Here is a 144,179-nt window from a genome sequence, read left to right as displayed (position 1 = left end):
GATACTTTGCTACTTTACAAGTGGACCATATCTCTGAACTATTGGAGGACTACCCATATTAACCTTAAGTATATCTTTCAGCTATTTGTCTGCAATATCATTTATTAATGAACTAATGCTTGCTTACTCAAATCTTTATTGCTACAAGTTACTAATCTCATGAAGGACAACTCCCATCATGCTTATTCACTATGAACTGTTTCTTGCTTTGCAATTACATTCAGTGCTTCAAGTTACTAATCTCATGAAGGACAACTCCCATCATGCTTATTCACTATGAACTGTTCTTGCTTTGCAAATATTCTTAGCTACTTGATTACTGTTCCTATTGAAGATTATTCTCATGAACTAATGTTACTTAATGCATCTCTGAAGAAATACTTAATAATGAACTTTGTGTTGTTGATTACTTGCACTTCTTCTTATTGGATTATTGCCTAAATGTAATTCATTTAAGTTTAACACTTATTAAAACTTCGGTTGAATCCAGTTACCAGTGATTCTCTCTTTTCTTAAAGCTACAGTATTGATACTTAAGGATTCTCCATTTCTTCACTATTGTAATTAGGGAGATTACAAGCTGCAGTTGAGTTCCAATCCAAATCACCCCTAGTAGCGTAACAATGAGTGTGTTATATAGCAAACTTTCGACTAGCAGGCATATAAACCAAGGTGACGCTTATGGGTGAGATAGTATAGGCTTGTCGTCAGCCTCTTAAGTAAGATTAGAGGGATGCGTCCCGGCTACAGTAGGCAAACATACAAGTACATAGCTAACAGGCTATCAGTGATGGCGTCAACATTAGTATTAAATACATTAGTACAGAGCTCTGTCTTGGCGAGTTAATGCTGAGATAAAGAGCTTTGGGGACGGTACTATAGCTTTTATCAGGGGGTTGGGGCCACTGGGTGTGCAGAGATGTTAGAATCAATGCTTACTGTGGGTAGGCAATCTAGGTGTAGCGATAGTGTGTGTAAAAGAACTTTGGGACAACAATTTAGGGACAACAAGTTAGGAACCATGGAAATAAAATGGACAGCACATTAAGCTACTTGCTCCGTGGGCTCTGCGGTACAGCAGGTAAAGTTCATAAGTGTTTCAGCCAATGCCCATAGAAGGGCAGTTCCATTTCCCTCTGCTTACTCTGATGGGGGCTTTCTCACGGGCCCCGGCCTCCTGGTCGTTTGGCCCAGGCTTCTCCAGGCTCACCTTCCAGCTCCCTGTCCGAGCTTTGAGCCGCACCTCTGCCACGGCATTCCGTGGCCGGGATGTTGTTCCAGCACTAAGCAGTAGGGTAGACTTCCGTGTTGGTGTCTGAGTTGCCGGGTAGCTGCTCTTGAGGCTTTAGGTAGGGGCCCATAGTTGCGGCGCTAGGTTGCCGGGAGGATCCAGGATGCCAGCGTACTAACCGCTTGCGAATATGTCAGTACCTGGCTACAAAGTATAGTTCTGAAGCTCCCACAGAGCTGGTCAAAAGCCTCCAAGGGCCTTTTCGTCGGCCCAGTGCGTGTGCTTCTGGACTTGTGTCTTTGCTTTGCCGCCATCTTGGCCGGGTCTCGACGGTGCGGTGCTCCAGCCGCCGGCGAAAAAGGTAAGTCGACCTCTGCTTTTGATCTGCTTCTCCAGTGGGGAGCGGGATGACCACCACTGGTCCAAAGGGGGGGGATTGGGTGCTAGTATTGTCCATCTCGCAGCTTGGCTCGACGGGCTTCGGAGTTATATCTGTCGGTTCCATGGTGCCTCCCCAGCATGAGTAGTGCACCCTGGTGGGTTTTAGGATTTCATAGCTGCCGTTGTTGCCACAGTTTGTGGCCACCATGCAGGAGCTCATGTCGCCCACGTCTACTTTGCTTGGCGGTCAAGCTCTGCCCCCCCCCCTTTGCTACCTAATGTAACCAATTATAATTATAATGTTTGGAGCATTGCAATCCTAACCTTAAAGTGTTTTCCTATTATTATCTTATTTTGTATCATCGTTATTATTTAAACTCACACTTGCGTGGATGTAACTTTACTATTTATAGTTGATCTCCTCACACACACACCTGGACAAAAAAAATAAAAAATCTCATCATATTATTATTAACCCTCTAACTCCTTATGTTAGCATTTTCATTAAAGCCATACAGCATTTCTAATTATATTGCCTTAGTATTGTGAGTTCTATCTCAAGTAATATTTCTAATATTTTATCTTCGTTAGTGTTAAAACTCAAACTGGCGTGAATGTAACTTTCCTATTCATCATTAGTCTCCTCACACACACACACACATAGAGAAAAGAAAAAAAAATGGTTGTTTAGTCAAGACCTATGCTTCATAAATAACGATCTCTCTCTTAAGCAGCAGTATAATAATAAGAAAAAAAATAAAAATAAATGTCTTCAATATCTTGATATCGTTACAACCCTTCATCTCTCAATCCTCTTCTTCCTCCCTTTTCTCTCTTCCTTTTTTCTCCTTCACTTTTACTTCTTCTTTCCTTCTCCTCACTTAAAAAGCATTTTCAGCAGCCATATTTCTCTTCTTCATCCATTCTTTGACTTGCTTTAATGATTCGAATATTTCACTTTGATCATCTTTAATTACTTGTTCAGGTAAACCCAGGAGTATTTTACTTCAAGGTTTCGTAAGATATTTGTAGCCAGTAAGATTTTTTTCCTCTGTGCCCTTGTAAAGTAAGATAGATCTTGAAATATGTTTATTTGTTTATATTTTTCTTAGGGGCGTTAAGCAACTTGCTTGGATTATAGCTTCTTTAAATTGGAAGGATTGTAAATGTATTAAAATATCTCTTGGCAGAATATCAGAAATTATTTTTGGTTTGAACAGGCAATGGAATCTTTCCATATTAATATTGTATTTTGACACATCTAGTTTTAAAGTGGTCCATAGTTTGTTAAAATAATTAGGGAATTTTGTCTTAAATGACCGACTCTGGTACATTTCGAATTCTAAGATTGTTCCTTCTTGAGCGGTCCTCCAAATCTCCAAGTTTAGCCTCCATACTTCTTAATTTTATATTCAGCTGTTCATTTTGGCCGTCTAATAATCTTTCCTAATTTTCTAAAGATATAATTTTTTCTTCATTTATATGTAATCTATCAAAAAAAATCTGTTAGTTGTTTTTTTAATTTCTTTCCTATTTTTTAGTTGTTTGATTAGTTATTGCTTCAAGTTGAGCTTCTTGACAATGCTTCAAAAAGTCTGACGTCTGGGTGAGTTTTGTATGGATTCTTCTAATCTTGATGAGGATATAGAAGTGTTTTATCTTTATAGGTTCTACTTGTCGGTTTCGGTGATACTTCAATTTTGATAGTTATGGCTCGCTTCAGGTATGATGTGGACCTTTACCGACAAAAGGTCACTCCGGGTCATTCTAAGCTTAGCGTGTCTTTATGCAATCTATAGCTGTATACGGAGTAGACCCTTCCGTTCCCAAATTACTTATAAATACTGTTTTCCTTAACCATTCTAGATGATAACTTGATTTATCACTAAAATAATTCAGTGTCTGAAGACCCAAAAGGCACTGTAAAAATATTGTAATAAATGAAACAATGACTCAAATAAATATAAGATAAAAGTGTATTGGATGAATGTAACAGAATGCAAAAATAGTCAGTAAATAATCAATCTTACCAAAGTATTAGTGATCACAGCATATGTCATTGTGTATGATGCTCTGTGTGCAAGTGAGAATGGAATAATGGTTGAATGACAACATCCTATCCTTTCTCCTTCAGTTAAATAGCCATTTTGTCCTCCATAAAGCAGCCCCCACCTGTGTGATTTTCCCAAAAAGGTTTTCTAACTTGTTACATGATGTAATGTATTGCATATCTAAGTTTGGAATATTCTCTAGAAGGCTCTTGCCTGTAATTAGCTTACAACGAGTTTTGTATACATTTGACTGACAGCACATGTGTTTTTGGAATATTCTCTGACAGCACATGTGTTTGTTCTAATTTAATTTTAACCTTTTAGCTGTTAACCTTGTGGAAATGTCATTGAAAGTGTAACGTTTTTCAAATCTAAGCTAAGTTAAGAAGCCTGTAGTATTTCATACAACCAAATGTACATTAGTATTAAATATATATATATATATATATATATATATATATGTATGCGCCTCACCATATAATACACATATATATATTGCAAACTGCACATTAAATAATGATCAATACTCCACACTACTTACAGGGGGAGAAGAAACCTGATTTTTCTTTTTCTACTTTCTGTTCTTTTTTCTTACCCTTTCTTGTAGGATTATTTTCTGTAATATTTGTAGCCATTTTTCTTCCTTCTCTTTCTCCCTTCTTCCCTTTTTCCTCCTTTCTATTCTTCCTCCTTCTTTATTAAGAGGGAGTGGGGAATTAAGAGGGAGTGAGGACGTGAGGGAATTTAAAATTTGGCAAGGAGTCTGGAGGCAGTTATTTTGTTTCTAATCCCCAAGTGACAGTGTAGCATGGTTGTACTTTTTAGCTGATCTGTCGTCTAGTCGGGTGCCTTTTTAGGCGGGAGTCCATTCCTGGCAGCCGTGCCTTTCGTTGTGTGCAGTATGCCGGCTGTATGTTGCGGAGCCTCATGTGTCTGCCCCCTTGTGGTGATCTAAGTGGTATGGTAGGTAAGGCCAGAGCGCTGTGGCTGTATCCCCCGCCGTGGTTTGCGGCTTTGGGTTTGTTCGAGTTAGCTCCAGCGTTGCTTGACTCGTGGGGTTATGGCTTGAGCGTGCCCCTTTTCTGTCAGCCCGTAACTGTAGAGCCATGTCAGGAGAGATGGGTGCTCCGTTCAGCCCTCGATCGTGGGTGCGTATCATACAGGCTCCGCCATGTTGGATGCGGCCTCTGTGCACTTTGTCCGCTTTGCTGGTGTTTTGAGTGCCGGTGTTGCGGCGCTCCGATGGGCCTCGGGGTGGGGACTGGGATCACCCCCGCCAGTCCAGAGGGGGGGATACGGGGCCGGATCCGCCTAGCCTCGTGCTTCTGCCTTGCCGCTGGCGGACCGGGTAGCTGGGCAGCGGCCGTCCGCCCCTCTCCCCGTCCGAGCAGTCCCTGTGTGGATGGCAGGGATCACTCCTCCGAGGGACTAGAACCGTTTAGCAAGCCTCACCTCCGGACCAGTGTGGCTTCATGCACCGGACTGAAGTTGCCAGACGTCGGGTGAGCAGGAAAGTAGCTTTTAATCGCCAAAAATAGTTGAGTGTCTCGGGAGCTACTCCATTGTGCGTCCGTTTAGCATGGCGGTCCGGCCCCGCCCCCCCTTTCACACACCTAATATTGCCATTGCCAAGTGTAGATTTTTTCTTTTATTTCCCCTCCCCTTCTTCTGCCTTTCTTCTCCCCTTTTCATTCACTTCTCTTCTTAATTAAGGGATATATGTTCCCATAAACCTTAAAGCTTTTAACTCACGCCACATGTGTTTTGGCACCTTTTTTGAGCAAGTCTCACCCAGACTGGAGTTTTGTTTCCTTTGCGTCTTCTTATTGTTCCAGCCTCCACTTATCCTGGTTACACAACCGCTGTTTCGCTCGAACTGCCAGCGATACTTTCCTCAGCGTCTCGAACGGTATCTTCGCATCTCAGCGTGTCTACTGCTTGTTCGTGGTCATTCCTCCATCAAAACTCTGTCTCCCCCTGCTTCCGGATGCGTGCATTCACCTGCCTACATCATCACGCACCCCCTGGTTCAGTACTCCGATATCTCATATTGGATCTTAGCCATAAGCATATTTGGGAGTAGTATCATGAGACTTAGGAGGAGGATGTTTTTTGGGTCCTCCTACTTAGTTAGGGATGTATAGTTTTCCCCTATGTATATAGGGGGATATATCTATGATTATATTTTAAATGTTGTATATGCTTATTTTGAGAGGAAGGCTAAGCTCATGAGAGAGAGAGAGAAGTGAAGAAGAAAGGCAATTCTGAAGTCTATCTCTATGAATCTTTATCTCTTTTAATACTCGACATAAAATAAATCTTTTATACAATTTGCTTAAAAAGGAATATACTGATGTCGCCCTTATACAAGAGACACATTTAAAAAAAAAAAAAAAGATAAGATAAGATGGGGATATAAGTTATTTGAGGAAGTATACATGGGTATACAATATACATATACTGTTGGGTAAAAAAAAAGGGGTAGCCAACATTTTTTTCAAATAATGTCCAGAAAGAGATCATCCATTTATGTTAGATAAGGAGGGAAAATATCAGATTTTGGTCTGTAAACTGAATTCTCAATGGAAACACATTTATTAACCTTTATTTAACAAATATGTTGCCATTTAAATGTTTAAAGAGAGTAATAGAGAAATTAGAGAAGGTCAAAATGGAAATTCTGGTAATCACAGGAGATTTTAACTGTTTCCCAGATGTAGTACTAGATAAAAAAAAATACAAGAAAGTCGTAAGGTGAATAAGCAAAAGCAAAAAAAATCTAATATCAATATTATGAAAGAAAATAATTTATTAGGCATATGGCGGGTCAATCACACATCTGAAAAAGATTATTCGCACCTACCCAGGATGAACCAGTCCCTCTCTAGAATTGTTCTAATACTAGGGGAGAATAGCCTGGTGGAAAAGACTATTAAAATCTTGATAAAAGACAATCCTTGGGTATATCATCTTTTAGAGATACAATTTTTTTTAAATTGAAACAGAATGTATAAATAAAAATATGGAGAGAATAAGAATGTATTACTATTATGAAAACAGAATTTCAAAATGGTTAACAAAAAAACTTAAAAAAAAAAAGAGGTAATAACAGAATAAATTGTATTGAAAAAGCACAAGTGAAATATATGACCGTAGATAGTACAGCTAAAGCGTTTCAAAATTATTATTATGAGTTATATAATTTACCAAACCGGCCAGAGGAACATCTTCTAACCAAAAAAGTAATGATGAAGAAAGGATGGATTGGATTGGAAATAGAGTAATTAAACAATAGGGATCTGATTAAATCTAGCACAAAAATGGATATTTGATATTAAGGGGGATACAAAATAAGATAATAGGACACATCTTTTCTGTTTGGTTTAACATTAGGAATAGAACGCAGTGTACAGGCAAAATATTTGGCCTTTTGGAGTTAGAGACATTAGAATCTCGTATTAATGACTTATCATTGGCTAAATGGAAAGTCAGAAATATTGTAATTTTAGACAATATTATGAAGGAGGGAAACAAAAAATCCTATCTCATCTTTGGTTTCAGAGTTCACTGTTCCAAACTGTGAAATATTTAACTATTTAAGGATTAAATATTATATATTAAAACATATGTATGAGGGACCAAAAAGAAAATATAATCTTATGAAACAGATTTGTGACCCAAGGGCCAAAAATACGCTTCTGCCTAAATATTATGCTCTGTCAATGGCAACAATTTCAGTAAATAAGCGGAAATTATTTTAAAATGGAAAAGGAACTTAATATTAAAATCAATTCTCATAACTGGGGAGGGGCACTATTTGGGTTAAGCAAACATAACTTAGCTTTGTTGGAGATGCAAGGATGCAATTGTTAGCTATATATATATAAATATATATCTGGTGGGGATGTCCAGAAGTAAAAAAAAAAATATGGAACTAGGCTTATAAACTCTTTGTTGATATTAATAAGATCGAACTTGAAATACCTCCTCAGACAGCCCTTTTACATTTGTTTTGGCCGACTTGTAAGTATAGCTCAATATTATCTTGCTGTTCGTGGTTTCATGGCAATGAAAGTATCAATAGCGAAAGGTTGGAAACAACATCAGAAAGTATTGCATACACAAAGGAAAGAACACATTTTCCAACTAAAGATGAAAAATGGATTAGGTTTGTCCAATAAGAGAATTATGCCTCCAGAAAGCACTAGCACCTCTATAGTAAAGTAATTAAGTGATTTTAGTTTTACAGATGTATAGTGGACAGATAAGCTCTCCTCTAAGATAGCTCAGCCAATAGTCCTCTCATATATTTGTGATATGTTTGTGTAGGTTTGTATACTTATATCTCTGAAAAACAAAACAGAGACAAATTAAAAAAAACTGAACCTCTGTTTTTAATCATTCAAGATTCTTTTCTTTCAGGAAGTGTTCTGGGGGATTGGAGGAAGGCAGATGTGGTTCCTATATTCACAAAGGGTTCGAAATCCTTGCCTGGAAATTATAGACCTGCGAGCTTAACTTCTGTGGCTGGAAAAGTATTTGAAAGATTATTAAGGGCTAATATTCAAGAATTCCTTGAGAAGAACATGGTTATCGGCAAAAATCAGCATGGTTTTATGAAGCACAGGTCATGTCAAACTAACTTGATTGCATTCTACAATGAAGTAAGTAGAAGTATAGATCAGGGTGATGCAGAGGATGTGATCTATTTGGATTTTGCCAAGGCATTTGATATAGTTCCACACAATAGATAAGTGTTCAAACTCAAGGAAATTGGTCTACATGAGAATTCTTGTTCTTGGGTAGAACATTGGCTTAAATGTTATTAATGGTAAAATTTCAGGCTGGACAGAGGTGGCAAGAGGTGTCCCTCAGGGTTATGTTCTGGGACCCCTTCTATTTAACATGTTTATAAATGATCTTGAAAAAAGCATTGAAAGCCATGCTTCAGTGTTTGCAGATGACACAAAATTCTGTAAAGTAATAAAATGTGAGCAAAATATTACTTTGCTGCAGATGGATTTAGATAGGCTGGAGGACTGGGCACTCTAATGGCAGATGAAATTTAATGTTGAAAAATGCAAAGTTATGCACTTCGGCATAAAGAATGCACAAGCAACGTATGGAAGCGAATTAGGGATAACAACACACGAAAAAGACTTGGGAATTGTTATAGACAACAAACTACGCAACAATAAGCAATGTCAATCAGCAGTGGCTAAGGTCAGTAAGGTATTATCATGCATGAAAAGGGCAATCATTCTTGGGATGAATTTTGCCTCTTTATAAATCACTGGTAAGACCACATATTGAATATGCTGTGCAAATTTGGGCACCTGTTCTAAAGAAAGATATTATGGCACTAGAAAAAGTGCAGAGGCGGGCTACAAAATTAATGAAAGGAATGGAACAAAGCAGCTATGAAGAAAAGTTAGCAAATTTAAACCTCTTTAGTTTAGAAAAATGTTGCCTAAGAGGGGATATGATAACATTAACCCCTTCAGGACCGCTGACGGTTCAGGACCGTCAGCGGTAAAACGTGCGTTTGGACCGCTGACGGTCCTGAACCGTCATAACGGTCTGGGGCTACTTACCTGATCGCCGTCGGTCCCACGGCGGCGATCAGTGCTCCACCCGGTCCAGGGGGACTGCCTGTCTGCCCGGGCAGTCCCCCCTCGGCAGATCAGGACCCCACGGCCATGTGATCACTCGATCACATGACCGCAATAGGGGTCTTTGTATCTGCCTGCAGGGGGACTGTCTGTGCTGACAGGCAGTCTCCCTGCAAGTAAAAAATCCAAAAAATAAAGTAAAAAAAAAAACAGTGTAAAATCAGTGGAAAAATAAATAAATAATATGTGTATATATATATGATATATATACACATGTATTATATCTATATATAATATATGTATATGTATCATATATATATATAATGTCATATTAAGTGTATTTTTATATTAATATATACGTATATTAATATAAAAATACACTTATATTTAAATTACACACGAATATATACAATATATATATAATTGCTATATATATGGTATATATATATTATTATAAAATACAAATAATATGTTAATAAAAATAAATGACAAAAAATAAAAATAATTTTTAATAATTATAAAAAATATTTATATATGCAATTTTATTCTAACAGTATTTTGATATATATATATATATATATTTATATCAAAATATACTTAGAATGTAATGATATATATATCTATGTATAAATAAATAAATAAAAACAATACGAAATATACATATGTCCATATACATAATTACATAAATAATTTCATAAATATACACGTAGACGTCAAATATATAAATATGTATATATATTAAAATTCTACATGTGTATTTATGTAATATTTTTACCTAATTAAGTAATTTTAATGATTGCAATTTGAGGGACCTGCCTGCCAACCCAGGCCGAAAGTCCAGATAATTTAATTTGCTAGCACTGTGTTTAACCCTGTAACTTTCTATGACACCCTAAAACCTGTACATGGGGGTACTGTTTTACTCGGGAGACTTCGCTGAACACAAATATTAGTGTTTCAAAACAGTAAAACATATCACAGCGATGATATTGTCAGTGAAAGTGAATTTTTTTGCATTTTTCACACACAAACAGCACTTTCACTGAGGATATTATTGCTGTGATACATTTTACTGTTCTGATACACTAATATTTGTGTTCAGCGAAGTCTCCTGAGTATAACAGTACCCCACATGTAGAGGTTTTATAGTGTTTGTGAAAGTTACAGGGTCAAATATAAGGCTTGATTTTACTTTTTTTTTTTATTGAAATTTGTCGGATTGGTTAGGTTGCCTTTGAGAGCGTATGGTAGCCAAGGAATGAGAATTAGCCCCATGATGGCATACCATTTGCAAAAGAAGACAACCCAAGGTATTGCAAATGGGGTATGTTCAGCCTTTTTTAGTAGCCACTTAGTCACAAACACCGGCCAAAGTTAGCGTTTCTTGCATTTTTAACACACAAACAAATATAAATGCTAACTTTGGCCAGTGTTTGTGACTAAGTGGCTACTAAAAAAAAATGGACATACCCAATTTTGAATACCCTGGGTTGTCTACTTTAAAAAAAATATGTACATGTTAGGTGTGTTTCGGGGATTTATGACAGATAACGGTGTTACAAGGTCACTATTGATACATTTAAAATATATATATATTGAAACAGCAATTTCCTACTTGTATTTATAGGCCTATAACTTGCAAAAAAAAGCAATAAAGCATGTAAACACTGGGTGTTTTTAAACTCGGGACAAAATTTTGAATCTATTTAGCAGTTTTTTTCATTAGCTTTTGTAGATAAGTAAAAGATTTTTCAAGTAAAAGTCCAAAAACATGTTTGTTTTTTTAATTTTTCACCATATTTTATTTTTTTTTTTAAATACAATATTGGACATAATACAAATAATGGTATGTAAAGAAAGCCCCTTTTGTCCTGAAAAAAACAATATATAACTTGTATGGGAACCGTAAATGAGAGAGCGGAAAATTACAGCTAAACACAAACACCACAAAAGTGTTAAAACTGCTCTGGTCCTTAACGTACAAACATCGCAAAAACAGGCCGGTCCTGAAGGGGTTATACAAATATATTCAGGGCCAATACAAATCATTGTGTGGAAATCTATTCACAAACGGGACTTTACATAGGATACAAGGTCATACGTTTAGACTGGAAGAAATGAGATTTTGTCTAAGGCAAAGAAAAGTTTTTTTTACTATAAGAACAATAAAATGTGGACTTCTCTGCCTGAAGAAGTGGTTTTATCAGAGTCCACACAGATGTTCAAACAGCAACTAGATGCATACTTGCAAAAACTGAATATTCAAGGATTGAATTTTTCAATGTAGGGTAAGAACTTCTTGATCCAAGGATAAATGTGACTGCCATTCTGGGGTCAAGAAGGATTATTTTTCCTAGTTTGTTGCAAAATTGGAAGTGCTTCTTGCCTTCTTTTGAATCAACAGCAAAAAACTAATGTAAGGAAGGCTTTGTAACTATGTAACTATGTAATATATCTAAAAATAGATTCATGTTCATGTAGCAGTTCTGCTTCATATATCTAGGATCTGAATTAACTTTTCACAATTAACACTACCCCTATTCCAACCCCCCTTAACTTTAACCATGTATCTGCCCTAACCTTATCTCTAACCTTAACCCTACACTATCTTTAAAGCTAAAAAAGCATTAACCCCAACCCATCATTAACCCTTGCTCAACTCTAATACTAACCCTAAGGAAACCCTTTGCTATCATCAGTTCTGATATCAGCAGATTGGTTTCCTCATTAAAATAGTAGAGAGCCTCATCTCTCCCGAATCCACAACCTAATCCAGGCAAAATCCGCAAAACGGACACCCATCCAGCCCTACCACCCACACAGCCAGAACCAGCAAGGCAAGAGGCACCGGCAGATGCCTTTTTTACAGCCCCACAAGCTCCCCAAGCGGAAACGCAAAACCGGGGCCTACACCTCGCCAGTGATCCGGGACTTGGAGGAACTTTTGTTCTGGTCGCGAGCAGAGAGGGTAGGACATCCACCACCCCCCTCACCCACTGAAACGCCGGCACTCATACCTGCAATGGGACGCAGATCCCAAAAAACAGCGCCTGATGGAAGGGATATCGGCGCGCTGCTGCAACGCCCGGCGCCGCCGCGCCCCGCTCCCATGCCCGCGGGTGAAGAGCAGGAGCCAGCTCACGCCCCCCACCTGGAGCGGAGGGGACAGGAGACCCCCCAGGCTACACAGCCAGCGCAGGTACAGCAGCCCGACTCCCCTGAAGATGCAGCACCAGCCACTAAGGGAGACCTCAAACTCCTGCTTGCTTTTCCACAGGCTTTTAGCAGCTGACACTGCCCTCCTCAAGACAGAGGTACAACTGATCACAGATCGGGTAACAACTGCAGAGCAAGAAGTAGGGGAGGTTAAAACACACCTGACAACATTGGATGAACAGGTACAAACTATACAGCATCACCAAAAACTTATGGCACTTAAAATGGCGACCATAGAAGACAGACAAAGGAGAATGCACATCAAAATTAGGGGAATCCCAAATGCAATCACTGCAGAAGAACTGCCTTATTACGTAAGTTGCCTTCTGGCCAGCATACTCCCCCACGCAGCTGCAAAGAAAATCGCCATAGACGGAATCTACCGGCTCCCGACCTACACTCACCTGAAAACACCGGCAGCACGAGACGTCATCTTAAGGTGCGTCACAGTTCTGGACAAGCTCCATATCATGGCAGCGCTTAAAGACCGAACGCCACTGCCCTTCGAAGACAAAGAGCTGACCTTCTACCAGGACTTATCTAGGGCCACACTACTGTGGCGCAAATCATACGGTCCAACAGCAACACAGCTACGTGCCGCAGGCATAGCCTACAAGTGGGGAGCAGGAGGGTCCATGGAAGTCACCCACGCAGGGACAACACACGTCCTCTCATCGCCTGAGGAAGCCTCCAAATATTTGAGAACCCTCGGCTTGCAGCACCAGACCCCGAAACACCGAGGAGAACGCATGGAACGCATGACCGCCTCTCCTAACACCCCGGGAACAAGTGAACTGGGGGCACTGGGCACATGAACACTAACCGGTTGATAAAACCCAAGATTTGATTAAGATGGACTGATATCTCCCACCATCCACGTCCCAACGAAGGAGAAAGCCTCCAATATTACGCCACTGCCACTGTTTCATGTTTATTACGTTTATTATGCCTTTTACTATAAGTTGCTATATCATTACCTGTAGAGCGGACTACTCCGCTGACACTACTTGAGTCATACTACCACACAAACATAAACCCCCTCCCCCCCCCCCCCCGCCAACCCCATGGTTAGGGGTTTCTTGTCCCCATGCTGAGGCAGAGCACAACACCACGGCACTCCCCAAAGCCCTACCACGCTAGAACCTATCATAATTCTTACACCGCTGACAGAAGCTACTGTAGGGCCTGTAAACTACCAAGACTGGCCAGCATGCAAGCCATACCACAACCAGCTAGTCCCACAGTAGACTGCAACGTATCACACAGACTGCTTAACCGACTACCACACACAGCTAGACCAACTCCACTGTGACCAACTTCACTGTTATCCTTTCCTGTTACGCCTTATCTGAAAATGTGCTTTTAACCTTATGCCATGTTTTTGTCTCGTTTAACATTCTATGTATATATATATATATATATAAGCTTGTTACCACCGAAATGGCAGCAAATGCTTGTTTGAAAACCTATGCACAACAAAATAAAGAATTTAAAAAAAAATAAAAAAATAGTAGAGAGCAGTATGTTGCCTCCATGTTCTGGCTTTTTTCAGCATTCCAGACATCTCTCTGTAATGCTGAAAATCTTCCTTGAGCATCTGTCAGCCCAGATTCACTGTTGTTGAGCAGTGGGAATCCTCCATATTAAGGCTGTGCCCATAAATTGTATGTATGTGTATAGAAACACTGTGTTTCCATACACTGCACATACATACAATTTGTGTATGTAATAATATAGTTTATTCACTAAACAGCAAATTGTTGTGTACTAAACACTGAATTAAAAAATGTAGTACAAAACTCAGTTATAGGCACAGCTTTTAGTTTTCAAGTCATTAAATTTAACTTTTTAGCTAATTAACCCATGCGAATACTTGTTTAGTGATGCAAGAGATGGTAGTATCACCATGATCTATATCAGGGGTCAAGTCCTGGGGGAAAAAGTGTGGGAACTCACCCAAGATTTCTGCACTGCACTATATGCATAGGAGTGTATTTTTTTGTAATTTTTGTTTTTGGGGGGGAGAGGGGGGGGGGGGGGCTTAAATAAATAAAATTACACTCCTATGCATATAGTGCAGTGCAGGGTGTGTATAATGAATGTAGTGTGTTTTGTAGTGAATGCAGAGTATGGATAATGAATGTAGTGTGTTTGTAGTAAGTGCAGTGTGTATAATGCATGTAGTGTGTTTGTAATGAGTGCAGTGTGTATAATAAATTTAGTGTTTGTAGTGAGTGGAGATTGTGTATAATGAATGTAGTGTGTTTGTTGTGAGTGCAGAGTGTGTATAATGAATGTAGTGTTTTTGTTGTGAGTGCAGTGTGTGTATAGTGAATGTAGTGTGTTTGTTGTGAGTGCAGTGTGTGTATAATGAATGCAGTATGTTTGTAGTGAGTGCAGATTGTGTATAGTAAATGTAGTGTGTTTGTGGTGAGAGCAGAGTGTGTATAATGAAGTGTTTGTAGTGAGTGCAGTGTGTATAATACATGTAGTGTTTGTAGTGAGTGCAGAATGTGTATAATGAATGTAGTGTGTGTAGTGAGTGCAGTGTGTATAATGAATGTAGTGTGTAGTGAATGCAAAGTGTGTATAGTGAATGAAGTGTGTTTGTAGTGAGTGCAGAGTGTGTATAATGAAAGTAGTGTGTTTGTAGTGAGTGCAGAGTGTGTATAATGAATTCAGCGTGTTTGTAGTAAGTGCATAGTGTGTATAATGAATGCAGTGTGTTTGTAGTGAGTGCATAGTGTGTATAATGAATGCAGTGTGTTTGTAGTGAGTGCAGAGTGTGTATAATGAATGCAGTGTGTTTGTAGTGAGTGCAGAGTGTGTATAGTAAATGTAGTGTGTTTGTGGTAAGAGCAGAGTGTGTATAATGAAGTGTTTGTAGTGAGTGCAGTGTGTATAATGAATGTAGTGTGTAGTGAATGCAAAGTGTGTATAGTGAATGAAGTGTGTTTGTAGTGAGTGCAGAGTGTGTATAATGAAAGTAGTGTGTTTGTAGTGAGTGCAGAGTGTGTATAGTAAATGTAGTGTGTTTGTGGTGAGAGCAGAGTGTGTATAATGAAGTGTTTGTAGTGAGTGCAGTGTGTATAATACATGTAGTGTTTGTAGTGAGTGCAGAATGTGTATAATGAATGTAGTGAGTGCAGTGTGTATAATGAATGTAGTGTGTAGTGAATGCAAAGTGTGTATAGTGAATGAAGTGTGTTTGTAGTGAGTGCAGAGTGTGTATAATGAAAGTAGTGTGTTTTTAGTGAGTGCAGAGTGTGTATAATGAATGCAGCGTGTTTGTAGTAAGTGCATAGTGTGTATAATGAATGCAGTGTGTTTGTAGTGAGTGCAGAGTGTGTATAATGAATGCAGTGTGTTTGTAGTGAGTGCATAGTGTGTATAATGAATGCAGTGTGTTTGTAGTGAGTGCAGAGTGTGTATAATGAATGCAGTGTGTTTGTAGTGAGTGCAGAGTGTGTATAGTAAATGTAGTGTGTTTGTGGTAAGAGCAGAGTGTGTATAATGAAGTTTTTGTAGTGAGTGCAGTGTGTATAATGAATGTAGTGTGTAGTGAATGCAAAGTGTGTATAGTGAATGAAGTGTGTTTGTAGTGAGTGCAGAGTGTGTATAATGAAAGTAGTGTGTTTGTAGTGAGTGCAGAGTGTGTATAGTAAATGTAGTGTGTTTGTGGTGAGAGCAGATTGTGTATAATGAAGTGTTTGTAGTGAGTGCAGTGTGTATAATGAATGTAGTGTGTAGTGAATGCAAAGTGTGTATAGTGAATGAAGTGTGTTTGTAGTGAGTGCAGAGTGTGTATAATGAAAGTAGTGTGTTTGTAGTGAGTGCAGAGTGTGTATAATGAAAGTAGTGTGTTTGTAGTGAGTGCAGAGTGTGTATAGTGAATGAAGTGTGTTTGTAGTGAGTGCAGAGTGTGTATAATGAAAGTAGTGTGTTTGTAGTGAGTGCAGAGTGTGTATAATGAATGCAGTGTGTAGTAAGTGCATAGTGTGTATAATGAATGCAGTGTGTTTGTAGTGAGTGCAGAGTGTGTATAATGAATGCAGTGTGTTTCTAGTGAGTGCATAGTGTGTATAATGAATGCAGTGTGTTTGTAGTGAGTGCAGAGTGTGTATAATGAATGCAGTGTATGTAGTGTGTTTGTAGTGAATGCAGAGTGTGTATAGTGAATGTAGTGTGTAGTGAGTGCAGAGTGAGTATAATGAATGCAGAGTGTGTATAGTGAATGTAGTGTGTTTGTAGTGAGTGCAGAGTGTGTATAATGAATGCAGTGTATGTAGTGTGTTTGTAGTGAATGCAGAGTGTGTATAGTGAATGTAGTGTGTAGTGAGTGCAGAGTGTGTATAATGAATGCAGAGTGTGTATAATGAATGCAGAGTGTGTATAGTGAATGCAGTGTGTATAATGAATGCAGTGTATGTAGTGAGTGTGTAGTGAATGCAGAGTGTGTATAATGAATGCAGAGTGTGTATAGTGAATGTAGTGTGTGTAGTGAGTGCAGGGTGTATAGTGAATTTAGTGTGTTTGTAGTGAGTGCAGAGTGTGTATAATGAATGCAGAGTGCGTATAGTGAATGTAGTGTGTTTGTAATGAGTGCAGAGTGTGTATAATGAATGTAGTGTGTTTGTAGTAAGTGCAGATTGTGTATAATGAATGCAGTGTGTGTGTGAACTGGATGAAGTGTGTGTGTGCTCTGGATAATGTGTGTGTGTGTGTGTGCTGGATTATGTGTGTGTGTGCTGGATTATGTGTGTGTACTGGATTATGTGTGTGTGTGCTGGATTATGCGTGTGTGTGTGTGTGTGCTGGATGATGATGTGTGTGTGTGTGTGCTGGATTATGTGTGTGTGCTGGATTATGTGTGTGTGTGTGTGTGTGTGTGTGTGCGCTGGATGATGATGTGTGTCTGTGTGTGTGTGCTGGATGATGAGGTGTGTGTGTGTGCTGGATGAAGTGTATGTGTGTGTGCTGGATGATGTGTGTGTGTGCTGGATTATGTGTGTGTGTGCTGGATGATGTGCGTGTGTGTGTGCTGAATGATGTGTGTGTGTGTGCTGAATGATGTGTGTGTGTGTGCTGGATGATGTGTGTGTGTGTGTGCTGGATGATGTGTGTGTGTGTGTGTGCGCGCTGGATGATGTGTGTGTGTGTGTGTGTGTGTGTGCTGGATGGTGTGTGTGTGTGTGCTGGCTGGTGTGTGTGTGTGCTGGATGATGTGTGTGTGTGTGTGTGCTGGATGATGATGTGTGTGGGTGTGTGTGTGCTGGATGATGTGTGTGTGTGTGTGTGTGTGCTGGATGATGTGTGTGTGTGTGTGTGTGTGTGTGCTGGATGATGTGTGGGTGTGTGTGTGCTGGATGATGTGTGTGTGCTGGATGATGGGGGGGAAGCATTTGTTTTTTAAAGTTTTTTTTTGTTTTATTCCCCCCTCCCTGCTTCTTACCTTGTCAGGGAGGAGGGGGGATCGCCTGGTGGTCCGGTGGAGGGAAGTAGCCGCTGCATACAAGGGCTTTCACACGCTGTGTTCCTCTCCAGCACTAACTCTCGCGAGATTCGCCTGTGCGGAGCGTTGCCACGGTAACCCGTGGCAACGCTCTTACAGCCGCGGGTCTCGCGAGAGTTAGTGCTGGAGAGGAACACAGCGTGTGATGGGCCCCTGTGTGCAGGTAGCAGGGCAAGTCCTGCAGGACTGGTAATGGGAACGGCGTTCCTGCTTTGGAAAAAGTGCAGGAACGCCGTTCCCATGCGTTCCTGCAGGACTCGAGCCCTGATCTATATTAACCTTAAAAGGAGATCTGTTTCTTTAGATTATTGCAATCTTTGTGTATGTATAGTGCGGTGTAAGCATGACCTTAGTACTTGACCTTTTATTCATTATGTTCCTGGAGTTCTATATTTCCTAAATAAGTTTGTTTGTGTTTCCAGCCCCCAATAAAATTATCTAAAACTAATTTTCTTTTTTTAACCATTCTTTGTAGGTGTTAGCAAGTATAACACGGAGAACGGGAAAAAACCATAGCAGGGTTAATGTGAACTTGTAATGGAAAAAGTTACTTACCTTAAATCGCTTCCACATGCATTGAACACACATTATATCATAAAGATAAATGTTGTATGCAATGTAAATTATATAGATTTACTCACTTTTCCTATGTTCCAGCATATCTTCATGTAACACCCACTTCCTGCTCATCCATTACTTTGCCTATGTTCTTCTTTGATTTGCCCTGCTTGTGACACATCCCTAAGGAGGGCAAATCTCGTCAATTTCGATAGCAACTGCAGCACATGTTCTGTGGTTGCTATTGAAGGAGGGCAGAGGGCCCTCTTGTGGAGGTGATAAATTTTTGGGGGCATTACAGGTGCTTTCAGTATATTCCTTTTTTTTAATCTATCTATCTATCTATCTATCTATCTATCTATCTATCTATCTATCTATCTATCTATCTGTTGTGTGGGATATTCCATTTACAAATGTGAAGCCTGTAGACAATTGGTGTATGTATCAACTTATGTCTGTATTGACTTTAAAGCATCATTTCTAACCATCTGGCTTGACTCATGCTACACAATTTAAGTATTTCTTCCCTTAATACTTTTGTAATGGAGCTTCCTGTACCCTGGTTGGGTACCTCCGCCGACGGATGCTCCTGGTGCTTACTGAGGGCTCCAAGCACTTCTCCAGACACCATAAGTACTGCAGACCCCACAAACCGCCGCAGCTTAGTTGGGGTCTAGCCATCTCCTACCCACCCTGGACCTATGACAAGGTTTCAGGTTCCAGTGGGTTAACCTCTCTTCCTCCAGAGAGCGAAGCAGGAACAGCTCTTACAAGAGCATAACAATCCCTTGTAGCAGTTTCCCCCAAATAAGAGACAAGACTCTAGATTGAGGGTAAATCAGGTTGTCTCCTCTCCCTGCAAGGCACACTGCCGCTGGGGAGGGAGACTGGGTGTCTCCTCTCCCTGAAACTCACCCTGCTGCTGAGGAGTGAGACCGGTTGTCTCCCCTCCCTGTAGAATACACTGCGCTGGGGAGAGAGACCGGTTGTCTCCTCTCCCTGCAAGGAAAACTGCAGTTGGTGGGGAAGGATGACACCTTTGGCTCCCTGTAACACATACTGCAACTGGGGAGAGAGACCAGTTGTCTCCTCTTCCTGACACTCCCTCGGCCACTGGGGAGAAAGGACAACACCTTCAGCTCCCTGGGATGCCCACTGCCACTGGGCAGAGAGACCGGTTGTCTCCTCTCCCTGCAACTCACTCTGCCTCTGGGGAGGAAGGACGACACCTTCGGCTCCCTTTACTGGACACTGCTGCTGGGGAGAAAGACCGGTTGTCTCCTCTCCCTGCAAGGTCAACTGCCGCTGGGGAGAAAGGACGACACCTTCGACTCCCTATACTACACCAGGCTGCTGGGGATCTGGGCCGGCTGAACAGCATCCCTGGAGGGCCAGTGGAGAGACCTCGGTCCCATCTCCACCTGCTATCTGGGTGTCTACCCAGGACCAGTCTATGATGTCTCTCTAGCTGAAGGGGTGTAGGTCTGGGTCTGCTATCCAGCTCTCCGGCTCTGCCTGCAGGGTAGATGGGGGCTGAATTGAGCAGAGCAGGCACTGGTAGGCCTATTGTCCCCCCTTTGCCCCCACCCCTGAGCAGTGAGTGGGGGCCCTAAATAACAATAAGGGGGGGACCTATTGTCCTCCCCCCCAGGCCATCAACCCTGAGCGGCGGCTGGAGGCCCTAAATAACAATGAGGGGGAGATCTGTTGTCCTCCACCCCTGAGCGGCAGGTGGGGGCCCTAAATAACAATAAGTGGGGGGACCTATCGTCCTCCCCACCGGCCCTCACCACTGAGCAGTGGGTGGGGGCCATAAATGAAAACGTTACACCCCCAAGGTTTTTCTTACAGGTACTTATTTTGTCCCCCTCACTATTTTTAGGTTGAGGGGGGTAGGTAGGGGTTTATTACATTGTGTTTTTGGGTGGGGGGTGACTAGGGGCTTGGGGATCCCTAGTCACCTGGAGGGGGGTAACCTCTTCATTTAGGGCCTCCACCCGCCGCTCTGAGGTGGGGACTGTAGGGGAGGACAATAGGTCCCCCCCCCTTATTGTCATTTAGGACCCCCACCCGCTGCTCAGGTGTGGGGCCGAGGGAAAGAAATAGGTCTCACCTATTGTTATTTAAGGCCCACACCCGCCGCTCAGGGGTGGGGGTCGGGTTCGGACAATAGGTGCCCCCCTTCATTGTTATTTAGGGCATCCGCCGCTCAGGGGTGGGGGCCAGGCGAACAATAGGTCCCTCCCCACATTCTCATTTACAGTGAGCAGCCACTGGTTGCTCACTGTTTAGTAGACATGCCCCTACTCGCCGTATAGCGAGTAGGGGCAGAATTTACTTATATTAAGTATTTATTTAGTATTAGTAAATTTGACTGAAAGACCAATTTAGGTCTTTCAGCCTTTTGGTAGATAACTACCTGATACCGTGGGAATTAAGGTGTTATCTACTAAGCGGCTGCAAGATACAACCGTAGCACGAATAGGATTGTAGTTTCATTTATTCGAATGAAATTCTGACCCGAACAAAGTCCCGAATTGCGTCTTAACACAAATGGAGAAACTGTTCTCATTCTGTTAGGACACAATTCGGTAGTTTCGCCGGCGTTCTGTCTAAATGATAGGACGTTCGGGAAAGGTGAAAGGAGGCTTCGCAGAAACACACTTTGCTCCTCCACTAGTCATAGATGGTCAGGCATAGGAAACCTCCATAAGACAAATAGTCCCTACTTTGTCTTATCTTTTAAAGAAAACTAGAGCAGACAGTAAGTAATGAAGAACAGATCCTGACAGAGGGAGAGAAGAGAAATCGATTAAAGAAAGGTAAATTCGGCATGACAGTCAAAACAGGCGAATTGGATGCATTCTCTAATCCAACAATGCTTTCAGTTCTGCTACTCAGGCCTTAGATTAAAAATTTACCTTGATATCTCATTAAAAAAAATGAATGATTTCACATGCTTCCCCTTACCTGTATATGAATTGAACATACTGCAGTCTGCACATGATGAAGTGCACATTATATACAAGTCGAGTAGCAAAATAGCTGTAATATCAATATATAATGCCAATAACATAAAACTCAATTCTATACACTTTTTTGTGTATAAACATGCCCAGAATATTTACACTGGTGCTTAAACATCTGTTACACCTTTATCCAATCACTTACATGTCATGAGATAATTTAATTGAAAAGGTAGTAAATTGAAAAGTAAAGTGTTAATATGTGTCTTGATTCATTGTGATAACTAATCCATAGATTAGCAGATATCAGAAATATGAAGTTATTAAGCTATAACTGGGATGAGTATTGGCTGCGAGGTAGCTGCACAGAAGTTCATACATGGTGCTTTCCTGCCTTACATTCTCTGTTATCTGTCTTGGAATGTGAGTGCTTTGTGTAGATTAGACTGAATGCTGGGTGATGCACTGGTGTGGTATGTTGCAAAGTACACTTACTTTTGAAGTCCTCTTGATAACAGAGTTGCACGGGAGCAAAATTTACTAATGTAATTCATCATGTCTACCAATAAAACTAAATTGACCTTTTTTTTCGCCATCTCCACTTTTATTGTATTTAATTAACATGTTTTGTACTTCTCAGTTTCTGCACTTAAAATAGTAAATTGTAAAGGACAAGAATATATCAATAATACTTTTTGTTTATATGTATATTACATATAATAATAATATTACAATGATGGCAGTATGCAATTGTAAAAGTTGGTGCCATTACTTAAAGTGGCACTGTCATGCCGAACTTACCTTTCCTCAATCTCTTCCTCTTCTCCCCCTCTCTCAGGATCTGTTCTTCTTTTCTTCCTGTCTTCTTTAGTTTTCTTTAAAATCATAAGACAAAGTAGGGACTCTTTGCCTTATGGAGGTTTCCTCCGCTTGACCAGCTCTGACCAGCGGAGAAGCAAAGTGTGCTTCATTTCCGCTGGTCAGAGCAATTTTCCCATGATCCCTAGCTTTCCTCCCTGTTCCCACAATGCTTCCTGTCAGTATTGCCGAACGTCCTGTCACTTAGACAGAACGCCGGCAAAACTGCCGAATTGCATCCTAACAGAATGAGAATAGTTCCTCCATTCGTGTTAGGATGCAATTCGGGACTTTGTTCGGATCGCAATTTCATTTGAATGAATGAAACTCCGATCCTATTCATGCTGTGGCTGCATCTTGCAGCCGCTTAGTAGATAGCTCCCTAATTCCCACGGTATCAGGGAGCTATCTACTAAAAGGCTGAAAGACCTAAATTGGTCTTTCAGCCTAATTTACTAATACTAAGTAAAGATTACTTAGTATTAGTAAATTATGCCCCTACTCGCTATACTGCGAGTAGGGGCATGACTAGTAAGCCTGTGGCTGCTCACTGTTTAAAAAAAAAAAAAAACTTCTAACCACCCCCCCTCCTGCGCGGGCGGGGGCCCCCTAGATAACAATTAGGTGGGGGGGACCTATTGTCCTCCTCCCGGCCCCCACCCATGGGCGACGGGTGGGGGCCCTAAAGTACAATGGGGGGGGGGCTACTGTCCTGGGTGGTGGGTGGGGGCTATAAATCACAATGGGGGGATCTATTGTCCACCCCCCACACCCACCCCTGCATGGCGGGTGGGGGCCCTAAATAAGGATAAGGGGGGGACCTACTGTCCTCCCCCCAGCCCCCACCCCCCACCCCTGAGCGGTGGGTGGGGCCCCAATATAAGAATGGTGGGGGGGAACCTACTGTTTGTGCCACGCTGTGTAAAATGACACAGAGCACTCTGATTGGGTGGTTTGGGAAAATTCCAAAGAGCTTTCCCACACTGTGTAAAATGACAAAGAGCACTCTGATTGGCTTAAACCAACCAATCAGAGTGTTCTTAGTCTAATTGCAGGGCGGAGCAAGGCTTTATAAGCCTTGCCCCGCCCTGCAGAGCTCAGTTTGCGCAGAGCCCTCCATGGGTGAAGATGGATTAATTTTTTTTGTGTCTGTTTTTTTCTTTTTCGTCTGGATTTTTTTATTTGCGCTGGTGTTTTTATTTTTTTTTTAAGTTCGCCGTGTATGATGGCTTTTTATTTGGCCTTTTTTGGGGCTGAAAAATGAAGATTTTAGAAAAAAGAAGACGCCAAATGGTAAGTTTAATTTTTGTTTACAGGTTAGTTATTTTATTCCCCCCTCACTATTTTTAGGTTGAGGGGGGTAGGTAGGGGATAGTTTTGATACCGGAGAAACTGACGGAAGCCAAGCACAGAGAAGTGGACACAGGTTTCTTCAGGAAGGAAGAGATTCTTTATTCGATTCACTGACCGGGACTCAGAGGGACTAATGTCACCAAAAAACAGCAAAGTCTGAGCCCTGATCATACAGTGTAGGTCCCTTATATAGGCATGTAGCTCCTCCCATAATCAGTTCAACCTACACATACTCTTATCTATCAACCGAATAGAGACTAAATTCCTGTTTGACCACATGGCTTGCCCAGCACAATGGAGGAGGGGAAATACTCGTATATCCTGTATTCCTACACTTGCTCAGTACTCTGTTGATTGTATCTTAGCTACGTGCAACCAACCGACTGATACATCAACATATGCAAGTGCACATACCATGTGGCAATCTTGTCCTAGTAAATTTATTTTTACTGAGATTCCATCACATTCCCCCCTTTGATGCTTCTGATATTTCACAATTCCAGATGCATCACTTAACCATAGTTTGCTTACACCTCAGGTTGCTATGAACCAGACCAGACTTTGCGACTCCCTAACGATATGAATCCCTCAACATTCCTCTTCCTGTACTAGTTCTCCCTGATTTAGAGCCTCATACCTATGTATAGCCATTATCTGTGCAGCAGCCTTTCTCCAAAGGAATCAGGCATGGTAGGAGAAGGCACAGCATCAAGATTAGCATGACTCCACCTACCAATGCCTTAAGTCCTCCAAACTGCTCATACCAGTTACCAAACCAACTACTTGGATTATACCCTTTCCATACCTGGGTAGGCACATGCGCTAGTTTAACCATATGGCTAGTAAGCTCAGCTATTGCTTGCCCTTCATCATCTATTTGAAGACAACAATTGCTTAGGTTAAACTTCCCACATACACCTCCCTCTACTGCCAATAGGTAATCCAAGGCTAATCTATTTTGCTGTCCTCATCCTAGTATTATGTTTCGCTAGGAGATTGAGCGCTTGCGATGTTTCATTGGTAATTATCTCAACCACTGCCTGTAACCTTATAATACGGTTGATCATATATATTGGGGTTCTATATCCAAAAGTACCATCCTCTGCCCACGTAGCTGGCCCATAATAATCTATAATACGCTGGGGAGGCCACTCATTATCTTCCCAGGTACCTATCTCTAGGGGTCCCCTTTTCTTTCTATGATTCACATCATATACCTTAACTCCCAAAGTCTCTCCTGTTTCAATAGGCAACAAGAAGAAGGATGGTTTGAGCATACCTAACACACATGCCCCTTCCCAGTCCTGTGGTAACTCCGAATAGGCTTTCTTACCACAGATCCAGTACAAATTTTCTGGGGCTTTCCAACTCGATGTAGCAGATAGGTCAAACCACACATCCTTTAAATTGGTATAACTTGCAAATGGGTTAGGTGGTTCTGAGACATTTGAAGCTGACCACCAAGTTGTATTCTTTGTATCATCATCATAAGCTTTTTGCCCTAGACAAGTCAATTCTCCTACAGATGTATTAAACATTATTCCTTTCCTTTCTATGCAAACATAACCTATAATGGAGGTCTTTAATCGCCACTCAGATTTACCTCTAACACTCATTTGATAATCAGCTTGAGAAGATGTTATCTGTTCAATTGTCTCAGAACCGGAATACATTACCTCCTTTGCTTCCCAGGGCCATTGGTCTCCCATATTAAAACCTCCACACACATAGCAGTTGGTTACATTAAGACTACCGGCAATACTCTCGGCTAGATCAATAAACAAATTCTTAGCATTATGGGGGATCTTATTCTCTACACTCATCTCCTCGTAGAAAGAATGGAAAACCTGATGAGTCTGGGCTGCCACAGTATCGGTCTCTATCCCTATAAATAATATTGTCCCAGGATCCAAACCTGTCCCATATATCTGGAACCCAAATAAGTTTCAGAACCTATCTATAAACTGTTCAGGATTATTAATAAGTATATGGACTGGGTTACACTCCATAGACTTACAATATGGTTTGGTAGGCAACTTAGTAACAATCATATCCTTATCTACTGTCTGTCCCCAAGTTGCCCACCCTACACAAGACCAATATGGACAATAATTATAATTCTTATTTGGGAATTTTGGATCTACATACTTGTTCTTACTACTGGGGCAAATATACTTATCATTAGACCCATACGTACTTTCCCATTTAAGATCCCCGCATACATTCCACGGTTTTCTACCACTTGATATCGCCTTACATGCATCAAATAGCAGAACACCCGAAGAATGTACAGTTTCTAGTATTGTCTTATTTATTAGGGTCCCCTGTGAGTCTCCATTCCGAAGGGTCAACCAAATTGTACGGGGTTGATACTCTGGACTAAAACACTTAGGTTCTCCTACTCCTAAATGGCATACACTATAATCTATACCTAAGTATCTACACTTAGATACATATCCTTTACACTCATATTGTGAATGCCAAATAAGGGTCTGGGAAATATGATTACCTGTTTTCGTAGTCTTAATGCAAACCTCACAGCCTGGTGTGTCGGTACCTCTACCTTCCTGAATAATTAAAAACACAAATATACACATTATCAAATGCATTTCTCCTGACATCTTTATCCTAATTCTTCGTCCGTGCGATGGCACCTCAGCTTCCAGGTGTAAGGGCTGCAAGGAATGGAGTCCTTCAAGTCCTCTCTTCCCTTCACAGAGGTCCCTTCAAGACACTCTGGCTATGTAACGTGGGTAGGTGGTCAGGCTTTATTATGGCCGTAAAAACACCAACTTGCTGATCTCTTTGTTTACTTTTGAAGTCCCAATATCTCCTCGTCACTCCGACTGAGTTACACGCTTTAACCGGATCTTGCAGGGATTCTCTGGGTCTGGTGTAGCTTGCCAAGAATCTACTGCTGCTGGTTTAACCCTGGAGTGATAAATCCACGGAGTCACTTCAGCCACCTTTATAGCTGTAGGGGTAGACAAAAGAACAACATAAGGACCCCTCCACTTTGGCCCCAACGGTACACTGTTCCACTCCTTTATCCAAACTTGATCTCCTGGATGATAACAATGGACAGGTGGATAAATATTCACAGGTAATCTATCTTGTACCCATTTCTGTACCTCCTCCATAGTTTTACCCAACTCTACAACCTGCTGCCGGGTAATTCCTTCTCCCAACTGACTCAAATCCCCCCTTAAGTTACCAAGTACAGGAGGTGGACGCCCATACATAATTTCAAAAGGTAAGAGACCCATCCTTCTGGTAGGTGTACTACGAATGCGTAACAGAGCTATTGGCAAAATAACATTCCATTTAAGTTGAGTTTCTTGACACATCTTTGCCAATTGGTTCTTAATAGTTCTGTTCATCCTTTCCACTATCCCAGAACTCTGAGGTCTATATGCCGTATGAAGCTTCCACTTAATACCAAGCATATGAGTCAGTTGTTGTAGGCACTGGTGATCAAAGGCTGGACCATTATCCGATCCTATAGAACATGGTAGTCCATATCAGGGTATTATTTCTCGCAACAGGAATCGCACAACTTCTCCTGCTTTCTCTGTACGAGTAGGACATGCTTCTACCCAACCTGAGTTGGTCGTTGCCATGATCCCAAGTACTGTGTCAATACTCTCACAGCCATTCTTCTTTGCTCGTGTACATATAAGTAGAATGGGCGTGTATGATCAGGTAGACCTAATGCTGGGGCGCTCATCAATGCCTTCTTCACATCGTCAAATGCCTTTTGCTGTTCGGGGGTCCACAGGAAGGGTTCTGTACCTTTTATAGCCACATAAAGAGGTTTCGCCAATATCGCAAAACTGGGAATCCATATCCTACAGAAGCCTGCTGCCCCCAAGAACTCTCGCACTTGTCTTCTATTCTTGGGTATTGATATTTGGCATACAGCTTATTTTCTCTCTGGCCCCAATATCCTTTGACCTTCAGACATATGGAATCCTAGATACTTGACAGTTGGCTCACACAACTGGGCTTTCTTCCTGGACACCTTGTATCCTGCCTTCCAAAGAATGTGCAGTAGATCATGTGTTGCTTGCTGACATATCTCTCTTGTAACTGCCGCTATCAACAAATCATCTACGTATTGTAATAGTACACATTCTCCTGGGATGGACTTGAAATCCAGTAAGTCTTGACTTAAAGCTGATCCAAATAGGGTAGGTGAATTCTTAAACCCTTGGGGCAATCTTGTCCAAGTCATCTGGCGTTTCGAGCCCGTTACAGCATTTTCCCATTGGAATGCAAAGATACACTGGCTTTGCGCAGCAATTCGTAGGCAAAAGAAGGCATCTTTGAGATCCAAAACTGTGAAGTAGGTAGCTCCGCCCGGAATTAAAGCAAGCAGGTTATATGGATTGGGCACAACTGGATGTATACTTACTACCGCATCATTGACTGCTCTCAAGTCCTGCACAGGGCGATACTCATCTGTACCGGGCTTTTGAACAGGCAACAATGGGGTGTTCCAGGGGGAAGTATAGAATTTTAGGATACCATGCCTTATGAACTTATCCAAATAAGATTGTATGTTCTTCTTGGCTTTTTGTGGAATGTGATATTGTCTCAGGCTTACTGGATAAACCCCAAGCTTTAGTTCAATACGAATTGGTGGGATATTACCAGCAAGTCCTGGTGGGTTATTCTCTGCCCACACTCCTGGTATATTGAACAAGGATTCATCACTCTTAGGGTTTTGGCTAGTCAACACTGTATAAAGTCGCCACTCTTCTTCCTTTGGTACAGATATTGTCATTATACCTGAGGGTCCATTGAACTTCAAAGATGTTGTTCCGTTAGGTAGAAATGTTATCTGTGCTTGTAATTTCGACAACAAATCATGTCCTAGCAGTTGGACTGGACATTCAGGCATATAAAGGAACTGGTGTTTCACTATGTGGCCTCCCAATGTACAGAGTCGACTTTTAAGAACCGGTTTAGCGGCACTCCTTCCAGTTGCTCCTATTACGGTGATAGTTCTTCCTGAAGGAGGAGCGACTAGGTCAGTCACCACCGAATGTTCAGCACCAGTGTCAATCATGAAAGAACTCCTTTTTCCCCCTATTGCTACATCGACCATAGGCTCCGCTCGGCCAAGGTCGATGGAGCCCGGTCGGTATCAATAGTCTTCCATGACTGTGTTAGCCAAACCCACAAAGTCCCTATCCTCTCTCTCTCGGGGTCTCTGCGCTGCTGGGTAATATCTATCTCCACTAACACTTCCTCTATTATTCCCACTATTTCCTCCAGGGCCTCCTCTTCCTCTCGCTCTGCCTCTATAATTACTGCTATATCCTGCCCTAGGTCTGTCTCTCTCATACTGTTCCCTTCGTGGACACTCACTTCTCCAATGCCCTTCTTCCCTACAGTGCGCGCACTGGTTCCTACTCAAAGGTTCCCCATTCCACTTATTCTCACCTTTATCCGTTGCCCTATATACTTCCTTTTCCCTTCTATCTATGCCTGCGATAGCTACTGCTAGCATATCTGCTTTCCTTCGCATCTTTCGCTCTTCCTGCTTCTTCGTCTCTGTCTCCCTATTCATATAGACCTTATTTGCTATTTCCATTATTTGGGTTATGGACATCCCTACCAACCCTTCTAACTTTTGTAGCTTGCGTTTTATATCTCCGTAGGCTTGGCTGACAAAGGCAGAGCTAACCATTCGGGAATTCTCAGGAGCCTCTGGATTAAAGGGGGTATACAAACGGTATGCCTCCAATAATCGGTCATAAAAGGCACTGGGCGATTCATCACATTTCTGCAATACCTCAGCCGTCTTAGACATATTTATCGCCTTTTTTCCTCCGGCTTTCATGCCAACAATAATAGCGTCCCTGTATGCTTTTAAATGGGCCATACCTGCGCCATTGACATTCCACTCCGGATCAGTATTTGGATAATGTGCTGCGGCCCATGCTGCTGGGTTGGCCTGATTTTGTGTACGGGCCACTTCTTCCAGCGCTTTAATTGCCGCTTGGTTTATCCGTGTCCTTTCCTCGTTGTTAAACAATGTCATAAGCAGTTGCTGGCAATCAGCCCAAGTGGGATTATGTGTCTGGACTATGGAGGTAAACAAATCCGTCATGGCTTGAGGTTTATCGGTGTATGAGGAGTTATGGGTCTTCCAGTTAAATAGATCAGTAGTAGTGAAGGGAACATAGGCGAATACAGGATCAGCGTGTTGTAACTGGCCGTCACCGTTAATGTGTGTCGGGCCTGGTGTCAGTCAGAGAGGCATTTGATGATGTCGGGGTTGGAGGGTACCGGTCAGTTGTCGGGTTAGTATGGGGCTTCGTTTAGGAACATCAGTTAGGGGTTCCGGTCGAGGGGTAGTAAGACGAGGGGAAGGGGACGCTTTACTGAGGGGGAGATCAGTGAGTAAAATATTCCGGGCTGGGCTAGGAGGAGCCTGACCAGGAACTAGATATGATGTCAAATCTGGATAGTTGGGGTTAACGGAGGTAGGTACCGGAAAGGGAGGGTTTAAAACAAGAGGGCTGGGCTCTGAGCTAGAGGAGGGGGTAGGTGGGGACAACGGGGCAAGGGGAGTAGCATTACCAACAGCACCTTCTCTTCCTCTTCCTGTGGAGGAGGAGTAAGGGGGCGGCATGGGGATCTCGGATGCAGGAGGCGTGTCCAAAATGGGCGTAATTACGGCCTTAGTGGACAAGCGAGTTCTTACCACCATGAGGCGACGTTCCTCGTGGCATACCCGGATCCATTTTGGCAAGCCATTTACGGCCTGCTTCCAACAATCAATATACGGAAACTGTCCGTAAAGTTCAGGCCTACCTGATACAGCCACGTGTACACGCTGTACCAGATTAGGATCCAAACTGCCACGTGGTGGTCATGCAGCCACCAAAGTAGGCCATTCCCTACTACATAAAGTAGTCAGGCGTGTTGGAGACATCTTTACCCCAAAATCATACACAGTGTATCCCTTTTTAAAGTTTTTCAACATTCATCCTAAGGGATCCATAACCATTGAATCTGACGCACCCATACTCACAATGAAGCGTCGTCTCCAACAGAAACTAAACAAACACACTTCCAACGGTCACACCCGTTCCCTTGGCAACAGCACCACGTGGTACAGTTACTAAGCGAAACGCACACAACAAAACACTCAGGGAATTCCCGTACACACACAGCTGTTACACCAGTCACTAAATAACTATTACTGTGCCTTTTGGCGAAACTATACAGTCACCCACGCTATAATTCCCTATTTCTGAATTACCTGTCTATAACATACCCCAGTAACATCGTCTTTATAAACAGTAGTTATAGTACGGTTAGCATTGGTTAGCGTACATTTTAAAGTCACAGTTCAACTAGTAGTGGTTATGGTGTTGAACATACAACATAGACGACAGTTATTAGTAGTTATTTACAATATCAGTAGTTATTATACATGGTTATGGTACCGTGCGCTATAATACAGTTACACACTATTCACACTCTCGCTAGACGGCAGAGCTCATGCTATCTAGCAAGATATACACGCTACTACAACAATCTTTAACACATTTACAATTCACAACTAATCTATTGGCCAGTACCGCGATGGACTACCTAAAACTATTTACATCCGTTTTGGTTAGCCACGCTGCCCAAGCACCACATATAGCGAACTAGAGGGCGGAATTTACAACAGCACCCTCTTAGTCTATATACTCTATCAAAAATCTAGTGGGTTACAAATTTACACGCCTTCCCACTTAGCCAAGATAGGTTGAGATCTAGCGGACCGAATTTACACAGACGCCGCTTAGTCTCCCGGTCCCTCCGACCTAGCGAACGTAATATACACCCTAGAACGCTAGTCTAGACAAGACACCGGTGTCCGGCTTGGGCTATTTACACAGAACCCAGCCTGATAGTGGGCTGGTGGGTGGAGGCCCTAAAAAACAATAAGGGGGGACAGTAGGTCCCCCCCCTTATTGTTTTTTAGGGCCCCAACCCACCGCTCAGGGGTGGGGGCCGGGGGGGAGGACAGTAGGTCCCCCCCTTATTGTTTTTTAGGGCCCCCACCCACTGCTCAGGGGTTGGGGGCCCGGGGGGGGGGGGGGCTGGACAGTAGGTCCTCTCCTTATTGTTTTTTAGGACCCCCACCCACCGCTCAGGTGTGGGGTCCAGGGGTGAGGACAGTAAGTCCCCCCCTTATTGTTTTTTAGGGCCCCCACCCACCGCTCAGGGGTGGGGGCCGGGGGAGGGGAGGACAGTAGGTCCCCCCCTTATTGTTTTTTATGGCCCCCACCCACCGCTCAGGGGTGGGGGCCAGGGGGAGGACAGTAGGTCCCCCCTTATTGTTTTTTAGGGCCCCCACCCACCGATTAGGGGTGGGGGTCGGGGGGGGGACAGTAGGTCCCCCCCTTATTGTTTTTTAGGGCCCCCACCCACCGATTAGAGGTGGTGGTCGGGGGTGGACAGTAGTTCCCCACCCCCCACCATTCTTATATAGGGCCCCAACCCACTTTTCAGGAGAGGGGGCCGGGGGGAGGACAGTAGGTCCCCCCCTCCTTTTTGTAATTTAGTAGGTTGTTTTTTAAACAGTGAGCAGCCACAGGTTGCTCACTCTTTAGTGAACATGCCCCTACTCGCAGTATAGCGAGTAGGGGCATTCGTGAGATTTTAATCTCCCTTATGATATTATGGGGGTCATATTGACCCCCATAGAGTGAGAGGGGAACCTGGGGGATTATGAAGTGGCGGGGAGCCGCTTCTGTCTTTACATATTACAAGGAGGGAGCTGCGTGCCGGTAGCTCCCTCCTTGTAACAAACTGAATGAACAAACGAGCACTGATACTCAGTGTTTGTTTGTTCGTCTGATTTTTCTGTTCATTCATATGTCTGTCTGATGAATGAATGAATAGATGAAATTCCCGTTCGCATGTCCAAGTGTTTTACTGGGCATGTGCGGGAATCTCACAGTCTGTCTAGTGTGGGCAGATGACGTGTCCCACAAGGACTTCATCTACCCACACAAAGAGGCGGCGCCCTGAATATAGATCGGGGCAGAAAATAAAGATTAAAAAATAGGTAATATGGGGAGCTTAGGGGCATTTGGGGCTGACTAGGTGGCCAGTTAGATTTAGTGGAGGCGGGATGGGGGGTTAAAAAAACAAAACGGGATTCGGCCATGACAGTGCCGCTTTAAAAAAAACAAAAAAACAGTTCTTGGGATATTTGCATTCGTTTGTTGAATGGGCCAAATCTAGTAACTATTTAAACTATAACTTTAACTGTCTAATTTGTAAGTAATGTATCATGCCCACTTCTCTGTTTTAACACCCCCACTCCTTATCTTTAATAGTGCCCCAACCCTCTGGCCATGGGTGGAAACAGTCGGGTGGACAGGTCATATTATTTAATTTGAAGCCCTCACCCAATGCAAACAGGTAGGAGCACAACAGGACCTGTGCCAGGTTAGGTCTTAGAGTTTTGCATGCCCCAACTCGAATGCAGCCTTTCTTAGCAACTGGGCAGCAATATCCCTCTCTAGTTTTTAATTAGTTATTGGCTGCTCACTGCTTAGTTGACATAACCCTCACCCCTGACGTGTCAGATGGCGGCATAAGGACGTTTTTAAACGTCTTTTACTAATGAGGGTCATAAGTTTTGTTATTGAGCAAAGAGAGTAAAAAACAAACAAACATGTTTTTTCAAACTTACAGACTTTGGGGTTAAAACATTAATTTATGGTTTAACTCCTTCAGGTAAGCTGGCGCTAGGTACCTCTTCACATCGTAACAACTTAATTCTGATAAAGTTGTTATTGTACTGATGGGTCCTTTAAAATTAGTAGGATTCCTACAGCTTAAGAACTGAGCGGGGACCCACCGAAGGGAAGGCTATTTCAGCTGCTGCCCGTTCTAAGTATTCTATTGCGACCCATTTTTTGCTCTCCACAAGTTTAAAGGGTAATCCAGACGTGAACCCCTTGCTCACGGTGCCCAGGAGATATCAGCTATCCCTTACTGATGATGCCTAACAAGGCTGAAACGATCGTCTGGGGTTGCTGTGTCTCTCGTGCAGAGGGAAATTGCTGGCATTTCGGATCTGGACTGCCCGTATGGGTGGGACCAGTGTGATATGTTTCAGAGATTTTCTCTCTGTAATGGCACAAGATGAGCAAAAACCAGCTTGAGAACTGAGCGGGGACCCACCGAAGGGCAGGCTATTTCAGCTGCTGCCCGTTCTCAGTATTCTATTGCGACCCATTTTTTGGATTCCTATCTCTGTCATCCAAGATGTGCCTAGGTAAGTATCATGGCAGTTAGAGACAACAGCATTCTGCAGGGGCGGGCTGGGCCGGGGGGCAGGGAGGCAATTGCCCCCCAGGCCGCCCGAAATTATTTTAGGACCGGCCGCGGCGGGCCGGCCCTTTAAATGCTGCAGCCGCCGAGCGCTCTGTAAAGAGCGCTCAGACGGCTGCAGCTGCTTCTCCCCTCCCTCCCCTCCCCTGTAGGTGGCCGAGCTGAACTCCGGTCCGCGGTCCCGGCCGGAGTGATGGGAAGGTGCACACTGAGTGTGCACTTCCTGTCAGTCCGGCCGGGTACAGGAAACAGAAACTCCTGTTCCGCGCGGAACAGGAGTTTCTGTTTCCTGTATCCGGCCGGACTGACAGGAAGGTGCACACTGAGCACCTTCCTATCACTCCGGCCGGGACCGCGGACTGGAGTGCAGCTCGGCCACCTACAGGGGAGGGGGTAAGAAGAAGGGGAAGGGGGGGAGAGTAAAAAGAGGGGAAGGGGGGAGAGAGTAAAAAGAGGGGAAGGGGGGAGAGAGTAAAAAGAGGGGAAGGGGGGAGTAAAAAGAGGGGAAGGGGGAGAGTAAAAAGAGGGGAGGGGGGAGAGTAAAAAGAGGGGAGGGGGGAGAGTAAAAAGAGGGGAGGGGGAGAGTAAGAAGAGGGGAGGGGGGAGAGTAAGAAGAGAGGAGGGGGGAGTAAGAAGAGGGGAGGGGGGGAGTAAGAAGAGGGGAGGGGGGAGTAAGAAGAGGGGAGGGGGGAGAGTAAGAAGAGGGGAGGGGGAGAGTAAAAAGAGGGGAGGGGGGAGAGTAAAAAGAGGGGAGGGGGAGAGTAAGAAGAGGGGAGGGGGAGAGTAAGAAGAGGGGAGGGGGGAGAGTAAGAAGAGGGGAGGGGGGAGAGTAAGAAGAGGGGAGGGGGGAGAGTAAGAAGAGGGGAGGGGGAGAGTAAGAAGAGGGGAGGGGGAGAGTAAGAAGAGGGGAGGGGGAGAGTAAGAAGAGGGGAGGGGGAGAGTAAGAAGAGGGGAGGGGGGAGAGTAAGAAGAGGGGAGGGGGAGAGTAAGAAGAGGGGAGGGGGAGAGTAAGAAGAGGGGAGGGGGGAGAGTAAGAAGAGGGGAGGGGGAGAGTAAGAAGAGGGGAGGGGGAGAGTAAGAAGAGGGGAGGGGGGAGTAAGAAGAGGGGGAGTAAGAACAAGAGTGGGGAGTAATTAGAAGAAGGGGGTAATTAGAAGAAGGGGGTAAGAAGAAGAAGGGGGAGTAAGAAGAAGAAGGGGGGTAAGAAGAAGGGGGGTGAGAAGAATGGGGTAAGAAGAAGAATGGGGTAAGAAGAAGAAGAATGGGGTAAGAAGAAGAAGGAAGGGGTAAGAAGAAGAAGAGGGGGTAAGAAGAAGAAGAGGGGGTAAGAAGAAGTCGGAGGGTTAAGAAGAAGAAGGGGGTAAGAAGATGGGGGGAGTAATAAGAAGAAGGGGGTAAGAAGAACAGGGGGGGAGTAAGAAGAACACAGGGAGGAGGGGGGGTTAGAAGAACACAGGGGGGGTGAGAACACACAGAGGGAGGAGTGAGAAGAACACAGGGAGGGTGGAGGGGGGATGAGAAGAGCACAGGGAGGATGGGTGAGTGTGAGAAGAGACCGCTAGGGGAGGGTGGGGGAGAGGAGAGACCACTAAGGGGCAGGGGAGAGCTAGAAGGGACAGCTCTATAGGACAGGGGGCAAGACAGGGAGCTCTTTAACACTACGCGCACACACACACACACACAATGCATCCCTATACATACAGAGAAACACACAATGCACCCCTATACATACACAGAAACACACAATGCATCCCTATACATACACAGAAACACGCAATGCATCCCTATACATACACAGAAACTGAACATGCTTCCCTTACACACAGAGAAACACACAATGCATCCATTACACTCACACACAATGCAACCCTTACACACAAAGACAATGCATCATTTGCACACATACACAGAAACATACAATGCAAACCCTTACACACACATGCAAACACACACACTGTTTTTCTTACATACACACAGAAACACAATGCATCTCTTACACTCAATGCACACACATACAGACACACACCTTGCATCCCTTATGCATACAAACACAGATTCACACAATGCATCCCTCACACACAACCAGAAACACATAATACATCCCTTATACACAAATACACACTGCTTCCACTACACACAAACACACTGCATCACCTGCACAAACTGGTATCCCTATACACTACATACCATAAGCACACATATTAGATAACACATAACACATCCCCTACACACTCCACTCCCTGTGAGCGAGCTCATGGGTGGGTGGAACATATAAGTGGACTTATGAGTGGGCCTTATGGGCATACTCACCGTCAGGCACTGGGGCCCAGACCTTGAGCTGTGTAAGAGGCCCCCAAAAAATGGAGCTGCTTCCAATTCTCCCAGAACATTGAATTTTGTGACCACAGTTGCAAACAGCCTCCAGAGGTCCTGTTCTACACCAGACCAGTGGAGCCAAACTGCAGCCCATCATCATCCTCATCTAATTGTAAGTAGGCAATCTAGTATATTATTAGTGACACTAATCTATAAATCTATAATTTACCTCACATTAAAGGGACACTATAGCTTAATGAAGTGGTTCTGGCGTCTATAGCTGGTCCCTGCAGGCTTTTTAATGTAAACACACACTGTGTGCAGCACTGGCGTTAGTTCATATGGCAGATCATATGGGTGGGGCATTGTGATGTCACATGGGGGGGGGCGGCAAATTTATATTTTGTCTAGGGCGGCAAAAATCCTTGCACCGGCTCTGATCCTGGGCAGGTGCACCAGTCTACTGGTGACCCACAGGAGGGGAGTGCACTGATTGCACTGCACTCTCCTCCTGCCCAGACCCGTCTTGACCGCAGTGCAAGTGCCCCTAATTTACAGTGGCTCACACTCACAACAAGCAGTGCCTGGAGCCCTTTGCAGAGACGGGAACAAAGAGGTTCTGCGGCAGCTGGCCGTCTTGCAAGCATTACATTAAACAGCTGTTCCCCATGCAGCCACAGGTGGCGTTGTGCTGGGAGACTGTGATTACTCTTCACTTCCTCCCAGCCTACAGAGCAGCGCATGGGGGAGAGAGGAGGAGGCATGATTTAATCTTGAATAAATCCTCTAAGCAAACCTTTATAAATTTGGGGGGATCAGCTCTGTTTCCACAGTTTATTGGTGTTTACTCTCATCTCTGTATTAATATTGAGGGATGTCTAAGTAGTAACATCAGTGTGTGTCAGCAGGGCCAGCCGTTGGGGTGGGCAAGCTGTGCGGTCACGCAGGGTGCCATGACAACAGAGGCGCCCGGCGGCCAACACAGCTCACAAGTTGGGTACACCAGCATATTTAATTTAAACGATTCGCTGGTGGTCCACTGGTGCGCACCAGCAGTAGGTGCAGTCAGATCATATCCTCTCCCTCGTGGTTCCGGCGCTCAGTTAGTGAGTCAGAGCACAGGCTCAGAGATTCTCAGCCTGTGCTCTGACAACATTGAAAGTCAGAGCCGTGAAGGAGCGGGTATGGCAAAGAGCTACTGATTAGCATAACATCAATATCCGTTATAAAACCAGAAAAAGGTGGGCATGGATGGTGAACTAATTTGGTGGCGCAATGGGCCACTTGACTGGTTTTGCCCCCCAGGCCTAAGGCTGCCAGCCCTCCCCTGGCATTCTGAATGGATGAATGCCCTAACTACATATAATGCTACATCCCCCTCTAACCTGTCTCCACATCTAATGTTACAGTAACATCCTCTATAAAATTAAACCTACCCTAATCTGCCCATTCTGTCATTCTGAATGTTGCCATTGTTGAAGGTGGTATAATTGTTCTTTTTTAAATGAATACTGCAATGTTACTATGTCGCTGTATGTGATATTGACAATTAAAACTTGCAGTTAATACTTGCTGTGTGTTGATTTCACACCTGGAATCTTACACTATTCTGTAATTTGGTTATTTAAAAATGGTTATTGGGAAATGATTAAACAGTGTAAATGATAATTTCATGCCCTTTACACAGCTATGTGTTGCTAAGTAATTGTTGTCATACCCTGTGCTAACTATGCAAACTGTTTTCATAGTATTTCCTCTTTGCATGCATGATGTACAAGGACCTGCCCAGATAAGTCACATGACTAGGGAAAGGCAAATACAATAAAAGGCATTGCCCGAGCCTCTGAGACGTGCAAAGAGAGCAAGAACATAAACAAGCTGAAACTCGAATACTGCAAGGAAACAGAAACATGAATCTCCTTCCTAACTTCTCTATTGAAACATGGCTCCTGCTAGCTCTAGCCCTGGTACTATTAGCATTGTAAGTGAATTTATAATTCTGTTCTTTCTACTGTACATTCAAATTCTTTAATTTACAATAATTCAGAAAGTCCCTCTAACCATTTTGTGGGGTACTGTTACCGATACTATATGTCTCTGAAATTACTTTGTTAGAAAATTCAAGTGTAACAAATGCATGTGTGATTTACGTGTACCATTGTTATTATTATTAATATAATTTTAGCATGTTCTGCAGCACTTTAACCCCTTAAGGCCGCAGCCAAATGTACAAGTTGTGATCAAAACAAAACGTGAACAAAACCTGGCATTTGTTCTATATGTCTGTCCAACCATAATTCACCTCTTTCATATTAAATGCACCTACACTTATTAAATATCATTTTATTCAGGGGAAACAGGGCTTTCATTTAACATCAAATATTTAGGTATGAAACATAATTTAATATGAATAAAATATAAAAAAAATGGGAGAAAATAAGAATTTTAAAAAAAAAATTGTTCTACGTGACATTTTAACTGTGAATGTCATAATACTGTTTGCTTTTACTGCAATAAAATACACATATTTGTATTCAGCGATGTCTCACGTATAAATCAGTACCCCCTATGTACAGGTTTTATGGTGTTTTGGGAAGTTACAGGGTCAAATATAGTGTGTTACATTTTTCAGTTACATTGCCTTTGAGACCATATGGTAGCCCAGGAATAAGAATTACCCTCATGATGGCATACCATTTGCAAAAGTAAACAACGCAAGGTATTGCAAATGGGGTATATCCAGTATTTTTTAGTAGCCACTTGATCATAAACACTGGCCAAAGTTAGTGTTAATATTTGAAAATGCAAAAAACTAATTTGAACTCCAATTTTGGCCAGTGTTTGTGACTAAGTGGCTACTAAAAAAGACTTGACATACCCCATTTGCAATACCCTGGGTTGTGTATATATATATATATATATACATTTAAATTTTTTTTTTTTAATTATTCTTATTTATATTTAGGTATATATTTGAAGGCTTGGCCTGTAGTTGTGGGAGGGGCTTGAATCTCCTTTAAAAGGGCTGCCACTCTCACCGTTTTCTCAGCTCCACACCGGGTTCAACCGTAAGTCTGGCTAGCTTTACACGGCGGAGTCCCATTCTTTTGAACCAGCGTTTCGGTTCTCACTGTTTTATACATTTCGTACACTTACGCCGTTCAGCTATTTCCTTATCTGTCTATACGCATGTTTCACATTGCTCAGTTACACAAACGCAATCATTCGTTTACATACAACTAGATAAACTTTTCGGTTTTCGAACGGCACTTAGGACGCATCAATTTTGTATGTTTTCAGCACTCTATGCATCCCTAGTTCTTTTGGTAATTACAACTAAACTGACGACATAGGCATGAATTTCACCCAGTACTCATGTGATTTTGCCCCTACTGATTACAAACGATATTACCGTCATTTATAAATTCCACTGAGGGTTTAAAAATATAGACGATGAAGTTTGAATGTTGTAAACTGATATTCCTGACCTTTTCCCACAGGTTCATACCATGGAGTTCGTACTTAGAATTGTGATTTCTGACATCTGTGCCAAAATTGTGTGTACTTTCTAGGTTGGTTGGAATTTGATTTTATGATTCATGCTTTGGGCCAAATGTTAAATTAGTTGAGCATGTACATTTACTCTTTTATGTTCTTGAACTTCAGACGGTAGCTTTTACAAGCACAAGAAAGCCGTCATCATCTTCCGTTTAAATACTACCCTCTGCATAGTGTCTGGTAGATTCTTTTGATTTCGGGCCCAAGATCTGGCCAACTACTACCATACACACAGACACTTATATATTAATTTTCATGTCCACAGGTCACACCACGATACTATTACAATCGCTGTTCACCTCTTCATTGACAGCTCGTCCTGACTCACATATCAGGTACTACGCCAGAACCCAGTACTTTTATAGTTTTAGAGTGGTACTGGCCCAATTAGGAATATGTTTTCTGGTCTTTATCCATAGGCTAGTGGTCCCACGAGGCCAACACCCTTATCCTCATACTCGGAGGTATACGTCCCTCGGGCCAAATCATAGCTAGCCGCCTCTCACTGTCGCAGAGAGAGGGCCTCACCTGTCACTCCCATTCTATCTTATGCTTTAATTGCCACCGAGAGGCCAACACCCCGCCACAACGTTCGGTGGCCTCATACTTTCCCCTCGGGCCCACAAATAGGTACTGCCTCTCAAGCCGCTTGGCAATTAGCAGGGACTCATCTGTCACTATCACAAAGTATAATTGTTTCACTACTTGGTATCTAGCTAGCCTCACCAGTACCCACCCGATTCATTACAGGGTAAATCATTAAGCTACTTTATATTTTTCAGTTATGTCACAAACTCCTGATATCCCTGAGGAACTTTCGCTACCCAGCACACCCGCTAGGCCTGGTACCCCTGTTCCTGCAACAGATGTTAATAGTCCTTCGTCCCTAAGATCATGGACCATCCCACATCTCACTGCAGAACTCAGAGGACGCTGCATCCCTTTCCCAGCTACTGCTAGGAAGGCGGAGTTGTTTAGATTATTGAACACTTCTACTGACAACTCCGATGCAGGGGAAGGCACTAGTGGGACCCAATTGCCAACTTTTCACGCCATGATGACTTCACTTATGTCATCCATTGGCACAATTAGCGACAGGCTGGATAAATTGGAAGCAGGTGCCAACCAGACCACTACTAATACGATGGTTACCAGTCACCCTCTCACTGATATTATGCCTGGTAATTCCTTGGAGACTATTTCGGTTATTGAATCGATTAATCCCTTGCATATGGTCTCATCTCACCTCAAAAAGGACATTCTGGAGGGCAAAGACGTAAACCTGGTTTCATTGCTCATTGCCTCCATGATGTCCTAGAGAGCAGGACCTTTGCATACGGGGATATTTCAGTAGTGCTAAGGGCAAGAGACCCCTGGCTGAACAAAAAATTGTCCATCCCTGAATTTGTGCTGGGGTTTGAAATTTATAGGGATGTCTACTGCTCGGTTTATCCGGAGAAAAGAGCAGAGTTGGATGCATACATGCACAAGATGGTGGATCTGGGGCACAAATACGGTGGAACCGCTTTTTAAGATTACCACCGTTCCTTCTCTGCAAAAGTGGCTGCAGCACTGACTCAGTTCAATTTAAGCATAAATTAGAGCAAATTGGACACAGAGTTATTCTGCAGGCACGTTGCAGGCCTCAGGCCCCCAGCTTGTGCAGTGTGTGCATCTACAGTGCATAGCACCAATTTCTGCCTAAACACGGCAGAAATTGAACAAAGCCAAAATGCCTCTAACTTCCAAAGACCTGCTAGAGGATTAAAAGACAAACTGGGTAGGAATATTGTATTTTTAGGAAAATCCAAAGTTTGCAACAATTTTAATGCGGGTAATTGTGTAATATATATATAATCTAAGAATATATTATTTAATTTTACACAGTTTTTTAACTTTATTAAACTTTATTACAGGCAGTAGGGGGACTGCCTGTCATTCCAAGCACTCCCCCTGCTGGCACTGCTATGGACGGTTATTCTGTCCATGTGATCGTGAGGTCCTCACAAGGACCTCTCAATCACATGGCCCAGGAGGGCCAGATCGGCAGCATGGGGACTACCTGGGATGCCAGGTAAGTCCCCCCATCGCAATCGCCGGTGTGGCCATGTGAGCGGATAAGTACCCTGGATGGCGTGGATGTGCTATGCCGTCTGCCGGCGTTTAGAGTCGGATCCCCAATGACGGCATAGCACGCCCACCGTCCTTAACCCTTTAAGGACCAAACTTCTGGAATAAAAGGGAATCATGACATGTCACACATGTCATGTGTCCTTAAGGGGTTAATGTGGGAATATAAATACAAAACAAATGATGGTGCAACCTGAAATGAGTTTTCAGTCCAAGGTCAGTAGCAGAAGGAGTTACATATTGTATTATCCTTTGTTTTAAAGTGTAACTGTCATGGGACAGACATTTCAGGTTAAGGTTAAAGAGCATCAAATTCCATCTATTCATTGTGCTTGCAGAAATGCTATTTTTGTTGCCATCTACTTACATTAAAAAGGAAATAAAGTCAATATTTTAACAGCTTGTTTTAATACCCATGTCTTTTTTTATCAGTGCAATTATTTTCAAAATTTACTATTGTAATTTATCATGTCTACAAATAAAACGGAATTGACCTTTTTATAGCCACCTCCACATTTAGTGTATTTTATTAATATTTTTTTGTTCTTCTCAGTTTCGGCATTTAAAATAAATAGTAAAGGGTAAGAATATAGCAATCATATTTTTGTTTATTTGTATGTTGGTTTAATTATATAACATATAATAATAATATTACCATGATGGCAGTATGTAATTGTAAAAATTGGTGCCATAACATTAGTCAACAATTCTTGGGATATTTACATTTATTTGTTGAATGGGCCAAAACTAGTATCTGTTTAAACTAGTAACTGTAAATATGTAATTTGTAAGTAATGGTGCATGCCCACTTCTCTGTTTTAAGACCTCCACCCATTATTTTTGATAGAGCCCCAACCTTCTTGCCATGGGTGGGGACAGTGGGGTGGACAGGTCACATTATTTCATTTTAAGCCTCCACCAAATGCCCACAGGTAGAGCACAACATGACCTGTGATAGGTTATGTCTCAGAATTTATGTCTGAGAACTCATGCTGTGGAAAGTCCATATGCCATTTCAAGACACATTTCAGAGCATTTTCCGAGGCCCAGAAAATCTGAGAAATCATGTTTCCAAAACTATCCCAGAGTTTGACGTGCAAACATTTGCACATAGACATTATGTTTTAGACGTCACCCTGCATTTCTGCAATATCAAACTTTTGTGTTTCATCAACTGACTTCTGGTTACTGGTCGTTTAAGGTCATAAACCATGCTTTGTTTTAAAAAAGCAGTGTTTAAAATAGCGTCCATTGCTACGTGTTCTCTGACATCTGGAATGCAATGCCTGTCTATCTGTCCTTAATTACATTTCAAGCTAGAAATTCTGGGCTAGTTGAGGATTTATGCTGTGCCCAAGTCAGATTTCCCATCAGCCAACTTGAGATATGCAGATGATTCCCAGTGGTAATTTTCCTATCTGTTTCAAATTGTGGGGAGTTTTATCGTGTTGATCTCACCACAAATTATTTGGCATCTTTCATTATAAAAGGATGCTCCACATAGCTTTTAGTCCCATTTAAAACCACTCCTAAAACTGCCATATGTGCTCTTATTAGTCAGGTGTCTACATCATTTTTGCATTCTTGTCATGACCTGGTTTGAACTGCTACAACCTAATTTCTCCATATCTAGCCTCTGCTACAGTCATATCAAGTTGTAAAATGTTATTATGTGAAACATGATAAGGAAATCTTTCTCCCGATCACCTCCAGACATTGCATGTTATGCATAATAGTTGACGTTTTTGCTTTCATGTGAGTGCTATTTTCTTATGTATAAACATTGCTTACTTTTCCCCCTGCCTTTTCTGTAATGTGCCGTCTTTCTGCCACTTTTCAAAGATTTTAACCCTTAATTCCTACTGATTTTACAACCAAAAAACAAACGAGTCCTGCGCATCCAGTATAGGTGTGCGCACCCAGGTGCTACCACAATTTATTTGAGGACAAAGTTAAAACAGACATTAGCATTGAGAAAGGGCTGCTGCCCGAAATGTTTGCTGCTTTAACTTTGTCCTCAAATAAATTGTGGTAGCACCTGGGTGTGCACACCTATACTGGATGGGCAGGACTCGTGTTTGTTTTTTGGTTGTAAATACACTGTTGGGACTTCAGTGTGGAGTATCTGCAGCACAGGTCTAATTTTCTTTGTTTATATTTAGAATTTTGTAGGCATTTTTTGCCTCTACCTCACCCTATATCTACTGATTTTACTATTAATTGCATTTAACAAAACAAAACCAAAAATAAGACAAATAAGATTACAAAAAGTCCATCACTGTGGTGGAGTCGAAAAACTATTGTTGGGGGGAAAAAAAAGACATAATCTTGCACTTATTTTTTATAATTTTTTTTATACATTGAGAACTACCCATTTGCAAAACTAACAAAGGAACAAAAACGGAACAAAAAAATAAATCTGGCAGTAAGAAATATTTTAGTGCAAATTAGGGTAATAAAAATAAAAAAAAACAGAAAAAAAGAACTTAAAATTGAGTGGAACACTTTGTATACATTACCCCTACAGGGCTATAATATACCACTCACCATTAACCATACTGTGAGCATTTAAGACTCTGATATTGGACTTATATTGCCGAATAAGTGTATCTTAATATTTATATTTTAATAGTTTTTTATATATTAATGGTGAATAAAGCTCTTTTTAATTACACTTACAGCATTTTTTTCTGCTACTATAAAGAAGGAATGTGGTCCTTAAAGGACCACTCTAGTGCCAGGAAAACATACTCGTTTTCCTGGCACTAGAGTGCCCTGAGGGTGCCCCCACCCTCAGGGACCCCCTCCCGCCCGGCTCTGGAAAGGGGAAAGGGGTTAAATCTTACCTTTTTCCAGCGCTGGGCGGAGAGCTCTCCTCCTGCTCTCCTCCTCCGATCCGCCTCTTCTCCTCCCCGTCGGCTGAATGCGCACGCGCGGCAAGAGCTGCGCGCGCATTCAGCCGGTCACATAGGAAAGCATTCATAATGCTTTCCTATGGACGCTGGCGTGCTCTCACTGTGAAAATCACAGTGAGAAGCACGCAAGCGCCTCTAGCGGCTGTCAATGAGACAGCCACTAGAGGACATAGGGGGAAGGCTTAACCCATTCATAAACATAGCAGTTTCTCTGAAACTGCTATGTTTATGAAAAAATGGGTTAACCCTAGAAGGACCTGGCACCCAGACCACCTCATTAAGCTGAAGTGGTCTGGGTGCCTAGAGTGGTCCTTTAACCACATATGTGATCTAATTTGATCCTATTGGAAGGCTCTGGGTTTGTGAATACTATACTTACCTTTCTTTTTGACCATTTATGCAAAGAACAACAATATTGCAATATATGTGTTTTTTTCTGATAATACTATATAGGACAGAACACCCAGAAAATCGATCATATAGAAGGGAAAGGATCGCCTCAACAGACCCCAAAACTTTTTAAGTTGAGCTAAATCTTTAGTTTAAAAATTGTTAGTGGTGACTTGACTCAATAATTTGTTCTATATGTTTTTCATAGTCTGTACTATGATATGTATTTTTATGTTTTATTTTTTTCAATTTGACAATTTTTATTTTGTCAGCAAATGCGGTTTAAGGGGTACAGAAAAGAAAAGAGGGAGGGGAAACAGTACTTCTGTACACATGTAGGGCGTACATCCTCCAACACTTTGCAACATACAATAAACATTATATAACATAGGTGTACAAGTATAGGAGAGACACAATGCATGTGAGCTCATTCTTTAACCTGTATCCACCTGTGCTTGTGTTGGCAGGTATGGTCCTGTCTCTATTGTCTACCTGTCAGGGAGGGAATCTATAAAAAAAAAAAAAAAAAAAAAGGGGGGGGGATAACTGGGGTAACAAGTTAACTCGTATGTCTTCGTTAGTTTGGTTGTTTTGTTTGTTCGGATCTGTTTTGTCCTGTTCGTTGGCCCCTCATTAGATGCTGGGGTTTCGGTTTTCTGTGTATGCGGCCCAGAGTGCTTTCGCTGTGGCGTTACCCCTACCCATTTTCATTGGGCTCCACATTATCCCTTCATATTCTAGTGTAGTTGTAACCATCGTTACTACCTCTGCTGGGGATGGGAGTTTTCCAGCGTTTCGCTAGTAATGTGGAGGCTGTCGTTAAAACTAGGAATATTAGTTTGGTGATGCATTGTGGTGTGCCTGTGGGTAGGAGTTGGAGTAGGAGTGTGGCCCCCTGAATAAGTCCTGCTATTTGCTTCCAGTATGGCTGGACTAGAGCACATGTCCACCAGATGTGGAGCATAGTCCCTTCCTGTGTCAGACATCTCCAGCATCTGTCACTTGTGTCTGGGTATATGATCTTGAGTCGTGAAAGCACCATGTACCATCTGTATATTAATTTGCGCGATGCCTCTATGTGAGAGGCACATGTTGTGAGTTCCTTGTGATTTGTGTGGATGCAGCGCCATTCGTCTTGTGTGAGTGTTCTACCTATGTCCTTGTGCCATTCGGTCTTTTATCTCCACTCCTGCTCTATTTCGTTCTCAGTGATTGACTTGTAGCACACAGTGTCTTTTTAGTAGGGATTTGGTGTATACACATCTTTTCGAAAGGAATTAGGGTGGTGGGGGATGTGAGCGATGTGGCTTGGATAGCTGGCAACTGGTGTAGTCCTTGCTGGGAACATATCTGGTGCAGGTGTGTGATGTTGGAGGCCTTCCATGTTCTGTATGGGAATGTGTTATTGCATAGAGTTATCGAGTGTAGTGGCGTCGCCATAGACCATGGTTCTGCGGAGCAAAGCTTGGATCTTTGACAGTCCCATATGCGGTACAGAAGTTTAATGGTGGGTAGGGCTTTTGGCGATGTGCGGCGTAGTTGTTTGGGTATCCACAGGGCCGCAGGGAGATCCGCGATCTCGCTGCAGCTAGCCTCCATCGCTATCCATTGGGGGGTATAAGTAGTGGAATGCATGGCGAGGATGTTCGCCGTTTGTGCTGCGTGGTGGTACGCCTTGAGGTTCGGGAAGCCCAGGCCACCTTTGTCTATTGGCTTCATGAGACCCTGGGATGTCTTCCCCCCCCCCAGCTGAATTTAATCAAGCGAGATTGGAGTCTGTGTAGGAACGACTGCTGTAAGGGTATCTGCAAGGAGCGGAACAGAGGATTTTCGGCAAGATTGTCATTTTGATGGCCGCTATTCGGCCTAGCCAGGATAGAAACTTGTTTTGCCAAGAATGCAGTATGTACTCCACTTCTTTGTTTAGTTTAATGTAATTGGCTACAAAGAGGTCGGTGTGTCTTTTGGTAAGTTTGATGCCTAAGAAAGTCAAGAAGTCGTTCCTCTAGTCATATTGGAATTTGAGTCGGTACCTCTCTTCGTCTGTCTTTGGGGTGTTTATGCACATGGCTTGGGTTTTAGTTAGGTTTAGCTGGTAATATGATTGTTTACTGTAATCTTGAATTTCTTTATGGAGGTTTGGGAGGGAGATTGCTGGATTAGATAGTGTGAGAAGGATATCATCGGCAAATAGGTTTAGTTTATATTCCTTGCCCCCTATGGAGATCCCCTTAATATCTCGATTGTTTCGGATCGCTATGGCTAGTGGTTCTAGGGCCAGCACATAGAGTAGCGGGGAAAGAGGGCATCCCTGCCGGGTGCCATTGGTGATAGTTAGTGGGGTGGAGCTGAACCCTGAATTTAGCACTGTCGCTGAAGGAGTGCTGTATAGGGCCTTTACCACGTTAAGGAAGGTAGGGGGGAAGCCATACCCCTTGAGCGCTTCCTGCAAGAACTGCCAGTTAAGCCTGTCGAACGCTTTTTCAGCATCTAGGGATAGAAGTGTACCTTGTATTTTGGAGCTATTGAGGTAGTGGAGGATGTTTAACACCTTCCTCGAGTGGTCTGGGCCCTGTCTGCCAGACACAAATCCCACTTGATCCGTTGAGATCAGGTCGGGCAGAATTGTTTTGAGTCTCTCCGCGTATATTTTGGCGTATAGTTTGGCATCCGCACTCAACAAGGAGATAGGTCTGAAATTTGGGCAGGTCGTGGGCGGTTTACCCGGTTTGGGTAGGGTGATGATGTGGGCTGTGAGGAATTCGTTCGGCAGGCTACTCTGTTTCGTAGCCAAGTTAAAGGCTTGTGTTATGTATGGGCTCAGAATGTGTTTGAATGTGTTGTAGTAGAAGTTGGTGAATCCGTCTGGGCCTGGTGCCTTTCCCTTCGGCATTAGTTCTATTGCTTGTAAAACTTCTTGGGTTGTGATGGGGTTCGTTAGACTCGCTATTTGTTGTTCGCGAAGCTTGGGCAAATCAAATCTGCACAAATATTCTGTGATCGATTTTAGGGTGGGTTGGTGTACTTGGGGATTGTCTTTCAGGTTGTAGAGGGAACTGTAGTAGGACGCAAATTCATTGCAGATTTGTGTGGGTTTGGTAAATTTTTGTCCCTGTGGTGAGAGCAGGTAGGGAATTCTTGTTTGGGCCTGTTTGTCTCTAAGTCTCTGGGCCAAAGCTTTGCTCGCCTGGTTACCTAGGACAAATGTGTTGGCTTTCAATTTTTTCAGTGCATAGCTCGCTTTTCAAAAGTTTGCTACATTTATTTGATTTTGCATGTCTTGTATCTGTTTTTGTGTGATCGTGGAGGGGGTGAGTATGTTATCTCTGTGAAGGTTTTGCAGTTTTTTGAGATTTTGGGCGTGTGTGTGGTTCTGCTGTTTTTTGAGGTAAGAGGCCTGTTTGATAAGAATGCCTCTGATGACCGATTTGTGGGCCATCCATAGAGTGAGGGCGTTTATGTCCTGTGTATCATTAGATTGAAAGTACGTGTGCAGGTCCTGTTCCAGTGTTTGAACAAATTGGGGGTCATTGAGGAGTTGTTCATTTAACCTCCTGGGGCCTCTGTTTTTGTAGTTGTAGTGGTCTGCTAAGTGGAGTGTAACTGGGTTGTGGTCTGACCAGGAGGATGATCCTATCTCGCACTCTATCATTCTATTCAGGTGTGCGCTCTGTAGCAAAAACCCGTCTATTCTTGAGTACGTGTTATGTACCTGGGAATAATGTGTATACTCCTTCCCCTAAGGATGCAGTGTGCGCCATGCGTCACATAGTCCGTATGTGTTTAATAGTTTGGTTAAGGCTTTGCACTGTCTGTGCAGTACCTTTGCTCTTTTGGTTGTGTGAGTTGCTGAGGAGTCCAGGGTGGGGTCTAGGAACTGATTGTAGTCCCCACATATGATTGTGGTACCTGTTTGGACCTGTGGTATGTGTTTTAGCAGTTTACTAAGGTATGTTCCCTGGTTTACGTTTGGTAGATATGTGTTGACTATGGTATAGGTGGAGCTATTGATAGTGCAAATCAGTATAATGTACCTGCCCAGCGGGTCCTCCTTCACCAGAATTTCTTCAAAGGCTATGTGTCAGCTGAGGAGGATAGAGACTCCCTTTCGTTTTGTGGGTGCGGTGGCATGGTATTGATGGGGGTACATTGACTTCCCCAGGGCGGGAGTTGTATCTGCCGAAACGTGGGTCTCTTGCAGACATATCACGTCGGCTTGGGTGCCTTTGAGCTCTTTAAGGAGTGTGTGCCTTTTTTGTGGGGTATTTAACCCTCTGACATTATGGGTGTATATTTTCATATTGTTATCGGTTTAGATGCGTAGTTTGGTTTGTGGCTCCTTGGGTGTTTATGTAGGTTCGGTTGTCCGTGTGGATGGTGGCTGGTGCCGTGTGCAAGGGAGTGTCGGCTAGTCTGCAGGGGCATCGAATATGGCTCTGGGGCTTAGGGCCGTGGTACAGTTGGGGATGCCAAGTGGTAGTGAAATGCTGTTGTTTGGACATTTTCTTGTGGTATCGGTGCATTGCAATAGTGTAAGCGGTTTGAGGACATACAACAATTAAACATAACATAAACATTATAAACCATAAACTGTAGTTGAACACCACTATTGAGGTGTCCAGGGTTTCCTGTCGAAGGTCGTGACTTAGACCTTCTTGGTTTGGGGGTAGGTGGTCGGGTCTAACCATAGTTGGTCCAGAGTCGGGAACTAATCATACGACTGGGCTCTTTTTCTGTGAGCGCTTAGTAGCGGTCTAACTCTCATATCTGTGAGGGCTGCATCCCAGTTTTTTTTTTTTTGTGTTAGTACAAACCGGGTAAGGTATGGTTCGTTCTATGAAGTCTTTGGACTAGTCATCCTCTGTGAAGGGGGGGGAGAGGAGAGATGGGAGGCCGTGTCAGTCTGTGGGTTGAGTCAGGTGGATGCCGCCCCTGCTGTCGGGGCTATTAGATCAGGGGTTTAGTGGGATGTCAGGTGTCCCAGGTTGTGCTATATACCTCTCTTTGTTCTCCTTCCACCGTCCCCCCTCCCGACCCCCCCCCCCCCACTCCCCAAATCTTTGTCGTCAGGCGACAGCTAGTGAATGTCTCTGATACTTCATTGCACGGTGCACGGGGTGGTCCGCCTCGCTCTGACTGCTCTCCATTCCCCTTGTAGTTTACTGCTTTGAGGTTGACCCACGCCCTGGGTGTTGTTCACTGTGATGCCCCAGGACTAGAGAAGGTCGATGCCCTCTGCGGTGGATGTGATCACATGCGTTTTGCTGTCCTTGTTAATGAGCAGCTTTACCGGGTATCCCCATCGGTACTGGAGGTTGCGCTGGCGGAGTGTCTCTGTGATGTTTCTGTACGTCCGGCGTCTCCTTAGTGTTTCTGCTGATAGGTCTGTGTAGACGCTGATGTCTTTAAACTTCTCCGGGACGCTGCTGTTGGTATGGTGGGTTTTCAATATTTGCTCTTTTATGTGAAAATAGTGAATCCTCATGAGGACGTCTCGTGGTGTGGAGGGAGGAAGGTGCGCAGGCTTTGCCACTCTGTGTATCCTGTCTAGGATCAGCATATCTGCCGGGATGTCAGGCAGCATGGAGCAAAATAACTCTATAGCGTAGGCCGTTAGCTCCTGCGTGTGTACCTCTTCCGGTATGCCCCTCAGCCTTAAATTTTTGCGGCGGGAGCGATCCTCCATATCCATAATTTTATTTTCGTTCCAGCCTACTTTCTATGTCCTCCATTTTGTCTGCCATAGAATCATCGGCTGTGACAAATTCCTCCATTTTGCCCTCTAAGTGTGAGGTTCTGTTGTCTAATTCCACCATGTCCCTTCTCAGCTCTGTTATTGCTGTGTGGAACGTGTTCTGCATTTTCCCTGCTAATTCATCCAGCATGTACTGCAGGGTGCGTTTGTTTAATCCTGTACCTGCTGCCTGGTCACTGTCAGAGTCAGATTCGGCGCCATCTTGGAACGTCTGGCCCGCGGTTTTTGCTTGCGGTGTGCGGGCTGCAAAGAATGCCGATTTGGCTTTGGGTTCCGCTGCTTTTTTCCCCCGGTGCTGGGACATCTCTGGGGTAATTTACTTGCATTTTAGTGCCTTTTTCCGCTGCTTATTACTACGTTATTGAGCCCTGTCGGCGGAGCTCCCTCAGTCCGCGACCATACGGCTCGAGTTCCGGCCACGCCCCCTATTTTTATGTTTTAAAGGGATACTACACAAGCACTAGGATTCCAAAGTAGGGAACCAAGCTAAGGTATATAACCAATTATTTTGCACACTGCACATTTTAGTGTTATTACATATAGTTTCTACCTGACATTACCATTGCACTTCACCATAAGACTTTTTTGGATTCTAACATTAAAAGATAAGATTATGGTGATATAGCAGCTGGTTTACTAAGTATTCATATATTGTAGTATAAAATTCTATGAAAAAATACTAGCGCTGGTACATTATCCTTTGTAAATTTTGAGGCCCTGGCTAGTGATGTCCCGACCGACCATCGCATATGTTCGCCCGCCTCGTTCGCCACGAACAAGCTATGTTCGCCGGCGAACGGTTCCTGGCGAACAGTTTGGGACATCACTAGCCCTGGCTAGTAGTTTGAGGGACCGTGCAAGGATTTTTGGCTACGTAGGAGAAGATGCATTCACCTAAAAATGCGTCTTCACCTGTGTGTCTCTTAACTCCCCTTTTAAATGTTGTTCTCCTTTAGTATTGTATCAACATTTTTTTTTCCTTTGTGTGCCTTACACTTCCTTGTGTGTCTCTGACAACCCCCCTCCCCCCCCACACACACACTTTGTGTGTTTCTCTCTTTCTCCAGCTCTTTCGTGTGATTCTTACTTCACTCCAGCCCCTTTGTGGGCCTCTTTGTCTCTTTCCCCCCAGCCCCTTTGTGTATCTCTTTTCATTTTCCCAGGCCATCTGTGTTTATCTTTTTCTCCCCTTTTGTGTGTCCATGTCCCTTTCTCCTGACTTGTCCTGACTTCATCTTCTGTATCATCTACGCAATTGGACAGGATTTGTTTCCTGCCTATGTTGCCTTATGTTTGAGCTGACATTGAGTAGTGTAGGACTTTAATAACAGGACATTTCTTCCCAAGCACAAAATCTTTAGCAGTGCTCAGTGTATATAGGCACTCCTGACTGGCTAACCTGGAAGCGGCCACAATGACATACTCAGTCTTTTTACAAATAGGAAAGGGACCTATGCCTACTAGATAAATACAGAGGTCAATTTGATAAAGAAGTACCTATTTAAGTCCTTATCATACTTGAGATATGAGCACAGGTCATAAACTAAAACATGCCTGAACATGTTCTCTGTACACTGTATAAATGAAACTGAAAACATACTGCTTCTTATATTATAAAAATGTGTAAAATATTTAAGGATTCCTATATTAAACTATGGACTTTTCTAAAAAACAAAACAAAAAAATCAGACTTTGTTTTCAATTATAACACTCAGAAAGATAGCTCACCTCTCCTGCTCATTCACCAATAGCTCTGAGAGATAAAACTTTAAAACTAATTGTTTGAATCAAAAAGATATATGGCATATACTGCGCCTCAGAATTATACATACATAAACCTTCAGGAAGTACAAATGTTGCAAACCTCAGGATAACAAAAAAAAGAGACAGTAATGGTGCAGTACAATATGGTAAAGTGCAAATGATGCTGGATCTGTCGCAGTAAAAATCAAACGATTCATTAGTAAATGTATTATTAATCACAGCCAGCAAAACCGCACCAGAACTTTCAGGGCTTAACCCTCCTAGGTCAATGAATGTTCAGAAAAAAAACACAAAACTGTTATAAGTATCTATGACACCAGCATAGATACTCAGTCTGTCGAAATTAAACAAAGAAAACTTACATAGAGTAACCTTTGTATCAGATGACCTGAGGAAAACAAAATAAAGCAAAAAATGACTAAGCACCCTCATTTAAATGTTACTTTTTGTTGCTCAAATCATATATTACAGTAGTCTGTATTGATTAACGATATATTGCAATTATTTTCTATGGAGTTGCAACATTCTGAATGAATTACACAGTCAATTGTATGCAGAAGTAAAAGATAGACTTCTATTACGGAATGCCTCCTCCCCAATAACTATAACAAATAGGTATGTTCTTTTTTTTTTAGTCAAGGTTAAACTCAAATGCCTCAATATGATGATGTAAAGTTATTAAATACAGAGAAACAGCCTGGAATTAGAGAGACTAAAATCCTACAAAAATATGAACGACAAAATTATGAAGGAGAATATAAGGAAAAGGGAAGCCAATACTCAATATTACTATGAAAAGAGCTATAGACTAGAAACGGCCAATTTAGTATATGGTCAAATAAATTTTCAGTAGAGTATTTAGTCTGATATGCTCTTACACTTATACTGATGGAGAAACAACACTCCACATATCAAATTAAACAAAATGGAATTGCTCAACCTGATTGTACTAGAACATAAGAGAATAGCCTATAGATGCTTGCTAGTGTAGGCTTGATGAAACAACTGGTTATAATGGCTACATATGTTATACCTTTGGTTACCTAGGAAGGTAACCTACCATATTACCATCTCATTAGAATGTAGGGGAGTGCATTGCTTGGGTGTGGTTTTAGTGACTAGCATGATTGCCTAGATTACTTTTTTTGTGTCTGTAGCATGGGCTGTTAGTGCTACAAGCACAAAAAATAGTAATCTAGACAATAGCACACAATTAAAATATCAACAAGGTGCTTCACAAGAGTTAAAATAAAGGGTGTATCACAGGTGTATCTCGCTTCACCATACAAGAATAAACAAAAAAATACACTCTAAGTTAAAACATACATTTTATAGCTATGTATGCATTCCAACCAAACAGGATAATCTACAAAATATATAAACACAACATAGTGCTTTCTGTATAAATGTAAAAATGTATAACATTCTTATGAAATAAAACTCGCACAGTATAGAGCCATATCAGACTCTATTTCATAGGTCCCAGGGTGCCTATGCAGGCTTGGTCAGGTTGGGTATCCAAATGAAGACTGTAGAAGGAGTCTCCAAGGTAAGTATAAACAACCTTATTGTAAGTAAAATCGAGTTCAAAATAATAGGGACAATAATCAGTAGTGTATATATTGTGCAAAGGAATCACCACAAAAATACGTATAAAATAAAGTCATCCTGGGGGACAACTACATACTGTTTCTAAGACAATCCAAAACAAATCAGATGGGACCTACTACAGAGATCCAGTACTTCCCGACCCATAATAACTGGTGTCCGGTGACCGTTCTAGATACTTTCTGCCTTTCCCTCAAAGATAAACAAAGCTACTCACCCCTACTCACAATTGCCGACAAACCCCTGACCACGGCTAAATTCATATACTAAGGGCCTTGGTGGTCAGACTAGGTCACGACCCCATGTCCATCTCAGGACACTCATTTAGGATCGGTGCCGCTTCAGCCGCATCCAGCAATAACGTACCCGTACACATCATTAAAAAACTAGGAAGGTGAAAATCAGCAGCTTACTGCAAATACATTCCACAACCAAAAAAAGAACTTAGGAAAGCTTTCAAGGAATTGCTGATGTAAATTTATAAAGCATTAAAGTGTTCTGTTTAAAAAACCTTTTTGCCCTCATTATTTCAGGCCTACCCGATCTTCGGTTCAGGCACACCACAACCGACTAGCAATCATCACCTACTACTCCAGATACGGCTTAATATCCCCGACTACAAATGTTAAGGCGGAGCCTGTAGTTGTGGGAGGGGTTAACCGGCCTATTTATACCCAGACCTACCTCTAATCAGGGCCGAGATTGACCCAGACTCCCCACCCACCAACATCCATTAGCAAATACTATTTAGGTGGGCCCTCTTTATTTAAGGCCTACCAGATCGTCAGTTCAGGCACACCACAACCGACTAGCAATCATCACCTACTACTCCAGATACGGCTTAATATCCCAGACTACAAATATATATATATATATATATATATATATATATATATATATATATATAAAAAATCAAAATACATTTACATATATATATATAATATAAACAAAATTATATATATATATATACATAAATAAATAAAAAAAATACATATATATACACGTGTGTGTGTGTGTGTGTATAAATAAATATATACACACACAGTTCGATGGTGGTTCTGCACTCCAGCTCTTCTGTAAGTTTTGGCCCGGTGCTCAGCTGCACATAGATACACCCTCCAAGACAAAAGCTAGCACTCAAGGACTTCAAATTTTTTTTTTACATTTAATCCAAATGGTCAACGTTTCAGTTCACAGTTGTGAACTTTCCTCAGGACACGTGTGTAAATGCAAAAAAAAATTTTTTAAGTCCTTGAGTGCTAGCTTTTGTCTTGGAGGGTATATATATATATATATATATAGTATACAAAATAAAGATGCACTCTTAGGTCTTTTTAGAAACAAGTAGTGGTATTTACTCCATCCAAGAAATTTTAGTTACAAGTTACTGATCGACGTTTCGACCCGTTCGGGATCCTGAGGAAGACCCGAATGGGTCAAAACGTTGATCAGCAACTTGTAACTAAAATTTCTTGGATGGATTAAATACCACTACTTGTTTCTAAAAAGACCTAAGAGTGCATATTTATTTTGTATACTACATATCAGCGGGATTGCACCAAGGCACTTTATCTAAAAAGAATTACTTGGACCATCTGGATAAAATACCCAGGTGTCCAAAGTAAGCACTGGAATATGGAGAAAATGGGATCATCCACATTTAGTATAATCTGTACGTAAGGAATCAGTTAGCAAATTAACCTAAATAGGTGGTCAAATACCCAGAAGTTGGGTAGTAAATCTAGCCTTAATGGCACACCTCAATATGTCCCAGTCAATAGTGTACTGATAAATAAGTCTATAGAAAGCTACAGATATTAGACTTTAATCATGTTAGGTCAATTCTGATAGCTTACAGGATGTTTCAGGATGTTTCCTGATCAATTCCGTGTGCGTCGATCCCGTGGTCACGTGACGCGTTTCGCCCCGCCTCTTGGGGCTTTCTCAAACAAGCATATTCTCCCCCACTAAAGTACGTATTATATATCGGATGTCCTCAGGCCATGATCCAATCGGCCTTTCAATCTCTTAATGTTCAGATTTAAAGTCCAATATCCCTCCATTATGAAACATCCGATATAATCCTAAAATTCTTTAAAGAAATATTCTATAGCACATACCTAAACACATACTATAAGCCAATCTAAGTCATAATCATACACCAAGTGAATACAGTCATATATAAATAAAAACTTCCCTAACACATAGAAGAAAAATTCCATCAACAGATCCACACTTAAAAAAAGGGAATGATCTCCTAAATGAAAAAGTGTAAATCTGCACATCATATGGAGATACAAGAAAAGGGATATCACAAGGAATTAACCCCTACAATAAATTTATCTATATTATATAATAAAAACCACATAATAAGACATACAATAATATAATAGAAAAATATATATAAATATAAATATACATATAAATATATCATCCTCTCTAGGATATAAAGCTCTACAAGAAAAAAAGGGACCTCTATAAAAAATTACATAACTCAAAATCCTTATTAAGACCGGATGGGGATAAAGTATCAAGTAAAAAAATCCAGCGCATCTCCTCCTGTCCGATCTTTCGAATAAAATCTCCTCCCCTCCAATCCCTGAACACCCGTTTGATCCCTACAAATTCCAGTCCAGGAGGACTTTAAATCTGAACATTAAGAGATTGAAAGGCCGATTGGATCACGGCCTGAGGACATCCGATATATAATACGTACTTTAGTGGGAGGAGAATATGCTCGTTTGAGAAAGCCCCAAGAGGCGGGGCGAAACGCGTCACGTGACCACGGGATCGACGCACACGGAAGTGATCAGGAAACATCCACCGGCGAGAGGCACTTCTGAACAGGAGAAAGACTTTAGTTTTATCTTTTTTCATTTCTTCAGATCTCCATATGGTGGGGTGAGCTTGCAGTGGGTTTTTTATGTTTTGCTGCTTGGAGCTTGTTTTATATCAATACATTTCTTGCGTCTGACACAGTGGTCACTAAGAGCTTTTCTGTGGATCCCACATACCCAAGGGGCTGATCCTCCCTGGGCAAGATAGCCGTGAGTGGGGCTTATACCACTCTACACTTGTGAGTTTTTTATCTACAGGGATATTTATATATGTATTTATATTTTTATATTTTTAACTTTATTGCACTAGGAGTGCCTCCTGTTGTCCCCCCTCCCTGCTTTTTTGTCTCCCTTATTACAGAACACTTTTACTAAAAATATCATTGTTGGAATACAAGATACCATTTTGAAACACTAATATTTGTATTCAGTGAAGTCTCCCGAGTACCCCCCATGCACAGGTTTTATGGTGTCTTGGAAAGTTACAGGGTTAAATATAGTGCTTGCAATTCAGATTCTCTGCACTTTCTGCCTGGGTTGTCAGGCATGTCAATCGAATTTTAATTAAATCACATTTTGTAAAAATATTACTTAAATATACACGTAGAATTTTAATATTTATACATATATATGTATTTAAAGTCTACGTGTACTCTTATGTAGTTATTTATGTAATTATTTATATTTATCTGTATATATATATATATATTTGCGGTTATTTGTATTTTATATATAGATAGATAGAGAATGTTATTCTAAGTGTATTTTGTTACCAATATATATATATATATATATATATATATATATATATATATATATATATATATATATATATATATATATATTAATAACAATACAGTTAGAATGAAATTACATATGTATATATAATTTTAATTTTTGTAAAATGTTTTTATTTATTTATTTAATATTGTATGTATTATTGTAATTATACGTGTATGTGTGTATATATATATATATATATATATATATATATATATATATATATATATATATGTATATATGTGTATATATATATATATGTATATATGTGTATATATATATATATGTATATATGTGTATATATATATATATGTATATATGTGTATATATATATATATATATGTATATATATATAATATATATAATATATATCTTGTATATATGTAACATCATTCTAAGTGTATTTTAATACTAATATATATACTTATATCAATATTAAAATACACTATGTATGACGTTACATATATATAAAATGTATATATATTATATGTTAGGCACTCACCGCTTAAATAGATGAAACCGCTGTTTAGCCGATAATCCCCTTTTATAGAAATGCAAGCTCTGCACGGCCGACCGCCAAACTCCCGAACTGAGTGTAAGGGAATGTGGTAACTCATGAACATAAAATCAGCCGAACTTCTTTCACGGCTAAAACAGACGAAATAAGTCCTTCCAAGTAGAAATCCCCCCAAACACGAGACCAAGCTCCGTCTTGAGGGTAAAACAGGATTCTGTTTAATGGGGGCTACCTGCCCGGTATTTATGCAGGTCTCCCACCTGGTGGACACTCCCCTAGGGGACCAGATTGAAGACTGTAACACATATTGGACAGTAGCCAATCGCAGTGGCCCAGGTTAAGCACTCCCCTTTACATGCATAAATCCCTCCTCTCTATCCTGGAGATAATTGTGAAGAAACCTAATTATCTCCAGGGATAGAGGCAAATCGCCATTTTAAATGCAACTAAAAAAAACACATAAAAATACATAAGTCTACAAATACCGAATGCATGTGCTTTGTGTAACGTATTCCTAGATAGCCTGGATCTGAGTGCATATTTCTATCGAATAGCGCTCAGATCCAATGCGCGCAGTTCAATCGCCATGGAGTCAAAGTCTTTCACATGTCTTTCGGTATACGATTGACTCCATGGGATGGCTATCTGGGTTAAGTCCATGCGTACGTTCCAAACTCCCGAACGGACCGGTGTTCGTATGCTTTGACGAAAACGAAGGACGACCGGTAGCTTCAGCAGTGTTCGGCAGATAAAGTGTCCGTTTATAGTTCCATAGAATCCTCGCCGAACACCGCTGGGCTTTCGCGTGTTTAAAATGGCTGCCGCCTTGTGGTCGGCATACGAACGACGACCACCCTGAATACGGTTAGAATGGAGAGGTGTCTGCGGTTAACCACAACGTTCTAATTGAGGCCAAGAGGTTAACCAGCAGCACACTTCTCTCCTGGGTGGCTGTCTGTTCGTTGTTTCAATCGGTATTTCCTGAAACAAACGAACAGGGGCATACGGACAGGCAAATAAATGAAAAAGGGGCAAACAGACGAACCAGCAATCTCAGTCTGGATCTGTCACTATATATATATATATATATATATATATATATACATATATATATATATATATATATATATATATGTATATATATATGTATATATATATATATGTATATATATATATGTATGTATATATATATATATATATATATATATATATATATATATATATATATATATATACATTTAATTTATTTTAACATGTTTAGAATTCTTTTTTTTTTTTTTTTTACTACTTCCCACCAGCAGGGGGACTGTCTGACATTTCAGGCAGTCCCCCTGCTAGCAGATCCACAGCCAGCTATAGGGGGCCATGTGATCGCTCTTTGAGAGCAATTACATGGCCCCCGAGGGCCTGATTTGCCGGGGGAGGGCTGCCTGTGCTGTCAGGCAGTCCTCCCGAAGAGGATCGCGGTGGAGGTAAGTAAATCTCACCTCCTAGGGCTGCAAGCCGTTACGGCGTTCTATGCCGCCGCAACTGCTTTAAAACACATTTAAATGGGGACAGCATAGAACGCCATAACGGCGTTAAGGGGACAAAGGCAATTGTACATGTTACGACCAAAGCAAAATGTAAACAAATCTTTGAATTTGCACTATGTCTGTTCAACCATAATTCACCTCTTTCATATTAGGTGCACCCACACTTATTGTATATTATTTTATTTAGGAGCAACAGGGATTTAAATTCACATAAACTATTTAGATATTTAACTGGCATAAAAACTAAAATGTATCTTGTGAGAAATTAAGAAATGTTATTTTCTTAGTTATGCGTGGCATGTTAACTGTAAATGTTATAATATTGCTTTTACTGCAATAAAATACACATAGTTGTGTTCAGTGATGTCTCACAAGTACAACAGTACCCCCCCAACAGTTTTATGGGTTTTTGTAAAGTTAGAGGGTAAAATATAGGGTTCGTAAATTACATTCTCTGGACTTTCTGCCTGATATTAGGCAGGTTTTTCAAATTTTAAGTAGAAAAATCACATAATTATGTAAAAAGATTGCATAAATACACACACACAGAAAATGTAATTCCAAGTGTATTTTGATACGAATATATCGTCATCGGCGCTGGGATCAGGTAGGAAACTTAACGGTTAGCCTCCCAACTATAGTTAGTTGCAAATATCAGTGCTTTTCTTTTGCTTGCTTTATATAAATTGTTTAGTTTCCAGACCTATTATTAAAAAGGACTGTGATTTCTATTTAAATTTAGTTTTTTACCACAACTTTCTCAGCTTGAATAATTCTAATAAATTCATAGACACAATGCTTTTTTTTTCTCGTTTATGTGTTTAATGACTTAAGCAGTTGCAGCATTTTTACTCTGTGTTTATTCAGTCACAATAGCACTCTTTCATTGAGTGAATCTACATGTATTACATATTGCTATAAAATACTTATTAGGGGGGCGGGGCCTGACCGCTAAGCAGAGCGGTCGCTTGTTGATAAAGCTCCTGCTAGTCCCTGCTAATATCGCAGAAAATCAACAAAAATCTGCCTATACACGACGCACAGAGGCTACCAAGCTACTGGTGACACTCCAGCGTTAACATGGGCACCAATTATGCAGCCTATCAATCGGGATTCACCCAAGCACTGCATAAGGCCTGCAAGCATGGTCGGCGCGGAGGAGGCGGCCGCTCCTCCGACACCACACACAGCCGAAATGTCGATTTTGGGCCTCCGTTCCCCCCCCTTGGACCGGCAGGGGTCATCCCGGTCCCAGAAGACCGCTCCTGTGCCCCGCGGCAACACTACCAACAGGTCCTCACCGCACCAAAAATGGTGGAGGTCACGGAAGGGCCGTCCCAAGTCATGGAGACCCGATCAACTCTCCAACGGCTGGATGATATTTTCGCGGCTTTTTGGCTCCGCATCAATCAGCATCACTAGCTGTGGAGAATGGGGAGGACCCTGTCAGGCTGCCGATGACTGGGAGCAAGCTCCAGCAGCGACCTGCCCCTCACCTAGAGCTCAAACCCAAACTACGGAACAACAGGGGCCCTACCTCTTTCCAACTGCCGAAAGGGAGGAGGGCTGCACTCCAGCGGTGGCACAGAGCCACTCTTCATCAAGCTCCAACATAGGCGGCGGCAGAGAGTTACGCTCCGGATACTGCTCCAGTGGAGATCAGCACACCACCCACATCAGCGGCAGTATCTGTGGACCTCACAGACCTGGTCTATTAGTACCCGCGCTATCAAGGTAGAGCAGCCGAAATATGCCCAAGTCCGAGGAAGTAAGGATGTTGTGATCCGCCGGCACCAAGCTGCAACCCCCAATGGACTACCGCACTCGACACTAGGCATGCCGATAGTGGGGGTAGGCTGACACCTCATCCTCAACAAAAACTGGCCTGCTATTTCGGCAACGACCCAGTGAGAACCCCAGATGCATTCACATTAGGCTTAATGTTGTTGCTTTCTATCCAGTAACCCAACCACACCTCTCAATAATAGTAAGCAAACCACATGGAGAGGTAAAACCAGCAGAACCTATGTTGCTAGACTAGCCTGTTTCTTATATGCTTAGGATTGATCTGATTTAAAGCACATCTACAGGGAATATCATATAATGCAGTACCCTGAGCAAGCTTAACATATACCTAGTCAACAGCATGTCTTGTTTCCTAAAAATACTTATTGTCAGTTTAAATCGAATGTTATGTTATATGCTTTCCTAGATAATAAGGATACTCACTCTTGTTACCTTTTTACTATATAAAAAAAAGAAGTGCAGCATATTTTGCCATTTACATATATAATATTTGCAATGTCATTCACCAACTTCACCTTGTGTAACTATCCATGCAGTTTGAAAAATAAAGAATTAAAAAAAAAAGACTGATTATTTTTTATTTTTTTTAAAGACATATGTGAATATAATAAAACATCAACTGTATACAATATAAAAACTGACAGAAAGAAAAAATGTTTTTACACGCCCCCAAATACGGAGTGTTATAAATTGGGATGCTGGTGGGCAGATTAATGGGGGCAGGCCAGTGACGCAATTTGTGTCACTTGCACTGCCCAAAGAATAGGCAGGTGAGCCTGGCGTAAATGAATGCCAAACTGACTGACAATCAAGCAGGTCAGGCCACTAAGGGTGGAACATTTCTGTATGGGCATCATAGGGCATCACAATCATATATTACTTTTACAGTGCAATTCACCTCACATTTTCAGGAATAAGGTAATGAGAAACTGTTACTTTTAGAAAAGTGGCAGTTCTGCTCTGAAGGGACCCTATAGGCACCCAAACCACTTCATCGCAATTACGTAATCTGGGTGCCATATCCATGTAGGTTTGTCCCTGCAGTACAAAATATTTCCTTTCTGTAGAACGGTAATGTTTAAATTGCAGGGTTTAAATACTTCTAGTGACTGTCACTCAGACCGCCACTAGAGAGACTTCCAAAAAAATAGCAGACTAAAACTCTGCTAGAATGGTTTTACTTCATACCTGAATTTGCAGAATGCCGCTCCCCACCTCCTCTCTGCAGCTAGGAAAGCCATAAGTTCCTGCATAAGAGCTTCTATAAGCTCTTCAAGTCCTTCAGTACAAGGCTAGCTTATTGTCTGCGATCATTTTCAGGCAATGAGCGAAATCCTGTCAAGCTTATTTAAAACAGAAGTTGTCCAGCTCCATTTTCAAACAGTTTAACTATTTACACTGTTGGGGTGCCAGGGCATTTCTGGTACTATAATTACTACAGCATGCCATAATGGTTATGGTGCTTGGAGTGTTCCTTCAATAAATACAGTGGATTGCAATTTCGAATCAGATTGTGATTTTTGCCTAAATTTTAAAATATGGAGGCATTTTCTGAGCTTACCACTTTATAGAAATGGTCATTATGCTGATTCCCATGCAATTTAAGTGCAATTTCTCTTTACTGTGATTTACCAAAAAATTATAAAAAGAAATGTCAATTTCTTATATACAATTCTGATAAGTGCTCCACATTACGTATGATGTATTTACTTACTTTTCTTCATTTTAAATAAATATTTCTTCAGGTTCTTTTAGATGATGGATGCACTAAACTTTTGAACAGAAATTCCAAGATGTGATTTACCCATGAGAAAAAATACTAATAGTAAACTCAAATATATCCATAAGGCTTTACGCCAGGATTCAGATATTTGTACGGAAAACCGGAAATGTATAGTGGCTAAACTAAACATTGGTTTCTGCAGGAAATGTTATTAGCTGAAAGAATTTTATATATAAACAGAGTTATGTATACAATAAAATGAACAAGTCATGCAAAAATGGCATACAGAGCTATCCACTAAAATGAGAATTCAAAGTGAATTTCAAATGTAAGGCCAAAATTGCTGAACTGGGAAAATTATCAACATCGTCTAATATTTCAGTTCAGCTACTCTGGCCCAAAGTTTAAATTTGCTTTGCTTTCTTATTTCTCTATATAATCCTATTTTGTCTATAACTTTTGCTTAATAAAATATCATGAAATGTTTAGGTTTCACTTACCAACATTCAGGGTGCACTTTGGAACACCCACTCCATCTGCAGTAATTTAAAATCAACAGCCATACACGACCTTTCCATCTCAAACTCACTCACACTACTTGCACTTACAGAGACCTGGCTGTCCCCCTCTGAAAGCGCTACTCCTGCCTCTTTATGTTTTGTTGGGCTACAATTCTTTCACACTCCCAGACTCAACTGTAAAGGAGTTGGTGTAGGCATACTTCTCTCCCCTCAATGTACCTTTCAATCAATCATAACTCCCCCTGCACTATCCTTTTCTTCTTTTAAAGCTCACACTGTCCGCCTATTTAAACCCACTCCTTTAAGAATTGCTATCATCTACCATCCCCTCTTCCTCCCCCCAGTCATCCTAGGCTATTCATTGAGCACTTTTCTTCTTGGCTTCCCCACTTCCTCTCATCTAGCACTCCTTCCCTTATACTTGGGGATTTCAATATACCAATCAACAACCCCAACTGCACTGATGCCTCTCGTCTGCTCTCTGTAACCTCCTCCTTTGGCCTTACGCAATAGTCCAATTTAGCAACCCATACAGCGGGAAACACTCCCTTCACCAATCTCTGTACCACCTCTAATCTCTCCAATATTCCTTTTCCTCTATCTGACCACCATCTGCTGACTTTTGACATCGGCATACCTAATACCCAATTGACACCACCGTCTGAACATCAATCTCGCAGAAACCTCCAATGTCTTGACTTAGCGCATTTCTCCACTAATCTCCAAACTCTACTTTTACCTATCTCAAACCTCACCTGTCCATGCTCTGCAACCTCCTTCTACAATTCCACCATCTCCTCTCAACTAGACATCATGGCACCTCCTACATTTAAACGCAGCAAGCGCCCCCAACAACAACCTTGGCACACCAAGCTGACTCAATATCAACAAAAATGCTCCAGAACTGCTGAACGCTGTTGGAGAAATTCTCACTGTGCATCTGACTTTCTCCACTACAAATGTATGCTGTGCTCATACAGCTTAGCTCTTTCCTCTGTAAAAGTAAATTACTTCAGTACCCTCATAACCACACTCTCCTGCGAACCCAAACGACTGTTTCACACATTTAACTCTCTTCTTCGCCCTATTGTTCCTCCTCCATGGCCCTTCAAACATGCTACTGTAACCCCAATTCTAAAGAAGCCCAACCTTGACCCTAACTCCCCGTCAAACTACCGTCATATCTCGCTATTGCCTATTGCATCCAAGATCTTTGAAAGAGTTGTGTGTGCGAGATTGACAGACTTCATCAAGTCAAATTCTCTGCTAGACCCGCTTCAGTCTGGTTTCTGCGCAAAGCACTCTGTGGAAACGGCACTGACCAAAGTATCCAATAATCTACTCACTGCAAAATATCGGTCTACAAGATATTGCTCTCTCCTGGTGCTCCTCCTACCTTTCTCAGCGCTCTTTTAGTGTTTCTTTCTCTGGCTCTGCTTCTTCTCCCTCTTGGTGTCCCCCAAGGTTCAGTTCTTGGTCCTCTACTGTTCTTCATCTATACTGCCTCCCTTGGTAAACTCATTAGCTCATTTGGCTTCCAATATCATTTCTATGCGGATGACACGCAAATCTGTCTGTCCTCTCCTGATCTCTCCCCTACATTGTCCCTACATTGGCTTCCTGTAAGATATAGGGCTCAATAAAAAATTCTGGTTCTTGCTTTCAAATCTCTAGATAATGCTGCTCCCACTTATCTATCCTCCCTAATATGTCCAGTCTAGGCCCTTAAGCTCTGCTGAATACTTATGTCTATCTTCTGTCCGTACTCCCATATCTGATGCTTGCCTTCTCGAGGGCTGCACTGTTCCTGTGGAACTCACTTCCCTCCTTGTTAGATGCTCACCCAGTCTCCACTCCTTCAAAAAATCATTAAAAACCCACTTCTTCATAAAAGCGTATCAATTAAACTAGCTCCCGACTGATTCCTCTCTTGCAACTGTCATTAGTCTAATACTATCCTTACCTTTTTGTGTCACTTTACCCCACTCCATCTAGCATGTAAGCTAGATGGAGCAGGGCCATCAACCCCTCTGTTCCTGTGTGTCCAACTTGTCTGGTTACAATCCCTGCATTTCAACGTTAACACTACATACAAACCCCACTGCATTCAAAAACCACACTACACTTAAATGCATTCTTGCATTGAAACACCACCACTACATACAAACACACCCCTGCATCCACTCAAACATACTCCATACAAAACATGCTAGCATTCCAACACACAAACACTGCTCAGGGCTAAATACATTCAAAAAATTGTGTTTTAAATCTTAAAGTAGGGGAAGGTGCCAAAAATAGGACCTGCCCAGTGTGCCAAATCTACTATGTATGTCCCTGCCTAGGGCCCACCATATGTCTCACCCCAGCTCCTCCATGTGTCACATTTACACCCCCAGCCCTTCATGTGTCTCATTCACGACCCAGAGGGTGAGTGTGGCATGGTTGGGGAGATGAGTTTGACTGAATTAGAGGGTGTGATGTGATGTGAGTGTGATGGTGCTAGATAAGGTGAGTGTGTGAAGGAATGCCCCATCACTTGTATTGGTACTATTCCCGTTTCCCTATTCAGTTCCCAAACGAGGACCCCCCCACGTGGTCTACAGATTGGATGGCGGCCAGTTTGTTTCACGAATGCAGGCAGTGATACCTGGTTGTCGAGTGCCTGGAACTTATTTCAGCAAGGCACTCCTGTGAACACCGGTGAAGATAGAACCGCTGCCCGTTCAAGTTCCCAACCACCTATACAAATGATGTTCGGGAAATTTGAACTACTGAATGGGGAGAGCATTTGAATATCTTGTGTGGTTTTCGTATAGAAACCCCCGAACTGAGACCGGCCATTGCCACCATTTCTATGGAACTATTTTCGACTTCTACCTCGTAGCTGACCAGTCAAAACTTTACCCCAGTGGCGATTCCAAACCACAGGATGTGAGCACTTTTTGGATATGTTAGGCGCTCAGATCAGGGCTACTCGCGGATGTGACTTCTGAGGGGTTTCCATGTATTTTGTGGGTACTTTTGGGGTATTGTAATTTTTTTTTTTTTTCTGTACCTGGGAGATAATTGAGTTATACGTTTCCTGACTCATTTATCTCTCAGGCACAGGCTGGGGGGTCTGTGTATAAATTGAAAGTGCTCGCCTTAAATACACAGATCTACTCCCAGCATTCAGTCTTAACTAATGTATGGGGTAAAGCTATACCAACGATATTCACTTTCACTGCTTGATAGAGCTACTTCACATTGGGAAAGAGAGTCCGTGGCGGCGATATACTGGTGGTCCGCCACAGAGTGTAATAAGGGGAATATGGCAAAGAGGTGGGGAGTCTGTATGGCATGGGTGAGTGTCAGGATTGGGGGAGTTATTGTGAGTGTGGCAGGGTACCGGGGGGTGAAAGGGTGTGTTGTGGAATGACAGTTACATGCTGACATGACATGACAAACATGCAGATAAACTGACAAACACTGACATACATGCAGATACATACCATATAACACATACAGATACATACACGGACACACATGCTGATACACAGGCACACATACAGACGCACAGATACACACACCGACACACAAACACAGACACATATATACACACAGACACACTAATGACACTCACAGAATGATACACAGAATGGCACTCCTACAGATACAAACACTGACACATATACAGATACACCGACACACACTAAACCATATGAGGATACACAGACACAAATACAGACAGAAACACATGTAGACACACATGTAGACACTTAAGGACAAACATTCAGACACACATATGGCTACATAGGGCACATGCTGACAAACAGACACACAGACACACACACACACAAAAACATACAGAGACTCACATACAAACAGACCCACACACACACATACAGAGACACACAGATACATACAGATACACACACATACACACATACAGACACATACACACACCCATGCAAAATGGTTTAGTGTTTCCTACCTTTAAGGTGCAGGAGGGTGAGTTCCCTGGGGTCCAGTGGCTGACTCAGGCTGATGGGAGTCAGAGTTCCCACTCTGACTCCCTCCTCTCCTTCTCCTCCTCTTCCTCCTCCTGTGGGGCTCTCTATAAAAGCTGGGAGGAAGTGACCAGGGCTGTCACTTCCTCCCATGCTGGGATCGTCACAGGGGGCCCTGTCACGCTGCTAAAGCACCAAAGCGCTGACCCTTGGAAATACTTTGCCATTGGGAGGCCCTAACAGCGTGGGCGACCTGATGGGCTCCTGAATATATTCTTTTCAGAATCATAGAACACTTGATTAATATCCTTTAAAGAATAGTGCAATTCTGAAGTCAGAGTTTTTACAGCACATAAACTGTGCATAACTGATCTTGCTGATGTATTGTAATATTTTCCAGAGAGTGACTACACATTAGTTCTCTGCATACTATTCAGTTGATACCTTTTCATTTATAGAGTCTTAGACACACAGGTCTCTATGGGAGCTTCCCTATGGATTTATTAGTCAAGACATTGACAGTAGATGAAGCACAACTAACTATACAAAGGGCTCAAGTACAATTTATTCATGAACATATAAGGTGGATTAGTTATGTTATGCAAAATGGTATTTCATTACGTGTCGGACTACAAGAATTATGTGATTTGTTGATACTGATTTGGGTCTGACGTTAAATATGGTTGAATAATTATTTTGTACCATCAGTGCAATAACACTATGAAATCTGATGCTCTCTGTACTACATTTTTGGGGAAAAAAACATTACTCCTTGCTCACCTTATTAGAAAGTTAAATGCCAATAATTCATGTCTAAAATCTATAGTGTACTCCTTTCTATGAAAAAAAAATAAAAAAATATTAAATGGAAACTATAGTGCCAGGAAGACAACGTTGTATTCCTAGCACTATAGTGCCCCAATTTCTTGCCCCCCCCCCTTTTGTCACTTACCTGATTCCAGCACCGAAGTCCCTCAGTGCTAGGTCAGGCTCTGCCTCTGCTCCTCCTTTGTCCGCGTCTAATACGCATGCGCGGTGAGCACCGCAATCGCATTAGGACAACCCCATAGACACTGAAAGTCTTCATGCAAAGCATGATAACAATTTCAATTGCAGGGTTAAACTGACAGGTGCACTTCACCTAAAACACTTAAATGAATAGTCTGGGTGCGTGTAGTTTTCCTTTAATTAATTTGCTGCCTTTTTTTTGTTTGTTTGTGAAAGCAGTTATTTCAACTATTTATCATAGAAACTAATGAACTGTAATAGGGGTGAGAGGGGGCCAAGGGACAAAGAATGTGGGGAAATGTACAGTTGCAAGAACAAGTATGTGAACCCTTTGGAATGATATGGATTTAGCAATATTCTTGGGATGTCTGGTGTGAATCGCTTTCTTAAGGTCATGCCACAGCATCTCAATCGGGTTGAGGTCAGGACTCTGACTGGGCCACTTCAGAAGGCGTATTTTCTTCTGTTTAAGCCATTCTGTTGTTGATTTACTTCTATGCGTTGGGTCATTGTCCTGTTGCAACACCCATCTTCTGTTGAGCTTCAGTTGGTAGACAGATGGCCTTAAGTTCCCCTGCAAAATGTCTTGATAAACTTGGGAATTCATTTTTCCTTCAATGATAGCAATCCATCCAGGCCCTGACGCAGGAAAGCAGCCCCAAACCATGAGGCCCCCACCACCATACTTCACAGTTGGGATGAGGTTTTGATGTTGATGTGCTGTGCCTCTTTTTTGCCACACATAGTGTTGTGTGTTTCTTCCAAACAACTCAACTTTGGTTTCATCTGTCCACAGAATATTTTGCCAGTACTGCTGTGGAACATCCAGGTGCTCTTGTGCAAACTGTAAACATGCAGCAATGTTTTGTTTGGACAGCAGTGGCTTCCTCTGTGGTATCCTCCCATGAAATCCATTCTTGTTTAGTATTTAACATATTGTAGATTCGCTAACAGGGATGTTAGCATTTGCAAGTGACTTTTGTAAGTCTTTAGCTGACACTCTAGGATTCTTCTTCACCTCATTGAGCAGTCTGCGCTGTGTTCTTGCAGTCATCTTTACAGGATGACCACTCCTAGGGAGAGTAGTGCTGAACTTTCTCCATTTATAGACAATTTGTCTTACCGTGGACTGATGAACAGCAAGGCTTTTGGAGATACTTTTATAACCCTTTCCAGTTTTATGCAAGTCAACAATTCTTAATCGTAGGTCTTCTGAGAGCTCTTTTGTGCGAGGCATCATTCACAGCAGGCAATGCTTCTTGTGAAAAGCAAACCCAGAACTGGTGTGTGTTTTTTATAGAGCAGGGCAGCTGTAACCAACACCTCCAATCTCATCTCATTGATTGGACCTCAGTTGGCTGACATCTCACTCCAATTAGCTCTTGGAGATGGCATTAGTCTAGGGGTTCACATACTTTTTCCACCTGCACTGTGAATGTTTACATGGTGTGTTCAATAAAAACATGGTAACATTTAATTCTTTGTGTGTTATTCGTTTAAGCAGACTGTGATTGTCTATTGTTGTGACTTAGATGATGATCAGATCACATTTTATGACCAATTTGTGCAGAAATCCATATCATTCCAAATGGTTCACATACTTTTTCTTGCAACTGTATCTTACTTATTGGGATACTAAAATAAGAAATTCTTCATTTTTAACTTCTGAGTGATGTAACATATTGTCATAAAACTCCCAAATGTAAAGGTTCCACTCACCACTCATTTGGCAAATGCAAGGCTCCAAAGACATGCTAATACAAAAGAAGCAGTGTATTCTATACTAGCACAGGGTCTCTTTGAATCACATTGTGATCATATAGGGGTTAAAGGACCACTGTAGGCACCCAGACCACTTCAGCTTAATGAAGTGGTCTGGGTGCCAGGTCCAGCTAGGTTTAACCCTTTTTGCTGTAAACATAGCAGTTTCAGAGAAACTGCTATGTTTACAAATTGGTTAATCCAGCCTCTAGTGGCTGTCTCATTGACAGCCGCTAGAGACGCTTCTGCGCTTCTCACTGTGATTTTCACAGTGAGAAGACGCCAGCGTCCATAGGAAAGCATTGAGAATGCTTTCCTATGAGACTGGCTGAATGCGCGCGCGACTCTTGCCGCGCATGTGCATTCAGCCGATGACGGAAGAAAAGGGAGGAGAGTCCCCAGCGCCCAGGGAGCTCGGCGCTGGAAAAAAGGTAAGATTTTAACCCCTTCCTCCCCCTTCAGCGCCACGGGAGTTTCCTGGCACTATAGTGGTCCTTTAAGAATGTGGGGGGCCTTTAAGGGTTATTAAATTTTATATAACAATCTGTGAACATGATAAGCTGATGTAAAATATTACAAATGTTTGGTGTTCATAATGAAAAATTCAAAATAATAGTAAAAAGAAAACATTGGCTACTACACTAATTGTTAACTTGGAATTACTAAATGGTTAAAGTTTTAAATTACACTACAGATGAGGTTACCTGATATTTGCATATGGGAACAAAGCCTGGATTTAGAATTTGAAAGAACTGTGTATGTGCTGTATTTACAATAGAGTCATGTTTTTGTGCTCATGGATTTAGAATGGTTAGGTTAATATTTGTAGAGTAGAAACTTGCAAGTTACACAAACATAACTTTAATATTCTGAGATTAGTGTGTACTATTAGGTAAAGTTGAAATCCTGTTTATTTACCATAACTTTCTAAACGTAGTTCGTATTCTGACAATGATATTCTTATTTCTTTCTCAGCTACGGCATCTGGCCTTATCAGTTCTTCAAAAAATATGGGATTCTTGGTCCAAAACCTTTGCCTTTTATTGGGACATTCCTTGAAAACAAGGACGTAAGTGCATACTGCCTCACTGTCATTGATGAAGAAGTGGTTTTGTGGTCATTTTTAAGAAACCCTATAAAGTGGATGTGTACTGTAGTAGATAACAACTCCGATACTGAGCGCTTGTTTACACTTTTTATTGTCCAAGTGCTACTGGCTAAAATGCTGGCTAAAATGCCCGCTGCTTCTGTTGACAAGTAGAGTCTGATTACGGACTGCAAAATGTTAACAGTAGTGACAGGGGGTTACTGGCAGCCAGTACTGAAACTCAGTCGCAAAATATAAACTAGCTGCTCCCATTATCGTTTATTGGAGCTGTTCACTGCTACTTAGCGACTGCTTTCCAAACCTGTTGCTAACCCTAAATACTCAACACTAGACAGTTAAACCCCTATACATCCTATTGGAAAACATTTTTTTGTTCCAATCCTGTTGCTTAAGTTTTATCAGCCTTGCCAAGTTTGCCTGTGCCTGCTGGCCACAGAAGGTGACGTGCATATAAACATGTTTTTATTTCTGTGCTTTACCAGCAAGCTGTTAAATATGATACTGATTTAACGTTTTGGGATACATTTAAAAAAAAAATGTTTTCAATAAGGGTTTATTAAACAGTTGAGACAATTTTACACGGAAGAAAATTAGTCTGGCAAGCAACAATAAAAAGTGCAAACAATTATGCACACAGATATCTCACAAGTGCCGAATTGTCTACTCTGTCAGGCTTAGAGAAATGATTAACAAAGGAAACAACCAAAGTCCAACCCAGGAAAGCCTCTAATAATGTGCCTCCGCATGAGTTATATGAATTGTGCATATACACACCCACAGAAGTAAACGTGAACAGAAACAAAAGCAACCACAAAAACCCAAAAGATGACACATTATAAACATTATAAACAAGAACAATGGTATGTCAAACATTTTCCAATAAGGTATCAAGCTGCCCTTAGTGAGTGAGAACTCCTCAATGGTGCATGAAAAATCTGCCCTGTCAACCTGTCTCAGAAGAAATATAAAAGGAGTGGAACCAACACTATTTTTTTTTTTGGATAACCTGTTAAAATTATTTATTTTAAATATTAAAACACCACAAAAAAAAAATAAAAAAAATATATATATATATATATATATATATATATATATATATATATATATATATATATATATATATATACATTTTATGTTTAATTGTTTTATACATTTTTTAAAATATTAAATCATTTTAAAAGTTTTTCCGAAAATATTAAATCAAAGCCTATATGAGTGGTTGGTATTTATATAACAGGATAGTCTAATACAACACACGGAACTTAAATAACCAAATAATAATAACCATGTATCCTGAAACATATTACCAGACCTTAGAATGGCCAGATTAAAAGGACCACTATAGTGCCAGGAAAACATACTAATTTTCCTGGCACTATAGTGCCCTGAGGGTGCCCCCACCCTCAGGGCCTTCTCTCGCCGGGCTCTAGGGGGAGTAAAGGGTTAAACTTACCTCTTTCTCCAGCGCCGGGCGGGGGACTCTCCTCCTTTCCTCCACCTCAGCTGAATGCACATGCGCACCAAGAGCCGCGCCCGCATTCAGCCAGTCTCATAGGAAAGTATTCACAATGCTTTCCTATGGACGCTGGCGTCTTCTCACTGTGAAAATCACAGTGAGAAACGCGGAAGCGTCTCTAGCGGCTGTCAATGAGACAGCCACTAGAGGCTGGATTAACCCTAAAGTAAACATAGCAGTTTCTCTGCTATGTTTATAGAAAAAAGGGTTAACCCCTTAACGACGAGTGACGGACGAGGTCCGTCACTCAGGGGAATGCGTTAATGACGAGCAATCGCGGCGATCGTGGGGTTAATGGTGCTCCGGTCTGCCTCTGCATTAGAGGCAGACCGGGAGCACCGGATCCGGCTGCCTCAGTACATGTGCCCGCTCTGACAGCATGCCAGAGCGGGCACATGTGCTGTGTATACTCACCTCCGCCTCCCTGCACTTCCGGGTTCAGTGTGAAGTGTAAGGAGACGGATCAGTGTTGATCCTGCCCCCTGGTGACAAAAAAATAAAGTTTATTTAAAATCCCACCCCCCTTTACCCCCCCATTTACCCATTTTAATAAAAAATTAACCCCTTCCCTGCCAATTGATCACTGACTACAGTGATCAATTGGCAGGGATTACATTTTACTATGATCTGATTTTTTTTTTTAACCCCTGAGGGTTAATTTTTTTTTTTTTTTAACCCTCAGGGGTTCAATTTATTTTATTAATTAATTTAAATATTTTAAAATTATAAATTTAGCTAGCTGGGGAGGGTGGAAGTTAGTGGGGAATTGGGGGATTTAGTGTTAGGCTAACTAGGGGTTAACGTTAAAAAAAGTTTTAAAATAAGCTTTAAAAAGTTAAAAAAATAAGTTAAAAAAAAGTTTTAATAACGTTTAAGTTAAAAATTAAAAATAAATAAACCCTTTACCCAGTCCAAAGAAAAATTAACCCCTTCCCTGCCAGTCGATCACTGCCTACAGTGATCAAAATACAGATCACAGTATTATACTGTGATCTAATTTTTTTTTAACCCCTGACGATTAACTTTTATTTATTTTTTAACCCTCAGGGGTTAAATTTATTTAATTAACTAATTTAAATATTGTATAATTAAATATTTTGCTAGCTGGGGTGGGTGGGAGTTATGGGAAAATGGGGAATTTACTGTTAGTGCTGCTTACTGCTAGTTAGGGGTTAACGTAAAAAAAAAGCTTAGAAAAATGTTAAATCTGTAAAAAAAAAAGTTTTACTAAAGTTTAGGAAACTTTAAAAAAATTAATAAGCAAAACAAAAGTTTAAAAAATAGTTTTAAAAAGTAAAAAAATACATTTAATAACGCTCATTACCACTACACCTGGTACAAGCTAGCGGAAAAATGATCCCACGCTAAGGTTCAAAATATGCCTTTTGAAATACCCTGGGATGTCTTCTTTAAGAAATGGTATGGCTTTATGGGGTTTATATAGCCTGGTAAAATACTCTAAAATGGGACATGGGCACAGCGTAAAAATGTAAAGTTTGAAAAAAAATCGAATGGCTGTGTCCCAAATGTGCCCCTCCGATGTCCACATATACGTGTCAAAGGTACATACGGGGGTATTTTTGTACTCAGCAGACATAGCTGAGCAAAATATGAAGTATTATACAGTGGTAGTACACATATGGTTTGCAAAATATACTGTGCAAACTCACTTTGTGTGTCAAAAAGGCAGAAAAAAACGCTTATAACCACTACACCTGGTACACGCTAACTGAAAAATGATCCCACGCTAAGGTTTAAAATATGCCTTTTGAAATACCCTGGGGTGTCTACTTTAAGAAATGGTAGGCCTTTGTGGGGTAGTTTGAATTTAAAACCTGCAAAGATGCTTGGAAATTGCACATAGGCCCGGCGTCAAAATTCAAAGTTCGGTCAAAACTGATATGGCTTGGTCTCCTATATGGCACTGTAGCTTCACAAAATAGTGCCATAGACATACAATGGGGGTGTCCTTTTACTCAGAAGACTTAGCTGAGCATAATTTGGGGGGTTTGAACTCAGTGGCACACATGAAATATACAAAATGCCCAGCAAAAATGCAATCCGTATGTAAAAAATGCACAAAATTATTTTTTACCACATACTTTGGCATGTAATGGTAAAAAAATGGGGGCATGTTAAGGCACAATATGCACCTTATGAGATACCCTGGAGTGTCTACTTTTACAAATGGTAGGCCTTTGTGGGGTGTTTTTGAACAGTCAAACTGTTATAATACCCCAAATGGAAGCATAGGCTCATTAAATCCGTCTCTCAAAATTCTACTGTGAATACTGAAAAGGACAGGTCTCCTGTATGGCACTGTAGCTTCACGAAATAGTGCCATAGACATACAATGGGGTTGTCCTTTTACTCAGAAGACTTAGCTGAGCATAATTTGGGGGGTTTGAACTTAGTGGCACATATGAAATATACAAAATGCCCAGCAAAAATGCAATCCGTATGTAAAAAATGCACAAAATTATTTTTTACCACATACTTTGGCATGTAATGGTAAAAAAATGGGGGCATGTTAAGGCACAATATGCACCTTATGAGATACACTGGAGTGTCTACTTTTACAAATGGTAGGCCTTTGTGGGTTTTATTTGAACAGTCAAACTTTTATAATACCCCAAATGGAAGCATAGGCTCATTAAATCCGTCTCTCAAAATTCTACTGTGAATACTGAAAAGGACAGGTCTCCTATATGGCACTGTAGCTTCACGAAATAGTGCCAAAGACATACAATGGGGGTACCGTTGTACTCAGCAGAAGTAACTGAACACATAATAAAACTTTGTACAGGAATAGCACACACCAACTTTACAAAATACACATGAGAATTTCTTTGTTATAAGTTTGTGTGCGAAAACCCCCAAAAAAGGGCTCTTATTTACCAACAATGTTGCAAATTAACTCTTAGTTAAATCTTTCCATGAAATCTAAAATACATTTCCATTCTAGTGCCAGGGATTAGTCTAATATATGATGTAATTCAATCTGTATAGTTTAGATGCTAGGAGATACTGGACCTTTGTAACTCCTTACTCCATCAACACTATTTGCCCATTCTTTTTTTTTTTTTTTTTAATTCTTTATTTTTGTTGTGCGTCATATTATCACAATTTGACAAGTGAAAAACATATTTTGCATGTCACATTACAGCACAGGGACATCCCTGTAGTAGCGTAGCACATGTATAGAATGAAAAACAAATTTTTGACAATGGGTGTTTAAACATGAACCTGTGCGTTACAATCCCTTATTCCTCTCTCTAATTAAGACATAGGGTATGCTAATTCATACAGCATATGTAAGGTTCGCTGTACCGTAAGCGTCATCAGCACCATTCCTTATAGGAGAAATTCCTGGTGCTGTTACAAAGAAAGTGTAAGTAGAAAGAACAGAGAAGAAAAGTAAAGAGAAGAGACAAGACGGGGCGTAGAGACACGACGGAGGCAGCCACGGAGGAGGGAAGGAGGGAAGGAGAGGGGGGGAGGAGGACGCGGGCCCACTGGCCGGCCCCCAGAGCCGTAGAAGTCCCGCCCCACGCCCTAGGCGCCCAGCGGACTCTCGTCCCACGGCTCCCACAATCTGCTGAACGCTCCCTGGGACCCCCTAAGTCTAGCCGTCAAGTCATCCATAAGGCGCACCTCCTTTATTCGCGCAATAACACACGCTATGTGTGGTGTCTCCGGTTTCAACCAGGTGTATGCGATCGCTCGCCTGGCGGCCAATGTTATTTTGTGGATCAGTTTTTGCTCCCTTCTCGTCCACCCGTCTATGGTCCTATTTAGAAGATACACCCATGGGTCTAAGTCCGGAGCTCTAGAAAAAACCTGCGTCACAAGGTCCTGTATGCTCCCCAGAATCCAGTGACCCTCGGGCATTCCCACCACATATGCAGGTAAGTCCCCCTCTCCCCGCACCCCCTCCACCAATCGTCCGTGGTGGTCTTGCGCATCTTAAGCAATTTGACTGGGGTCATATACCAACGGAACATTGTTTTTAGGGCTTGTTCCCGTAGTGTTACACAAACCGAGGTTGACCTGCTGGCCTCCCATATTTCTTGCCACTCTACTCCTTCAAGTTCTTCCCCCAAGTCTCGCTCCCATTGTGTAATGTACGTCAGGTCTCCCCAATCCCGGGATTCGGAGCATAAGTGTGCGTATAGTCGGGTTATGAGTCCCCTCGGTATACTCCCCGAGTCACATATGGATTCAAAGAAAGTCAGTGTCTTTTGTGCTATTGCCTTTATGTGGGGTTGGCTAGCGTAGTCCTTAATCTGCAAATATCGAAAGAAGTCCGCCGGTGTTAAGTGCCTTCCCTGCTTGAGGTGGTCAAAAGTAACCATGGTAGAGCCCTGGAACAGTTGGTGCAATCTTTGTAGACCCGCGTTTTCTAGGTTCCTAAAGTTCCCTGCCTCCATACCTGGAATAAACCCTCTATTGCGTAATATTGGCATAAGGGGGAGGGGGAAGACGCCAGCCCGAACTTCCGGCTGCAGGTGTCCCACAGCCGAAGGGAGTTCAGAATTGCTGGGCAGGTGACCCTCAGCAGCGGCCTGTGCTCCCTGGGGAGCCACATCGCAAACTGGGGGAGATCCGGTCCCATCATACATGACTCTATTTCTACCCATTTCCGTTCGTCAGGGGGTGAGTGCCACAACGCGACCTGAGCTAGCTGTGCCGCCACGTAATAATGATATAGGCTTGGAAGGCCTAGCCCCCCCCCTCGTCTTTGGCCGATATAGGACGTGTCTAGAGATGCGATGTCTTTTATGCTGCCATACAAAGTCACCAATCGCTCTTTGGAGTGGGGAGAGTTGCACTTTAGTCAAGGGGATCGGAAGGGCCTGGAATAAAGGGTAGGCCGTTAAATTAATTCCCAGATATTTGAGAGAGTGCGTTTCCATCTTTAGATGATGCGCCCTGTGTATCTGAGCAACGTCCGCCGCCTGCATATTGATGGGGAGTGCACTCGATTTGGCCATATTCGTTTTGAAGCCTGAAATTTCCCCGTACGTGTCTAAAACCCTACTCAGCGCCCTCATAGAGTCCATAGGCCTCGTGAGCGTCAGTAGGATGTCATCCGCGTAAGCCGCTGCTACAAATTCCCGTCCCCCCACCCGCACCCCCTGTATCTCTGGGTGCTGTTGAAGCGCCTGTAGAAAGGGTTCTAGCGACATGACAAAGAGTAGCGGGGAGAGTGGACACCCCTGCCTGGTGCCATTATAAAGTGTGAAGGGAGAGGGGGGCGCACCCGAGATCCGGACCTGTGCCCTAAGATTACTGTACATAGCCTTTACCACTGTAAGGTATTCTGCCGGGAACCCCAAATGTTGCAACACTGTAAACATATAGTGCCAATTGACGCGGTCGAAAGCTTTTTCCGCATCAATCGAGACCGCCAGGGTAGGTGTGTTCGTGACTGTTTGTTTCCAGATGAGATCTATATTCCGACGGGTATTTTTAAACAGCTGCCTCCCGGGGATAAAACCCACTTGATCAGGATCTATCAGGGAAGTTAGGTGTGGGGAAAGTCTATCCGCTTGTATCTTGGCTAGTATTTTCATGTCCTGATTTATGAGGGATATGGGTCTGTAACTACTGGGTAGCAACGGGTCCTTACCTGGCTTGGGAAGCAATACAATGGATGCCAGTGCCATGTCTGGGTTCGGTGCACCCCCTCTCTAAAGTTTTTAAAAAGTTTATGCAAGTGTGGTACTAGCTCTTCCCGAAATGTCTTGTAATAGGATCCATCAAAACCGTCCGGCCCTGGTGCTTTATTCCCCTTAAGTCCCGTGATTGCCCTATCTATTTCCTCTTAAGTTATCTCCGCTGCTAACTGGGCCCTCGCCTCTCCGGAGAGTTTCGGGAGGTCGAGATCCATCAGAAAGCTGTGGATACGTTCCGTCTCCTGGTCCAGTCTCTGTCCATCTGTAGGAGTGTGGTTATATAGTGCTTTGTAAAAGTCGCGGAAGACATCCGCAATATCGCCTGGAGACGTCTTTATGGATCCGTCTGTGTGTCGTATGGATGTGATATATGTACGTCTCTGTCGCGCCCGTAAGGTCCTAGCCAATAGAGTGTCCATTTTATTCCCTTTTTCATAAAAGGAACGTTTAGACCACGACAACGATCTCGCTACGTCATCTACGAGCAATGCTCGTATGTCATGTCGTTTGGCCTCTACCCGTCCCAGTGTCTCCCCGTCCGGGTAGGTCTGGTGTCTCTGCTCTGCAGTCTTGAGTTCCCTAAGAAGTCTCTCTAAAGTCGACAGCTTTTGCTTTTTCTTCATCGTTGCTAGGCGGATAAAGGCACCCCTCACTACCGTTTTATGTGCTGCCCACACCGTGGATACTCCCACCTCAGGTGTGTCATTTTGGGCGAGGAAATCTGTTATCTCCGCCTGTATTTGTTCTCTAACCATAGGGTCACGTAATAAGGAAGCGTTAAGTCTCCATGTCCAAGGGGATGCGGCACAGAGGTTCCCAAGGGTAATCGAGACCTCTGCGTGGTCAGACCACGTAATGGATCCCACCGCAGAGTCAGTGGTGCGTGCGAGGCAGCTATCATTAGCCAAGAAAAGGTCGATCCTTGAATAAGTGCCATGTGGGGCTGAGTAAAATGTGTAATCGACCTCACTCGGGTGCTGAGCCCTCCACACGTCCACCAACCCCGACCGCGTCATAAAGTTGTGTAACATCCTGTCCTGTCCCCCTCTCCCCTGTGATCTGAGTAAGCCTCTATGGGTGCTTCTGTCCACCGCCGGGCTCACCACCGCATTGAGGTCCCCTCCAACGAGGAGCATACCCCGCCGCAGACTCTGGATTTTGTCAAGTAATGTGTCCCAGAACTCCCGCTCCGGTCTATTAGGGGCATAAACATTAACTAGATGGACGGTATGGGAGTATAGAACCCCAGATACTATGATATAGCGGCCTTCCACATCTGCTTCAGACGAGGTTATCTGCAATGGGCATCTACTCCTCACCAAGATTGCCACCCCGTTACGTTTACGGTGGGCCCTGGCCTCGTGGGAGACTGTATATGTGTGGTCTCGAAGGGTAAAACGTTCTTGTTTAGGCAAGTGCGTTTTCTGGACAAATGCAACATCCGCTCCCCCCCTTTTCAGTTCACGGAAAAGCAATTGCCTCCTGGTCGGGGTGTTAAGGCCCCTCACGTTTAGCGAGACAATTTTCAGGGACATTAAACTGAGTTAGGTCCTGAGCTATTGGAAAGGAACCGAGCCCGGCCCACGATCCCCCCCCCCATATGTTCTAAGGCTGCCTGCAGTCGTTATGGGGCGCCTCGTTGGAATTTTCATATTGGCGGAAAGGTGGGCATACCCCTATGGGCATAGGGAGTGCCGTGCCAGAGACAAGCGGGCTGCCAGTCCCCAAACAGGCCGATCAGTTCTCCCCTCCCTACCGCTTCCTATGGTCCTCATCTTTCTTTCCCCAGGCGCTGCTGCATCCCAGTCCCCTCCTCCACCTGCAGTCACCCCCCCTACCCGCCTCACCCTTCTCTCCTTCATGGGGCCTCAAAGATACGAGCACCGGCCCTCAAAAGAAGCACCCTCCCTACGTAGCCCCCATTCTACCTGCCGGTACCTGGGAATGCAGTGCAGGGTGCGGGGCAGCGGAAGCACAGACGTGGCATCTAGACATATCCCCGTTCACCTAGGTAGATGGGTTATGGCACCCCGTATACAGAGCATATTTTAAGAATCTCCCCTAGGATTGGCCACCTTAGCCTCCCATGCAGTAGGGTAATAATGTTCTCCGGAGTAGTCTCATTATGCAGCAGTCCCGCCCAGGTATCCCGGGCCCACTGGAGAGGGCTGATAGCTCCGCTAGTATGCTCCTGTTTTAGGGGCTGAACCACCCCCATCCCGTGTGCCCTGGGACACCCCCATGCCCCTTAAAGTGGAGACCATGCACACCCCCCCTTTCCGTGCCCTACCCACCCCACCTAGCTATTGACTCCTTCCCCCCGCGTATCCAACTCACCGTGTCCTCTAACGGTAGGTCCTTCCCCAGAGGGGACTCCTTCCCTCCTCCACCAGCAAAAATCTATCCAAAAACATTAATATGAAACCTCTCTCTGCTTGCACAGGCTTCTGTCTCTGCTGGGCTCAGGCTGTGCGGTACACGATACCCCCCTCAGGCCTCAGTGTCCTCCGGTTCCGGCGGCCTGCCACTCCGTCGGTAGGGGTCTCAGCTCCTCTGTAGGCACCGGTACGGCTGGTAGGTTCAGTGGGGGTGCCAACCCCATTTCGCCAAAGAACCTCCTAGGATCTCCTCCGGGTGACAGAACATGCACTCTGCCTTCTTTGAAGGCCATAAGGTGGAAGGGAAAACCCCATGCGTAGCGGACTCCAGCCCATCTCAACTCTTCCGTGATCGGCTTCCATTCCCTTCTGCGCTGGAGTGTGCTAGGTGCCAGGTCTTGATAGAGAGCTATAGATGCTCCTCCATGAGCGATAGGGCCCTCTCTGCCCCTCCGAAGTATTGCTTCTTTGGTGGGAAAGTGCAGAAACTTGACAATTATGTCTCTTGGTGCGTTCACCTCCGGGCCCTATGTGCCCTCTCTATCTGCCACATGTCCTCTGGAATATCTGGTAGTAGCGGTTTGAATATGGCAAGGATAAGCTCTGCAAGGGGTCCTTCACCCTCCCTTTTTGTAAAAAAGTTTGTAAAAAAATCCAAGCAGAGTTTAAAAGAAGACTATGTACATATAAAACATAACAGCTTGCCCTAGGTTAGACCCCAATGAGATCTCAAACAAGTTTTACGCAATTATACCACTGCAGAGTAAATCTATAACATTTGCATATCAGACTAATCCCACCCACAAGGACAGTTCAGAAGTGAAATGCCAGGCTGGTACATTTCAAGTGTCAGGCTGGTACATTTCTATACAAGAAATGATTTTAGTGATATTTTACATTGTATTAATTTGCATGAGATAAACCTAACATCTCTTAACAGTATATTTTGATACACAAAATCTTTTTTTTCCCTTTTGTTGCCACCTGTTGCTTTGATATTTGGTCAGTATAGTGTCACAATTGCCGAAGTGCTTTATGTGAATGGAGCATCTTCTCTTAATTGTAGTTTATAAGAGTGCTGAGTATTATTTGAAATTGACACTTTAATAACAAATTTCAGTAACACCTACCTAACTGTCAGATGGCAGAGACATTTTCTTCCTGGTTCCATAAGCTCCATGGAGTTATCCGAAGTATCAGGCGAGCTCTACTAGAGTGCACCGGCCTTCTCCCCAAAGTAAACGTGTGCCTTGTCAGTGTGCACTTCCACAGAGCCTAGTGTAGCCCTGCTTTCAGCCTGGAGAACTTGGGCAAAAATACTGTAAGCAGGCTGACTTGTGTGCATTCACAGCTCAAATTCAAAGGCTCCTCAGTGACAAGCCTCTAACTGGAAACTTCCCACTGGCAAAAAAGGGAGGATGTGCAAAGGCTGCACACAACTATTTTGCTAGCTGTTTTTATATATACGCCTATGACAAAATGCCAATATAAATGCATGTTTTCATTGGAAGTATATCCATATATTACATATATTACAATATACATTGTAAAAATAAATAAAAATAAAACCATTTCCATTGGAGTGGTCTTTTAAAGAGGTTATAATTGTTGAAGGTCACTGGTGCCTTCCTTCTGTTTATTGTTAAATATTTATTTCATGGTATAAAGTAATGCCAGTCGTCAGCAGCCCATCCTCTCTGTCCTGCTTGGGCTAATAAGGAAGCATTAGCTTGAACAGCAGTTGGCACTGGTGATTGTTTGAGAGTGTCTTAGGCTATAGCTTATCACTAAAAGTGAACCTAAAAGTGTTTTATTTTATCTACCTCATTGTTATTGGGACATCTTAACCTACTACACTATAATTTCCCATTATCTCTCCTCTTGTAGTTACATATACTTTTTAACGGACATCTCAGGCACTATACCAACCCTTCTCTTTTATCTGCTTTTAATATATCACTGCCGTGCATTGCTGGTATGAATTGGTATGGCTAAGGTAAAGTGTTCCTTTGCCATTCTTTCAGTGGGTGCTGCGTTGTGAGTTACAGGACTGAGATTAAATCAATATAGTGGAACACTCTGCTACAGTATGCAGAAACCAGGAGCTAACCTATGATGTTGGCTGAGTATGGTAAACGGTACAAGTATAGAGATTGCGGGTATATAAATGTGTACTGTGCCTTTAAGATATAAGAAATGTGTGCTGTGCCTTTAAAACTCACAAAATGTGCGTGGCAGGTCTATTAACAAGAAAGAAAATAAAATAAAATAAAGAGAACAAAGGAAGAGTCCAATAAGTCACAGAAAAAAAAGAGATGAAAAAATAGGGAGAAAAAAGATGAAGAAAAAGATAATATGGTGAATAAAAGCACAAAAAATAAGAAAAATAGATAAAATGAAATAAAAATAAGAATAAGAATAAAAAATAATAAGTATAAATAAATATAAAAAATATAATAAATATAAAAATCAAAGAATAGAAATAAAAATAAAAATAAAAATACAAAATAAAATAAAATAAAAAAATAGATAGATAAAAATAGATAAATAGTGGATAACGCAGCCGATGATATGTGCAGTGCAGATATCTCTATCCCTGATATAGCATAGGGTAGTTGATATCTGCTCCAAATATTATACTTTGTATATTTCAAAGATGTGGTTCAAAATGTTTAAAATTATAGTAGCAATACAGTATGAGGAACTGGATGCTAGGGTGGTACAAGAAATGTATCACTAGATATAGAAAGCAATGGTACAAACTGGATGTAAATAACATAAACCAGTTTATTGGTAAAATTTATAAAAATATAAAAATATATAATAATATAATTCAGGAACAGTTCATGCAGTGGTTACCAGTCTAATGAGGCTCAGAAAAGTGCAGAAACCCTTGGATTTGGCTGGGATTGATGTGGATTGACTTTGGGCGATGAGCTTCAGAAATCCTGCTGCCGGTGAGGACGGCGGGCTTTTCTGTGTGCGTCCCGATAAGGATCTCTCTCCAGGGGACGTGCTCTGTGAACGGCTCCACTCGGCAAATACACAAAAGGTCCTGTGCGAATGCTGTTCTCTGCTGGTAAACGCTCTATGTGCTGGAACTCAGTCCTGATGGATTACTGTGTCTAACGCGTTTCGTAGGAGGGTGCCCTACTTCTTCAGAGACGGGATGTGGACCATTGCTATCTAGTTACTTAAATATACATGCTTGTAATTGCTAATAAAGCCTTATACTTATACATTACATTCTCATTATTGAAAGGACTTCGAAGATTCATCGGTCTGTACATAATACATAAACCTCACATAGATTTCCATGTGTTTCATGTATAAAAATATAAGTTATAACATAATTATGTGAAAATTTGAACCTAATTGACAGTTAAATTAACAGTGTGATTCTTGATACTTAACAGTTATACAGGGTAATATAACAAACAACTTGATGGTGTTACAATGTATAATTACTCAATGAACAGAGGAAATGGTACAGGAGAAATACGATGGTAGGATAAATAGAATAAAATAAGATGAATTAATGAAACTAAGAATAGATCTAGAGGAATATAAGTGAATGCCTTATATGAATAGTAAAACAATAATAATAAAACGGTAATAATGATAACACCAGTTCTTGCATAATGGTATATAAAAAACGCTTAATATCATATAGTAGGAGTATGCATAAAGATGGGGGACATATACATATGTAATCCTATATACATGAAAAAATGAATTAATACAAATTGCTATACAATAAAAATATGAATATATGAAATATATAGTATAATATATACAGTCTTCTCATCTAAAAAGGAAACACATTGGTTAGTAATCAATAGATGAATGTAAAATCCAAGATGGGAGTGGACTCATAAAACAAATCTAATAGAGGGACAATGATTAAAGTGCCATAATGAAAAAGTGATAGGTGCATAGTATAGTGCATATCAGGTAAGGAGTGAATATAGGGGATATCTAAGTATGTAGTGTCAAATTAGAGGAATGCATGTAGCTCAAAATCTATATTCAATCCTTTGGGGGCTAGGGTGTCTAATTCAAAGATCCATTTTGCTTCAGTCTGATCTAGTAATTTGTCAATACTGCCTCCTCTCCAATGTACATTAACTTTTTCTATAGGTAAAAATTCTAGACCTGTGGGGTCTCCCCCATGTTTCTCTTTAAAATGCTTTGAGAGGTTGTGTGTTAAGAGTCCCTTTTTGACATTCCTGATGTGCTCGGCAATGCGTACTTTCAGTGGTCTTTTTGTGCGTCCCATATATTGCTTTGGGCACGGACAGGTGACGAGGTAAATGACTCCTGCAGTGTTACAGTCCATTCTGCTCTTCAAGTCATACTCCTCTTGACTGATCAATGAAGTGAATCTGGTGGTTACTTCTCTCATTGTGGGATTATTTTTACATGCTGGGCATTTCTTACACTTTGTGAATCCATGAGCGGGGTTTTGACCCCTGGTGGTGTGCGGGGGTTTGATGGTGGGTGCCAACATGAGTTGGAGATTGGGGGCTCTGGTGAATATGATCTGTGGTTGGTGATCAAGGAATTGAGAAAGGGATGGGTCACTCTTTAGGATTCCCCAATATAGTGCCTACAGTGTGCTTTTAAGAATTTATTATATTCGCCTGTATTTGGAAGTGGTATGTTATTTTCACAGAGTGCATTTTTTTAACAACATTGTTTGTTTTTCAGGGTATTTTTGAATTTGATATGGCATGTTTCAAGAAATATGGACGTGTATGGGGGTGAGTTAAGATCAATCAGTTGATATATTTACAACTCTCATTTAAGATGCAATTGCCAATGGTAATTCCTTGTGTTATATAAGAATTACATTAACTTTTTTTTTTTTTATATATTCCTCCTATAGTAGATTAAAAGTTGTTATATGTATTTTATTTAAATGGTTACTCCAAGCACCATGAACACTTCAGTGAATTGAAGTGGTCTTGGTTCTTGGGTTCTATATGCTCAGCATTTCAGTTTGAAATGCTGCACATTCATAGATAGTTAAGTTGTTGTCAGAGGTGTTGCTTTATCTCCAGCAGCATCATTAGTACAAGAGTTCTGTGCTGGTTAATGTCAATTCTGTGTGTATTCTAGGCAGAGAAGGTCATGCATTGGCTGAGAGTGCTCAACTGACACTCAACCAGTGATTGAGTGAAAGTATTGACATCCAGCTTCTGTAGAACTGCAGAAGCCAAATGCTGATCCTACTACTCATTCATTTGCAGCACAATGTAGTTTGAAGTTAATCAACCATCCTGGGATTCTTGGCATCTAGAAGGACCAAGAACAAAAGGATTTTTTTTCCTGTGTATTCTGCTGATAGAAGTATTTTCTGGGAAATCTAGTTTACTTATCAATTTCTACAGATGGAAACTGCTTCCAGAAACCTTTACTCTGCATCTTGATCTTCAGCTGCAGTATTTGAAGAAAAAAAAAAAGAGGTTAAAAAGGATTTTTTTTTAAAGACATTTTTCAATTTTACCTTTAAGGGACACCAAAACAACTTTAGCTTAGTGAAGCAGTTTCGGTGTATAGATTATGCCTCTGAATTTACCCGGCTCAATTCTCAATTTAGGAGGTAAATGGTGCAAAAAAAAATATTGTGTATAGGGTGCAAAATAAATTACAGGAGAGTCTCAAAATGTGCCTTGGCAGTAGTAATTAAAGGATAACTATAGGGTCAGGAACACAAACATGTATTCCTGACCTTATAGTGTTAAAATCACCATCTAGCCCCCCTGGGCCCCTCATGCCTCCATAAATATAGTTAAAATCTTACTGTATTCAAACCTGAAGCTGTAACTCTGCATGCTGTTAGACTCAGAAAAACAAGCAGTCTGCTGACATGTGGTAGCCTGATCCAATCACAATGCTTCACCATAGGATTGGTTGAGACTGACAAGGAGGCAGATCAGGGGCAGAGCCAGCTTGATTCAAACACACCCCTGGCCAATCAGCATCTCCTCATAGAGATACATTGAATCAATGAATCTCTATGAGGAAAGTTCAGTGTCTGCATGCAGAGCAGTGGCGGATCCAGAGCCTGATCTCGGGAGGGGCACTTGTAGATTATTTAAATAAATAATCCAGACACAATAACCACTACAGCTCAGTGTAGTGGTTATAGTGCCAATAATGCCAAGACCCCCTCCCAGAGTAAGTAGTCAAACTGTTTAAGAACTGTTTGACAACTTACCTGAGGTCCTCTGGGAAATGGGGCTGTTGTAGGGCAGAGGAGCAGTGGTATGTGTGAGGGGTGCAGTGTGTGTGTGTGTGAGGGGGACAGTGTATTAGCAGTGTGTGTGTGAAGGTTGCAGTGTGTACGTGAGGGCGGCAGTATATGTCAGGGGTGCAGTGTGTGTGTGGATCAGTATGTGTGTGTGACAGTTACAGTGTGTGTGTGTATTGCAGTGTATTTGTGGGGCAATGTATGTGTGTGGGGGCAATGTGTTTATGGGGGCAGTGTGTGTTTGTAGGGGCAATGTGTGTTTATGGGGGCAATGTGTGTATATGGGGGGCAGGGGCAATGTGTGTGGATATGGGGGGCAGGGGCAATGTGTGTGTGTGTGTGTGTATGGGGGGCAGGGGCAATGTGTGTGTGTGTGTATGGGGGGCAGGGGCAATGTGTGTGTGTGTATGGGGGGCAGGGGCAATGTGTGTGTATGGGGGGCAGGGGCAATGTGTGTGTGTGTGTATGGGGGCAGGGACAATGTGTGTGCGTATGGGGGGCAGGGGCAATGTGTGTGCGTATGGGGGGCAAGGGCAATGTGTGTGCGTATGGGGGGCAGGGGCAATGTGTGTGCGTATGGGGGGCAGGGGCAATGTGTGTGCGTATGGGGGGCAGGGGCAATGTGTGTGCGTATGGGGGGCAGGGGCAATGTGTGTGCGTATGGGGGGCAGGGGCAATGTGTGTGCGTATGGGGGGCAGGGGCAATGTGTGTGCGTATGGGGGGCAGGGGCAATGTGTGTGTATGGGGGGCAGGGGCAGTGTGTGTGTATGGGGGGCAGGGGCAATGTGTGTATGGGGGGCAGGGGCAATGTGTGTGTGTATATGGGGGGCAGGGGCAATGTGTGTGTGTGTATGGGGGGCAGGGGCAATGTGTGTGTGTATGGGGGGCAGGGGCAATGTGTGTGTGTATGGGGGACAGGGGCAATGTGTGTTTATATGGGGGGCAGGGGCAATGTGTGTGTGTATGGGGGGCAGGGGCAATGTGTGTTTATATGGGGGGCAGGGGCAATGTGTGTGTGTATGGGGGGCAGGGGCAATGTGTGTGTGTATGGGGGGCAGGGGCAATGTGTGTTTATATGGGGGGCAGGGGCAATGTGTGTGTGTATGGGGGGCAGGGGCAATGTGTGTTTATATGGGGGGCAGGGGCAATGTGTGTGTATATGGGGGGCAGGGGCAATGTGTGTTTATATGGGGGGCAGGGGCAATGTGTGTGTGTATGGGGGGCAGGGGCAATGTGTGTGTGTATGGGGGGCAATGTGTGTGTATGGGGGGCAGGGGCAATGTGTGTGTGTGTGATAAGAAGGATTTTTTTTTTTCATGTGTGTGTGTTTTTTTTTATTTATTTAATTAATTAAATAAATGTTATGTCCCCCCTCCCTTCTTACCTTTACTGGGAGGAGGGGGGGCATTTTTCTTTCCCTGGTGGTCCCAGTGGGGATTCCCTGGTGGTCCCAGTGGTAGAACTGAACTCTAGCCCGCGCTCCAGGGCTAGAGTTCACTCTCGCGAGATTTGGAGCGTTGCCGTGGTAACCGCGGCAACGCTCCAAATCTCGCGAGAGGAGGACCCGGAGGAGCTGCTGGTAACAGCTCCCGGGTCCTCTCTCCCTCCCCTGACGGTCGGCTGTCAGTAATGTGCCTGCAGACCGGGGAGGGAGATCACTGATCTCCCTCCCCGGTCTGCAGGCACAATGCAGGGCTGGCACTTGGGCAATGTCAGCTCTGCATTAGCCGGCAGGGGAGAATCTCGGGGGGGGCAATTGCCCCGTTGCCCCCCCCCTGGATCCGCCACTGATGCAGAGGGAGGAGATACTGAATGTTTGGAAGCATTTTAGGCAGTCATGATCCAGGAAGGATCTCTAACAGCCATCTGAGGAGTGGCCAGTGGAGTTATCACTAGGCTGTAATGTAAACACTGCATTTTCTATGAAAAGACAGTGTTTACAGCAAAAAGCCTGAAAGTAATGATTCTACTCACCAGAACAAATTCAATAAGCTGTAGTTGTTCTGGTGACTATAGTGTCCCTTTAAGAAAAAAATATGCATTATACAAGATACTAGAAAGTTATATTTCTGAACTTCTTTTTCTCTAAATAATTTAAAAGTTGCCGTTTCAAAATCATTCCTTTAGTAGCAGTGCCATAACTCACACGTGTATTACAGTCTGAACATTTTTTTCTTTTTTTGCCTCCAGATTTTATGATGGACGTAAGCCAGTGCTCGCTGTTATGGATCCTGTAATCATTAAATCTGTCTTAGTCAAAGAATGCTACACCATATTTACCAATAGAAGGGTATGTTGCAAACTTCAAATATCCTCAGACATTTTCCTAACTCTGCTATTTCCTATACTTAAATGTCTGCTTCAGAACTTGTTTCATTTTTCTATTTAATGATCAGCTTTTCTTTTACAAAATATTTCAGACTGGAATTGGCCTTTTTAATGTGTTTGAAATTGTGTTTTTTTAATTTTACTTTTTTTTTTATTGCTAAATCAACATTGTCTTCACGAACCAGACAGTGGCTGTGAACTCTCAAACAAGACATGAATGAACCTACATAATGGTTTATATTAGCTATACAAATAGTTTAATTTATGCTTATTTTTAAAACATTAATTGAATTTGAGATAGATGTATCCAGAGTAAAGAATCTGTATGACAACATTAAACGAGGACCTGCAAAGACCTCCTGATGGTGACATCACCGTTGGGTGTCGGTGGACACCCCGATGGGAAGAGGGGTTTCGCCGCCAGATTAAGAAGAGCTGCAATAATCCTGGAAGCAAGAATCCTAAAACGTAGTGAAATAGCTGTTCCCTACAGACACTAGACGAGGCTCTTTGTTGAGGGTAAAACTGTAACTGCTTTAATGGGAGCCATAGCTAGCCTTTAATGCAAGTCCCCATGCAAGGGGTTTCTGGTGACACAGGGGCATTCCCCACTGGACCTAACGTAAGCACACACATAATCACCTCTCAGGTCCAGAACAAGCATAATAAAAATATCTCAAAATATATATTTAACAGTGAGATATCCCTTCAAATTCTATATCCCTGGATAGCCTGGGTCTGAGCGCCCAACATATCCTGAAAGCGCTCAGATCCCATGAAGGCAGCCGAAATGCCACCGGGGTATAGTTCAAACCGACCGCACACAAGGAGCCTGCCCAAAATAGTTCCATGATATCCGGCTGTGCGGTCGGTCCTTTTCAGGAATATCAAATACACGTCTTAACGTACGAATAACAGTTTGTGCATATGTTCACAGAGTATATGTGGTTCGAGAGATGCTTCTACCGAATGCCACATTGTTCGTATAAATAATGCCGAACTTATTTGGGTATGGAAGTCTTAGAGGTGTTCACGACGTTGAGTGTCCGATATTAGTTCCATACACTCGACGACCAAACACCACTGTCTGTGTCCGTGTTCCAAGATGGCCGCCGCCATGTGTTTGCACATACGAACGACGACCACCCAGCCGACCGCTTAGAATGTTGAGGTGCTTGCGGTTACAGAGGTGTTAGCAGAGGTTAATGTGGTCAACAAGCAGAACACTCCGCATATGGGTGGTCTGTCGTTTGGTAGATTATTTGGTATTTGAACGGGGCAAAGTTAACATATGTGGTGGATTTATTTCACTGAACAAACAGGTGAAGGGAACAAAGAGCTGTAACATCCAGGGACAGGGAGGTCTGTCACACTCGCTCTGCTTCTCTTTGACTTGCTAGGAGCCAACTTCACTGCTGGTGACATCACTGCTTGCGAGAGTGCAGCATTGAGGTCAATGTGGGATCCTACAAGACCGCAGGACACTCCATAGACACAGCCGATTCCCTGCCACAGTCACTGGTGATGGCTGTCAGGATTTACTCTTAGACACTGCCTTAAAACTAAGAAAAAAATGTGGTGGAGAAATACAGAGACAACATAATCTCTACTTTGTTTACTATAATCTCTTAATTGGGTTGGACATTCTTTATGAAATACTATTTTTTAGGGTGTGGGGAGGGGAGGGTGACAGTGCCTCTTTAACAAAAATGTTAACAAAAATCCCCAAAGCCCATCTATTACCCCATCATCCAAGTACTGTGTGAACATGAAGAGTCGATAGGGCTGGTTGCTGAACAAACCTTTAATCCAGCACTCTGAGCTGCTCACTGCACAGCATGAGCACATGTTGCATATTCATATCATAAAAGAAATTGGAGATATAATGACTAAGATTTGATACAAAAAAACAAGAAATCCCCAAACAGTTTGACATTGGTTAGATAGAAAACTAAGAGTGTACCTATAGTATCTTTGCACCATAACAACTACAACATATCTCCCAGCATTAGTCTTACAGTGTCCATGTGCAGAACATTACTGAAGCAATTTAGCACAAGATGATTGCCTTGACTGCACTTTGCAGTTCATGTTCAAGTCTATTGATGAGCTCATGCAACACTTATTGGGGACTTTCATCTGATATTAATCCTGGGAGAGAGGTACTGGAGCCAAAATTCAGGATGTCTTCTTGGATCTGAACTGCTGTGAGTCATGCCACAATAAAGGGTGTTTCTAGTGGTGGTTCCCTTTAAATAACGATGGCTCATATATTATATCTTCTTGTATTAATACTTATGGAGGCAAAGAGGAACCTTCTAAATTATATATATATATATATATATATATATATATATATATATATATATATTTAATATGGCACCTCTGGAGTTTCATGAATACTTGATATAATGCTTGTTTTTCTGTATGTCACCTGACTGTACTATTTTATGTTCTTTAGAATTTTGGTCTCAATGGTCCATTGAATTCAGCGGTATCTATTGCTGAGGATGAACAGTGGAAGAGAATTCGTACAATCCTATCACCTACATTCACCAGTGGGAAATTGAAGAAGGTGAATGACCTATTAAACATACCTTTCATATCTATATATATATATATATATATATATATATATATATATATATATATATATATATATATATATATATATATATATAGGGGGAAACTGATCTGCATGTTTTCATTTCAGGATAAAGTTATAGTACGCTGTACGAATTAGGATGATAAGACTAGTTTCTATTACCAACTTTGGTAGTAAATCATAGAAAAAAAAGATGAATATATTTTCAGCTGGATTTTCCGCCCTTTCATTTTATTTTCTGTACCCTACCATTTATATGGTATATATGTAATTATTACATAGACAAAAGAACATTTATTTTTACTTACTGTAATTTTCCTTTCTGTTTATTTGTACATAAATACTCTTTCTCAGATCAGAGGGCATTAATACAATTTGGATAAGTCTACTGTAATGAAAAATTATGTTACTTTCCCCTTAAAACAATAATTAATGAGAAGCAGACTAAAGGAGATTCAAATACCTATATATATATAAATATTTCTTCACAGCAGGCTGTATTTCCGATCTTACCTTTAAAGACCATAATCATTTAAAATAAATTAATCTTTAAATATGTAATTTTAAATAATCCCTATAAAAATCTGAACGTTTTATAAGAGTCTGAACATGTAGAATATGATTGAAATTAATAGTTTTTAAAATAATACACCAATTCATTTCCATTACTATTTCAGATGTTTCCTCTAGTGAAGCAGTATGGAGATCTTTTAGTGCAGAATTTACAGCAAAAAATTGAAAGCAAAGAGCCTCTTAACATGAAAGAGTAAGTATGCAGTTGGTTTTAGGTAATTATTGGTTCCTTATATTTTCTATATTATGTAAAAACCTGCACATTTAATCACATGTACAAATATTAAGCTACTAATTATAAAAAGTGAATTTATGTCTATACATTTTAAAATAGATTAAGGTATCTTAACTATAGTGTTGGAATCCATTGAGTTCCCTTTACGTAGCCAATATGTACTCAGACTGTAAAAATAGGAGAAGAAAAACTCTCCAGATAGACACTCAAGATATTTAGGACATGAGGACATCCAGTGTCTGTGAAAACCCTATAGGAAAGCATTGAGGCAATGCCTTCCTATGGGAAGGGTGCACACACGCATTAGGTCCCCCTAATCGAATAGACTGAGCACCAATGCAGCTTCAAGAGACATTGGTGCTGGAATTCCTAACACTATAGAATCTCTTTAATGTTGTTGCTACTTTATACAAACCATCCACCACTCATTAAACTTTGTATTCCTAACTCTTTACAATCCCTTTAATATTGTTGCTACTTTATACAAACCATCCACCACTCATTAAAGTGCCTGCCGCTAGACTTGCTTCAAGTGTCTAGTAGCATCTGTTTACTGATTGCAAAATGTCACCAGTAACAACAGAATAAAAAGCTGTCGCTACTTGTAGCCAGTCACTAAGTAGTGGCTAATGGACCATATTATTCTCAAATGGAATCCCTAACTTCTACTTATAGTTTAGTTTATATATCACGAGACATTTTTTTTAGCTGCAAAGTGAATTGACTTAAAATAAAAAAATAAAATTAAAAAAAAAACACTTAAAATGAAATTAACAATGTTTTGTGAGATTCTCTTCTATGCTTGAGTAGGGAGACAAAAAGGAGTAGCAAGATATTTTTTGAATATAGGATATAAAAACAAACCTTTGCTTTCACAAAAGGAAGTATAGATCAATGATGGCTGGTTTAATTTAATAGTAAAATATAGACCGCAAACTCCTGTACTGTCAAGGTGTTGTAAGGTCTTAAATTCAAGTTCTGCAAAATTAACTTTTATTTCAGTGTGCTCTATATATATGCCATTTAGACAGGGCATATAGACAGTGTACAGTCAAACCTTCCTTTAAAGTGGACTGGCTACGTAATGGTGCACAGTGGAATGTTCATCCATTTTGAATCCTCCACCACTCAACCAGGTCTTTAGCTGTATGTGTCAGGGCTGCCACCAGAAATTTTGGGGCCCCTGACACAGCCCACAGTCTGGGCCCCCCGGGGCCCGCCGCCAAGTCAGTCCACATGACCTGCCCCAAGTCCGCCCACATGACCCGCCCCCAAATCCACCCACAGGGCCCATCTTAAGTCCACCCACAAGGATGAAGTGTGTGTGTACTGAATTTGTTTGGGTGTGTATAGTGGCTATAGAATGTGTGTAGTGGATACAAAGTGCGTGAGTAAAGTGGACACGCTGTTTATAGTGGATTCAGATTGTATGTTTGTGTAGTGGACAGAGTGTGCGTATAGTGGATGTATTGTGTGTATAGTGAATGCAGAGTGTGTGTTTGTGTACTGGATGTAGTATGTGAATAGTGAATGCAGAGTGTGTGTTTGTGTAGTGGATGTAGTGTGTGTGTGTATAGTTAATGCAGAGTGTGTGTTTGTGTAGTGGAAGTAGTGTGTGTATAGTGGATGTAGTGTGTGTGTGTATAGTTAATGCAGTGTGTGTTTGTGTAATGGATTATGTGTGTAGTGAATGCAGTGTGTGTTTGTGTAGTGGATGTTGTGTGTGTGTGTGTAGTGGATTATGTGTGCAGCGAATGCAGTGCTTTTGTGTAGTGGATTGTGTATGGTTGTGTAGTGGATTATGTGTGTGTGCAGTTAGTGTGGTTGTGTAGTGGATGATGTGTGTGGTTGTGTAGTGGATGCAGTGTGTGTTTATGTGGTGGATGGTGTGTATGGTTGTGTAGTGGATGATGTGTATGGTTGTGTAGTGGATGCAGTTTGTGTGTTTATGTGGTGGATGATGTGTGTGTATTTGTGTAGTGGATGATGTGTATGGTTGTGTAGTGGATGCAGTTTGTGTGTTTATGTGGTGGATGATGTGTATGGTCGTGTAGTGGATGATGTGTACGGTTGTGTGGCGGATGATGTGTATGGTTGTGTAGTGGATGATGTGTATGGTTGTGTAGTGGATGATGTGTATGGCTGTGTAGTGGATGCAGTTTGTGTGTTTATGTAATGGATGATGTGTGTGGTTGTGTAGTGGATGATGTGTGTGGTTGTGTAGTGGATGATGTGTGTGGTTGTGTAGTGGATGCAGTTTGTCTGTTTGATGTGTGTGTGTGTGTGTGTGTGTGTGTGTGTGGATGTGTGACAAATGCTGCTGGGAGGTATTTTTTTTTATGTAGAATTTGTATAATAAAAAAAAATTTATTCCCCCCTCCCTGCCTCTTACCTGTAACCAGGGAGGGGGGACAATGGATTCCCTGGTGGTCCGGTGGCTCCGCTTGTTGGGGCAGCAAGGAGGAGCCCAGCAGACTCCCTCCACGTTCTCCCTCCTGCCAGCCACTGCTCTATGCGAGCCCAGCATGCATTGTGTGCCGCGGAGCGTTGTCATGACAACTCGCGGCAACGCTTTACTGCTGTGACTCGCACAGCCAGGAAGCAAGTAGTAGTAAGGTCCAAATCTGTGAGTGTATATGAGTCAGTCTGTGTGTGTTTATGACTTAGTCTGTGGTGGGGGGGGTCAGTGTGTATGGGTCAGTCTGTGTGTGTACGAGTCAATCTGTGTGTGTTTGTGGGTCAGTGTGTGTATATGAGTCAGTCTGTGTGTGATGGGCGGTCAGTCTGTGTATGTTTATGAGTCAGTCTGTGTGTGTGGATCAGTCTGTGTGTGTGTGTATGAGTCAGTCTGTGTAAGTGCTGGAGCTCCAAGAGAGATACCTCTCATCTTGTGACCTCCCCTGTACCTGACTTTTATAGGCAACCTTCTGAACCACCATGGATCTGTGCAAACCCCCTCCCTGTAAGGTTATGACAGGGAAATGGGAATATATATTATATTTATTTTTATATATATTATATATATAATTTATTGTTTATTATTATTATTATTTTATTATATTGTAGGATATTTATTTATTATGGAAGACCAGTGGTAACGTTGAATACAAACAGTTCCTTATCTGCCAGTTTTCCCCATAATAGCTCCTGTTTTTGGACTGATACACCTACCCCATTGTATGTTTTAACATTTCAGATGCCTTACTGACTTGGACTTCAGACTGAAATTTTCTTGTTTTTGGTTACCAAAATTTAGTAAAAGTTTGTTATTTTGAATGGATTTCACTTATGACTGTCAGCAGGTAAAAGTATTATTCCATGTTTTATGCTAAAACTGTGAATATTTATGTAATTAAAAAACATACAGATTTATGATTAACATAATTCCAAGCTATTTGAAACCATACATACATATGTCTCCAGTCTTTAAGTATAAATGCTCTTTATATGTTTTTAACTTCATGTGTTAAATAGGCAAAACAGACTGAGTTTATTTTTTGTCCCACTTAGCATCTTTGGAGGGTACAGCATGGACATTGTTTTGAGTACCTCATTCAGTGTAAAGGTGGATTCAATAAACAACCCAAATGATCCATTTGTCACCAACGCGAGGAAACTGTTCACCTTCTCTTTCCTAAATCCTTTATTCTTGCTGACCGGTGAGGCACTCAGTTTTTACTGCCTGCAGATATTTTTAAAGTATTTGTTACAATTCTACAATACCACAGTAGCTCCTATTGCTGCATATTAATCATTTGGTGAATATTTTGTTTGCTTGTTTTTCAGTTATATGCCCATTCCTTGTGCCTCTTTTGGACAAGATGAACTTTTGTTTCCTTCCTTTAAGTGTTCTCAACTTTTATATGGATGCTATCAAAAAAATAAAAAAAGAAAGAGATCACAATAAACAATCGGTATGTATGTAAGAAAATGATGCAGACTAAATATTTTCCAAAATGGGGAAGCAATTTGTCTATAGATTTCCCTTGATGATGTGACTTTATAGAGATGGACTTCTCAAAAGATATATTAAAAATTTATATATTATTTATTAGCATTGTGATACATAACTTTGACTGAAAGCAAGGAATTGTGCTAGATGGAGTCCATACATCTCCCCAAATTATGCAAGGATCCTACTTTTTCAGGACAGTTCTTTGCAACATGCCCAACGTTTCTGTATTTAAAGCACTTTACACCATAATTAGTACTTTTTGATTCTCTTGTAGGCTATTCCCACCTCCCAAAGTATTTTTTTCTCTTTTAGCAATGTATCTTGGCTAATAAACATTCCTCTCATCAAAAGACCCACCTTTCTCTGGAACAGTCTTACCAGATTTCCTGGTGCTGTGGATCTTCCGATTTTTCGGCCGCTCTTGGCCAGAAGGTTGAACTAGTTCCCCTTCTGCCATGTACCTTTTAACAAACCTAACCAATTGGTTGGCTGTTTGTGGATCGCTCTGACTGACCCACCAACGAAGGCCAATAGGTAAGCCTCTCAGGAATCTTTCCATCACCTGCAACCATGGCTGCAACCATTCTCTAGAAAGGTGTATCAAGGCAAACATCTGTAAACAAATCTCTCTGCAAGGACTACTGTTGTCACCTCAAAGCATGCCAGCATTTCTACTTTCAGCTTCTTGTAGTCAGTAGTCAGTAGTTTCAGCTGGTTCCAGATCATAGCATGCTTTCTGGGATTAATCACTAAGAAATTGTGCTAGCAGACTTGCCCATTCACCTGCAGGTCAATCTTCTCACTCAGCATGTTATTCAAATGTCATCCGTTTGTCTCCCCATTATCTGTAGCCACCATCTGTTGCAGATAGTGACTCACTTTGATCACCTTGGGAGATTGCAGTGATTATGCAGAATCCCTTGCCAGCCTTTGTGATAGGCTCTGGATCTCCTGCTGTATGACATATGTGGCATGTAGCTGCTCTTAGCAATTGATGAGCTTCTGCCTGTGCTGCTGCAGTTTGCTTGAATAAGGCATCTGCATTTTCCTTTTGAGCCAGTGCAAGTTGCTGCAGTACTGAGATGTTCTCTTGCTGTATTGCATTCGTCTCAGCAGTCCTTCTATTTGTCTCTTGTATAGCAATGGACTGGAGCACATCTTTCATGACATCCTCCATTTCTCCACCAGTCTCTTTCCCCAACTTACAGACTTTGTATTGTGTCGCCCGTTTCCTCCACTATATGTGACAAAGGTCAGTTTGGTACCTTGTCCTGGGTTCAATGTTTTACACACAATCTTTTTCAAGATCCAGAGACACTTTACGTGCTGGATAAAATAAAATGACTTAACTTAAAATAATAAACTGACTGGGTTGGATGGCTCGTCCATTTCCCAACAGAAATATCCATCTTACTGTTTCAGGTTCTTTTAGCTGCTTCTCTTCCACCTCATGCGATGCAAAACAAAATCTGATCTCCTTCTTTGCATGGGGAGTATTTAACAGCACCTGCAATTATTTATCTTTTGCAAGTAAGATAACCAGAGTGTTGGAAGTCTGGAACTGGTCTCCACACCTGCATTTTCCCAGCAATCTTCAAAATGTGGAGTTTTGCATTGGCCCACCCTACTGTCCAATTGCTCCACCCTAGGACCCAAATAAAAGAGGGTAAAAAGGAGGATGCAAAGAAAACACACTTTATTGCATGTTATAATGCTAAACTTCTAAATGCTTGTCGTAGCTCTTTCTCCGGTCGTGGTATGTAAGTATTGTAAATTGAGGATTTCCAGCAGCCCAGCCTCTTAATGATGTGGACTGGTGTGTTTAAGCTAGATGCTGATGATGCTGCGCCAGGGCCGCCACCAGAAATTTTGGGGCCCATAACTCAGCTCAGGGTCTGGGCCCCCAGGGGCCCGCCTCCAAATACCGCCCACTGGGTCCGCCTCTAAATACCGCCCACAGGACTACACACACAGACAAACACACACACTGATACAAAAGGACACAGATACATACTAACAGACACACATACTGAAACAGACATACACGCATACATACTGACACACACATACTGAGACATACACACAGGCATACATAGTAAAAGACAGACACATACTAACATACATACAGACACACATGCATGAGGACATAAAGACACATACAGACACCGACATACATACACACACATACATACACACATTCATACATACAGACACTGACATTCATAATGGCATACAGACATACATTCATACATACAGACTGACATACATGCATATATACAGACCTACTGACAGACATACATGCATACAGACATCCATACACACATACACACAGACATACGTTCATAATGATATGCAGACATACATTCATACTGACATACAGACATACACATATAATGACATATAGACATACATACATGCATACAGACATACATACATACACAAACATACATACAGTCAGACAGACATACATATACATGCATGCAGACAGACATACATAGACATACAGGCGTACAGACAGGCATACAGACATACACATACATAAAGACAGACATACATGCATATATACAGACCTACTGACATACATCCATACACACAGACATCCATACACACAGACATACATTCATACTGACATACAGACATACATATATAATGACATACAGACATACATATATGCATGCAGACATACAGACATACATACACACAGACATCCATACACACAGACATACATTCATACTGACATACAGACATACATATATAATGACATACAGACATACATATATGCATGCAGACATACATATATGCATGCAGACATACATACATACATACATACATGCATGCAGTCAGACAGACAGAGACATAGACATACATACATGCATAAAGACATACACATACAGACAGACATACATGCATACATACATGCAGTCAGACATGCAGACATACATACAGACATACATATATAATGACATACAGACATACATATATACATCCATAGACATGCATGCATTCAGTCAGACAGAGAGACATAGACATGCATACAGACATACACATACAGACAGACATGCATGCTTGCATACAGACATACATGCAGACAGACAGACATACATACACAGACAGACATACATGCATACAGACACACACAGTGCTCATTTTCCAGCCACCCTCCTGTCTCTTACCTTTTCTTTGCAGGAGGGTGGCTGGGGATGATGGGAGTCGGCGCGGCTCCCTCTTCACTTGCGCGCGCGCGCTGGGAGGAAGTAACCACTTCCTCCCAGCAACACTTGCGGCTGCTTTTTTTTTTTTTTTTTTTAAAGGGGCCCGGTCGCGCTTTACCACGGCCACAGCGCTGACCAGGCCCCTGAAGGGGGTGGCCCTAAGTGTGTGGGCCACCCGATGGGCCCCACCACAGGGCCGCCGGGCCCGTGACAACCGTTATGGTTGTCACCCCCTGATGGCGGCCCTGTGCTGCGCCTATACGGAAGGAGTGACCAGAGAAGGAAGCCGGGTTGTAGCCTAACCTTGACAGCAGAGTTCTGAATGAGATGTGAACTTAGCTGTGGTGAGTGGGTGCCCTTGGAGTAGTAATAGTGAGGTGTCAGGTGAGTGCGCGTGGTGAGATTCTAGAAAAAGTTGAGTACTTTGACTGGGCACCAGGCATGCTCGGTGGGGAAGAAAGGAATGGTAGTGGGATGATTGATGTGGATAGTTTTTGTGGAAGGTAATGAAAGGACATAGTGGTCATCAACTTTTCTATAGACAGTTTTAGGCTTGATGTGGTATCTACCTGGTGTACAACTGTAAGCTCCCTAGGTCTAAGAATGCAATAGAAAGTTATAAGATGGCGGCCTTTATAACCAAGTTAGTGTGAAAATCGAAAGGGGATTTGTCCAGTAGGTCGCTAAAATAGGTCCATCTATTGGCAATCTGGTAGTGGCTGTAACCTTGTGAATACCTATAAGGATGTTCTTAATAGGGTATGATGCTAAAAAAGGTGCGTGATTTGGAAAGTTAGTGAGGATGTGGTGTTGCCACCATGGTTTTAATAGAGAACTCTCCCTGCAAGTGAAACTCCACAGTGAACTTATTGAAAATGGTCAGTGCCTTAGCGTAAGTGGTAGTGGTGTTGGGTGAGGGTGCGTGAGTGCTTGAGCGTGGCGTGGTAGCTCAGTTAGTCCATGAGTAGCTCGTGAAAAGGTGGTATCCTGGATGGTAGATGGTGGGCCGTAGGGAGTGCCCTGAAGAATACCTGAAAATGAGAGCGGGAAAGAGCGTCAGCAGCTGTTACGAATACCAGGAATGTGTAAGCAGACTAGGTGAAACTGAGCGGTTGCTGCTAGCCAAGTCAGCTTGCGTACCAGCCTCATGATGGTTAGAGAGGAGGACCGCCCTTGTTGTTAATTTTGCAGGCTGCTGAATTGTCTGAGCAGCATTTAACTGCCTTGCCAGTCCAAAGATGACCCCATGTATGAGCGACCGCCACGATGGGGTAAATCTCGAACAATGAGGATGTTTCTCTAAACATCAGCAAGGCATCCATCTCAGTGGGCCAGTTATCCCTAAACCAGTGGTTGCCAAATATGGCCACAAACCCGGTGTGTGCTGCTGCGTCTGTGTAAATAGTAGGTGAAAGATCGGATAGTTGAGGAATAAACAAGGAGACTCCATTACATTCGGACAAGAAGTTTCTCTACATGTGCAAATCTGCGCTGGCTGGATCATCCAATGTAATTGGGCAGGAGTCTGGCACCCCATGGAGTAGACACAGAAGCCTAAAGACAAATGATCTGCCCTTTGGAATTATCCGCATCGCAAAGTTAAGGGACCCCAATAAGGACTGGAGTCCCCTTCTGGTGCATGTATCACTCCGCAGGAACAGACCGATTTCGTCCCTAATGCAGGTCAATTTCTCTGGTGGTAGGCTGGCTTGAAAAGATTCTGTGTCCAAAACGATGCCCAAGAAAACTAGCTTAGTAGAGGGTCCAAGTGTTCTACTTTGTAACAGGGGCACCCCTAGTGTAGTGAAAAATAACGGTTGGACACCTAACTATGTTTTAGAGCAGCCAGCAGAGCGTTTCTGCGAATATGTGAAACAGCTTAGGGCTGCTCTTTCAATACCTTTTCCACCATGTAACACTGTGTAAGTGCCATAGTGAGGGGTGAATGGGTAAGAGCTTGAAGGCATTAGTAATGTCGGTCTTGCTTAGCCATGCCTTGCTGCCTGCTGTGATGATGGCTTGCATAGCGTCATCGATTTTTGCGTAGTGTAATGAAAACTTCTCAGCGGGTATGAGAGAGTTCATGCTGGGGATGGGCGAAGAATGAGGTGCTGAGAGGTCGATAATCAATCTTTTATTTTTTATTAGAGTACTTGTGCACAGCTACCCCGATGGGGTTGGAACGCCAGGATGAAAAAGGGGATACTGTGAAAGGGCCAATCATGAAACCTGCCTTAGTTTCTGTGGACCGTAGGTGGTCCACCGTGAGAGGGTCGTTAGAAGCTGACAGCAGTGTAACGGCACCCCCAGGCATAAAAGGGGTTAAACACCGTTTAGGAGATATTCCTTTCCAGATACACAGGCAGCTACTGAGGACACCAATCTCACGAACTGGAAACCATACAGGTGCTCCAAATGAGAGAGGCCATAGTCATGAGGCAGGAGGCTGGCAATCAGGCTTCTCCATAACCCAGTGGCGAGGTTAGTTTCACCACAAGCAGATTTGGACATTCGAGTGTGCCTGTGGGGATGGCAATGAGGCCTGTATGAAAACCCTGTGAGAATCCCGTCACCAAAAATTCTACCAAATGCCTGGCTGGGTGGGAGCGTAGGTAGTAAGCCACAACATCTATGTTGACCTCGGACAGTCATTTTTTAGGTGAAATTTGGTCCGGGCACATGGTCTTGGTATGCGCTCTGAACAAATATAGCAGACGTGCAGCAACCAGCATGCGCTGAAGCTGCATGTGCCAGCGTAAAAATTGTTGCACGCCTGCGCCTTGCCCAGAACCACAATGGATTTGCCCAGTTTGTCCCTCTGCCCTCCTTCTTACCTAGTGTATGGGGTGAAGGAGTAGTGAGAAGAGGAAGGGTTTGCCTCACAAGGACACAAGTCAGTGGGATGGGATGTTGAGCTACAGGCGGCACAGGACGGGGGCCTCAATCGGAACAACTCCGTGTCCATCTGGCACCAGTCAATTCTGGTATTAAATTGGGCCAGATGAGTTGCTGTCTTGGCTGACATGGACTTGTGATAGTCGTAGAAAGAGGACCCCCCGTACTTAATGCCTAGGTCAACCATTTTATGCATATAAAGATCAAGCTCCTCCCTCCTATGTGGATACACAGAGTAAATTACGTCTCTATATATCCTGAGAGCTATAACGAACTGCGGGATAGATAGCTACTTGTTAAAGCGTGGGTCTCTAGTTTTTAATACCACTGAGATGGCCCATAGTTATATGCACGGTTTTCAAGGACATCCTGTGAGGCAATGAGTAGGGAAACTAGATTTCCCATCCGGTATTTCCTTTTTTATGGATGCTGGGACAGAGTGAGCAGGTGAGACATATGGGGAAGTAGTTGTGGGTGGTGAGGTGGCTATGGCTGTCAGTCTACTATTCATAGTTTGGAGGTTGGCCAGTATGGCTGTCAGGGTTTCCTGCATAGATTCGGAGGTGCTGGTAGACTGCCCTTGTGAGCTAGTGCCAGGCCTAAGTTCGCTGGCCTGAGCTGTCAAAAGTCTGTACAGCTCAGCATTTCTGGCAGTGGCTGGAAAGGGGATACCCCTGAGTCTTAGTTCTGCTGCAATTTTCGGATAGTCCATAATTTCAGGGACCTGGGGGTAGAGGGGGTGAGGGATTCTTCTGGGGACCCAGGTCTGGCTGGCATGATGGGTACTTCATCCAAAGGTAGATCGTCGATGGGAATGGATTCTTGTGACATTCTGAAAAAGGAATAATTAATTAAATTAGGTAGGGGAGTGTGAAGGAAGAACTAGACCTTCGGAGAACTGGCTTGCTGACTAGTGCCGAGGCGAAGAAATTAACTATAGCCAAGTGACAAGTGAGGCCCTGCTAATGCCAAGTGGCAGTGAGAGGCTCTACCTATGATTTGGGCTGAAGGAAATCGTGGCTACGAAATGAGGTGGCAGGATGTTGGTCTCTCGATGACCATAAAAGATTCAAATATGGGCCGTGACCTGGGAAGCCCTAGCTGTAGCCCTAAAGAAGCAGCTAACTATGATTTTGGCCATGGGGCTGAACCTCCGTGTTGAGGTGGGGAGTAAGCCTCGCGGGACTGGTGCACTTACTTTGGGTTGCTAAGGCCAGCACATATCCCTGTATGCCAGTTCTCTAAATATGTTGGGGCTTGTCTCCTAATGATGTGACCGAACACATGTAGATAATGTATGGTTTTGAATATACTTGAGGATACAGACACCTATACAGTTTTACCCTCTGATCCGACCAACACTTTCTTTGTAAGTTACAAGGATATTTTGGACGAAAGTCGCAGTGGAGGGTTGCTCTCTGACGAGGAATATTATTTTATTCTGAACCGTCATCCAAGGACAGCAACCTTCTACTGCCTGCCAAAGATCCATAAACGTCTTGAAGACCCACCTGGTCATCCTATAGTGTCTGGGGTTGACAACCTAACCCAAAATGGCAGTCTCTACATTGATCATATTCTCAGACAATTCGTTGAACTTCTACCCTCCTATATCAGAGACACCAAACAGGCACTTTCCCTCCTTTCGAACCTCCATATTGACCCTACGGCTAATCTGTGTAGCCTTGATGTCGAGGCTTTGTATTCCTCTATTCCACATCATAGGGGTATCGAACATGTGAAATACTTCCTTGACAAAAGAGGTCCTCAACAACAGGCACATACTACATTTACGCTCAAACTATTGAAATTTATCCTCTCCCACAATTATTTTCTGTTCCACAATAAATACTACCACCAGATACAGGGTACAGCAATGGGCACCGCGTGTGCACCATCTTATGCCAACCTCCATCTGGGTTGGTGAGAAGAAAGTATCAAGACATCTATCCACTTGTCACCTTTTCTGTCCAAGATTATTTTTTTGGTACAGATACATAGACAATGTCATTCTAGTGTGGCAGGGTAATAAGTATGAGTTTGATAGTTTTGTGTCACTCCTCAACATCAACGAGGACAATCTCAGGTTCACTGCGGAATTTGGTGGGTCATCTTTGAATTTTTTGGACCTCACAATTTTAATTTCTAATGATGGTTTGTTCAAAACCTCCTTATTTAGGAAACCCTCTGCATCAAATTCCCTCCTTAAATGGGATAGTTTTCACCCAAGACCTTTAAAACTGGGTATTCCTACTGGACAGTACCTCAGACTGTGACGTAACTGCACAGATGTTACTGACTTTCAAATTAAAGCTAAGATCATGAGACACAAATTCAAAGAGAAAGGCTATCCTAACAGGTGTCTGAAGAGGGCCTACTTTAGAGCTCTGACAACTGACAGGTCTGACCTCCTGTCAGACCCTCCACTACCACATCAAAGTACCAACAAAACCATTAGGATGATCGGTACTTTTGATACTGGTTGGGATGAGGTAAAACACTATATTCAAAAGTTTTGGCCTATTCTATTGAAGGATACTCACCTTAAGAAAGTCCTAGGTCCACAAGTTACTATTACGGCCCGGAGGGGCAAGAATCTTTGTGATATTCTTGTACCTAGCCATTTTGTAATTAAACAATCCCTCAACACTACATGGCTTGGACGCAAAATTCCTGCAGGTTCTTATGCCTGTGGTAGATGCATAGCCTGTAAGTATATTCTCAGAGACTCTAAAGCAGTAAGTGATAGTGAAGGTATACAATCTTTTCAAATCACTCAGTTCTTCAATTGCAACTCTACAGGGGTAGTTTATCTACTTACCTGTAGTTGCAAGTTTATGTACGTTGGCAAGACATTCCGACCATTTAAAGAGCGTATCAAAGAACATGCTAGATCCCCCATAAATCAACTGAACACCCCCATTTCAAGACATTTAAAGGAACAGCATGGTGGGTCTTGTAAAGATATTCACTTTTGTGGTCTGGAGCTTGTCAAACGGGAACAAAGACGGGGTGACTTTGATAAAATTCTACACCAAAGAGAATGTAGATGGATTTACAAACTGAACACCCTGAACCCAAGAGGTTTAAATGAAGGCTTCTCCTTTTCCCCCTATATTTGATCTACAGATAATTGTCTCTTATTTATCCCTGTTCTTTATTCATCCCCTTTTTTGTACTCTTTTTCCCTTGTAATCAGTCCATCTTTACACCTTTATTCATCCATTCATTATTTTCATCTCTTTAATTGGCCTTTCTACCTATTATAGTGATCTTTTTCAGTATACATTTTATGGTAACAACCTTTAACCTGGCATTTGAATATAAGGTCCTCTTTTTCTGTCACTGTTTAATGTAAATCTTTACTATTTAGCTATTATAATTTTTTTCATAACTCACATTATTCCACTTTTTCTTTATGGTTGATAAACCTTGTGAGTTAATTTTATTTTGATACTTGAATGAGTTTGTAAGTTTTTGCTATAATTATGTAATCCTTAAGCTACAATGTTACTTAAAATGAATGTAACACCCGTGCTTTTAACGGGCGGAATTGATATTAATTTATTTCCAATAATACTCCTTCTTATATTCCATTAATAGATTCATTTATTTTATAGTTTCATTATATTTTGCTTTTGCAAACTTTGTTTGGTTCTAACTTCAGCAAAATCTTCTTTTTCGTTTAGCAGTGACCAAGTTTGATCCCTTTCCCCTCCCTTACTTACCTCCTCTCTCGGCTCTGGACACTCTTTGGTAATTAGATCGTCTGATTGGAGGTATTATTTGGAGGGGCGTGTACTTACCCCTCTATAAGCGGTCCTTATTTCATTTGCCGGCTAGCTCTTGACAAAGGCGTATTGAACATGCCAAAACGCGCGACAAGCTGCCAGTAGCCGACGCTATGATTTCTTATTGAATTTACTTTATTCTTTGATACCACTTGGGCTCTGATGACGCTAATCAATGCGTCTTGTGATTTAAGCTTTGAGGGATTTCATTAGGCTGCCTTGAAGCAGCAGTCAGTAGTGGTGGATTCAGACAGTTAATTTAGGGCATACTAGGTCCTTATCTCTGGTTTGGTTTCTCCCTTTTATTAGGATAGATTATTCCTTTTCTGTTCATCCTACCTCTTACTACACTATTGGATATTCTATCTACATATTATCCTATTGGGTGTGTTATCCCTATTGTTGGCTGCATTAGGGATTTTTCACACCTCTAGTGTTATACAAGTACAAGACCTCCTTATTACCATTAAAACTTAGAAATTGTTGGATTTCATCTACTAGTTTTTGCTTAGCTTCTGCAGAACATAAATTGTAATCCTTTATTTTTCACTCCGTTCTACCACTGAATTGCACGTTATTCTTTAGTTCATAGTAGACCGGGGCATGGTCAGACCAGCTAATATTACCAATAGAAGAGGAAGTACAAAATTTCAGACAGTTAAACTTCATGAAAAAATATGTTTTTACAAAAGTGTATTCTCTCTCCAGTGGATGCTGTGTACTCCATAAATCATAGAGGTCATTCTTTATCATACATCTAGTACATTTTTCTGCTTATGCTTTATTTTTATTTTTATCTGCCTTATTCCCTTTCATTCTATTTTTATCCAAATTGGCATCCGCTGTGCAGTTCATGTCTCCCCCGATTATTAACACTCCTTTGGAGAATCTCTCCACTTTTTCCATTAAGGAATTCAGAAATTTTACTGGAAAATCACTGGGAACGTAACAATTTACTAAAGTATACAATCTTTCATTTACTTTACAAACCAATATTCTGTATCTCCCATTACTATCTGACTCGTGAAAAATATATTAAAATTGTAGTTTTGATACTATTATAGCTATTCCTTTTATCTTCTCATCTCTTAAAGCTGCTTCATAAATTATTGTAAATTTTTTATACCTCCAAAAAGAAGATCCTTGACAGTCCCAGTATGTCTTTTGTGCAAAGCAGATATTTATTCTTTCTTTAATCAGTAGATCATACAAATAGGCTCTTTTCTGGCAATAATTTAGTCCCTTGGTATTGATTGATACTATTTTAATCTTTATTGAGTGCGATAACTATCCCCAAAGTGCCCAACTCTTTCCACTTCCTTGCCCCTGATTCCTTTATTCCAGTGCTCCTGAGAGAACCTGTTACGCATACCAAACATCCATTCATTCCAAATCCAATCATTCCTAATGACCAGAAGGATACCCTTTTGCATTCCTCTAGGCCAGTCCTCTGAACAACTTAAAAACAGAGTACAACCACATGCAGGTGTTGGGTTTCTGAGGAGGGGAAATTACCTTATCTTATTTTTCTATTTTTACAGAGATATTATATTCACAGGGAGTATAAACCTCAGAGGAAGAAGAAGAAAAAAAAAAAAAAACAACAAAGACAATTACACCAAAATACAAACTAATGAAACAAAATAGAGGAAACCTCGTAAATCATTCCAGAATATCCCTCTATGCCCCTTATTCTATGTTAACAATTAACATAGTAGTATAAACTGCTAATATTGTGCTTATTCTAAGCCCGATCAGAAATTACTTTGTCCCTAGACAAGCCCAGGGTGTAACCCAGCTGAAGCTGAGGCTAGCTCCAAATCCATACCATCTAGTTTACAACCTAAAGAAGATTTTGGAAATTTAGGAAATTTAAATAGAGACAGCAAAAAAAAAAAAAAAAAAAATTCCCATTCTTCCTATAACCTTTAGTTTAAAAAAAATCATCCTTCGATTTTTTCACGTAGTGATATGTGTATCTTCAGATCCCTATTCGTAGTGCTTATTACTTATTGCTTATTTTGATGTTCTTTGTTATGCTCAAAGCAAAGAAAAATCAGAGCATTTACCCTTACTTCAAAGTTTCCAACCTTATTATTTCCTTATATTAAAGTGATATATACGTTTTAATATTTCATATGCTTATTTGTGATACTTTCTATATATTTTTATGTCTACTTGTTATCTTTTTCACCCATCTAGAATACCAGCTTTCTTATTACTTTATATTAAACAGTGAATTTGGGAATTCCATGTTTCATATCATCATGTGAAGTGCTTATATTTGTGCTTCTGCTCTATTTTCTGAATGTTATACTCTATACTTATGCAGCCCCTAAAAACATAAATAAAAAATATAACCAAAAAAAAAAAAATGTTCCCTCTCTTTTCCTGCCTCACAAGTGCCCACATTCTTATTCCCTTATTTTAACCCCTTAAGGACCAAACTTCTGGAATAAAAGGGAATCATGACATGTCACACATGGCATGTGTCCTTAAGGGGTTTAACCATTCCACGTTTTTATAACCCCATGTGTAATGCTTTAATTAATGCTATTACCCTATTTCCTATATATGATCCTCTGTACTTGTGCAGCAGAAAAAATGAAATAAATAATGTATAATAAAACAAACAAAGAAAAAGAAAACGAGAAAGCTTTTGATTGGGCCTTCCTATTTGAGACATTAGATACTTTCGGGATCAAAGGTTTATTTAAGAAGTACTCTATGGCTCTTTATAGTAAGTAACTGGTCCATTTTTAAGTTAATATTTTTTCAGTATCCAAAATGGTACACGGCAAGGCTGCCCTCTCCTCTGCTTTATGCTTTTTCTATTGAACCTCTTACAGCGATGATAAGATCAACAGAGGAGATAAAGGGCATCAAAGTAAATAAGCAAAAGTTTACAGTAACACTCTATGCAGACAACATTTGACTCACACTGACAACTCCCAAGATTTATATTCCAGCAGTCATTTCAGTTATTAATGAAGTTATTCCAGAAAATTATGAGTTTTTATTGCAAGTTCTCAATCAGCAAATTATTAAATTGAAGGGAGTAGAGTTCTCATGGATGGGAATGCCTATTTGGTCTCTAAGGTACTATACCTGTTCAGAATGATTCCACTTCAGGTTCCCATGGCAAATCCTAGAAAAATTGAATAAATTATTCCTTTCCTTAATTTGGGGAAGTGAGAAACCCAGAATTGCGCAGAACATAATTAAAAGGGATGGGACCCAAATGGATTAGGCTTTCCCAATCTGGTAAAGTATGTGCATACATCCAAGCAGTCAAACACCAGCACAACATACAAGCATACTCCTGCAATCTAACTCAAATATTACATACACACACCCGTGCATTCAAATTAAAAAAATATATATACAAACACACCCCTTCACTCCAGCACAAATACTTCACACAAATGTACATCCGCATTTAAAAGTGAACATTACATTCAGACACAGCCCTGCAATCAAATGCAAACATTACATACAAACACACCCCTGTACTAAAGCACAATAACTATATACAAGCACCCCTTCAAACACCAACATTGTACATTACACTATAGAGCCAGTAAATGCCGCAGCGCTGTACAGATATGCAACCTAGAAATTGTGACTTGGGGTGCCTGAAAAAATACTGAAATATTAAGGGCACCTTGATCCTAACAGGTTTGGTAACCACTGCCTTAGCCGATATTATGAAAGATGGGAAAATATTGCCATTTGATGTTGTACAATTTCAAAATAATGTATAAAATAGAGACATTTTTCTCTTTCTTAGAATGAAAAATTTCTTAAAGGCTAACTTTGTCTCCCCTGCAACCCAATTAGAGGATTTTATAGATAACCAATACAGCTATAAATTAATCTCAAGGTTGAAAAAAATTATTATTAATAATCAGTAAATAATACCAACCTCACCAATGAGGAAATGGAAAAGGGATATAAAAGTCTATAATTCAATCGAAAATTGGAAAGAAGTTCTGGAACTGGTTAAAAAAAGTGTACACTCTATTAGTTTACAAGAAGTATATCTTAAGTTGATGAACCACTGGTATCTGGGCCCACTACATATTAGCAAGTTCAATAAATCCACTGCAGATTGCTGCTGGAAATGTTCTCAGGCACAGGGTTCAATATACCATATTTGGTGGAACTGCAAGAAATAACAACAGATTAAAGTTATAGTAGAAGATACATTAGCTGATATCGTTCCGGTAGAGTTTACATTCAAGCCACAAATGTGGCTTTTCCACCTAGATTTACCATAGATAAACAAGCATTGTAAATACTTAGTGGTAAATATTTTACTGGCTGTTAAGATATGCATAGCTAGAGTTTGGCGGAAACCAGACCCTCCGGAATGGCCTAGAATAATAAATCAGGTTACACATCAAGCACATATGGAAATAAACTTATATGGTAAACCTATTCTTCCCTTTTCCTCTTTATGTTTTATTTATTTCATTTTTTTTTTTTTTAATAAAGGAAAGATTAATTCTTTATATAGGAAGAGGAGGAGGTATTCCGCTGCTCAGGGAAACACAACCGTTACTGGAGGATGCATGGTAGAATGCTTCTTTGGTGTTAATCTTACGTAAATTTATGTAGCTTTGTATCTATGTATGTAATGGAAAATAATAAAAGTAATATTCGGATAGAAAAGAATCCGAATAAGAAATTATGATTTTGGTACATTTAAATTTTTGGTGGAAAAGCAAGCTCAAAACACTGAATACCAATATCTGATGTTTAAAAAAAAAAAAAAAAAAATACTTGTAAGAATTGAGAAGGGTAGGAATGATATGAGGTGTTTTGGATGGAAACTTTCAGCATGTAATAATGTGTTCCTATCGGTCGGTTTGGTATACAGACTATATGCCAATTTCTGACTCTGTATGTATATATGTACATCCCAAAAATCCACCCCTTCTAGATTTGTGATCATGTTAACTTGATCGATGTGTTAATGGCATTGATTGTATTGATCATATTGGTGATGGTATCCAGGTCCCCCTTCCAGATGAATAACAAATTGTCGATTAAACGATGATTGAACCGGATGTTCCCTACATATGGCTGTGTAATATGTTCTATTTCGAAAATATACATGTATTAATTCACATAGTTGGGTGCCATCGCTGCCCCCATATACATCCCTAAGATTTGCTGGAACCAACAATGTTCAAATTGGAATTAATTCTGAGACAGTACTAGTTCCAAAAGCTCCAATGTGAACTCAGTGGTAGGGCCATTGTAGACTGTAGACTCCCTTAGCACTTGGCGCATGGCTTCAATACCTCCTATGTGTGATATGATGGTCGCACATAGCCAATATAATAGAAGTCTGGTAAAACAATTTGGTCCAATAGTTGTATTAAGTCTGGTGTGTCTTTGAGAGATGTTGGTAATGTTTCAATGGGCTCTTTAAAAAGAAAGTTGAGCCAGGTTCAATCACCCCACCCAATTGAAACTATAGATCGACCTGGGTGTTGGTTACAGTCCTTGTGAATTTGGTGCAGAGTGTATATGACCAGAGTCCTTGTATTTTTCTTAATTATGTATTCATATGAATCCTGAGTGATGAAGTCTGCCTTTACACTGCGTTGTATTGTGGTTACCACTTTTTGCATGATTTGTGCTGTTGGATCTTAATTTAATTTTATATTTTATAAGCACTTATTTTATAAGTGCTGGTGTCCTCAATTTGTGATAACATCTCTGTCATTTAATGTATTGGTAGATAGATGTATATTAATTAATTTCCTCAACTTTCATGTGTGGTATATTTATTCTAATTCTCGGGTCCTCTACCAGAAGCCTAGGAGTCTGAGGGTTCTGCTTAGTATCTTATGTTCCTAAAACTTCTGGACAGTGATTTCAAATGTCCCACCTGGAATCTATTGAAGCCACTTCCCCAACTTGGGAGTCACAGTCCCAAGTGCTCATATCACAACTGGGACTATTACGGCCTTCCCTTTCCACATCCTTTCTAGCTCTTCTTTCACTGCTTGGTAGTTGTCCATCTTCACAAGTTTCTTCTTCCTGATGTTATAGGCACTGGTTATTGCCACATTCATCATGACTGCAGTTTTCCATTCCTTGTCAGGAACAGACCTTAAAAACATCAATGAGTCCCCATCATGTTTTACAGTAAGGATGGTATTCTCTTCACTATAGGCCTTGTTGATGCTTCTTCAAACATAGAGCTTATGATTGTGACCATAAAGCTCTGTTTTGGTCCTTTCACTCCAAATTACAGTGTGCCAGAATCTGTGAGGCATGTCAAGGTGTTGTAGGGGCATATTGCAACCGGGCTTTTTTGTGGCATTGGCGCAGTAAAGGCTTCTTTCTGGCAACTAGACCATGCAGCTATTTTTTTCCAAGTATCATCGTATTGTGCTCTTTGAAACAACCACACCGTCTTTTTCCACAGCAGTCTGTATTTCTTCTGAGATTACCTGTGGATTTTTCTTTGTATCCTGAACAATTCTTCTGGCAGTTGTGGCTGAAATCTTTCTTGGTTTACCTGACCTTGGCTTCGTATCAGTGGCGTCTCTAGGATTCATTTTTAGGGGGGGCACATGGAGGGCCAGGGACAAAAGTAGGGGGGCACATTGAACCCCGCCCTCGCCACAGTTTGACCCTGCCCCTGCCGCATGTTAAGACCCGCCCCCAACACAATGTGTGTTTTTTTTTTTTTTAATAATCCCTGGTGGAGGATTCATTATTTTCCACCAGGGATTATTAAAAAACAAACACATTACCCTTGATACAGTGCCATAGTTGCCAACATTTGGAAAAAGTTTCCAAGGACATTTTTCAGCACAGCTATCAATTACTGTCTGGGTATAATATCCCAGGACAGTCCGTGCTCTCTGTATAATACAGGGTTGTGTGTATAATAAATTGGGACAGTCAGTGCTCCCTGTATAGTGCTGCTCTCTGTATAATACAGTTCTGTTTGTGTATAATATCCCAAGACAGAGAGCAGCACTATACAGGGAGCTCTGACTGTCCCGGGATATTATACAGACCCAGGCCTGTATTATACAGAGAGCAGCACTATACAGGAAGTACTGACTATCCCGGGATATTATATACACACAGATCTGTATTATACAGATAGCTGAGCATATACCCCATGTCCCAATCTCTAGACTACTAGTACCTGTCAACAGCAGCTCACAGAAGCATGCAACAGGGCTAAAGTGTGCGGCAGCTCACACAGATGATTCAGCGGTAAAGTGAACTCGCTGGCAGAGCCAAACTGGGAATACCTGGGAATCCAAAGCAGCCCTGGAAAAAAATGTATGCCATTCCTACAAGTCAATATATAAATATATATATATATATATATATATATATATAGTACAGTAAGCACACAAGCTCACTGACATGCGCAAATAGGCTTACTGACAGACAAAACTCTCTGACTCACACACAAGCTTACTACAGACAAACTCACTTGTATAAACAGAATGCTCACTACAAAGAAGTTCAGGGACACACACAAGCTCACTAAAGACAAGCTCACTGACACACACATGCTCACTAAATAGAAGCAATGCACTGGGGCCCTTCCTACACAACAACTCACAGGAATTTTAATTATTGATAGACTGCTGAGTCCATACACACACAGACTGCTGAGTCCATACACACACACACACACACACACACACACACAGACTGCTGAGTCCATACACACACAGACACAGACTGCTGAGTTCATACAGAACACACACACACACACACACAGACACAGACTGCTGAGTTCATACAGACACACACACACACACAGACTGCTGAGTCCATGCACACACACACAGACTGCTGAGTCCATACACACACACACACAGACACAGACTGCTGAGTCCATACACACACACACACACAGACTGCTGAGTCATAAACACAGACACGGTCTGCTGAGTCCATACAGACACAGACTGCTGAGTCCATACAGACACACACACACACACACACACACACACACAGACTGCTGAGTCCATACATACACACACACACACACACACACAGACTGCTGAGTCCATACACACAGACTGCTGGTCCATACACACACAGACACAGACTGCTGAATCCATACACACACAGACACAGACTGCTGAATCCATACACACACAGGCACAGACTGCTGAATCCATACACACACAGACACAGACTGCTGAGTCCATACACACACACACACACACTGCTGAGTCCATACACACACACACACACACACACACACAGACTGCTGAGTCCATACACACAGACACACAATCACAGACTGCTGAGTCCATACACACAGACACACACACACACACACACAGACTGCTGAGTCCATACACAGACACAGACACACACACAGAGACTGCTGAGTCCACACACAGACACAGACACACACACACAGAGACTGCTGAGTCCACACACACACACACACAGACTGCTGAGTCCATACACACACAGACTGATATGTCCACACACACACACACACACACACACACACACACACACACACACACACACAGGCTGCTGAGTCTATACACACACACACACACAGACTGCTGAGTCCATACACACACACACACAGACTGCTGAGTCCATACACACACACACACACACACAGAGACTGCTGAGTCCATACACACACATACACACACACACACACACACAAACTGCTGAGTCCATACACACACACACACGCGCACACACACACACAGACTGCTGAGTCCATACACACACACAGACTGCTATGTCCATACACACACACACACACACACACATCAAGCCTACCTGTCACTGCAGCCTGTTGCTGGGGGTCAGACAGCCATCTTCTGCAGCAGCAAGTTCTGCTGCTTTACGGCGGGGGCGGGGCTTATGCACGGGAGGCGGGGCTTGGTTTGGGGGCGGTGTCTGTGCCGGGAGCCTGTCAGTGCTCTCTCCAGCCCCAGCATCTCTGCACAAACAGCACCCAGCTCCTCTGGCCAGACTGCCCTGCATTCCCTCGGGCTGTAACACACTGTTACAGTCCGAGGGAATAGAATTGAAGAACATGGCCAGCAAGTTGCTGGCATTTGGGGGGCCCAAGGGGGGGCACATCATGATGTAGGGGGGGGGGGGATATGGCCCCCTCTGGCCCCCCCTAGCGACACCACTGCTTGGTATCAAGAGATCCCTGAAATTTCCACTTCTTAATAAGTGATTGAACAGTACTGACTTGCATTTTCAAGGCTTTGGATATCTTTTTATATCCCTTTCCATTTTTATAAAGTTACATTACCTTGTTATGCAGGTCTTTTGTCAGTTCTTTTCTGCACCCATGGCTTAGTATCTAGCCTGTTCAGTGCATCCACGTGAGAGATAACAAACTCATTGACTATTTATACACCTGCAATTAATTGCACTTTAAAAAGCCACAGGTGTGGGAAATTAACCTTTAATTGCCATGTTAACCTGCGTGTGTCACCTTGTGCGTATGTAACAAGGCCAAACATTCAAGGTTATGTAAACTTTTGATCAGGGCCATTTGGGTGTTTTCTGTTATCATTATTTAATGTCCTGCAAGGTAATTATTGCAGGTTTTTAAAAACAAAGTGGGACAGGGATACTGTCAATGAGATTATGTGATCTGGGTGCCTATAGTGTTCCTTTAAGCATTTTATTATCAGTACTTTAGCTGCCATTGTCAATGAGTTGTGCTTCACTTAGTATAGCAGCTCTGGTGGGACCTCTCATAAGCAACTTAGAAATTGGGTTTAATAAAATAATATGGGTCCTTTTGATATTGGAAAGGGATTACAGATAAAGTTCATTCTGACCTCCCAACCTCTAGTGAGTCAGCCTAATTATTTTGTTCAATGTTGTTATATTACGACTTATTGTAAAGTATTTTTTCTCTAATCTCATTTATTTGTTTGTTTGTTGCACATGCTTCTCAATTAGGATCAAGTGGACTTTATGCAACTAATGATTGATTCCCAAAATAAAGAAAACCAGTCAACAGAAGATGAAAGTCATGGATGTAAAGGTGATATGACTCAATTACTGCTTTAATCAGTGTTATCAAATTAGTTTAAGACTTAAATAACAATGGAAGCCTGATCAGCTGTCTTCTAGCTAGTTTAATTTCACTTACGGATGACATTATTTTTCGTATGCACCCTTGTATACCTAATAAGAATCAGTGTTATATTTGATATTAGACCTGTATTATGCACATGAAAACACAAATGCAAAAAATAAAGGCAAAGACACTTTAAGATCCCATATCATGTGATATTTCAGACACTGGTATTGTTGTAACTTACAGTAGGTATGGCAAAAAAGATAAAAGTGGTTAAAAAACTAATGTGTGGATCTTTGTTGGATGATTTCATATCTAGAAAGATTTATTTTTAAATGTCATCATATATTACTTTTAATACCACCTGCAAGGTAATGTCGAGTATTCTAAGATCTCTCCCTTTTCCCTTCTTGTGGGTTCCTAGAATGCAGCCTTAAAGGGACAGTATAGTCACCAAAACAACTTTTGGTTAATGAAGCAGTTTTAGTGTATAGATTATATCCCTGCAATCTCACTGCCCGATTAGCTGCCATTCATGAGTTTAATAATGTTCTTCCTGTTAATGCATCCCTAGCCACACCTCCCCTGGCTGTGACTGACACAGCCTGCATGAAAACAAAATGGTTTCATTTTCAATCAGATGTAACTTACTTTAATCGTTTTTATCCCCTGCTCTGTAAAGTGAACATTAATTACACACAGGAGGCTCCTGCAAGGTCTAGCAAGCTATTTACAGAGCAGAGATAAGTCATTCTAAAGCAAACAGCATTTCCAATAAAGGAAGTGTAACCATTAGATGACTCTTTACAGAAAGTGTTCAGGGAGGCTGTGTAAGTCACAAGCTGAGAGATATGACTAGGTGTGCATAAACAAAGGGATTGAACTCCTAAATGGCAGAGAATTGAGCAGTGAGACTTCAGGGGCATGATCTGGACATCAAAACTGCTTAATTTACTAAAGTAGTTTTTGTGACTATAGTGTCACTTTAAAGTTGAACCTATAAAATAAGCTGTATAAAATAGCAGAATTGAGGCTGATACGAATTTGCATTCTCTATATAGAGAATAGTATTAACAGAATAAGGTCTTTGCAAATACATTTGTTTCTTAGTAAAGTTATAAAAAAAGAACTGGAAGGTATAGACACATACAGAGATAACACTGTAATAATTCTATTCACATATGACAAGAGTAAGTAGACAGGTGAAGCAGGAGTAGTAAAGTTTATGTAATATGTTATATGTTATTCTATGTATCACAACAACCAGAGAGAGAGGGAAGGGAGGAAAATACACATGTAGGTGTATAGATGATAAGTCATTGATTTTTATTTTCAACAGAATTGACAGACACTGAGTTAATGGCACAGGCTCTAATTTTCATTATTGCTGGATATGAGACCACAAGCACCACGATGACATTTGTGTCCTATAACATTGCGACAAACCCTGATGTGCAGACAAAACTTCAGCAGGAAATTGATAAGTTTTTACCTAATAAGGTCAGAGAAAACCTGGCATTTTGTATTTTATTAACACTTTCAAAATTGTATCAAAAGTGTCTTGTAACATGCAATAATAAAAAAGGTATGTCTTGTCTAGCTTGTAATCATATGTTTTTATCATTTGAAAGAAAAAATGACTTCCACGTCTCAGGCAGAACACAGACCATATAAATGATATTGCTTTTATGTAATGGAGGTACTGCCACTATGAAAAGTTTTTGAGGTATGAAAGCATATATATGGTATTCAATATATAGGCAAAAGATGAAACATACTTGGTATGTCCTGATTTACCCTAAAAAGAAACTATTTCCTTGTTTTTTCCCCTTGTTATTCATCCATCTTGTTTGCTTCCAAAAACAAAGATTAGGAGTCTTGTCAGTTCACACTTTGGCAGGGTTCACACTTATTTGATTCACATTACCTGGGATTATTTATTTTATAATTGGGAAGACAGAGATCTCTGGGTCAACATTCCTTAATTCATTAATGTTTTAAAGTAATTTTATGTCAAAATGCAAGCAAAGCATATGTCAAAAATTAGTGTACAATTTTTTTATAAACAATTTTAAAAGTGTAAATCATATCACATCATTTTCATGACATTGTGGTCCGGTGGCTTGAATTTCACATTTTAAATCAGCTTGTATTCCACATTTCTATTTGATGAGGGTATACGTATACTTGTTTATTAAAGGCTATTTCCACATAGAAAAATATGTATTTTACCCACTGTTCTAAAAAAATACATACAAATAAAATATCTGTTCTTTAAAATGTCTTTTGTTCTTTACTTACAAAAGTTAATTGATCAAGAAAAATTTGAACATAGCATAATACTTTGCTTTTTTCACAGGCTCCACCAACATATGATGCTGTAATGCAGATGGAATATCTTGACATGGTGATTAATGAAACCTTGCGACTCTATCCTGCAGCTAGTAGAATTGAAAGAGTTTGTAAAAAAACAACAAATATAAATGGTGTAACGATCCCACAGGGTGTTGTCACTGTTATCCCTGTGTATGCTCTGCATCGGGACCCAGACATTTGGCCAGAACCAGAGGAATTTCGTCCTGAAAGGTATCGTAACTTCGTACTTTGTTGTTTTATATTGTGAATGCTTTCCCAGAATTCTGATTTTATATATATTTAAGAGAAAGTGTGAAATGGGACTGTACTTCTAAATCTAGTAAAAGTATGGAATTATATTTAAACCTAGTTTTGAAGATATTTGAGCAGTTTCCTTTTAAACTAGATATCTACATGATTTGCTCTACTCCACCAGCAAAATTTTCTACAGCCATCATATTTTTGCTTACCCCTAGTTCACTCCCACTTCTGGTAGAACTTGTATCTGATTGATAAGTCTAGAAGGTGTAGGACTCACTTTCCCAATGATGCCAACAAACTGGATTTATTTCCAACATTTTGTGTCACTTCATTGTCCTTGGACAGTGTGAGAAGGTTTTATTATTTCTCTTCCCACAGAATACTCACAGAAACTACAGTGCATTGCCATACATGTGCTGTAGTTGCTGTGAGAATATGGAGAACGACTGCTTGAAGGAGAGTTTACCTGCTGTTCACCTGTCAAACAATTCTCATTATACACACAGAGCTGCTAGCAATCTAGTGTATGCCTAGAATTGATTGACAGTGGCATGTTAGCCATGACACGTGGGCTTTAACTCAAGATTAAAATTTGAGTTTTCTACTAATTGTATACGTTAAACTTCATGCAAGGCTTCGCTGGGGTACTTCACAAACTCAGACCCCATGGAGATAATTCTAAAACATTATTTTTTTGCGTAACTTGACTAATTCCTCAGAGTTAAGTATCTCAGGTGTTGATAAGACTTTGAAAACTGTGAACTTTAATAAAGGAATTTAAAATGATGTTCTAACACTTCTAACAAGAGTGAAGTTACTGATATGGAAATATAAAATAAACTTGTTTTACAAGTATATACACATATCTCTTTTTTTAGGTTCAGTAAAGAAAACAAAGACAATTTGGATTACGTATTTCTACCCTTTGGAAGTGGACCTCGAAACTGCATTGGCATGAGATTTGCATTGATGAACATGAAGCTTGCATTTGTTACTTTAATTCAGAACTTCACTTTCCGAACTTGCAATGAGACTCCAGTAAGAAATAAGATTAGTTAACTTTATGACCATAAGATGTTTGTTGTTCAATTGTTAATCATTGCTTTACACCTTAATGATGTTAGGACATGTCATTACATCATAACTATAATGGGCATTAATGCCTTTAGGGCATAATGACATGTCCTGCAGATTTAGTGTATGCAGAAGTAAATCCCTGCTCACACCAGGAACCCCAGGTATCAATGAATACCTAGTACACTATTAGATTAGCGGTTTGCAGCGCTGGAAGCCAGTGCTGCAGACAGCTGTTTAAATAGGCATTTTAATACCTATTAAAAGATCACAATTTGAGCATGGTTAAATATTGGCTCACACCACTAACCCAAGGTAAACCACTGAGTTTGCTGGGGAAAGTTTTAGTGGCCCCAGACTTTTTTTTTTTTTTTTTTTTAATTCTTTATTTTTTGTTGTGCAGGTAGGTACATAGATAGATCAAGCGCCACAACAGCGCACACGTTGTATACATGGAAAACAATGGCAGCAGTACATGCACATTTTTATATTTAGGATTTTAACAATTCTGTCTGAGCCAATATAGTATGCTTAATAATAAGTAGTATACATGTTAGGCAATGGTGAAAAGTTAAGTAGTTATGCCCGTGAAGGCTTGCTAGGTATAACGAAGAAAAAGTAACTTATATGGTTAACTTAGAGCGTAAGCAGGTGCGTTGCTAGAGTGAGTTTACAAACAGTATTGCAAAATTTAACATCGGGTAATTCAGTAGTGATGGTGGTTGCAAAGAACGGCAGTTTGGTCGGGACCCTAAGGTGAGGGTAGATGGCAGTGGCGATAAGGCACCGTCCTGCATCCAGCACAGTAAAAAAAGGAAAATTCAAGTCGGTCCTGCTATCTACATACATGCGGCTCTTATGAAATAACATTATGACTACGAGAGCCTAGATATTCATGTCTGAGTGCTACGTAAGGCTAGAAACAGGTGCCCGTTCAGTTTTACTCTCATAACGCAGAGGATAAATAGGGTTTCCCAAAACGTAAAGTAAATTAACGTAAACCTCAGCGGGATGAAAAGTGTGTAATTCTAATTGTAAAGTTAAAAATTAAAATGCTTATGGACATGGGTATCTTACGGGCATGCCCAGGCACTGTGTAGTGGATCTGTAAGCTTGGGGACGCGTGTGATGTATGTAGTGTGATTGCCTATGGCGTTATTGCCGTGCGCTGGGTAATATGGGGGCACGGTGATAGTACCAATTTATAGAGGTTATGCGCAAGCATAGAGACATATATGGCAGCATAAGCAGTTCTGTGAGCAAAGTGTTAGCGTCTTATTAGTCCAAGGAAGCGCATACAATGCGTTGCTCTGGATAGGAGGGCTGTTAAGCAGCAACTTGCCCTAGGTCGCCAACGGGGCGCCAGATGATGCATTAACCGCCGACCTTGTGTGCTAGCAGAGAGTCTTCGGTGCCCAGGATTTTGCAGCAATAAGTACACACGAACTGGTTGAGTGTTGCATGAGTAAGTTGGTAGGAGGCCTCCTACTGGAGTAAATGTCCAGGTTTAGGTAGTGGTTGCTTTATAATTATCGTCGTGGGGTCTTCGTGGTACAAAGGGGGTTGCTCCTGCCGGGTCCCACGTGTGTGTCGGTGCTGAGGCGCTCGATGCTCCGGTTGTGAGTGCATCTCGTGGGAGGCCCAGAGTCTCTAAGATGGCCGCGGCTCCTTCGAGATCCCGGATAGGGTATGCGTTGCCGGCCTGGAGGACCGTTAGGACATGAGATCCCCGCCAACGATAGGGGATGTCCTTGGCTCTGAGCATTGAGGTGAAGGGCTGCAGTGTCCTGCGCCACCCCAAAGTGCTTCCCGATAAGTCGGCGAAGAAGGTGAGATTCGAGTGCTCGAAGTTGTAGGGGGTTTTTCCCTTGAGTGCCCCCAGTACTGCAGCCTTGTCTTGCTTAGTGTGAAAACGGACAATTAAGTCCCGTGGGGCCGTGGAGGGTGCCTTTGATGGTTTCGGGATGCGGAACACATCTGCGATCATCACCCCTTTCGCCTGTTTAGGTGCGAGTATTGCCGCCAACAGCCTCCTCACGCAGTGCGGTGTTTCTGCGTCCGGGATCTCCTCGGCAAGGCCTCTGATCTTAAGGTTGTTGCTGCGCCTGTAATCTTCTATTGCCGCGAATCTCAGTTCTGTGGCTGCGTGGTTTCGGTGGAGTGTTTGGATCTCCTGTAGCAGGTGAGTAATTTGTGCCTTTGTGTCGTGTGATTCTTTTTCCACAATACCCATCCGACCGTGTAGGCCCTGCAAGTCTTTGCGGAAGGCCGCCATGTCCCCTTGGAGGTCTCTCCGCAGGCCTGCCAAAAGCTCCTGCATGTCCGCCTTGGTCACCGGTGCAGAGTCCTGTTTGGTATTCGTTGTTACCGGTCTCTGGCTGGGCTCTTGTAGGGAGGGCCTGTGAAAGTCCTCGGGCTCCATGAGCTGGTCGTCCGAGAAATCGGAGCTCTCACCCATGTAGGCGGCCATCTTGGGTAGAGAGGCACCATGTGCCTGCCTCCATAAGTCTCCAATGCTGGAGCCTGGCTTCGGCTTGTCCGGTTTTTGTTTCTTTATTTTTCTACCCATCCCGGCTCGGGTTGCCTGGGGATCGGGTTTGACTCGATTATTTGTGTTTGAAAGCTTTTAAAGTAGTTTATCTGGTTGCTGATAACGGAGCGCGGGTATCATGCGACCGTTCAGCTCCGTAGCTTGACTCCGCCCCCCGGCCCCAGACTTTTTAATGAGCAGCTTGAAGCCCTGAAAACCATTCCTTCAAGTTATTTCTTTAAATAGGCATTTAACCCCTTAAGGACCAAACTTCTGGAATAAAAGGGAATCATGACATGTCACACGTCATGTGTCTTTAAGAGGTTAAATGCCTTCAAAGACATTACTGTGTATGTAGGCTTAAACACTGTCTCACAACATTAACCCCAGGTATCAATGGATACTTGGGGCTTTAGTTAGTCAGCTGGAGACATTTTTAATATCCCCAGACTGAATGATGAGCTCTGTGCAGTGCTGGACGTCACCAAGTCTGTCCCCAGACATTTTGAACCGGTGCTGGGCTTAGCCAAGTTCCCAGGATTGATCTCTTCATACTCGACTGGGAACCAGGCTAATTCAGAATTACACTAACTGTAATTCTGAAAATGCCCAGTAGATGGTGGCAGCATATTACCATCTACCGTGTTAAATATAGTAAAACCCATATGTAATATCAGAATTGATATTAGCAGTGGGTTACCTTAGAGTTGGGATTAGTGGTTGGGTTAGGGTTAGCATTAGGGTTAGTGTAGGATTAGGGAGGAGTGGACTTAGGGGTTAGAGTAGGCTAGTGGACTTAGGGTTAGGGTTAATGCTGGGTGTTAATGCTGTTTTATGAGAAATCCACAGGCGTCACAATGTAGGGTGAAGGCAAAATTTTTTTTATTGGAGATCAAAAGAGGACAAGAAAAGATAAGTTTCAGCCAAGAGGCCTTAGACATGTACACATGGGGAACTCTACTTCTTGTTGTTCCTGGTGGGCTGCGGACCCCCTTCCACAGAGCTCCTTCATAAACTTACTTGTGTGCAGCACTCCTTTGACTTAATGCTGTTTTATGGTTAAAGCTAGTGTGGAGTTGACGTTAAGAGAAAGATTAGTAAAAGTAAACAACCCACAATATTCCAAATGAGGTATGTCCAGTATTTTGTAGTAACCACTTAGCCACAAACAATTGCCAAAGTTAGCGTTCATATTTGTTTTTTGCATTTTTTTACACAAAAACTGCACTTTTACTGGTGATTTCATCGTCCTGACAAGTTTTTCTGTTGTAAACACTCATATTTGTGTTCAGCGAAGTCTCCCGAGTATAACAATACCCCCCCATGTGCAGGTTTTATGGTGTTTTGTAAAGTTGCAGGGTCAATATAGTGCTTGCCCAATTCAGTTTGCAAGATTGGTTTACTGGGTCTCTGTTGCCTTTTGAAACCATATGGTAGCCCAGGAATGTGAAATGACACCATCATGGACAACCCATGGTCATAGACACACCCTAATCAAAGATCTCCCTCACCGGCCCACAGGCAGGGAGGGAGGCAGGAGAGGACCCGTGGAGCTCTAGCCAGTAGTTCCGCCGGGTTCCTCTCGCGAGGTCAGAGTGTTGCCGTGCAATAGGCTGCTCATGCCTATGCCCATGGTATTCCAAATGGGGTATTTCCAGTCTTTTGTTGTAGCCACTTAGTCACACATGCTGGACAAAGTTAGCGTTTTAATTTGTTTTTATAAAAAAAAAAATAATTTCAATTTATATTAATTATATATGTAAAGGCTTGCCTGAAGTTGTGGGAGGGGCTGGTTGATCCTACTTAAGACACAACTTCTGGAATAAAAGGGAATCATGACGGAATATTTCCGGCATGTGTCCTTAAGGGGTTAAGACACTCCCCCTTTCCTGCATCACCGTAGTATCAGACATGAGCAGGTGATCACTTCCGGTTTCGCTACTTCCGGGTCACGATCCTGTTACTTCTGGTTCATGGTCTGTGCGGTCCACAGTCGGCAACAAGCTGCTACTTTGCCACACTCTCGGGTGCTTGGTAAAACATAAGTTTATCCGTTTCCGGTCCCTTCACCCCTCTTCCACACACTCGTGGTCTGCTCTGGGGGAGATGAGGGGGGGTGGCGGAATTCATTTAGAGACCACCCAAAGCCTCCTCATTTGTCGGCTGCTTTGTTTACTTCTCCCACGTGGGAGAAGCTCCTGTTGCTCAAGTTACTTGTACAAACAGCGGTACACGCTCTAATATCTGAGCAAACTACTATGTTCAATATACTACTGGGTTACAAAACACTGGGTCCAATACATCACATATATTACCTACTGTTGAACTTATTCCCAATGTGGCAAAGCTATTTAATCTCTTACTCAAACATTACTGGGCATTCTGCCCTCTTGCACATATTTTAACAAAGGGCAGGCTCAGCTATTTTACACTGGGAGGCAGATTATGACAATTCAGGTTTTTCACTATACTAACAGACAGCTTTTCATCTTTCCCTTTGTTTCTATAGATATTTTATGTTTATTGTTGTTGGTTTTATATATATATATATATATATATATATATATATATATATATATATATATATATATATATATATATATATATATATATACAGTGGCGTACATACCAGGGTCGCAGGGGTCGCGGCTGCGACCGGGCCCGGCCCACCAGGGGGCCCGGCCGCCCCTGCGACCCGGTATGTACCCACAGGGCCAGCCTCTTCTGCTGGGGGGCCCAGGAGCCGGCCACCTCCGGGCCCCCCGAGGCTGGCCCTGCTGTCACCCGGCTGGCGGGCGCGCGAGGGAGCACTGTCCCCTGGGTGCTCCCTCTTCAGCTCCCTCGCGCACCGCACTGAAACCGGAGCCGGAAGATGACGTCATCTTCCGGCTCCGGTATCAGTACGCGGCGCGCGAGGGAGCTGAAGAGGGAGCACCCAGGGGACAGTGCTCCCTCGCGCGCCCGCCAGCCGGGTGACCAGCAACACCACTGGACCCCAGGGAATCCCCCCAGCTCTCACACAGGTAAGGAGGCTGGGGGGATTAAATTAAAAAAAACCAGAAAAAACGTGTGTGTGTGTTTAGTGAGTGTGTTAGTGAGTGTGTGTGAGTGTGTTAGTGTTAATGAGTGTGTTAGTGAGTGTGTGTGTGTGTTAGTGATAGTGAGTGTGTTAGTGAGAGTGGTAGTGAGTGAGTGTGTTAGTGAGTGTGTTAGTGAGTGAGTGTTAGTGAGAGTGTTAGTGAGTGTGTTAATGTGAGTGTGTTAATGTGAGTGTGTTAGTGAGTGTGTTAGTGTTAGTGAGTGTGAGTGAGAGTGTGAGTGAGTGTGTTAGTGAGTGTGTTAGTGTTAGTGAGTGTGTTAGTGAGTGTGTTAGTGAGTGTGTTAGTGAGTGTGTTAGTGAGTGTGTTAGTGAGAGTGTGAGTGAGTGTGTTAGTGTTAGTGAGTGTGTTAGTGAGTGTGTTAGTGTGAGTGTTAGTGAGTGAGTGAGTGTGTGTTAGTGAGTGTGTTAATGTGAGTGTGTTAGTGTTAGTGAGTGTGTTAGTGTTAGTGAGTGTGTTAGTGAGTGTGTTAGTGTTAGTTTGTGTTAGTGTGTGTGTGTGTTAGTGAGAGAGTGTGTTAGTGAGTGTGTTAGTGTTAATGTGAGTGTGTTAGTGTTAGTGTTAGTGAGTGAGTGTGTGTTAGTGAGTGTGTGTTAGTGAGTGTGTGTTAGTGTGAGGGATTGTGTTAGTGAGTGTGTTAGTTTTAGAGTGTGTTAGTGTTAGTGTGTGTGTCTGTTACTGAGTATGTTTGTGTGCGTCTGTCACTGAGTGTGTGTCTGTCAGTAAATGTGTGCGTCTGTTCATGAGAGTGTGTGTGTGTGTGTGTCTAAAGCACTTACCTTTCTCCAGCGCCGGGCTCCCTTGGCGCTGGGGATCTCTCCGTCCCGATCCGCCGCTCAGCTCCGAATGCACATGCGTGGCAAGAGCCACGCGCGCATTCAAACCGCCCATATAGGAAAGCATTACTCAATGCTTTCCTATGGACGTTCAGCGTCTTCTCACTGTGATTTTCACAGTGAGAATCGCAGAAAATCCTCTAGCGGCTGTCAATGAGACAGCCACTAGAGATGGATTAACCCTCAGTGAAACATAGCAGTTTCTCTGAAACTGCTGTTTTCAGCTGCAGGGTTAAAACTAGAGAGACCTGGCACCCAGACCACTTCATTGAGCTGATTTGATCTGGGTGTCTGTAGTGGTCCTTTAAGTGTATGTGTTTATGCATGCACTGGCGTACATACCGCGGTCGCACGGGTCGCAGCCCTGCGACCAGGTGCCCGCCCGCCATGTGTTGCGGCCCCAGCCCGCGCAGAGTAAGCGGGGGGGCCCACAGATCAGTTTTCGCACCGGGGCCCCATGGGTTGTGTGTACGCCACTGTATATATATATATATATATATACATACACACACACGAATTTCATGTTGGCAGCTAAGGGGCTTTTACTGAAATTAAGTGTACATATGGTTTGTCTGTATAGATATATGGATCAGCTTCAATGTTTAAAGGAGAGTGTATTTACTAAAGCTGTTATCTTCTACAAACATAGGGCCTTTTATTCCCCTTATGGCTAATCGCCCAGGAACACCACGCGTCAGTACTGGCAAGAAACCATTTGAGCGGATTATGAACTGTGGTCATACTCACAAATATTATCAATTATACAGGGAGTGCAGAATTATTAGGCAAGTTGTATTTTTGAGGATTAATTTTATTATTGAACAACAACCATGTTCTCAATGAACCCAAAAAACTCATTAATATCAAAGCTGAATATTTTTGGAAGTAGTTTTTAGTTTGTTTTTAGTTATAGCTATTTTAGGGGGATATCTGTGTGTGCAGGTGACTATTACTGTGCATAATTATTAGGCAACTTAACAAAAAACAAATATATACCCATTTCAATTATTTATTTTTACCAGTGAAACCAATATAACATCTCAACATTCACAAATATACATTTTTGACATTCAAAAACATAACAAAAACAAATCAGTGACCAATATAGCCACCTTTCTTTGCAAGGACACTCAAAAGCCTGCCATCCATGGATTCTGTCAGTGTTTTGATCTGTTCACCATCAACATTGCGTGCAGCAGCAACCACAGCCTCCCAGACACTGTTCAAAGAGGTGTACTGTTTTCCTTCCTTGTAAATCTCACATTTGATGATGGACCACAGGTTCTCAATGGGGTTCAGATCAGGTGAACAAGGAGGCCATGTCATTAGATTTTCTTCTTTTATACCCTTTCTTGCCAGCCACGCTGTGGAGTACTTGGACGCGTGTGATGGAGCATTGTCCTGCATGAAAATCATGTTTTTCTTGAAGGATGCAGACTTCTTCCTGTACCACTGCTTGAAGAAGGTGTCTTCCAGAAACTGGCAGTAGGACTGGGAGTTGAGCTTGACTCCATCCTCAACCCGAAAAGGCCCCACAAGCTCATCTTTGATGATACCAGCCCAAACCAGTACTCCACCTCCACCTTGCTGGAGTCTGAGTCGGACTGGAGCTCTCTGCCCTTTACCAATCCAGCCACGGGCCCATCCATCTGGCCCATCAAGACTCACTCTCATTTCATCAGTCCATAAAACCTTAGAAAAATCAGTCTTGAGATATTTCTTGGCCCAGTCTTGACGTTTCAGCTTGTGTGTCTTGTTCAGTGGTGGTCGTCTTTCAGCCTTTCTTACCTTGGCCATGTCTCTGAGTACTGCACACCTTGTGCTTTTGGGCACTCCAGTGATGTTGCAGCTCTGAAATATGGCCAAACTGGTGGCAAGTGGCATCTTGGCAGCTGCACGCTTGACTTTTCTCAGTTCATGGGCAGTTATTTTGCGCCTTGGTTTCTCCACACGCTTCTTGCGACCCTGTTGACTATTTTGAATGAAACGCTTGATTGTTCGATGATCACGCTTCAGAAGCTTTGCAATTTTAAGAGTGCTGTATCCCTCTGCAAGATATCTCACTATTTTTGACTTTTCTGAGCCTGTCAAGTCCTTCTTTTGACCCATTTTGCCAAAGGAAAGGAAGTTGCCTAATAATTATGCACACCTGATATAGGTTGATGTCATTAGACCACACCCCTTCTCATTACAGAGATGCACATCACCTAATATGCTTAATTGGTAGTAGGCTTTCAAGCCTATACAGCTTGGAGTAAGACAACATGCATAAAGAGGATGATGTGGTCAAAATACTCATCGTTCAATAAGTTCAGCTGGGTCGGCCGGTCTATTTCAGGTGTAGGGAAACGCATTAAAATAACGGAATGACTGTTCGTGTATCTGATTCTCCAGTGTCTCTTGTTCGTGTGCTTCAATGTACCGAATGCCACTGCATTCGTATGAAAAACTAAGTGCTGGAAGTCTCAGCAGTGTTCGTGTGAGCGAGTGTCCGAAAACAGTTCCATGCGCTCGACGACAAAACACCACTGGACGTTCGACAGTTTAAGATGGCCACCGCCACATGTTCGTGCATACGAACGATGACCACCCAGCCCTTCGTCAATTAAGCTGCGGTTAAATACAGATTCTGGGAGGTTAACGAGCAGCACACTCCACTTGCAGGGTGGTCGGTCAGTAATTAGTTTGGTTATTTGGTTATTTGGTTATTTGAACAAAGGAGGAGTTAAATTCACCAAACAAACCAACAAGCATGTAATGGGAAATATAAAATCCAGGCATATAATGGGAAATATAAAATCCAGGCATATAGTGAGAAATATAAAATCCAGGGGCAGAAAGGTCTATCACATATATATATATATACACCTCATATATACACATTTATTTTAAATGTATTAATGATATTTTTATTTTTACTTTTACTTTTTCACCAGTAGGGGGACTGCCTGTCAGTTCAGGCAGTCCCCCCGCTGGCAGCACTAGAGCGGTCACATGACCCCTTGGGGTTCTAAATTGGAGAGTGGGGACTCTCTGGGCTCACGGGGAACGCAGCGATCGGTAAGTACATGGGAGAGGGAGTGTAGTGGTACTTACCCTTTCCAGGGGCCGGCCGGGGTCCTCTGTTCGAGGCGCGCGGCTCATCGACGGCTGGAACAGGAAGGAGGGCAGTGACCGCGAGAAGCGGTCACGTGTCCCGCCTGACTCTAAGAGCGTGCCGCGGGTCTCGGGCGCGCTCTTAAAGGGACAGAGGGAGCCTCAATTGGAAAAGGCCTCCCATTGGTCCCTGTCATGCCACACTCCCCAGACACTGACCTTTTGGGGGCGTAGATGTGACAAGGCCCAATCAAAATAGATTTTTAGGTATTTATACTCACCTTTTCCCTTAGTTCCTAGCCCCTTAGTTCCTTGCCCTATCGTGGTTTCTGTTTCAGTTCCCTTTAGCGCTTGTTGTGTTCAGTTGTGTTCCTTCGTATTGACCTTGGCTTTGTTTCTGACTACGTTATCTCTTTATCCTTATCTGTTCTGTTTGCCGGCTTGCTGTTTACTGTGTACCAGACCCCGGCTAGTCCTAGTTTACGCTGTCTCTTTGTGCCATAGACCTCGGATCGCTCCTGACTCTGTACTCCTCTCATATACGTCGAGTCCGGCCATTCTAAGGTCCGGTAGACGTATCTCCCCTCTGTGTTGTCTTTTGTTGAATCCTGCGTGTTGGGGTATATTTTAGTTACATTACGATAGGGCCATGGACCCTGCAGATTTAGCTCAGCAGATGGCTTCTCATGAGGCTAGATTTGTAGAGCAGGATCACCGTATGGATCAGATAGCCCAGGCTCTCCAGACGTTCTTATCTAGAACTATTCCAGCAACCACACCTAACCCTCCTACACCCCTTCCTCCTGAAGTATCTACTTTGCCTAATACTTCGGTCCATTTAACACCTCCTCCTAGGTATGGAGGGGTTTCATTAATCAAATAGAATTCCACTTTGAGATGTATCCACGTTCCTTTCCCACAGATAGGTCTAAAGTGGGGTTCCTTATGCACCAACTTACCGAGGCACTTCAGGCTTTTGAATTTCTTAAGACTACGTTCGCCTCGGCACCTATTTTACAGCATCCTGTCCCCTCATCCTGCCCTATATTCTTGAAGTTGATGCTTCAGATATCGGGGTAGGTGCTGTCTTATCCCAAAGAGAGTCACCTGAAAAGCCATTGCATCCTTGTGGCTTCTTTTCTAAACAAAGTTTTAAAAACCTGATGGCGGTGGCTGTCCCACAGTACGTGGTTCACAGCCGCCACTACTTTTCCAGGTGAGCCATCCCTTCCCTGAACAACCAATTGGCGGACAAAATCAGGTGTGCACTGCGCAACTCCATCAGTGGCAAGGTCCACATAAACACAGATACGTGGACCAGTAAGCACAAGCAGGGACGCTATATCTCCCTAACTGCACACTGGGCAAATGTAGTGGCAGATGGGCCTGAGGCGGATAGCAGTTTGGTGCATGTCCTTCCGCCACCAAGGATTGCAGGGCATTTCTCTTTGCCTCCTGTTGCCTTCTCCTCCTACTCCGCTTCCTCCTCCTCTACCACCACCTCATCCATGCAGCGTAACACCTTCACCACCAACTTCAGCACAGCCAAGGGGAAACGACAGCAGGCCGTTTTAAAACTCGTGTTTTGGGGAAAAAACCCACACCGTGCAGGAGCTGTGGACGGGCATGGAACAACAGACCAATAAGTGGTTGTTGCCACTGAGCCTCAAGCCCGGCCTGGTGGTGTGCGATAATGGGCGAAATCTCATAGCAGCTCTGGGCCTAGCTGGTTTGCAACACATCCCTTGCCTGGCACATGTGCTGAATTTGGTGGTGCAGAAATTCCTGAAAAACTACCCAGATATATCAGAGATGCTGCAGAAAGTGCGGGCCGTCTGTGTGCGCTTTCGGCATTCTCACCCTGCTGCTGTTCGCCTGTCTGGGCTGAAGCGTAACTTCGGCCTTCCCGCTCACCACCTCATATGCGACGTGCCTACAAGGTGGAACTCCACCTTGTACATGCTGGAGAGACTGTGCGAGTAGCAGCAGGCGATAGTGGAGTTTCAGATGCAGTACGCACGGGTCAGTCGCTGTGCAGAACAGCACCACTTCACCACCAATGAGTGGGCCTCCATGCGAGACCTGTGTGCCATTTTGCACTGTTTCGAGTACTCCACCAACATGGCCAGTGCCGATGGCGCCGTTCTCAGCCTTGCTATCCCGCTTCTATGTCTACTTGAAAAAAACGCTTTGGGCAATGATGGAAGACGATGTGGCACAGGAGGAAGAGGAGGAGGAAGAGGGGTCATTTCTACGGTTATCAGGCCAGTCATTCACAAGTGGCTTGAAGGGTGGGTTCCTGCACCAGCATAGGCCAGGCACACAATTGTCCATCCAGGGCACAGTTCTGGAGGATGAGGAGGAGGATGAGGAGGATGAGGAACCGTGTTCACAGCAGGGTGGTACCCAACGCAGCTCGTGGGCATCACTGGAGCATGGCTGGGGGGGTACGGAGGACACAGATGATACACCTCCCACAGAGGACAGCTTGTCCTTGCCTCTGGGCAGCCTGGCACACATGAGCGACTACATGCTGCAGTGTCTGCGCAACGACTGCAGAGTTGCCCACCTTCTAACTTGTGCTGATTACTGGGTGGCCACCCTGCTGGATCCCCATTACATGGAAAATGTGCCATCCTTAATTCCCTCACTGGAGCGTGATCGGAAGATGCGCGACTACCAGCGCACGCTGGTAGACGCGCTGCTGAGGGCATTCCCAACTGACACCGGGGACTCAGTGGAAGCACAAGGCAAAGGAGGAAGAGGTCACCAATGCAGCTGGGGCACCGCCAGCACCTCAGAAGGCAGGGTTAGCATGGCCGAAATGTGGAAAAGCTTTGTCAGCACGCCACAACAACCAGCACCACCAACTGATATGGAAGCATTTCAGCAACATGGTGGAACAGTCCGTGTGCACACGCCTACACGTACTGACTGATGGGTCTGCCCCATTCAACTTCTGGGTCTCCAAATTGGGCACATGGCCTGAGCTTGCCCGTTATGCCTTGGAGGTGCTGGCCTGGCCTGCAGCCAGTGTATTGTCTAAACGTGTGTTTAGCACGGCAGGGGTCATTATCTCAGACAAGCGCAGCCGCCTGTCCACAGCCAACGTGAACAAGCTCACGTTTATTAAAATAAACCAGGCATGGATCCCACCAGACTTGTCTGTATCTTGTGCAGAATAGACATTTATACCGGCCTCACTCAGCCATTGTTATACTCAAGTGCACTTATACTTTTTCTTTTTTTATATGTCCCAATATTTTGAGGGCTTCCCCAATAAAAAAATAAAAATAAAAAAACCCAAACAAATAAAAAACAGTGTTGGCTACCTCTTCCTCCTCCGCTTCCACCTACACCACCACGGTCACCGCCTCCTCAACCTATGGGTCACTTAGTATAAACTATGTACACAATAGCAGAGGCTTGTGAAGGCCTTTTCTCCATGCATCAGGAGTTGAGCATTTCTCCATGCATCAGGACTGCAAGAAATGCACCGCAGGCCACAAATGTTTCTTTTTTTATATGTCCCAATATTTTGGGGGCTACCCAAATTTAAAAAAAAAAAAATATATATATATATATATATATATATATATATATATATATATAAAAAAAACTGTTTTGGCTACCTCCTCCTCCTCCGCCGCCGCTTCCACCTACACCGCCGCGGTCACCGCCTCCTCAACCTATGGGTCACTTAGTATAAACTATGTACACATTAGCAGAGGCTTGTGAAGGCCTTTTCTCCATGCATCAGGAGTTGAGAGAATACCCTGCACTCCAACCCTCTCTCAAATGGATAATTCTGGTGATCCTCCTGACAGCCATACTTTATATTTTGATTTATGTTCTTCCAAAGCTAAAATCAAAGATTCCATCTAGTGCTATTTTATGGCTCAGCTGTATTTTGAATTTTTAGGTATTTTATGTTATTTTAAGTGATTTCCCTATCCACATTTGTTTGCAGGGCACTTGTCCTACTCTTACCCCCATTTTACTCCGCTGGACGAGCCGTGTATCGGCGAAACGCGCGTCGGGACATTCATTTATTTATTTAATAGCTAGTTATGGAGTTCGAGATAAGGGACTGACAGGAAGCCTTCCTACATTACTCTCCAGATTATTTTTCTAGCTTAAGTTGATATGATTGGTTTTTAGCTGCTCCTTTTTCCAGCCGCAGGGACGCTCAGCGAGTAGTAGTTTCGTTCAGTAACATTAGGCGCTTGGAGTTTAGACAGCGTTCTACACATTCTCTCCAATGTTATCTACCAAGCTTATTTAAGTTTACTTAACGATCTTTAGCAGACAACTCTTTGAGGTCCGGACTTTTTTTCAAAGTTAGGCTGAACCCACCGGACCCGAACATCGAGGTGTCCGCTCAACTCTAATCAAGACATAAAGTTATTAAATAGAAAATGCACTGGATTCACAGGCAAACTACATAATAAATATGTTACTACTCCACTATTTTTAATATTGCTATGCAAGAATAAATTGTGTTTTAGATCACTGGTATTTAGTATCACAGTGTATAGAATTAGGCGTTTATTCCCTAATTATCCCTATTCTAATTTATGCTCTCAGTTTTATACTACAAATCTTTCTCTTTCACTTGTCTAAACTATTCTGATACTCACTAGTTTAACCTCTCTATCCATCTTTTCCACTCTCACATTTACCTAAATGTTTCACCCCCTAAACCATATTCTCAACTAGACCTGTCTGTTAATATTTGGCCATTTGGCCTGTTGTCGGAATTACACCACTCCGAAGCATCAAATGAACATATAACCAAACAAATGACTCTCATAATGGATGAGCATGTTTGTTTGATTCTTGATTCAGTGTTACGCCCATGTTTACGTAATTTATCAATATTTTGGATATCAGTACAAGTTTGTAAATAAAGAAATATCTGATTTTTAGGGGGAAATATTTTTGTTTTAACTGGAATAAGCAAAAATGTTATAAGTGTTATGTTTGATATTCAGTTTGTTTGTTATTCTAACAACAGTGCATTCCTTTTTTATTTGCAGATCCCACTAGAAATTGACACTCGTGGATTTCTGAAGACTAAAAAACCTGTTATTTTGAATCTGATCCCTAGAGCAGCTCAGAAAACAGAGGATTAAATGTGTATGCATTGCAAACAGACTGACAAGATTATTCACTAAAGTGTGAATTGTGAGGAAGTCAAAGTGAATTTCACATTTTAGGCCAAATTAGCTGAACTGAAAACACAATTGACATTTGTTTTTATTTTTGGTCCAGACATCTTGGTATAATATATGAAATTCACTCTGAATTCTCTTTGAATTCCTGCCAATTCACTTTAGTGAATAAATATGCCAACATATGTATATATACACAATATATAAACTCCTGAGAATACAATGTAATAAAGGATATGCTATTTTAAAAAATGCTTTATATTTTATATCAATAACAGTATCCAGAAATGTACACTTTAAGGTATATGTCAAAAACATAAGAAGAGTTAAATAACATTTAAAATAAATCATTTCAATCCAGACACCAACATTCTTCTTTTTGAACTACGTTTAGAAACCATTGCAATGAAATTATAAGAATTACTTACAAATGAAGAATTACTTACAAATTAGTGGAAATGAAGATTCTCAGTATTGCTGTTATCTAGGTTTGTTGATTGAGGCCTAAGGAGCTGGAAAGGAGATAAGACACAGTTATATGAATGTATTTCCACTAGGATGGGCAATGGAAAGCGGGTGGGTTGAGCAAACAAGTTGTAAACAATTAAAAAAAAGATTACAAACCAGTTTCTATTAGCCAAAATATTAATTACAATATCTACATAAAATATTGGTGGGATACATTCACTGAAAATAATAACAAACATGTTTCAGGGATAAGCTGAATGAAAATAATGATAGCTACTGTTTGAGAGTATAGCTACTGTTTGAGAGTGTAACTTCCACTAATCTTTCTCTCTGTTCACTCTGCAATGCTGGGAACACTTTATTAAACAGCACAAGACAGTGTACTATGCAATCTGATCAAGTATTTATTTATTTCACACAGCATCAGTATTATATAGACAAAGTAGTATATACATTAATGGCATTATCAACCAATCATAGATACAAGCTAAAATATATTTCCTTCTCCATATAAGGTTATTAACAAAAAATGTATATGCTATTGGATGTAACACAAAAATGCGGTTAGGTACTTTCCATCATCAGCATAAATACATGTATTGCTATTCCAGCAATATATGAGATTGGTCAAACATGTTCAGATATATGTTTAAAGGGACACTATAGCCACCCAAAAACCTTTAGCTTAATGAAGCAGACCGAGAGGTGGGGCTGGGCTTATCTGAGGCAGAGGCAGGGCTAATACCTCCCGAAGCCCCTGCTGCACAGGAAGAGGGAAGGAGTTCCTGCTTCCCCATCAGCCCACTGCATCCACTGGAAAGAGGTAAGTGCGCCTGTTTGTGTGACTGTGTGTGTGTGTGTGTGACTGTCTGTCTGTATGACTGTCTGCGTGTGTGACTGCCTGCCTGTGTGTGACTGTCTGTCTGTGTGTGTGTGTGTGTGTGTGTGTGACTGTCTGCCTGCCTGTGTGACTGCCTGCCTATGTGTGAGACTGCCTGCCTGTGTGTGTGACTGTCTATCTGTGTGTGTGTGTGTGACTGTCTGCCTGCCTGTGTGACTGTCTGCCTATGTGTGAGACTGCCTGCCTGTGTGTGTGACTGTCTATCTGTGTGTGTGTGTGACTGCCTGTGTGACTCTAATTGTGTGTGTCGCTGTAGCTGTGCCATTGTGTGTGCCTGTATGTGTGATTGCCTTTAACTGAGTGTGTGTGTGTGTGTGTACATGCCTGTAACCAAGTTTAAATTTCCCCCACCCCTTCCTGTCAAGGCCGCACTTTGACTGACATACGCTCACTCACTGACAGACGCACACTCCCTGACAGACACACACTCTCATATACACTGACAAACAATGACATACACACACACACTATTACTTGGACACACACTGACAGATGCACACTCTCACTGACAGACGCATGCACTCACTGAAAGACGCACGCCCCCACTGACCGACACATACACACTCACTCACTGACACTTACACACTCGCTGACCGACACACACATTCACTCACAGACACACACACACATAAACACTTACAGACACACACACACATTCACTTACTGACACACACACAGACACATACAGACACACACACAGACACATACAGACACACACACACACACACACATTCACTCACAGACACACATTCACTTAGACATACACACTCACAGACACACACCCACAGACATTTCCACTAACACTTGCAAACTAATAATTTTTTAATTTTATTTTAAATCCACCCAGCCTCCCTGGGAGAGCGGGCATGGATTTCTTACCTGCAGTCCAGTGTGGCTGCTGGGCAGGCAGGGGGCGCACAGGCTGAGCAGGCGGCTATTAGTGATGCCGGGAGCCGGACTGATGTCATATTCCGGCTCCCGGCTTCATTAAGCGGTGCAGAGGGAGCTAAACAGGAAGAGCTCAGGTGAGTATGCTCCTTCGCTGCCCGCTGCCAGCCTCGGGGGGGCTCAAAAGTGGCTAGCCGGCCAGCTATTGAGCCCCCCAGGACGCGAGGCCAGGTCCCTCGCTTGCCCAGGACGCGAGGCAAGCAAGGGACCTGCCTGGGGGTTTGAGGGCGTTTTTTTTTGCCGCCCCCTGCAAAGTGCCGCCCAAGGACGATGCCTTGTTTGACTCGCGATACACACATCCCTGGTGCCTGTGTGTGTTACTGTATTCAGGCAACTTGGTGGGGTGTTGGGGGCACGCCATGAAGACTTTTCGCACAGGGCACCTATTTGCCTAAGGCCGGCCCTGTACCCAATATATTGAGATAGGAGTGTGAGCCAAAGATAGGCATCCAGGATGTGAGAGGGGTGAGTTCCAAGGATGGGTGCTTGTGCTGAGACACAGGTGTGTGCCAATGATAGGTGCCTGTGTTGGGACACGGGTATGTGCCATGCATGGGAGTCTGTTCTAGGATGGTGGTGCTCAGGGCCCGCCTTAGGGGGTGTTCGAGCTGTGCGGCAGGAAATAAAAAAAAATAATAATGAAAAATGGTGGAGGGGCGGAGCTTACCCTGCGGCGGGGGCGGAGCTAAAAGCACCAGAAAACTGCTGCAGGGGAAGCAGGAAGGTGTCCCTGCATCCCCACCAAACAGTCTCCATAAAAATTTACCATTAATGACAACTCATTGTACTCTATCCTTAAGCCAATTTTCTACCTAAGAACAACAGTATTCATCTAAACCAATTTTGTTTAGTTTGAAGACTAACCTATTGTGAGGAACCATATCAAATGCCTTGGCCAAATCCAAGTAGATCACAATCACAGCAAAACCCTAATCAATACTTTTACTTACTTCTTCGTATAATGCAATTAGATTAGTTTGACATGACATATGTTTCATAAAACCATGCTGATTATTGCTAATAACAAAGTTCTTCCCAATGAATTCCTGAATATTATCCCTTAATAGCCCTTCAAATATTTTCCCAGTCACAGAAGTTAAGCTCACAGGTCTTTCATTTCCAGGAAAAGATTTTGAACCCTTTTTAAATATAGGAACAACATCTGCCATCCTCCTATCTCCCAGTACAATACCTAAAACAAAAGAATCTTAAAAGATTTAATACAGAGGTTCACTTACTTCCCCACTTAGCTCCTTAATTACTCGTTGGTAGTGATGTCCCGAACAGTTCGCCGGGAACCGTTCGTCGGCGAACATCGCAGTCGCGAACACGCGCAATCTTCGGTCCGCCCCCTATTCATCATCATTGAGTAAACTTTGACCCTGTACCTCACTGTCAGCAGACACATTCCAGCCAATCAGCAGCAGACCCTCCCTCCCAGACCCTCTCACCTCTATGATGAATAGGGGGCGGACCGAACATCGCGCGTGTTCGCGAAAACGCTATGTTCGCCGGCGAACGGTTCCTGGCAAACTGTTTGGGACATCACTACTCGTTGGTGAATACCGTCAGGCCCGGAGCTTTATTTATATTAATTTTCTTTTACTGTTGTAGCACCTTGTCTCGAGTCATCCAATCACAAGTTATCTGCAAGTTTTTTGCAGCAATCATTTGCATATATCTTGCCATAGGATCCTCATTAATATATACTGAAGAAAAAAAGTTATTTTAAATTTCTGCCTTTTCCTTGTCTTCATTAACTAACAGGCCCATCTCTGTTTCCAGGGTACCTACACTTTCCTTTGTTGTTTTTTAATTGATGTACTTGAACATTTTTGGGGGGTTGGTTTTGCATTCTTGGGCTATCAATTTCTCATTTTCTAGTTTAGCCACTTTAATTGCATTTTTGCAAGCATTATCGGCTTCCTTATATGTTACATAGGATGCCTCTGATTTGTCTGATTTAAATGCTTGAAATGCCTTTTTCATATTTTTAATCTCTTGTTTTACTTTTCTACTAAGCCACATTGGTTTTAATTTGTTTCTTTAATATTTATTACCCAATGGTACATACTGAGAAATGTACCTTTCTAATATTTGTTGGAAGATGTTCCATTTATCCTTTATCCTTTTCACTAAGGAGTTTATGTCAGTCGATATGTTTTAGAGCTGCCCTAATCTTATTGAAATTGACTTTTTAAAAATGATACGTTTTAGTATACCCCACGTGCTTTTGCTTTTTTTGAGTTTATTTTAAAAAATGACCATATTGTGATCACTATTTCCCAAATGCTCCCCTACTTGAATGTTGGTCAAAAGATCAACATTGTTTGTTATAACAAGATCCAGACAAGCATCCTTTCTAGTTGGTGCTTGTACCAGTTGTGACATGAAAGTGTCATTTAACACATTCAAATACCTGATTCCCCTTGCTGAAGTACTTAGTCACTCTATCCCAATTTATGTCCGGGTAATTAAAAACTCCAAAAATAACATGTTAGCCCGATTTGCAGCTTTCTCTATTTGCTCTAACAGCTGTTCTTCCTCATTAATATGTACATTAGGTGGTTTATAACATATCCCAACCAATAATTGATTTCCCTTTGTTTGCCCCAACAGATCTACCCATAAAGCTTCCACATTTTCCTTGTCACACTCCACATGCCTAAAATTTGACTTTAACTCATGGTTGACATACAAACATACCGCACAACCCTTCTTGTTTTTCCATTCCTTTCTAAATAACAGGTTAACTGCCCAGTCACATGTCTCATCCCACCATGTTTCTATTATGCCTATTATATCATATTGTTTAGTGTATGCTATTGCCTCTAGTTCCCCCATTTTGTTATATACGCTCCTTGCATTAGTAATCATACATTTAATATTATCATGAGTCATTTGTACTTTTTGTGAATTTTTATTAATATTACATACCTCCTATGTTCTGATATTTCCCCTCCCCCATCTCCACCCTCCTTATACTGAGCTAAAGCTCAGTCTATCCTACCTCCATTTTCTAAATTGCTTTGACCCTCCCCCCTACTACTAGCTTAAAATCTCCTCCAACCTTCTAGCCATCCTATCCCCCAGCACAGCAGATCCTCTTCCGTCTAGGTGCAATCCATCACGGCATACAGGTTGTACCCAAGCGCAAAATCGGCCCAGTGCTGTAAAAACCCCAAACCCTCTTTTCTGCACCAAGACTTCAGCCACGCATTGACCTCTCTAATCTCCCGCTGCCTTTCTGCTGTAGCGCGCGGCACAGGTAATATTTCTGAAAATATTACCTTGGAGATCCTTTTCTTTAGTTTACTTCCTAGTTTCCTGAACTCGTTCTTTAGGACCTTCCATTTCCATCTGACTCTGTTATTGGTGCCAATATGAACCATTACAACATGTGCATTAGGTCTCCCCCGCCGGCTGACGTCGGTGGGGGAGGAACGGTGGCAGAGCCTGACCCAGCACAGAGTGACATCGGCGCTGGATTCAGGTAAGTCAATGAAGGTTTTTTAACCCCTTCAGCAACATGAGATGGGGGTGAAAAGGAGGGGGCACTGCAGGATCCTGCTGTGCCAGCAAAACAGGTTTGTTTTCCTGGCACTGCAGAGTCCAATTAACACAAATATATAAACCTAGATCTTACTTTTCTTTGGGATTGCAACAGTGATATTTTTCAGGATTTGCAACTTAAAGTCAATCCACAAGCGATAACAAATATTTGTTGAAAACTTACCTATGGTACACTTTTGCTTGTGGAGTCTTGTCACCTCAATGATCTTTTAAAAGGAGTTTTAAACTGACAATCTATCCACTTTAAATGGACTTATTCCATCCATATCCAACACTCTAAACTAGCTGCATAATTGTAACAATGCTACTTGGACAGTGATAATGTTAAGCGTATTAGAATAGGTATGCATATTATATTTCAAGGAAGAAAATATTGTTTAATTCCCCTAGGATTTTTAAATCTCTCTTTTTCTAATCCCCACTCACTCCTTCTGTGGCATTTAAAACTGCATATAGCAAACAATATTCTCAAATGTATGAATAGTAATATCATGCCTACCCATGCTTTATGCAGATCCACAAATAGCACCCAGTGTCACAAATGGCTATAGGTTCTCAGATGTCCTAGTACTTTCAGTGGGATACAAACCTCTTTTCTAATTTTTCACAAATATTTCCTAAAATGGAAATTACTTCTAGTTCATCCACTAACAATGTAATATTATCTACAAAATAAATAAACTGCAATTCTGGTATCCTCATTTATGAACCTATAAGGTGTACAAAATGCTTTACATGAGTAGTACTGAAGACCCCTTAAAATAGTTAGGAAATATAGTTGTTTCAGATTTGCTCAAGAAATCAAGTTACTTTTTGGAAATCATTTTAGATCCCATGCTGTAGACCCTAACAGACTACAGTTTCAGGCTGTGAACACATTTTTCTCCCTAAACAGGGTGCACCATTTGCTTTGCACACCGAATCCAGCGTCCAACTCCTAGGAGTCTTTCTCTGCTGCCATGGATACCCTTTATGAGAATGGAGCCCTTAAAGAGGGGTGGAGATCTGGAAAAGACTATGTCACAGGTTATCAGAGTATAGGCTAGCGATTGAAACGGATAAAAATTACGGTAGATTGTTTAATCAGTTCTGTCTGAGATGTTAAAGGATGAGCTTTCCGGAGTGGGTGTTCCCACCTCTATTAAAACTTTGATAGAGCAGTCTATTCAACTGGACAGGCACTTTAGGAAGCATTGTCATCTGCAGGGAATTCCTCTTAGTTCCTTCCACCTCTTTAACATCCCATGTGTCTACAGATGGACAAATGCAAACTGACCTCACAAAGGGTAATTTAAACACTGATGAACTGTTAGAAAGGAGGAATACATTATGTATATAATATGTCAAAAAGAACAACATAACCAAGTCATGCCTTGGCAATTCTTCCATGTGTCTACAGATGGACAAATGCAAACTGACCTCACAAAGGGTAATTTAAACACTGATGAACTGTTAAAAAGGAGTAATACATTATGTATATAATATGTCAAAAAGAACAACATAACCAAGTCATGCCTTGGCAATTCTTCCTCCAGTCGTGGTAAGAATACACACAATATTCTTGTTAGATGTCCTTCCTGTCTCTGAATCCTCCTTTGGTGATTTGGCCACAATGGCCCTTTACGTTTTAATACTGTGGTTATGATGGTAAAGCATCACACATATAAATAGAAGTGTTTGTCAGTAGTTCAGTGCTCTGTTGTCTTTCCTTTCTTGGTTCCAGCTCATTCATATATTATTTTGATTACTCTGGTTTTGGCTTGGCTATCCTTGACTAAACTCTTCTCTGGTACTTTTGACCCTGATTTTGTTTCCTGCTCTCCCATCTTCTGGCTCCCTTTGTACTTGGCTTATCCTTGACTATTCTTTTACCTGGATACATAAACCCGATCACTCTAAGGACGTATAATATGTTCATGATTAGTCTTGATAGGGTCAGAATCGGTGTGTTGGGGGTGGTTATACATGCCACTTTTTTAGTCACTCTTTCTTATCTCCTTAAGGACACTGGACAGAAATTTTCCATCATTGCTGTCCTTAAGGACACAAGATAACAAATTTCCGTAATTTACTAAAATTATCCACAGATTGCCACAATCGTGGTGATTGTAGGGTTAATGGTCCAGCAGGGTGCATCGGTGTCTGAGGCACACTGCTGAAAACAATCTCAATGCTTCAGTCGATATAATGACACGTGCTGTGGTGAAACCCAATCTGCCTCCCTGCACCTCGGTGTAAGCTGTGAA

The 144,179-nt window shown here is 42.1% G+C and overlaps 1 protein-coding gene across 1 annotated transcript; it reads left to right on the top strand.

Annotated features, from left to right (window-relative positions):
* Positions 1-38,242: 38,242 nt before the first annotated feature.
* Positions 38,243-136,289, top strand: LOC134571648 (cytochrome P450 3A4-like). The gene is made up of 13 exons (XM_063430125.1): positions 38,243-38,391; positions 71,986-72,079; positions 86,401-86,453; positions 90,138-90,237; positions 92,737-92,850; positions 93,558-93,646; positions 97,199-97,347; positions 97,475-97,602; positions 117,499-117,583; positions 118,959-119,119; positions 119,979-120,205; positions 121,114-121,273; positions 135,909-136,289. Exons 1-13 carry the CDS (start codon positions 38,321-38,323, stop codon positions 136,002-136,004), a joined length of 1,527 nt encoding a protein of 508 aa, XP_063286195.1. The 5' UTR covers positions 38,243-38,320; the 3' UTR covers positions 136,005-136,289.
* Positions 136,290-144,179: the final 7,890 nt, after the last annotated feature.

This window comes from Pelobates fuscus, chromosome 8 (assembly GCF_036172605.1).
Source record: "Pelobates fuscus isolate aPelFus1 chromosome 8, aPelFus1.pri, whole genome shotgun sequence".
In the NCBI taxonomy this organism is placed as follows: Eukaryota; Metazoa; Chordata; class Amphibia; order Anura; family Pelobatidae; genus Pelobates; species Pelobates fuscus.
This window is presented reverse-complemented; position numbering and strand designations above follow the sequence as displayed.

Bases quoted from the DNA above. Each gene is read 5' to 3' on its own strand.
- LOC134571648 (XM_063430125.1), top strand. From the start codon at position 38,321: ATGAATCTCCTTCCTAACTTCTCTATTGAAACATGGCTCCTGCTAGCT. The intron at 72,080-86,400 runs GTAAGTGCATAC...TTTGTTTTTCAG, and splicing joins CATTCCTTGAAAACAAGGAC to GGTATTTTTGAATTTGATAT. The intron at 93,647-97,198 runs GTAAGTATGCAG...TGTCCCACTTAG, and splicing joins GAGCCTCTTAACATGAAAGA to CATCTTTGGAGGGTACAGCA.